Source organism: Sciurus carolinensis, chromosome 6 (genome assembly GCF_902686445.1).
Source record: "Sciurus carolinensis chromosome 6, mSciCar1.2, whole genome shotgun sequence".
NCBI classification, from domain to species: domain Eukaryota; kingdom Metazoa; phylum Chordata; class Mammalia; order Rodentia; family Sciuridae; genus Sciurus; species Sciurus carolinensis.
This window is the reverse complement of record NC_062218.1, coordinates 110,705,963-110,850,141: the sequence shown is the minus strand read 5'-3', so window position 1 is coordinate 110,850,141 and position 144,179 is coordinate 110,705,963. Positions and strand designations below refer to the sequence as shown.

The 144,179-nt window shown below is 35.3% G+C and overlaps 1 protein-coding gene across 5 annotated transcripts; it reads left to right on the top strand.

The window, feature by feature from the left end:
• The first annotated feature begins 71,184 nt into the window (after positions 1-71,184).
• Slc27a6 (solute carrier family 27 member 6) lies at positions 71,185-125,804 on the top strand. 5 transcript variants are annotated; one of them, XM_047556084.1, is made up of 12 exons: positions 71,460-71,650; positions 71,966-72,589; positions 81,984-82,187; positions 87,644-87,802; positions 91,653-91,777; positions 106,534-106,728; positions 113,952-114,042; positions 116,678-116,876; positions 118,197-118,294; positions 120,337-120,467; positions 123,966-123,979; positions 125,197-125,804. In XM_047556084.1, exons 2-12 carry the CDS (start codon positions 72,109-72,111, stop codon positions 125,267-125,269), a joined length of 1,770 nt encoding a protein of 589 aa, XP_047412040.1. In that variant the 5' UTR covers positions 71,460-71,650; positions 71,966-72,108; the 3' UTR covers positions 125,270-125,804. The 5 variants fall into 5 exon arrangements, with proteins under 5 accessions (XP_047412039.1, XP_047412038.1, XP_047412040.1 ...); XM_047556083.1 differs by lacking the exons at positions 71,460-71,650; positions 123,966-123,979 and adding an exon at positions 71,185-71,245 and having other exon boundaries at positions 125,197-125,799; XM_047556082.1 differs by lacking the exons at positions 71,460-71,650; positions 123,966-123,979 and adding an exon at positions 71,308-71,386 and having other exon boundaries at positions 125,197-125,799.
• The last annotated feature ends 18,375 nt before the right edge of the window (positions 125,805-144,179 follow it).

The window sequence follows — 144,179 nt, the reverse complement described above, 5'->3', positions numbered from 1 at the left end:
GAATCAATCTCACAAAAGAGGTGAAAGACCTCTACAATGAGAACTATAGAACACTAAAGAAAGAAATTAAAGAAAACCTTAGAAGATGGAAAGATCTCCTATGTTCTTGGATAGGCAGAACTAATATTGTCAAAATGGCCATACTACCAAAAGTGCTATACAGATTCAATGCAATTCCAATTAAAATCCCAATGATGTACCTTACAGAAATAGAGCAAGCAATCATGAAATTCATCTGGAAGAATAAGAAACCCAGAATAGCTAAAGCAATCCTCAGTAGCAAGAGTGAAGCAGGAGGTATTGCAATACCAGAACTTCAACTATACTGCAAAGCAATAGTAACAAAAACAGGATGGTATTGGCACCAAAACAGACAGGTAGATCAATGGTACAGAATAGAGGACATGGACACAAACCCAAATAAATACAATTTTCTCATACTAGACAAAGGTGCCAAAAATATGCAATGGAGAGAAGATAGCCTGTTCAACAAATGGTGTTGGGAAAACTGGAAATCCATATGCAACAGAATGAAATTAAACCCCTATCTCACCCTGCACAAAACTCAACTCAAAATGGATCAAGGACCTCAGAATCAGACCAGAGACCCTGCATCTTATAGAAGAAAAAGTAGGTCCAAATCTTCAACATATCGGCTTAGGATCAGACTTCTTTAATATGACTCTCATAGCACAAGAAATAAAAGCAAGAATCAATAACTGGGATAGATTCAAACTAAAAAACTTTCTCTCAGCAAAGGACACTATCAGCAACTTGAAGAGAGAACCTACAGAGTGGGAGAATATCTTTGCCACTCATACTTCAGATAGAGCACTAATTTCCAGAATCTATAAATAAACTCAAAAAATTGTTCACCAAGAATACAAATAACCCAATCAACAAATGGGCTAAGGAAATGAACAGAATCTTCACAGAAAAAGAGCTACAAGCAGTCAACAGATATATGAAAAAATGTTCAACATCTCTAGTAATTAATAAGAGAAATGCAAATCAAAACTACCCTAAGATTCCATCTCACCCCAATTAGAATGGCAATTATCAAGAATACAAGCAACAATAGGTGTTGGCGAGGATGTGGGGAAAAGGTACACTCATACATTGCTGGTGGGGTTGCAAATTAGTGCAGCCACTTTGGAAAGCAGTGTGGAGATTCCTTAGAAAACTTGGAATGGAACCACCATTTGACCCAGCTATCCCACTCCTTGGCCTATACCCAGTCCTAAAATCAGCATACTACAGAGATGCAGCCACATCAATGTTAATAGCTGCTCAATTTACAATAGCCAGATTGTGGAACCAACCTAGATGCCCTTCAATTGATGAATGGATAAAGAAACCATGATATTACTCAGTCATAAAGAAGAATAAAATTATGGCATTTGCAGGCAAATGGATGAAGTTGGAGAATATCATGCTGAGATAAGTCAATCCCCAAAAAACCAAAGGATGAATGATCTTGTTGATAAGCAGATGATGATACATAATAGGGGTGGGAGGGAGGCAAGAATGGAGGAAGGAGGGATTTTATAGAGAGAAAAGAGGGGAGTGAGGGGTGGGGGGAAGGAAAAATAACAGAATGAATCAAACATCATTACGCTATGTAAATGTATGATTACACATACTCCATGTACAACCAGAGAAACAAATTGTACCCCATTTGTTTACAATAAAAAAAAAGATATTGCACAAAACTTTAGCAGTGTGTTGGACACTGGAGGGAAAAGAAAGAAAAACTAACATATTCAGGAAATCAAAAGTAGGGTACATAGGAAAATGACAGTAATGTAAGCCTGGCAAAGAAAGTAGCTGGTTTTTTCTGCACAGTGGAATGAGAAAAGAGACTTGGAAACAATGACAGTGGGTTGTAATATGAACAAAGTAGAGAAATGTTGACAAAGTGCAACATTTCAGATTAGAAAGATGTAAGGTTAACCCATAATTTATCCTCCAAACCAGGAGACTTGAGAGAAAACATGGACATAATTAAAATATACATTTGAGAAATATTGGTTTTCTTTTTATGGAACTATATAAATTGTCCAATTTAAAATCTATTCAAAAATAAAACATTCATAGACATTAAAGTCAAACTACTAAGTAGCTGAAAATACAAAATAACATAAGCAAAAAAATTCTTTCTGATACATATCAGTTTATAACTTTAGTCAGTCTTATAGCTTTAATCAGTTTTATAGCTGTTTCTGGTTTTGGTATCTTTTCTTTGATATTTTCCAGACTACATTTTAATAGTGTTATTATTAATTTTTCATAAATTATTTGTAATCTTTTAAAAAGTTTTGTTATTATTAGCCTAAATTTGAAATAGCCTTTTCCGCAGACTGATAGTTTTACTTTATAAAATATTCTCTAATGAGGCAGACAAGCTTAATAAGCTCTGAGAAAGTTCTGCTAAATGACTTTCTCAATTAAGACATTTTTACTGTGACAATTTTCTAAAAATTTATTTTTATTATCACATATCAAGTGTATATATCAATGGGGTTCAGTGTAATATTTCTATACATGGATACAGTGTGCACTGATCAAACTCAGTTCCCCTTTTCCCACCCTACCCTTTCCAATGTCTAGCTATCACTGTTCTACATCCATTAGTTTCCATATAGGAGAGAGAACATGTGGTACGTATCTTTCTGTGTCTGGCTTATTTCACCTAAAATAATGTCCTACAATTTCATTTATTTATTTTTTTTGCAAATGTCAGGTTCATTCTTTATGGTGGAATAATACTGAAATGTGCATATATAACTTGTTTTTCTTATCCATTCATCTTTTAGAGGCTCCTCAGCTGATTCCATGTCTTATGTGTTGTGAATTAAATAATACACCTTAAATGTGAGCATGCAAGGATATCTTTGGTATGCTGATTTCATTTCTTTTGGATACTGACCCAGCAATGTGATTCCTGGATCATACAGTATATATAGTTTTAGCTTTTTAGGAAAATTCATAATATTCTCTACAATGACTGAACTAATGTATATTCCCACCAAAAGTGTCTAAGAGTTTTTTCTCCTCCACATCTTCACCCACATTTGTTTATTTCTGTTCTTTTGGTAACAGTCATTCTGTGGTGACATGGAATCTCATTGTAGGTTTGTTTTGCATTTCCCTGGCTAGTGATTTTTAGCATTTTTTTCATATATTTTTTGGCTATTTGTCTTTCTTTTTTTGATAAATTATTCAGATTTATCTCTCCAGTTTTTAAAGGATTTTTTGTTTTTAAGTTTTTGAGTTCCTTCTATATTCTGGGTATTAATGATCTATCGGATGAAGTTGGCAAATATTTTCTCCCATCCTGTAGGCTGACTCTTTAGTCTGTTGATTGTTTCCCTTGTTGTGTCAAAGCTTTTTTCTTGCTATTACTTCATTTATCAATTTGTGGTTGTTTACTGTGATTTAAATTCAATTAAATCAAATTCTCCAATTAAAAGTTTTTAACTTTTATAGTAGAATTATTGGTTAAGCTTATTCCTAAATATTTTGTGTTTGTTGTGGCTTTTGTGAATGGGACTGATTTCATGATTTCTTTCTCACCAAACTAATTATCGATGTATTGAAAAGATACTGATTTTTGTGTCCTGATACTTTACTAAATTTGTTCTCAAGTCTAAGAATCTTTTGGTGGAGTCTCTAGGTTTATCTATACATAGAATCATATCATATGCAAACAAATTTGACTTTCTCCTTTCCTATTTGCATATCATTTTTCCTTTCTCTTGCCTAATTGCTCAGACTTAAATGTCTAGTATATTAAATGAGAGTGAACAGCCTTGTCTTTTTCCTAATTATTGAAGTAATTGGAAATATTTCAAGTTTTTCCCCATTTAGTATGATGTTGGCTAAGTGAAGTACAATCCTTCTGTACCTTACTTGTTCAAGACTTTTATCACAAAGGGATAGATGGAGGGACTTTTCTCCTTCTGTTGGGATGATTCTATGATTTTATCCTTCATTCTGCTGATGTAATGTATTATGTTGATTAATTTGTGAGTGTTGAATCATCCTTATATTACTGGAGTAAAAGCAACTCGATTTTGGTGAATGATCCTCTGATGTGCTGTGAATTTTGATTTGCTAGTATTTGTTGAGAATTTTTGCATCTACAATTCCTCAGGGCCATTAGTCTGTAGTTTTCTTTTTTATTGTGTTCTTGTCTGGTTTTGGTAACAGGATAAATTTGGCTTCAAAAAATGCATGTGGAAGGATCCCCTCTTTTTCAATCCTATGGAATTGTTTGTAAAGTATTGGTGTTCCTTTTTTCATGTTTCTTATACTTCGACCATGAAACCATCTGGTCCTGAGCTTTTCTTTGTTAGGAGATGTCTAATTATTGGTTCAATCTCCTTAATTAATTAATTCAATCTCCTTAATTAATTCAATCTCCTTAATTGGTCTAATCAGGTTTTATATGTCCTCATGGTTCAACTTTAGTAGGTTGTATGTGTACAGAAATTGGTCCATTTCATCTAGGTTTCCCACTTTGTTAGCTCTGTAATTATAGTTATAGCACTCTAGTTTTTAATTTTTTTAAAGACACTAATTCTTGTGATCTTTTGTATTTCTGGTGTATCACTTGTGATATCTCTTTTCATTTTTTATTTTATTTATTTGGGTCTTCTTTATTTTATTCTTTGTCAGTCTAAAGGTTTGTCAATTTTTAAAATGTTTTCAAAAACATGTTCTTCATTTCATTGATCATTTGTATTGTTTTTCTCAGTCTCTATTTCATTTATTTCTGCTCTGAGCTTTGGGTTGCAGCTCAATGGTAAAGTACCCCTGGGTTCAATCCCCAGTAAAAAATTAGATAAGTTAAACAAATGAATAAATGTATGGATGTTTGTTCATTTGGTTGTGTCCCATAGCTCTTGAATACTACATTCACTCTTCCTCTTCCTTCTCTTCTTATTTTTACTTCTAACTGTAATTTTCAAAAATCTGCCTTCAAGTTCAGATATTCTTTTTCTACTCAATCTAGTCTATTGTTGAGTCATTCAACTGTAGTTTTTATTTGATGTAACAAATCCTTAATTTCCAGGATTTTTGTTTGTTTCTTTTTACTGAATTAATCTTGCATATCCTATATTGTCTTACTAGTTTTAATTAATTGTTTATCTATATTGTTTTAGACCTTGTTGAGATTTTTTTAGAATCATTTTAAAAAATTTAACAGGCATCTTGTGCATTTCAATGTCTTTGGGATCTTTTACTAGACAGTTGTTATATTCTTTGGAGGTGTCATATTATCTTGTATATATGTGTATGTGTGTGTGTGTATATATATATATATATATATATATATATATATATATATATATATATATAGTGCTCCTATGTTAAGATTAGCAGATTAGCATATCAGGTGGACCCATATCTCTACCACTTTCAAGGGATGGCTTTCTTAGTAACTGGCTTTCTCAAGAAGATATGATTTGGGGTGTCAGTTTGTCATGCAATGTGAGTTTTGAATCTAGCTTGGCATCATAGTGCAGTTTCCCTATAACTTCTTTGGCTGCAATGAATGACTTTGGGCACAGTGCATACTAGAATAGAGTCAGGCCATGCAAGAGTTGCAATGCTCAAATGATGTAGAATACAATGGGTAAATAGTGGTGGCCCCTCTCAGGTGATGGGAGTTTCTTCAGGCACTGCTACTCTCAAGAGGCTCTGGTGCTGACAGCCTCAGCAGCGAGGAGGGTACTGGACACTGAAACACTTAACTTCCAACCAGTCGGTGGTGCAGGCCTAGACACTACATGAGGAAAAGGCAACAGCAGGAACAACAGCACCCTCCCTGTAGTGCCCACACCCAGTTCTGACATCTGTGAACAAACTGTGGGCGTGGGGGTAGAGATGAGATGGCAATGGAAATTATGGTGATTTTTCTGCCACTGTGGTAACAGTACCTGCCCAAGAGTGAGTGCCCAGACGGAGCTAAGCAGAGTTCCTCTTGGTGTCCTCTTTGACTGTGCATGACGTGAGGCAGGTGATGGCTGGAGTCAGAGTGGTTCAAGGTGCTCTCAGCACACCCCTATGGGCAGGGCATCAGTGGAAACTGCATTGTTCTCTCCTGCCCAAATGTACGGGGGAGAGATGCAGCAGGATCACAGGAACCATGACTTCAGGCACTGGCTTGAGTCCCAATATGGATGGCCATGCCCCTGGTATCAGAGGACAAGCCCCCTGATTTCCTGGTTCTCAATAGAATGCCCTTCATTCTCCTCTGCATCATAGCATTCATTCCCTAATTAAACATGTGGAGGATTCTGGAATTACACTGTCAGTGACCCAGAGTCCAAGCCCAGAGCCTGAAGAGTAAGGTGAGCATAGGAAGGGAGGTCAACAGTATTTTAACTTAATATTTTAGGTATCTTCTTTTTTTCCTTTGTCATTCATTTAGGAAACCACCTTTGACAAATCTTTCCAAGACAAAACTTATCAGAAACATCATCCTTATGTATGATTCTTTTTAATGTTTTTCCAAATTTAGATGTTAGAAAACTGTAAGCCTTTTAAAGTTTATTCTAGTATGGGATTTAAATTTATTTAAAATGGTAACTTCATGTATGACTTGTCTCACAAATTTAGACATTTCAAGTTTTAATTATAAAATGTTAAAATTAAATCTTGTGATTAAAATTAAATCACTGATCTCTCCTGCCCAGATGTGCAGGGGAAAGAGGTGTACAATATGTTCACACACATGTATATACACATATATATGTTAATATTTATCTGTAATGTTAAAGCAGTATATGTGTTTGCAGCTGTTGAATTTGGCAGGTTGGATCCGACAGACAATAAAGAAACTATTTATACAAGTAGCATTAATTTTAGTAATAATATTAAAGCAAAAGCAAAATTGAGAGGTGAAAGAGAAAGTGAAGAAAATATGTCACCAGACTGGGGGAAACACCAACATCTGAAGGTAATCCTGGGTCAGCTTTTCAGGGTCCCAGTTGGGAAATCCCAGTCCTCTCCACAGGAGAGACACCAAAGTTTTATGCCCAGTGGGGCTCTAAATACAAATTAGAACAAAGAAGCCTCCATTCTAACAAAATGAGTGACCTAGTGATCTCCTCAAGGACATTTTGGACTGACCAGATTCCCAAAAGTAGGGAGTGTTTGCCTTGAGATAAGTGAATGTCTCTGAGTTCCCTGAGTGAGCCACCTCCCATCCCCACCACACACCAGAAGTCTGCATTCTTTAGGTGTTCTGTCAAGGATGTGCAAAGGTCATGGCAAGCACATGGACAGGAAAAATCTTTAATATTTTCCTTAACCCCTTATTAGCTTGTAAATTTAGATAATGTATACTATTTCAATCAGAATATTATTTGTTTGAACTTATTTATGAATTGTGTGTTCAACAGGGCTAATTCCAAGTGAATTATTATGTTCATTTATGTTTAATATTGTATATTTATCATGGAATTGTGTTTATCCTAAATTCATCTTTATATTTTTACCATAGAATTAATCATTGTTTTTTCAGTGTTGAATGTTAGAACTAATTTTACAATATCATTCGTACTGTCAGTGAATTTTGCAAAATGATCAAAGATCTTTTCTTCTGATCCAGCAATTGGATGGACAATGTGTGAATCACTATTGGCATGAATTTGACTGATTTCTATCTGAAGCAATTAATGATATTGAAAGGAAAAAATAGCCTTAACTAACCTCTTTTTTTATTTGTTTGCTAATAGTAGTTGAATTATTAGCTATAACTTCACTTTCTAATGTTCACAGAAATCTTGAAATTAAGATCTTAAGTTAGAAAAACAGTTTTTTGATGTCAGTTAAAGTCATATTTCACAGGTTGATATGCAAACACATTTTCTGCAACTATATATACTAAATTGTTTTCAGGCACATTGTCTTAAAATAAAAATAATAATTTTAAGGTAGATATTGATGCTTTAGTAGATCGATGTCTTCAATTTTTGTGTTAGTGATGCACTACAGAACTCATGGTAAATGGAAAATAGTGAATATTTTGTGAAAATTACTTTTTATCATTTATTTTCTTGGGAAATGGAGTCAATATTTAATTTTCATTAGATGTGCACTTTCATTTTAACTCATGACTGCTGAAAATTTATTACAGTATCTTAAAACTTGAGAAACAATAAATATTAAAGATTCACATTATATAATAATGACAATACCACTAAAATCAATAGTGTAGATTATTCTCCATTCACTCTATGAAAGGACAGCTCCAGTTCTACTTCTTACACAGTTGTCATGTACACTTATCTAACTACAATTTCCCATATTCCCCCCTAGGTCCCTTAACTCATCTGTTATGAATAGTTTTTGTGTAGAATTGGTGTTCTGGCAAATTTGTGTAGCTCAAGGACTAAGTCAGTATAGAGTCTCTTTCCTCTACCTCCTGAGACCAGGAGATGACTGACATGCCCCAGGAACACGACTTTATCAGCTAGAACCCTGCATGCTGACCTTGAAAGTGAAGTATTAGATTCTTTCCTTCTTTCTTTCCCTCCCTTCCTTCTTTCCTCTTTCTTTTGCAGTACTTGTGATTGAACCCAGGACCTTGGACATGATAGGCCAGGGCTCTATCACTGAATTATATCCCCAGCTTGTTTATTCCCCCTGATGTTTCGGAATAGGGTCCACCTAAGTTGCTCAGTCTGACCTCAAACTTGTGATCCTTCTGCCTCAGCCTACTGAGTAGCTGGGATTACATCCATGTGCCACTGCACCCAATGGAAGTATTAGATTTCTTCAAACTGAGAGTGTCAGGAAAAGAGAAAAGTTATTTATGTTGGTTGTCTTTAAATTTCAATTAGGTTTCAGATTGAAAATTTGTTTCACTTAAATCTCACATTCTTTTAGATGAGAACATGATTGAAACTACCAAACTTAGCTTACCTAAACACAACTATTAATACTGTGTTAAAAATTGAAGAATCTGGAACAAATGTAAATCAGGAAAGGATGTCTGGACCACAGGCAAAAACTGGGACAGTTCTGGGCAAACCAGAGTGAATAACATTCTGTTTATTGATTGCTTTTTGTGGAAGTGCACCAAAAGGTAGCAGCTTAAAACAACGCTTTTATTATAGTGCATGGCTTTATAAATCAGAAATTGAGGCAGGGTTCAGTCAGGTGATTTTTCTACTCCATGTGGCATCAACTGAGGTCATTTGGTAATGTTCATTTGGCAGCTGCCCTGATTTGGAGGGTACAAAAATTCACTCAGATGCCTGTTGTCTTGAACTACCTCTCCCTCCAGTGTAGCCCCAGAGTTCCAGGATTCCTCATGCTCTATCCCCCTGGGTAGAGGTATTTCTCACATGGTGGCCCAGAGCTCTTAGAGAACACAGGGAAACTTTTCAATCCTCTTTAGACTAGGAACTAACATAATATCATGTCTGTAATACTCCATTGGTCAAGCATTGAAAGTCTTATGGTTAGATATAAGGTGTTTCCCCCAAACTCATAGACAATGCAAGAAAGTTTAGAGGTGAAATGATTGGGTGTTTAGAGGCTTAACCTAATCAGTGCATTTATCCTTTTGAATGGATTTGCTGGGTGGTAACTATAGGCACATAGGGTATGGCTGGAGGAGGTGGGTCATTAGGGACATGTCTTTTGAGTGTATATTTTGCCTCTCATGAGCAGAACTCTTTCTGCTTCCTGTTTGCCATGTCCTCTCTGCTTTCTTCTGCATCCTTCCACCATGATGTTCCACCTCACCTTATGCCCAGAGCAATGGAGTTGCCCATCGGTGGACTGAGCCTAAATAAATTTTGCCTCTTCTGTGTTGTTCTTGTCATGTCTTTTGGTCTCAGTGACAAAAAAAGCTAACTAAAACACAAAGATCAACCCAAATTCAAGGGAAATGAACATTGTGCTGAGTTTCAGGAGAACTGTCAAAGAATTTGTGGCCATCTTTAATATGCCACATGTGATCAAAATGCACGCAGATTAACATCAGAATATAGATACACAGGCATTCACTTACCACTGGCCAAAAAGTATCAACTATCCACCCTTATTCCAAGCCAACAACACTGATTTACAGGGTCAATTTCATCACAATATTAAACTCCTACCTCTTAAACCATTAGACAAATAACTATTAGCATCATCTGTGTGCAAAATAGTCACCCTGTGCTACAGGGTACAAATATGAACTCCAAATTAAAGCCCTAAAAGAGTCACAAATCTACTGAGAAGATGATCATGCTTTAACAGGCACCAAAAAGAAAGGGATGGTATTCATAGCCAAGTTTGCCACCCAGTGCCCATTCAAGAGTATGTGTGGGCATGTTTTAGATCACAGGATCACTGCTCATTAAAATAATTTAAGATTAATTGATAAGTATCAAGCTCATTTAACATTATATTTCTTTTATTGATACTATTAATAGTCATTCAGCCGTGGTAAATATTAATAATTGACCAAATAAAGATTAGTTAATTTTTTTATTTAAAAAAGTTTTAGTGTAAAAATTAGTTACTCAATTTATGTATGATCTATCACAATGTGTAAATGCATTTTACTGTCACGTACAATTAATTGGAACAAATTTTTAAAAACTGAGAAAACGATGTCTTCTAAATTCAGAAGGAAAAATACATAATTTGTAAAATGTGATATGAATAAAGGTGGACTTAATAGACCTGAAAGAAGAAAAGTATTGTTTAGAGATAAAGCCACTCATTTGTTAGACACATGAAGTTCTAGAAACTCCACACACAAGCACACACATAATACACATACACACACATACACATACACACACACACACACACACACACACACACAGAGAAAATTATTCCCATTATAATTTTGGCTTGTGGTTACATGCAAGAAACATCAGGTCTCAAAAACAAGTGGAAGAAGTCAAATGTTATTTACATTGAAAAACAACTGATCTAACCCTATGTAGCTAATACTCCAGAGAATGTGTCTAAATAAGCATTAGCTTTAGATTTGTAAAAAAAAAAAAAAAAATTATAAGAATTTTTTCACTTCAAGTGATGCAGCAAAAATTGAAAAAGAGCATAGGATAGGACTAGAAGAAAAATGAAGAGAGACCCTACTACATGAATTATATCTCGGAGAAGTTAAACTAGGAAGCCAGGATCTTAAATGTTAGCAAAATGCAAACTGGCAACTCATTCTGAAATTTCTAATAATAACAATACCACCAGGAGTTCCTTTCTGATAAATTCCTAAAGGCCACCTATGCTGACTGATTTAAGCCACACTAAGTAAGTGTCACACTGTGTTCCTCACCCCACACTTTTACTATGTTTATCCTTCGCTTGACTCATAGCACATTGCAGCACAAATACCACTTGACAGCGGGTGCAGAATAGTCTGTTTTTTCTCTCTCACTCTCTTTTTGAGTGTTGAAATAGTCCTAGCCAGAGTTACAAAGTTTATTACACTACTCTGCTTGGAATGCAGATAAAGAGATAGATAGTTTACCTATCAGTCATCAGGAATGGAGTTTGTATTACAAACCCATTTAATTTATTTTGTGTATTTTGTATTCCTAGATGGTAGATTTGTTTTTATTATTTAGATATGTCAGTTTTTTGTTTTACTTAAAAATATTTTTCTTTTTATAAAAATTACACATTTTTCTTTAGAAAAATATCAACAATAAACATAAAAGATACCTATAATCTGGAGATAATTGTGTATACTTTTCGTGACTTTTTCTCAGTTTTAAAAAATGTCTGCACATGCATGCCTAGAATCATATATGTGATGTATATAACTGTACTTAACTACATCTGAATGGGTAGAGGGGGGTTAGAGTTCAGCGTTAAACACATTTAACCTCAGATCCTGTGGGGTTCAGAAGAATGTGCAAATCAGACAAGTCTGAGTGCAGATGGGGGGACACTGAAAGGTGTCTTGAGTTGGGTTGCCTGGAAAAGTCCTCAGAAGTGGAGATAAATGTGCAAAAGTTTACCCATGGTGGGTGAAGGTTCTGTCCCTCTCCTTTCAGCTGTAAGGAAGTGGAGACTGCAAGACTGTTAGAGAAGATGAGTGGAGAGCAGTTGCTGCAGAGTCTCCATTGAGCCACTGTGGCATTTACAGCTGTGTGGTTGTTCGGAGTCCTCTCACAAGGAGGGACATGATGTTTAAAAGTATGAATCTGTCTTTGATTTTGGAGAAGATGTCTTGATATACCCCATACTATTGGAATACTAAAATCTTAACTGATGTGGTACACCCCTGAAATTTTGCACAGTTTATTTCCCATCTAGAGTTTGACAGTGTATATACTACCTTTAGAAATGGAATATATTTTTTTAAAATCATGTGCAGCACACTGGCTGTCTTTTAAAAATTATCTTTGAATGGAATCACTCAATATTTCAGTTTCTTTTCAGGGGCTAGAACTTAGCCACACTACCATATCTAAAAGGCCAGCAAATGTACTCTTCTTGCTGGGCCACTCAGTGTGTGCATGAGAGTTGGGATTTCTGTTACTTCCAATGGACAAGCTCAGCACACATGCATGAGGACCACTACCTATCTCTGCCATAAACTTCGAGTGCATTTAAACATGGTATAAGAATTAGACAATTTGGGAGAGTTACTGTTATAGAACCAAATACAAATGTAATGCATTTTGAAGACATAAAAAATGCTGTCTAGTGTGGGAGGTAAGAAAGGTCAGTGAGGCCCACCAAGAAGCAATCCATGATAAGGTAAATGTGATGGATCCTGGCAGGCGTGAGCAGGGCCACGGAGCACTGAATGGTTCAGGAAGCTCAACCCACACAATGCACTTTTTATGTTGAGCTAAGAGTAAGCTATGAGGCAATGGTTCAGCAAGATATTTCATAAAAACTAGGAATCTTGCACACTTTTGACCTCATTTTTCATCTCTCCCCTGATGGGCTTCTTTTAGAGGGAGACAGAGTTTGCCCTGTGACTTAGTGTTACAATAGAGTGATCGCTTACATACTTTTGCTCTCGAGGCACATGAGTCAAAATAACACACCACTGGTGACACCACACATTTTTAACTCTCCAGGTGACAGGGAAATTACTCTTTGGAACAGATTAATTCACCTCCTCAGGCAGCTTCCCCACAGGGATGCTCTTCTTCCAGGCACAGTGCTCATAATTACCCAGGCAACTTCCCTGTTCAAGTCACAGCTAAAAAAAGATAAACGTTGTGAACTGGAGAAGAATAAAAATTACCCTTGTATATATTGTATAACAAATGCAGGAAACTAATCATCAATGGTTGAAAGATGAGATCTGCTAAGTACAGAAACAGGTCGATTTGGGGATTACAGAATAATCAGATTAGTTTTAAAATAATATATAATGCATTAGGAAAATATGCATCGTGAAATAATTTTAAAGTGCAATTAATTTTTTAGTCACACTGATAGTATTGATTCTTATAAATTTCATATTTCAGTCATCTATCCAGTGTTAATTTAATTCAAAGAATTTTATCTTAAAGATCAATTGAAAAGTATGCTTTTCTTTCCCAAGACAAATATTTGGTCAAGAGAATGTGTTATTTAATGACGCTTTTCTTCTGTGCCACAAGATGGCAGCACATGAAAAGGTCCTAATTACATTAATAGTTACTATAGCCTTTGATTTGAGGATATGCAAAGGATGATTCAAAGGCTGATTTTCCACCTTTTGGAATAATCAGTTTATATCATTGCTTATTTTGTTGAGATTCATGTTCTTAAGTTCAAAAGCAATACATAGTTTTCACCCCATAACATCAGATCAAAATTTGTTCTTTTACAAATAAAATTATAAGGTGAAAAATCTACTTCTAGACCAATGGGACAAAATATTTTCACTCAAAAACCTTGTTGGCCTTTTTTCTCATATATTGGCTTACAAGGGCAATACAGTAATCTCAATTTGCTATTGTGTCTTAAAGTTTTCCCTCAGATTCCATTTGTCTTGCATTCATTCCTATAGGCCTCTAATGAATTCATTTCCATGGAGCCTTCCATGACTACCCTGTTAAAAAATTATATAATAAAACCCCTGCACCTCTGCTATCCTTCACAACTTGATCTATTCTTGACAACATTTATCGTCAACCAACCACTATACATTTCCTAATTTATTTATTGTTTTCCTACTACTTTTTCCACAAGGGAAAAAGATTTTGTCAGGTTTGCTCATTGTTGAATCCCCAGCTTCTAGACCATTTGCTATACATGGTGTGTGTCTCCAAACTTGAGCAGAATGCATTGCCATGGAGGCTGGAACATAATTACAGCAAGGTGGCAGGTGGGTTTGAACATGACAGATTTGTGAATGGAGGAGCTGTAACCTAAGAATGAAGAGGTAGAAGTTCACATTCCCCTTCACTCCACTAGTGAGTGATTTCATGCCATTTTTCAAACTTTGAAGACCTTGGCTTGTCATTTAGTCAATGTGTATAACAAATCTATTTTTTACTCATATCCCTACATAGTTTTGAAGTTATGGTTAGATAAATTAAGAAACTATCTACCAGAAAAATTATGTTTCTAGTTTTTAATAATCGAAGATCATGCAGAAGGAAATTAGTTTCTTCTCTTCATCAGCAACCATGATTTTCTGGACATTCCTAGGCACCCAGCAAAGACTAACAAAAAACTTCCCTAGGACTCTCTGTTCTTTCCTAATTAAATAGTGTGTTCTTGTCTGAGGTTATTTTGTAGGGCATTTTCCTGAAACTTACTGGCTTTTATTAGGTATACTGGTAAAAGCAGAGCATATGTACCTCACAAAAGACAGGACTACACTGGGACAGACTTGACCCCACATGTCTCCTCAACTAGAATTTAGGTAAACATGATGAGAAAATATGTTAAAAAATTAATCCACGTTATCTTCTATTTTATAACTTGTCAGCTCAGAGAAAGAATGCTAAGTACCTCAGGAATCTTTGCAGAAAGGGGTAATCCTGCTGCTTTTTTTTAGCTTTTGAGATCAAGGAATACCACAGTCTATGAAATTAAAAAAAAATGATGGAGATGTGACTTGATTTGAAAGAACAGGTTTATAGTTTCATTGGTAGGCTAGATAAAATAACTCTGAGAAGGAATTGTTAATAGATGGGGAAAGATAAAGTGTGCCATTCCTCCCAAGCTACCTTCTGATAATCACTCAACACTCTAGTCTCATTCTGCCTCATTAGCACTTAAAAGCACTCACAGATCATCCTTTTGCTAATAAATGTCAACTTGTTCAATGAGGCCAAAATGATTTGAAGGTTAATATACGAACACCCATGTCATCTTGGACAATGTATTTCATCATATCTAGTCTCAATTTTCTTGTTTGGAAATTTAGTAGATTTATTTTTAAGCAAATTTGTATATATCTGTGTAAATAAAACATTCTAGATCTATCTCCAGCATTCTATCTTATGCCATTTCCATTTCTGCTTCTTTATTCTTTGTCTATAGCATACTCTAGAAGATCCTTTCCAAAACAAATCAACATTACTTAGATGCATTTAAACTTTTTCCCTTTCTCATGATCAATTTATTCAAAAGAATTTTCCATGCTTACTATCTTTATTTTCTAATTTTTTTGTCCTAATAAACTGTGTTGCTTTATAACATCTAATTTGTTCTCAAACTTCATCTTACTTGATCTCTTTTGTGTATATAAAATTGAACTTTCATTTCATCTGTTGGGGACTATGATATGTTTTTATTCTAGTTCTCAACCAACCTCTCTGAATATATTTATTCCCTTTTTTAAAAAATTATTACTGGCGTCTCTTTTGCATCCCCCAGAATTTAAATGTTGATGTTCCCCAGGGTTCCAGGTTCCAGTTGCAACTCACTTCACTTCTTCTATGCATACCTGTTCACCCAAAGCCAGGATAATGTAGTCTAAACTATAGTCAAGGTGCCAGTGACTCCTCATCATTTCTGTCAGCTCTGGCCATCCCTCCTTGCTCTCCATCCATAGATGTCCTTTACTGTCTCCTCTTCATCCTCCTAACTATTAGATACTAGAGTTTCTCATGGCTCAGTCATTGGACTATCTTTCCAGTTATACCCAATCCCTTGGTTAGTTCATCCAGTTTCATGGCTTCAAACCATGCGATCTTTCTGGAATTCATATCCCTATTCAGAACTTCTTCCCTCCACTCCAGACTTCATTGCCCACTCAAGATCTCTGTTTGAAGGTCTTATAAACTTTTAAAACCTAACATACCTACAATGAAACTCCTGGCCGTTCTTTCTGACAATTCAGGTCAGAACCTTGCTGTTGTCCTTAGCTCCTTCCTTTCACTGCCTAACCTCTAATTCATCAGCATGTACTGTTGACTCCACTGTCCTAACAAGTTCAAATGCTCTATCTTCACTACCTCAGCTGGGTCCAAGATACTCTCATTCCTAGAGTAGGGTAGTACCAAACTTCCAAACTGGTCAGCTGGTCTTGCCCTTGTCTGCTGGCTCAGATGATCACACTTCAGCTCAAGATCATCCAGATCATCTCACACTGTGGCTCCCAAAGATTTATTAATGGCTTTTCATCTAATTAAAAAAAAAAAGTGGGATCCCTAAAACTGGCCTCAGTGCCTATGACTCATGCACCTGTCCTTCTCCGATATTTTTTCCTAGGAATGCTGCCCATCCCCAGACCCCTACAACCTGGCCAGTTTTCCCTGTCCTCTTTTGTACTTTGGTTCCTCTTTCTTACATGCCAGGCTTCTTGCTGTTCCTTAAGCAAACCAAAAGCTTCCCACCAAGGTCTTTGCACCTGCCTGGTGTGCTCTTCCGCTAGGTCCCTGCTTGGCCTATGCCTGCGCCTTCTTCAGGTGGATGCTGGAATTTCACCTTTTCTTAGTAGCATCTCTAGCCACCATATTTAAAATATTATTTACTCAACACTTCTGTCTTCATTCCCTGATTCATTGTTCTATTATTCATGTTACCACTATCTAACATGGTATATATTTTGCTTGTTAGTTTTGCTTATTGTCTTTTTTCTAGAATAAAATAAATTCCATAAGGATAAAATGTTTCTGTTGCTATATTTAAATATTTTGTGGTAATTTTATTTGAGTGAAAATCACATATATTCATTCCTCATGTCTTTTCAATGAGGCTAAACAGGATTGACTTTTTTCACAGATAATATATTTGAACTCTTTAATATTAGGAAAAGAATATCTATAGGAATGAGGATATTGAAGTATATAATGCATACTTAATGTCAATGCTATATACACACATTTTATTTATGCATATACACAATTATTTACTCATAAAATATTTAAGGAATTTTAACAAAATTATAGCTTGAAAGACAGGCGCAAAGTAAAAGCAAAGAATATTCTATAAAAAATTGCAGATGGAACACAATGTTTTCTACATTATTGCACAAACCTCACATTTTTTCTTCATATCTCTACCTTTGCAATTTACTTTTTGCATTTCTTCAAGAGAAAGTTCTCTAGTTTGTGATGCAATGGCTTCCTTACTTAACCTACCTCTGTGGGGTTTGCTTTTATAACAGAGCACTTGTGATCTTGAAAAATGTTAACACTCTTCTAGTCCCTCATCGACCAAGGATAACCACACATCAAACATTGGAGATCCCCTGTACAATTGCACTTATAACATTTAATTATATATTGCCTTACATGCATATGTCTTCCTGACTAGGTGGAACTACTTGTTTCATTTTGATTTTGATCACCAGCATGGTACCTACAGGGTGATAGGTCTTAAGAATTTTAACTGAAAGGGACCATACAAAAATACTCTCATTCATTATGTGTACTTGTAAGTACACATATTAACATAATATTATGTTAATTAATATTAACAAGCACACAGCAGAACCTATACGATTAAGAGAGTAATTTTAGGGGGGTGCTGGGGATTGAACCCTGGGTCTTCTACATGCTAAGCATGCACTCTATCACTAAGATTCTCCCAATTCTGAAAGGGTACATTTTTATATTCTTCGAAAGTCTCCCTTGCAAACCAGAAATATCCTCATGATTTGCATTGTTGCTTTTTATTTTTCGAACTCCTTCTTTCTGATTGCTTTCTGTATCTGAGTCAATTTAAAAAGTATCAATAATTTAATAATGTCAAATTATCCTTTCAAGAAAGATTTGTTTTAGGAAAATTCAATTTGGAACTCGGTTTAGTGAATAAAGTGGGTATTATTTGAAATACCAAACTGTGATGATAAGATTTATTTTTCTTTCATGTTACTTATAAACTGGCTTTGATTGTAAATTTCAATAAGACATTTTGATCATGGCAGCTGAACAATTATAGCCTTCCAAAATATTATATGGCCAAAAATACCCCCAAAAAACAAAATATCAAAACCAAAAATTCCAACCTTATTTGGATGTCAAAATCTATTATTACTTTTTAAAATGTTAATGAAAGTATCTCAGACACATTTTGAAATAATCTTATTTCTCCAAAAAGGCAAATTGAGATATCAACCACTATTAGATATTCTGCAATATCATGGGAAGACTACTTTAAAGCAACACACACTGGAAAAAATAGTCTTGTGAAAATCTTTATTGAGCTGGGCATGGTTGGGCATGCCTGTAATCCCAGTGGCTCAGGAGGCTGAAGCAAGAGGATCACAAGTTCAGAGCCAGCCTCAGTAATTTAGCAAGGCTCTAAGCAATTTAGCAAAATGCTGTCTCAAATTAAAAAAAAATTAAATTAAATTAAAAGGGCTGGATGTGGCTCAGTGGTTAAGTGACCCTAGATTCAATCCTTAGTACCCCAAACAAACAAAAAACCTTAGTGAGGATGTGACCACCACCACTGTTGTGGTTTGACTTGCAACGTCTCCCAGAGTCTTGTGTTGAAAGCATGGACCCCAGTACAGCAAGGTTCAGAGGTGCAGCTGTGAGGCAATGATTGGATCATGAGGTTTCTGACTCAGTGGATTAATGTAACAAGTGGACTAATGGATGGATAACTGAATGAATTACTGAGAGGTGGGAACTACTTAGAGGAGGTAGGTCCCTGGGGGCATGCCTGGAATGGTTTTCTTAGCCCTGGCCCCTTTTTCTCTCTTCTTTCTCTATCTCCCTTTCTCTGTTTCCTGAACACCATGAACTGAAAAGTTTTCCTTTGCCTTGCCCTTCAGCCATGGTGTTGTACCTCGCCTCAGGCCAAATGGAATGGACTTGGCTAACCACAAACTGAGACCACTGAAACCGTAAGCCAAAATAAACCCTTCCTCCTCTAAGTTGTTCTTGTCAGGTATTTTGGTCACAGTGACACAAACAGATTACCACAAGCACATATCCAAGTAATTTTCTAGTATGCATTGTCTGATGTTGTCAGAGGTGAGAAACCATTAGCTCTTGCTTCTTATATATTTCTTGGACTTAAGTATCCAAGAGACCTAATACTATTCCTGATTTAGCTTAAGTCACTGAACTTGATTTTCCTCTCCCCACACTCATCCATTTAATAGACAAAAAGAACCTGATATTAGCAAACACTTTGCTAAATGGGAAACTGCATGGTCTCATATACAGCAGTGATTATCATCTAAATAACTAATTATGGAAATCTGATTAAATGTTGAAATAATAATAAGATACAGATGCATATAATTAGATATCAAAAAAAGAATACACAGGAAAGAAATGCTATAAGAATTCAGATATATAACTACAAAAGTAATATTGTGACCAACAGAACTTAGGATCAAGCTAAGTGGTTGACATTTTTGGGAAGGGGAAAATGGCATGAAAAATACACAGTAGATATTAAAGTTGGAAATGGGACAAAGAGATGTATTGGGGATTCATGGGATGAATAATTAAAGAGTTGGGAGTATGATGTAGTCAAGATGCAAAGTTTCAATTCTGTCTTATGAGATATGAAAGATAACATTTTGAACATTTGGGGGAAGGTATAACTTACAATTGGTATCTTAAAAGCATCAACCCATCTATAAAATGAAAAATGGATTTGAGTAGAAAGAAATTATAAAAATAGAATTCCAAAGAAGAGACTATTGCTGAAACCATCAAATTCCCTTCTCTGACTCAGGCTTTGGAGCCCCAATAGATATGACTCCACACATTTGGATTTTGTCTGGGTTATGGCTCAGGCATGGCGGAGTTCTTTTCCAGGTCTATGTGAGATATCCCTAGCACAGTAGCTTTTTAAAATGTGTGTTAGATTGGGGACTGGACTTAGAACTAGGTTAGGGGGCAAGGTCTGTGTTGAAGTTCACTGTTTACCACTTCTCTTGACTATTAGAACTGTTAAAAAGCAAAGGCAGAAGGATTTACCTCTAATGACTAATTTAATACAAAGAGTTCATTATGATATATAACAATGAAATTATTATATTCAGTCTTTAAAATTTTTATTTTTACAGACTGTATTTTGATTCATTGTACACAAATGGGGTACAACTTTACATTTCTGTGCTTGTGCAAGATGTAGATTCATACCATTCATGTAATCATATATGTACATAGGGTAACGATGTCTGTCTTATTCCATCATCTTTCATATCCCCACCCCCCACCCTCTCATTTCCCTCTACATAATCTAAAGTTTCTCCATTCTTCTCTCACCCCCACCCCTCTACTCCCATTATGTATCATCATTCACTTATCAGGGAAAATATTTGGCCTTTGGTGTTTTGGGGATTGGCTTATTTCACTTAACATGATATTCCTCAATTTCATCCATTTATCTGCAAATGCCATAATATCATTCTTCTTTATGGCTGAATAATATTCCATTGTGTATATATACTAGTTTCTTCATCCTGCACAAGACTTAACTCAAAATGGATTAAAGATTTAGGATTAGACCAGAGACCCTGCACCAAATAGAAGAAAAATAGGTCAAAATAGGCCAAATCTTCATCATGTTGGCTTAGGACCAGACTTCCTTAAAAAAGTCTCCCAAAGCACAAGAAATAAAAGCAAGAATCAATAAATGGGATGGATTCAAACTAAAAATCTCTTTCTCAGCAAAGGAAATAATCAACAATGTGAAGAGAAAGCTTACAGAGTGGAAGAAAATCTTTTCCACACACACTTCAGATAGAGCACTAATCTCCAAAATTTATAAATAACTCACAAAACTTTACACCAAAAATACAAAGAACCCAGTTAATAAATGGGCCAAAGAACTGGATGGACACTTTGCAGAAGAAGATTTAAAGGTGATTAATAAATATATGAAAAAGTGTTCAACATCTCTAGTAATTAGAGAAATGCAAATTAAAACAACTCTAAGATTTCATCTTACTCCAATTAGAATGGCTATTATCAAGAACACAAACAATAGATGTTGGCATGGATGTTGCTGGTGGAGTTGCAAATTGGTGCAGCCACTATGGAAAGCAATGTGGAGAATCCTCAGAAAACTTGGAATGGACCCACCTTTTGACCCAGTAATCCTTGGTTTATACCCAAAGGACTTAAAATTAACATACTACAGTGACACAGTCATATCAATGTTTATAGCAGCTCAATTCACAAGAGCTAGATTGTGGAAGCGAGATGCCCTTCAACAGATGAATGGATATATCCAGTTTTTAATGAGAATATTTTCTACAATCCTTGGACTCACCATGGTCTTGTTGCACACTGTATGCATTAAGCCTGATTACTACTTGTATAACTTGAGTTTTATGATTCAATTAAAAATGAAAATTCTTAGTTAGAAGTAGAAAAGGAAAGGATATGAGATATAGTAATGCTGATTAGAAAAATTGTCAGATAGCTATTAAAATTGCAGTGCTTTCTTAGATTCTCAGAATTATTCTTATTTTCTTTGACATACATCATGATTACACTTATAACTTGATCTGGTCAGAAAAGATTTTCTTATATGTCTCCTTTCTTGAATTTCTCAGATACATCCAACTATTAGAGTGGTCCAGAGATAATATACAAACTAAATTCTTTAGTTTGGGGAAATCCCTCTGATCATTTGAAAGTGGCACTGTCTTCATAAATTTCTAATGTTCCACTTAATGAAACTTGAAAGTCATGTTACATTTTTTTCAATATTGCTTTTCTAACCTAGCCAAGATTATTTTTAGCCCCCCTTCTTTGTCAAATTGAAAACTGCAGAAATTAGGCTAACTTTTTCAGCAAGGAGTTAACAGGCCTTGAGTCTGCCAGTATGAGATTCAGGGTAATGGAGAACCTCCCTCAGGAGGTAGTTGACACTGAATTATTAGAAGCAGGAGATTAATTATGATGTGAAAGCATCCTGGGGTCCATCTCTAACTTCTGAAACTCCTGTTCTATCTAGTTCAGTTATGGGATCAGACACAAGGAGACCTAAGTTGGGTGGAACACCAAGGAAGATAACTCTCTAAACATAACATTAAGGTACATGAGAAAAGACAGATAATCACAGGCAGTGCTTCCTAAGATGGGCCAACAAATATGAGAACATGAAGACAGGAGAAACATCAAAATCATCAGTATTGATAATTTATATTGACACCTCAGACTCACCTAATTTCTTTGGATAATTTAACTGCAGAAGTTCTTTTTCCTAAGAGTGCACCAAAATGCTTCCCAAGGTCACACTTACAAAGCAGTTGTAGTATACCATTAATTTTATTTTGTGACTTCAGTGTTAAGGAAAATTTTGACAGTTCGTTTTTCACCCATTTACTGGCCTACATTTGGACCTTCTTCAAAATGAAGTTTTACATTTGGTAAAAACAAATTCTACCTGCTACATAATACTTCATGGAGTGCTTCCACTGCACTAATGATGAGTTCTTTGGTGCTCACATAGCAGTGAAATGAGTGTCTTCTTTTAACTTTGAAATTTGGGAGGCTGTGGCCCTTGTAGACCCCACCAACCGAGCAGTTGCTGTGAATTTCTTCAGTGTGATGGACAGGCATTGATTTTCCCACAGCAATGAAGCGAGATCAACACTTCCACTTCCAGACCATTCTTTCTGGCTCCACCACCTGCTTCTGCCAGGACGCTATTGCCTCATTCATTCATCAGACCAGCTCATGACAGTCTTCTTGCAAACTCTTGATTCTGTTGTTTCAGCAGGACCAATTCAGAGGAAAGGAGTCAGAGCCATTTAACAAAAATCAAGCATCATTCTTTGGAAGTAGTGCCTCTTTCCTTACCACAAATTAATTTAGAAGGAAGCTCACACTATGCTACCTTCCAGTTCTTGAGATGGGAAGAACCTCTATTACCATTTCTACCTGACCTTCAACATCTAGGATGAACAGATAATAGTTACAATTTGTTGCCGCCCACAGCAACGATCCCGTGGATATTTGTTAGCGCCTGCAGCAACAATCTCGTGGGTATTTATCAGAGGTGGACTGGAAATAAACTACTTCTATTCCTGAGCTGCTTCCTTCCTTGCTTGCTTATTCTCTAGCTTATAGAGGAAGAGCGGCTTGCTTAATTTTAGAGGAAGAGAGGCTTTGAGAGGGAGAAAGACTTTGCTTAGAGGAAAAGAGACTTGCTACACTTTCAGAGATCTATTTCTTCTTAGAGTTCTGCTGCTTCTTCTTAGAGGTGCATCCTGCATCCTGTGAACTAAAGGTGCATGCTAGAGGTGCATGCTAAAGGCGCTATTAGAGGTACTTCTTAGTGGCGCGACCCGTGTAGTGCGATACTGTGATCTGCGACCTAGAGGTGTGTTCTTAGTCCTCCGCTCTGCGATCTGCCATCTGCCTTCTGCTTTCTGCCTACTGCCCGCTTATATTCCCTCCAGGAGGTGGAGGGTAGGGCCACGCCAGTTAAGCGAAGATCAGGCGAGGAGCCAGCTGCCCAATCACGGCAAAGGTTAAAACAAGCAGGCACGAGCAGGAGCACTCGGGAACACATGTGCACACGTTGTGTGCATGGACTCACTTGAATACGGCCAATGATAATGCACCTGAGTGTGTTTATGTTAACCGACTTCCTCACCGCCAATGTGATCAAAACAACTTCTGGCTGGCTGCCAGGCACCATCTTGGCGTAGTCTGCATGGCATAGCCCCTGACAACAATTATTGCTTGACATTTAACATGGTTTAAATGTCATTTTAAAATGACCAATACTTCAACTAAAAAAATCAATTAAAATAATTAGTACTAAGTACATCTGCATTCATGATATTGTGGTAAAACTCATTATAGTATTAGCCAAATAAGAACATTGCCATTAAGCCAGTGCACTGAAGTTTTACGAAAAGTTTACTTATACTTTTGCAAAACTTATTATCAAAATGGTAAATATAGAAAGTTGATATTTAATACATTATGAAATTGCAAATATCAAGAAGAAACAAGTTGTAATTCATCCTCCAGAGGAATTCAAATTCCTTGTTAGAATATTACAGTTGTACATTGCCTAATGATGGGGATACATTCTGAGAAACGTGATATTAGGTGATTTCATTGTTGTGTGAACACCACAGAGGTACAAGCTGAGGTAATATAGGCCAATCACCCCACACAGTCCCTGGATGTAGTTAAGAGATGCAGTGAACACAAGACATATATGACTGTTGCTGGGTATAAGATGACACCATTTTACAGTGAAAAAACACTTTTTTTTTTGTTTGAAGCAGGAGTATTTTCTAAAATGATAGTAAAAACTACTCCAGTTGACTCTTGGAAAACATGAGTTCACTTTCATAAGAAATTTTTAAAATATTTGCAACACTTTGAAAAAATGCAGATAAACTATGAAGACTAGAAATGTCAAAAAATTGAGAAAATTTTATGTTGTGAATGTATAAAGTACATGTAGGTAAGTCTGTTTTATCACTTACCATATAAAATATGCACAAATCTATTACAATGTTGAAATTTATCAACACTGACCCACCCACCCACCTATGGCACCATTCCCAGTGGAGAGAAATGTAAACAATGTACACATGCAATAAATATCAACTCATAAGTGCATAAAATGAACTGTAGTAACACTTTGCTACTATAATAATTCAGTAGCCACCTCCTGTTGTAATTTCAGGGAGTCAAAAGTTGGACTTGGGTTCTGAGCTTCATGGGTATTGGGATCTCTAACCTCTGCATTGTTTAAGAGTATTGAACAGTTACGTGTTTGCTGAATAGTAATACATAATACAGGAATATGGTCATGTAGCATCATTATCAAGTATTATGTACCATACATAATTAAATGTAATTTTTATACAACTGGCAGCATGGTAGATTCATTTTAACCAACCTCAACAAAAACATGTGAGATATGTGTTGCATCACAATGTTGTAACAGCGATGATATCAGTTAGTGATAGGAGTCTTACAGTTCCATAATGATTTTTTGGGACTACTGTTATACATACAGCCTGTAGGTGTGAAAAACATCAATATGTGGTATAGGTCTATACTTTGTCCTTTTGGCATCTTTGAATTGTGGCCCTCTGGTCTGTTTATATGGTTAAAAAAAATAACCCAATTTTTAAACTGAAGTTGTCTCTTGTCTTTTAGTGTTATTCCATATTCTGTGAAGCACTCTAGTGTGACAATGACCTCAGAAACTTCTAGAGCTGAAATACATTCTCCTTTCTATCTAACTGGATATGTAGTAGAGAGTAAGTAAGTATTTTGGCCAATACCTGAAAACTTTCTTTCAGGCAAATTATTTTATTTATATATGCTCATATACTATATCTTAAAATTTAATACTTTATTAATTTTCAAAAAGTAAAAATAAAACCTCAACCAAATTTTCCAATAACTGTTACTCAAATGACCTCGTTTCTCTCCTTGGGAAAAGTATTACAAAAGAAAGAGACAAGATTGTGTTTTCTTTAAATTACTTGTTAAAATGTAAATACACTTTCCCAGTGAAGCTGCAATGGAGAGACCTAAGATTTAACTTGAAGATAACTTGAACAGATAGATATCAGTGTCCAAGAGAGTCAGTAAGAGACCCAGCAACTTTCAGATAGTGAAAGACATAGGTGAAGAGGCAGATCTTACCAGCAAATGGAGGAAATGTTGCCTCAGGACAGAAAAGGAAAGAACAAATAGCATGACTTTCATTGAAAAAATATTCCTTGAGTTCCTGAAATATTTGAATTCCAGTTTGAAAACTGCATCCTAAAATTACACAAATTGACTATTCTCAGTGTTGCTTTTTAAGTACACATTATTCAAACTATGAAGAGTCTGTACTAATTCACTATAAGAATAATATTCATCACGGCACAGTGACCAGTGTGAAGAATACCTGCTTATAACTTATCGCAAAGGGAAAGATACTGAAGTATAAAATGAAACTAAACCAAACCAGAACACACACAAAATAAACCCCCACAAACAAAATCTTACTTATGCAATGATCACAACCAAAGGACAGCCATATGGCCAAGAGTTCATATTGGAAAGATTATAGTTTAATCCTAGGCTTACGCACAGCATGTTAAATGTAATTCTCAAAAGAAGCACAACACCATTACTTCTGTAAGTTATTTGAGAATTTATTTCTTCAGTGACTGAGCCTCATCTCTACTTTTGCAGAAAATTCATTATCTGTATTAATCCCTATATAGTTAGTTCAGAAAGCCACCTTGGGCCATCAAGAACAGAGCCCCAGAATCCTCACACTGACCTACTTTGGTATGTTGTTTAGGAGTTTGAGTTAGTAGCCTTTTCATTTCTGTCATATCTGAGAATGCCTTGTTTATAAACACTTGGGTTATAGAAAGGCAACATCTCCCAAAGAACAAACTGGAAGGAAAATGGTATTTGATCTACTCCATGATTTAGGCACTTACATACTGACAGTTTGGAAATGTGTTTCTCTCTTTATTCTTAACGGAGCACTTGACAGTGTTTATTGGTAGGAAATGTCCCTATTTAAATTGTACTAACTAAAGTGTAGGATTACAACTAATCCCAGGTTATGTAATATGATTGTCCCAGAAGAAAACCAATTGGTTCACACATCACACACCTTCAGTGCAACTTTATAATCATTAGTTCAGCTTCATATCCATACCCAATAGGAATAGGTTCATTATAGTGGTTACATTTCCTTCAGAAAGTGGGTCATATCTGAGCAAGCAGCATTAACATACATCTGTAATGGAGATAGAAAGCATTTTGAAAGTAAGGGGTGAAAAAGTAGAAATTCTGAAGGTACTCTTAACCAGTGATTCTCTTATTCATGAGAATATCCTCTAGAGAAAGATGTCAGCCAGAACTTAAAGCAACAGGAATATTTCCCACACACAGCAGAATATTTCAATTTGTTAAAACTTGTTTATTGGAAGCTATTTAAACAAACATATTGATTAGGAATATGTGGGTGGGGATTGGAAGTACATTCATTTCTTAGAGTTGTTATAACATTCTACAGACTTGGTTGCTTAAAACTATAGGAAATTATTCTTTCCCGATTCTGCTGGTCAAAGTCTAAAATCAGGATGTGAGTAGGACTTGACTCCTTGCAGAAATTCTGTGGAAGAATTCATGCCATGCCTGGCTAGGGGTCACATCACTCCAATATCTAGTTTTCCCACTGTCTCTTGGGATTTAGATTCCACCAGGTTATCTAGGATGATCTCATCTCAAAATTCATGATTTAATTACATTTGAAAGTTCTCCCTTTCCCCACGGTAAGGTAACATTCACATATTTGGGGGATAAGGGAGTGAGCATACCTTTTGTAGGTCACCATTTGTACCAGTACAGGAAGAGAGACATTCACTTTTAGTTTTGTTATGGCTTTTTTTTTCTTTTTCTTTTTCTTTTACTGATTTGGGTCTTAAAGTTGAACATACAATGCTTAAAGTTGAACAATACAGACAAAAATACCAGTCTTTATTTCTCAGTATGAATTTTTACTTAGTTTGTGCCTGGCTATGGCAGATATAATACTTTGTTTCTATTAGTTGCTTTCCTGTGGAGAAGTCTATTCCTTGGTGATAATGAGGACAGTCTGAGGATTATCTCAGAACACTGTGACTTTGTATGTCTCAAAGTTACTCTTAGACTTTGAAATGAGGATTTCAGAGGTGAGGTTACATGGGCTCAAGAAAGATGTCTTATATACCTCAACATTCCCAGACCCCTGTTGGGTTATTAACCAAACTTCCTCTAGAACAATTAGCAAGGAAGCATCCATGAAGCTGTTACAATGGTGATATTCAGTGGTTCTATTTTATAAAAGCTACTTAGAACCATTGTACAAATATCAAGTTGACTGGTAAAAATGGGAATACAGTATAACCTTTTTGTTATGACCTGCCATTTTAACAAAACATCAGTTGTATCAAAGTAGAACTAGTTAGTGTCCCTTGGTTTCAAATGGGCTTGACCTGAGCTAAAGGAGCCCTTCTCTCTCTAGGATGTTTTTCTAACTTAAACTTCTTTAACAAATCTCTAGGAAAGTTCTCATGTTTTACTTATTGTTCTGCTTTATCTTTTCCTCAGCTTGTGATGGGTACTTATTTTCTCATAACCAATCAGTTTGTAGTATCAAAGAAAATATTTAGGAGCTTTTTTAAAACTAAGGATGTTAGTTTTATATTTACATAAACAAAAATTATTGTGGAAAATGATGCTAAATGACACCAAAGTAAAGGATTTTTGTATTCTTGCTATTGTATACTGTTAGGAATTATTTTGGATATGTTCAAGTAGGTATGAATCTTTAAAGAAGGGCATTTAGGTAACGAGGAGACTACCATATCTATCCTGAGTCTAAAGATGCTAAATATCGATAATAAGATGAATTTGAAATATTTTGTTTAGTAGGGAAGTTTTATATTTTATTTAATATCTTATAAATGTCTAGCTAGTAATTAAATATAAATAGACATTAAATCCTAAATTTTGAACTGAATTTATATTTGCTTTATAGCAAAACCAAAGTTATATCATGTAGTAAATTGAAAGGTGCTCTTGACATAGAGGTAGTAGGGAGGACTTGAGGACATAATTAATAAAAAAGATGTCTGATGTTTTCATGATAATTATTTTATTCCATACTGATCAGTTCCCTAGGCTCTTTTTTTTTTTTTTTTTTTTTTTTTTTTTGCGGGGTGGGGGTTACTGGGAATTTAACTCAAGGGCACTTGAGCACTGAGCCACATCCCCAACCCAGTTTTGTATTTTATTTAGAGACACGATCTCACTAAATTGCTTAGCACCTTGCTTTTTGCTAAGGCTGACTTTAAATTTGCAATCCTCCTGCCTCAGCCTCCTGAGCCACTGGGATTACAGGCATGTACCATTGTGCCCTAATCCTAGGCTCTTCTTGATGTTAATTTTTCTGCTGATCATAATAATTTTGTACACCATTGTCTCATATGATCATAAGAAATGTGTCTTCCATAGCATCACAGATCAAGTAAAAGCCCTCAGTGAGTCTCCCTTAAATAAGTTTTAATGACTTGAAGAAAGGAAACTCCTTTGAACTACAGTTATCAAAAAAATGTTCAAGTGCAGGTTTAAAAACAAAAGATATATTTTCTTCTAACACTTAACATTGTGGAAAATAATTTACCATTAATATTTAGGTGATATCCCATAAAAGCAGAGATCAAGGCTGCTTCACTTTGAGTTTTTCAGATACCATGCACATCTGGACCCTTAATGAATCTGAGTCACATGGCAACAACATATTCTGGCCATTATAAAATCTTCTTCCTTACTCATACCAAACTACCACTGAAAACTTACTTATAATCTGTCTGTCTCTAATTTTGTTCCACTCTGAATTTGGTTGTTTCAAGAGGCAGAACTCTAAAATCTTTTTTTTTTTTTTTTAATTTGCTCCATTTCATTCCCCAGGACTTCCCCTTTCCCTCCTCCATCCCCTCCCCACCTCTACTGCTCCCCCTTCTATTTATTATCACAATGAATCCCACTTTTATGTATAATTATAATGTGCCCATTAAAAATGGAACTCTGCAATCTTATTCCTCATTGCTCACAGCTTTTAAGAAAAGAGTAAGAGAACTACTTCCAGGATGTTTTTAAGTAAGGGAATACACAGTGCTCACAAAACCAAGACAAAGTGTTCACTAGCAACTTTTTGTGCTTGGTTCACAGAGAAGATATGTTTTTGATTTTTATGAACATTACATAAAAAATATGTAAACAATACAACTGCTGGGACTCGTGTGAAAAAATTTTGCATTTGCCATGTATAGCATTTTCCTGTTGAATCTATAACTTGGTTAGAGTTGCAATGAAAATTTATTCTAGGTGTTGAATCATCTTATGCTAGAAATGATTTTAAAATCATTTGAAATCTTGAATACTCTAAAAACATATGTCAGTTTATAGCAGTTTAATGACTTTAAGATGAAGGAAATTCATGAATCATTCAAGTCCACTTAGCAGAGAATATTGATGAAGTATTAATTTTTCATATCTTTATACATTATCTTAGACTCTTAAAATGACAAACTTAATAGCAATGATTTGTGAAATAAGGGCCATTTCCATGCCTAATTAGATTACAATTAAATCCCATTTTTATTTCCAATTTTCTAGACTCTACTATCTACAAATTTGTGTATTAATTACTTATGTCATGGAATTATAAGTTGTCAGAGATGCAGTAGATTTGGGGAGTTAGTTTGGATTTGGGTCCCTATCTAGGTTTGGGTTTCTAGTTCTATGGATTTGGTCAAGTTACTTTAATTACTCAGAAAAATACCTAAATTGCATAGTTGAGCTATGTATCTATATTCTTGTTTATATATACATATATGTATACATATTACTTGCAAGCATGAGCTAAGATTATATATATGTATATATATAATATATATGTTCTTGTTTATATATACATATATAATACTTGTGATGATATATCTGGTAGGGGACTTTCATCTAAAGTGTCTAGATAACAATTATAACTCAATAGAAAAGATATATAATCCAGTTAAAACACTGTCAAAGGGTAGGAACAGACATTTTATTTCAAAGAATACATGCCAATGTCCACAGGTTCAGTATGGTTATTCATCAGGGAAATATAGATCAAAATGCATGATGAGATACTATTTCAAACCTACTAGGATAAATGTAATCAAAGAGCTAGGCAAAATGATTGGTGAGGATTCAGAGAAATTGAATCTCTTGCACACTGATGAAGGGAATATAAGATTTGGAAGACACTGGAAAAGTCTGGCACTACCTTTAAATGATAAATATAGACTTATCATATGATCTAGAAATTCCATTCCTAAGTACAGACCCATCAAAAAAAAATTGTCTACAACTTTGTGCATGATTGTTCATAGTGATGCATCTATACTGACCAAAAAAGTTCAGACAATCTAAAAGTATATCAACTGATAAAAGTGGTAAACTCAAATAACAGAGTATTATTCAGCAATACAAAGGAATGAAATACTTATTCATGTTGCAACATGCTGAACCTTGAAAACATGCTTTGTGAAAGAAGGCACAAATAAAAGACCACATATTATATTATTTCAGTTGTATGCAAACTTGTGTTACTATTAGGTTTTGTTTGGTGGTAGTAAGAAGGTTATAATAAGAGCTGGAATGTCTCATCTTAGGCAAGACTTCCCTAAACACCCTTCTAAAATAGCTATCTAATCCATCTCCAAAATAACTCAATTTTAATATCCTGCATAAATTATTCAGAATGTGATTTTTTTTCCTTATTAGTAACATTTCACTGTTCCTAACACTGAAGATCAATCAAAGACCTGGTCTTGCTATGTATAGCTGTATCTCCAGGACCAAGGATGATGTCAAGCATTGAGCTGGCTCCTTGATAAATATCTTTCATTTATAAAACACCATAGGCTATGGGAGAATCATAGATTAAAATATTAAACTAACAATGGCCATTTCTTAGTACTAGTACTCATTTAAAAAAAAAACTATTATTTATTTTAATTAGCAAATAAAATTGTAATATTTATGCATGCAACATGATGAACATGATGATGTTTTAAATACACAATGTGAAATGGCTAAATTGATCTAATTAATATGTGAGCTAATTATCATGTGTTACTTCACATATTTTTTTTGTGGTGACAACACTTAAAATCTATTCTCTTAGTGATTTCCAAGCATGCAATACATTGTTGCTAAAAATAGTCTTCTTTTTGCACAAGAGATACTTTGAAGGTACTCACTCATGTAATCCTTGCATCAGTCCTCAGAGGTTGGTTGGTAGCAGTATCTGCATTTTTAGAGAGGTTAATAATTTACTTGAGATGGTACTCCCAGATTTACTTGAGATGGTGCCAAAGGGATTCCAGTTGCCATTTTTTTTTTTACCACAAATGCCATACCTTTAAGGATGATCCTGTATCATAACTGGTATTCAGACAAGTACTACTGGGGCTTGGAGGTATTGGAAAATTCTCCAAAAAGGAACAATACTTTTTTTTTATTGTAAACAAATGGGATACATGTAGATTCTCTGTTTGTACATGGCGTAAAGGCATACCATTTGTGTAATCATAAATTTACTTAGGGTAATGTTGCTTGATTCATTCTGTTATTTTTCCCTCCCCCCCCCCCTTCCATCCCTCTTTTCCCTCTATACAGTCCTTCCTTCCTCCATTCTTGCCCCCCTCCCTAACCCTAACTCTAACCCTAACACTAACCCCTCCCACCCCCCATTATGTGTCATCATCCACTTATTAGTGATATCATTTGTCATTTGGTTTTTTGAGATTGCTTATCTCACTTAGCATGATATTCTCTAATTTCATCCATTTGCCTGCAAATGCCATAATTTTATCATTCTTTATGGCTGAGTAATATTCTATTGTATATATATGCCACAGTTTCTTTATCCATTCATCAATTGAAGGACATCTAGGTTGGTTCCACAATCTGGCTATTGTGAACTGAGCAGCTATGAACATTGATGTGGCTGTATCTCTGTAATATGCTGACTTTAAGTCTTTTGGGTATAGGCCAAGGAGTGGGATAGCTGGGTCAAATGGTGGTTCCATTCCAAGTTTTCTAAGGAGTCTCCACACTGCTTTCCAGAGTGACTGCACTAATTTGCAGCCCCACCAGCAATGTATGAGTGTACCCTTCTCCCCACATCCTCACCAACACCTGTTGTTGCTTGTATTCTTGATAATCACCATTCTAATTGGGGTGAGATGGAATCTTAGGGTGGTTTTGATTTGCATTTCTCTTATTACTAGAGATGTTGAACATTTTTCCATATGTTTGTTGATTGCTTGTAGATCTTCTTCTGTGAAGTGTCTATTCATTTCCTTAGCTCATTTGTCGATTGGATTATTTGCATTCTTGTTGTAGAGTTTTTTGAGTTCTTTATAGATTCTGGAGATTAGTTCTCTATCTGAAGTATGATTGGCAAAGATTTTCTCCCACTCTGTAGGCTCTTTCTTCGCATTGCTGATAGTTTCCTTTGCTGAGAGAAAGCTTTTTAGTTTGAAACTATCCCAGTTATTGATTCTTGTTTTTATTTCTTGTGCTATGGGAGTCCTGTTGAGGAAGTCTGGTCCTAAGCCGACATGTTGAAGCTCTGGACCTACTTTTTCTTCGATAAGGTGCAAGGTCTCTGGTCTGATTCCGAGGTCCTTAATCCATTTTGAGTTTAGTTTCATGCATGGTGAGAGATATGGGTTTAGTTTCATTCTGTTGCATGTGGATTTCCAATTCTCCCAGCACCATTTGTTGAAGAGGCTATCTTTTCTCCATTGCATATTTTTGGACCCTTTGTCTAGTATGAGAAAATTGTATTTATTTGGGTTTGTGTCCATGTCCTCTATTCTGTACCATTGATCTACCTTTCTATTTTGGTACCAATACCATGCCGTTTTTGTTACTATTGCTTTGTAGTAGAGTTGAAGATCTGGTATTGCGATACCCCCTGCTTCGCTCTTTCTGCTAAGGATTGCTTTAGTTATTCTGGGTTTCTTATTCTTCCAGATGAATTTCATAATTGCTTGCTCTATTTCTGTAAGGTACATCATTGGGATTTTAATTGGAATTGCATTGAATCTGTATAGCACTTTTGGTAGTATGGCCATTTTGTCAATATTAATTCTTCCCATTGAAGAACATGGGAGATCTTTCCATCTTCTAAGGTTTTCTTGAATTTCTTTCTTTAGTGTTCTGTAGTTCTCATTGTAGAGGTCTTTCACCTCTTTTGTGAGATTGATTCCCAAGTATTTTATTTTATTTTTTTTGATGCTATTGTGAATGGGGTAGTTTTCCTAATTTCTCTTTCTGAAGATTCATCACTTATGTATAAAAATGTCTTATATTTATGTGCATTGATCTTATATCCCGCTACTTTACTGAATTCACTTATGAGATCTAAAAGTTTTCTGGTGGAATTTCCAGGTTCCTCTAAATATATAATCATGTCATCAGCGAACAGGGATAGTTTGAGTACTTCTTTTCCTATTCGTATCACTTTAATTTCCTTGGTCTGTCTAATTGCTCTGGCTAGAGTTTCAAGTACGATATTGAAAAGAAGTGGTGAAAGAGGGCATCCCTGCCTTGTTCCAGTTTTTAGGGGGAATGCTTTCAGTTTTTCACCATTTAGAATGATATTAGTCATGGGCTTAGCATAGATGGCCTTTACAATGCTAAGGAATGTTCTCAATATCCTATTTTTTCTAGTGTTTTGAGCATGAAGGAGTGCTGTATTTTATCAAATGATTTTTCTGCATCTTTGGAAATAATCATGTGATTCTTGACTTTAAGTCTATTGATATGGTGAATGACATTTATTGATTTCCTGATGTTGAACCAACCTTGCATCCCTGGGATGAAACCCACTTGATCATGGTGCACTATCATTTTAATATGTTTTTGTATGCGATTTGCTAAAATTTTGTTTAGAATTTTTGCGTCGATGTTCATTAAGGATATTGTTCTGAAATTTTCTTTCCTCGATGTGTCTCTGTCTGGCTTAGGTATCAGGGTAATATTGGCTTCATAGAATGAGTTTGGGAGGGTTCCCTCCTCTTCTATTTTATGGAATACTTTGAGAAGTATTGGAATGAGCTCTTCTTTAAAGGTTTTGTAGAACTCGGCTGAGAACCCATCTGGTCCTGGACTTTTCTTTGTTGGTAGGCTTTTGATGACTTCTTCTATTTCATTACTTGAAATTGGTCTATTTAAATTGTGTATGTCCTCGTTCAGTTTAGGTAATTCATACGTCTCTAGAAACCTGTTGATGTCTTCGAAATTTTCTATTTTGTTGGAGTATAGATTTTCAAAATAACTTCTAATTATGTTTTGTATTTCAGTCGTGTCTGTTGTGATATTTCCTTGTTCATTCCGAATTTTAGTGATTTGGGTTTTCTCTCGTCTTCTCTTTGTTAGTGTGGCTAAAGGTTTATCAATTTTGTTTATTTTTAAGAAGAACCAACTATTTATTTTGTCAATTTTTTGTATTGTTTCTTTCGTTTCAATTTCGTTGATTTCAGCTCTGAGTTTAACTATTTCCTGTCTTCTACTACTTTTGGTGTTGGTCTGTTCTTCTTTTTCTAGGGCTTTGAGCTGTAGTGTTAAGTCATTTATTTTTTGAGTTTTACTTCTTTTATTAAATGCGCTCCATGAAATAAATTTTCCTCTAAGTGCTGCTTTCATAGTGTCCCAGAGATTTTGATATGATGTTTCTTTGTTCTCATTTACCTCTAAGAATTTTTTAATTTCCTTCCTAATATCTTCTGTTATCCATTCATCATATAATAGCATATTGTTTAATCTCCAGGTGTTGGAGTAGTTTCTGTTTTTTACTCTTTCATTTATTTCTAACTTCAATCCATTATGATCTGATAGAATACAAGGTAGTATCTCTATCTTCTTGTATTTGCTAACATTAGCTTTGTGGCATAATATATGGTCTATTTTAGAGAAGGATCCATGTACTGCTGAGAAGAAAGTGTATTCGCTCTTGGTTGGATGGTATATTCTATAAATGTCTGTTAAGTCTAAATTATTGATTGTGTTATTGAGATCTATGGTTTCTTTGTTCAATTTTTGTTTGGAAGATCTGTCCAGTGGTGAGAGAGGCGTGTTAAGATCACCTAGTATTATTGTGTTATGGTCTATTTGGTTTCTGGAATTGAAAAGGATTTGTTTGACATACATGGATGAACCACTGTTTGGGGCATAGATGTTTATGATTGTTATATCTTGCTGATTTATGCTTCCCTTAAGCAGTATGAAATGTCCTTCTTTATTCCTTCTCAAATTATTTTCTCAAATAATTCTCAAATTTGGCCTTTTCATGATATCCCATAGTTCTTGGAGATTCTGTTCATGATTTCTTACCATCTTCTCTGTTTGTTCAACTTTGTTTTCAAGGATATATGTTTTGTCTTCAATATCTGAGGTTCTGTCTTCCAGGTGTTCTATCCTATTGGTTATGCTTTCTATGGAGTTCTTAATTTGGTTTATTGTTTCCTTCATTTCAAGGATTTCTGTTTGGTTTTTTTTCAATATCTCTAACTCTTTATTGAAATGATCTTTCGCTTCTTGTATTTGCTCTTTTAACTGTCGATTGGTGCTATCATTCAATGCCTGCATTTTCTCTTTCATCTCATCATTCAATGCCTGCATTTGCTCTTTCATCTCATCATTTGCTTCCCTGATCATTTTAATTATGTACATTCTGAACTCCCTTTCTGTCATTTCTTCTGCCATGCTGTCGTTGGATTTTATTGATGTAACATCTAGATTTGTTTGGGGCATTTTGTTCCCTTGTTTTCTCATATTGTTCAGGAATCAGTGGGTCATTAAGATATTGCAGATTTCCTCTATTGACTTATAATGTCCCTGAAGATTGCTAGTATATCCCCTCTTATCCTGCAGTAGCCTGAAGTCTTGGAGGAGGTTGATAATGCGGTGCTCCACAAGGAAGCTGCCTCTCTAGGGGTGGTGACCAACAGGTGGGGTATATTCCCTGCTAGTGGGCAGAGGTGCCTCCACTTGTTGACCAATGGTCATCCAAAGGGGAACTAGGCTGCGGGCTGAGACAAGGCCTGTTTGTGCCTGTGTCTCTGGTTTTACTGTCCTTGTGGGAAAACCTCACCTGACAGGGAAGACTCACGTGGTGGGGAGGTCTTGCTGGTCAGTTCCCCTCCTAGAGGTTCCCCTCAATCTACATCTACCGCCTGGGCTGGTCTGCCTTCCTCTGCAACGTTCCCAGGGGCCCAGACCTACCTCCTGGGCCTGGGAGCCTCACCCTTCGCAGACGAGTCTCCTTAGGCTGCCTCTCCTCAGAGAATCTGCCCGCAGTCCTGGAAACTTCGCTCTGCCCCTAGGCATGTCTCTGTGCAGCCCTTCCACCAAGAAGTCGCCCAGGTCCTGGGACCCTGCTCTGCACCTAATCGCCTGGCTATGCGGCCCCTCCTCTGAACCGCCACCTGGAGCGCCGTACAATAGCTCCGAGACCCAGAGACCCACCACACACCTCCTCCTCCTGACAGCCGCCCGGTGTTCCGACGCAGTCACTAGGAGTCCAAGCAACTCACTTCTCGTCTCCTCCTCCCGCCAACCACCTGTAGCCCTAGGCAGTCACTCTGAGTCCAAGTGACCTGCCCTGTTCCTCCTCCTCCTCGGGGTAGCCCCCGGGTGTTCAGGAGCGGTCGCTTAGAGACCAAGCACCCCACCGCACTCCTCCTCCAGGCAGGCCACCGGTGTTCAGGAGCAGTCGCTTTGAGTCCAAACAACTCACCACTTGCCTCCTCCTCTGGCAACCGCCTATAGCTCTGATGCCGTCACTCCTAGACCAAGCGACCCGCCATGTTCCTCCTCTTCCTCCGGGCAGCCCCCCGGTGTTCAGAAGCGGTCACTCTGAGTCCAAACAGCTCGCCATGCAGCTCCTCCTCAGGCAGCTGCCTGGAGCCCCAGTGGTTGCTCCGAGTCCAAGCGCTGTGCTGAGCGGCCACCTCTATGATGTTCCCAGTGGTCCGTGTTTACCGCTTCAGCAGAGGGAGGGGTGTCTCACTGGGCAACTCTACTTCACAAAGTTCCCTGTGTTCCGGGACTACCGCCCCATCCGGGACGCCTCCCCAACGGGAGAGACTCACCTGGCGGCTTTGAGTTGGTCCCAAGTCTCTCACTATCTCCTCTTTTGAATCCTGCATCCTGGAGCAACATGAAATGCAGCCGCCCTCTAGTCCGCCATCTTGAAAACCTCCCAAGAATACTTTTAATTGGATTGAGAATGAGGAAAAAATTCTGTCCAGATGGTGAGATGGCAGATCATCCACAAGTGTTGGGAGAAGAGAGTACAAGGCTTGTAGAAAGCAGTGAGGGGTTACGTTTGGCAGGAATGCGGGATGAGTTATATTCCTAGAAGAGGGTTGGAGAATGAGATACATATTATGATTAATTTGCTCTATTTTTCAGAAATGACCGAGTCATATCTTCACAGAATATTCATTTTACTTCTCCCTGTGTATCAGAGCTATGTAAAGATCTTCCTAAGTTCCTAGAAAATAATTTAGTATCTCTTCAGAATGTGAGACAGGTTAAACATTTTAAAATGGACCCATGGAGAAAAATGCTTAGTAAATGAAGACTTCAAAAAACAACAAGTTAAGTCAAGCTTGCTCCTTTGGTTAAAGATGGAATGTTCAATTTATGCTTATAAGAGATTAGACATATTATTAATTAAAATGTCACCCACCTCAGGAACTTACACAAGTGATTAATGGCTTAGACTGTTTAACCAAAGAGGAACAATCTGACCTCCAGGTATAGTGTGCTGGCTGTGGGAATTGGTTACCATGAAACTTGATCTTCAAGAAAGTTAGTAAACATATTCTAAATCAGCAAAATCTAACAATGGCTCACCTGCTTAGGATCCCTAAAACTATATACATAATCAGAGACCTCAAACCTGGGTTTTTTTTCTCTGAAAGTCAAGGGTCACCCACACTCCTGAGTGCAAATTCCTGTGCTATCCTTAAACAAATGTTTACCTGTGGCTTGTGGCATGCTTACTGATGCATCTTCAGTCCTTTCTGTGACAAATGTCTAGAACTTGAATGATTCCAAGTTGAGTTCTCTTCTCTTAGGACCTCCTTGGATCCCCTCCAGTGACAGATGAATCAATAATTCCATTACAGTGTTATTTCATCTCTTGAGATTAGGAAACATAAATCTACTTAATATACAGCAGTGAAGCTTTTAACTGCTTAATTTTCTTAAATGTCCATAACTTTTAAATAACTTATAAATAAAGCATCTTTTGGCTCCCATAACTATTGACAATGAGTTACTGAGTAAAAAGGAAAAAGTATATAAAATAATAGACTATTGATAAGAGTTTTCACTTTATATTTCAAGAGATGATATTGCAAACCTGTTAACAAAGCTAAGGGAAGAAGAGTAATTGCCTCAGAGTTTAAGCCAAGACAGAAAAATAAGAAGAAAATTCTGTAGTTTATCATATATTTGATAGCTGAATCAAATTCTGTTACTGAGTTTAGGACCTACACAGTATGTTTGGTATGTCAATTTAATTTTTTCTTTTGTACAATATGGTTCACCTATAAAAAACATATTTTATTTACACATAAAATACTTGGGTGGTTTTACCTTTTCTTATCAAATGGAAGATACTGTTAATGACCTCTATTTTCTCAATTAAGATAAGCTGTGACAGTTTTAGGAAGGATGCTTAAGTGAAGTTATCATTGTATTAATTCTGTGATGAAATCACATTATAAATATCTTCTATGGATTTATAGGATTTTCCAAGTCATCCAAGCCCAACCTAAAGTATTTTGAGTTCCTCTCCCTTTATAACAAAGTTATTCACACATATATTTTCTTAGTAAGTTCCTGCATAACAAAAATAGCATAAACTACACAATTTGAACAACATAATTTTCTACAGTTCTGGAGGCTGGGAAGTCAAAGTCAAGTTTTCAATAGATCAGGTGTTTGGTGAGGGCCCTCTTCGTGGTTTTCAAATGTCTATCTTCTTGATTCCTCACATGACAGAGAAAGTGATTGAAATAAGTTCCCTCATGTCCCTTTTGATAGGGGGCACTAATCTAATTTGTGAAATCTCTGCCTTTATAATGTAATCACCTGCTAAAATTTCCACTCCTCAAGCCCATCACCTAGGGGGATTCAATTTAATGTATAGATTTGGTGGGAACACAAATATTCAGTCCATAGTGAATGCTTTACTTCTGTCCCATCTCTCCAACTGTGTACTCTGATATAGCAGCAAAAGTCTTGATGTTGACCAGCTGTGCCCATACTTACCTGTTTCAGTTGCAGTCATCTCAATGTCACTTTTGCCTGGTTTCTAACTTGAGTCATATTGTCTTCCATCCACCTTCTGTCATTCAGGTTCCTCTGCTTTACCATTGATTCAAGGAGATCTTCTAGTGTTCATCTCTCAGTAACCACATGTTCTAATACAGAGGGTATGATCCCTTCATTTGCCATTGTCAATGAATTCACCACCTTTGGTTTTTCTGAAGTCGGCTTCTGAAGGAAGCTTCTGCATCATCGTCATGGTATGTTCCTCATTCTAAGTCTTGCTTTTCTATTTCAGATAATACTGAGGATTTGCTCATATGGCTATTTTATTTACATACCCTTTAACTTCTTTGTTTAGAATCTCCAAGAAGTAAGAGATAATGATTATAAACTCATAATTTGCATTATTTGTTATTCAGATGTGTTTTTATGATGCAGTAGAATTATCTCTATTACCTGGCACTGATCTTAGGTATAAATAGAAGCTCAAATAATTCTAATTTTTAAAGTCTTATTGGCATGCAGGAAAACATCTACATGTTTTATTTTAATATAAGCTTCACTTATGAACATTTCCCTAAATGGTACATAAAAAAAGAAGACTTGATTTTTACTTTTATTGATCACCTTCTCAGTGTATTATTCTCTTGGTACTGAATGGAATGGAAAAAAGGACTGAGAATGTCTGGCTTCAAGAAGATAACCATCAAATTGCAAGGAAAATGGAAGACTATAATGCATTACAGAAGATACAAACTAATTAGAAGCACACAGGATGTGCTGTGGAATTCAAAGTAAGAAGAATTCATATCTAATTAGAATTTATGAGAAAGATTTCATGGAATAGTTGACCTGTCATTTGTGTGCTGTGGTTTTAATGTTCACCAGCTATGCCCATGCTTCACTGTTTCTGTGGTAGACATCTCAATGTCACTTTTGCCTGGAGCTTGTAGAAATACTAACTGTCCACCTGAATATTCATAGTCATCTTTCTTTCCTAGTAATAGAATTCTAAATTTTGGTTTAGCACACTGAAAGAAAACTTGCATTTCCAAGCCTCCCTTTAAGTTGGGTTCAAGCATGTGACTAAGGACTGGCCAATGAGATGCCAGCAAAAGTACTATGCTATTTTAGTGAGTGTTAAATGTCTCTGACTTGCAGAGAGCAGTCTTTTTTATCATTCTGCTTTTGTCTCTCTTCTGGTCTGCAGCACAGATATTGCTATGGTTTGCATGTGTCTATCAAATTTCATGTTAGAGAAACTTTGGCCCCAGTGTAGCTGTGTTGAAAGAAAGGATCTTTGGAAGACGATTGGATTAATGATGTATTATGAAAGAGGCTTTGCTATAAATGTAGCTCTTTCTGGCTTTCTTGCTTCATCTCTCCAAATGATGCACTCTGCTATGCTATGATGTAGGAAGAAGGCCCTCACCAGATGTCATTACCATTCTTTTGGACTTCCCAGCTTCCAGAATCATAAGGAATAAACCTCTGTCCTTTATAAACAACACAGTCTGTGATATTCAATTGCAGCAACAGGAAAACGACTATGACAGACATGATGACTGGAGTTTTGCAGACCATCTGGGGTCATGAGGTAACTTGAAAATGCAAAACAAACATTCTAGTCTCATAGATCAGAAATATGAGACTTGGATTCTGATGAAAACATGGATGGACTTCCTACATCAAAATTATTTTCCACAAGAACAAAATAGCATCCTAATGTATTTAAATCTATATTATTCAGGAATATTCTAGTCTATACAGATAGCACATCCTGTTCTACAGGCCCTAGAGGGCTGCACTAAAGGAAACAGAGAACAGTGTTACTTTAGCAAAGGAAATGTTACTTTCTGGGGGGATTTTACAGTGTTAAATTATTCTCATTTTGGTAATCTTTCTCTAGCCTCTGGCAATATTTCCCTATCCTTCTAGCCACTATTCAGCATTGAGAGGCAGTGGTGCTCAGTGATCAAAGGTGTGCATCCTGGGAGGAAACTATCTGAGTTCGGATCCTGGCTTGGTCTCGCCTAAACTGTGAGCAATCGTTTAACTTCTCTCATCTCTACATTTACAAAATGTTGATGTCAATAAAACCAGACTCATTTTTCTTGAGACAGTCAAGTTAGTAAACATGTAAAACTAATAGAAGAATAACAGACTCACAGTAAGTGTTCAGAAAATGTTAGAGAGAAATGTGGTTATCAATAGTGTGTTGAGTTCTGTGTTCAACTTAAGAAGACAGCATTAAATAAATTTCTTTCCTTGGTCTCAAGACATTCACAATTTAGTGCTCTGTAGGAAAAAGCATGTCTCTGTATTGTGAGTGATGATTTTTTTAAAATAATGTTTTTATTAGTACATCATAGTTATGTATAATAGCAGTGTGAATGTAGCTCCAAGTCCTGTGAATCACAGCAGATCAACCCAGTTTGAGTGACAGAACACTATTAAATCAGCAGAAAAATTATGTAATTTAGTGCATACTCTAAGGCTAAAAAGAAATGCCTTGGCCCAGTACAAACAAGGATCAACATGATAATATCACAACATATTTCCCCCACAAAAATGAAAAAACAGACTGGCTCTTGGTACCCTCAAGTTAATGATACTCAGTTTTAGGAGATCTGAAAATGAGTAATAAGACCATGACAACATAAAAATATCTAATCTTATGGCAGTTTGTAAAAATGTCAAATTAAAATTTATAAGCTTTTGAAAATAATTCTTGCACAAGAAAAAAAAATATAGCAATTTCTATATGGCTTCTACTGCCTATTCAAATGTTACACTTAAGATATTTCCTCCTGTTCACATGGCTTTTCCCCGCCCTTCCTACTTTGAACTGTTGGAGGAAGTGGCCAAGTTACTATGAATCAGTTATTTAGAAATTTAATGTGTCTTAAATAACATTATGAATGTAGCCTACTTAACATTGTGCCTAAATATAACAACAATAACACCATAGGCCCCAATATTGAACTCTAAGCTCTGTCCAGGGAAATTCATGATGGGTTGTAACTCTAGGTGATGGACCATATTCCACTACTGGGACCCTTGGCAACACATTCTCTCCAGTCACTGAGAATAATTACATAGACCTGGATGAAGAGTTCCAGTCATCTGGGGCTTGGGAAAATGACAATAGGAAGAGAAAAAGAGTCCTCCAAAGATCTTGGTTCTGCTGGGCGCAGTGGTGCACGCCTGTAATCCCAGCAACTTGGGAGGCCGACATAGGAGGATCATGAGTTCAAGGCCAGCCTCAGCAAAAGTGAGGTGCTAAGCAACTCAGTGAGACCCTGTTTGTAAATAAAATACAAAATAGGGCTGGGGGTGTGTCCCAGTGGTCAAGTGTCCCTGAGTTTAATACTCAGTACCAAAAAAAAAAAAAGTTCTTGGTTCTGCATCAGCTCCTGATCACACTTCTCATAGAGCCCTGAGAGTAACTCACATATTTGCAGTTCTCTGTCCCATGGATTGTTCCCCTCCCAGACCAGTGCCCTGCACTGGGAGAGGTATGATCCAGTCACAGATGCAAGTATGGGGTCCTTTGGAGCTGAGGTTTTCAATGTTTTATTATTTTTACTATGATTCACAGCAATAAAGGCATTTAACATTAAAATTAAATAAATATATCCTTTATGCATTTACATATTGAAATGAAACATCATGTGATATGCAAGTTGATATTTTCTACTCCCTTCTCTTCTATTAAAATATTTTAATCAGACTTCATTAAGTTGACTTCACGATTAAATTGACAACTTAAACCCCACAGTGCTTTGAAGGATGCTTTTTAAAACATTAAATAATGAAAGTTAAAACAAAAATAGTTTGAAAATAACACAAAAATTTCAAGTTATCCCCAAAATGTCACTCTACTGAACATTCGTTTTACTTTGAGTGTTTAGGCTTTGAAGCTTCTTCCTAGGGGGAAGTCTCTACTAGCGTAAAGCCTGGACATACAAGACCTATTTACAACTAAAAATTTCCACTGTCCGTACACTCTTTCTCTAGAAAAGTGAAAGATGAGCACATCTTCAGGCCCTAGATATAGAGCAAGAATCCACTCAAGCAGCATAAATTAATTCTGGTCCCCATGAGAACAGTACACAGTGAACACTGCCCATGGCCGTATGGGCTTGGGTTGCTAATACCACGCCAGCAGGAAGGACAACAGCATTCGCTTCCACGGGCATTTAGTGTTGGGTTTCAATGTCATCACTGCACTCAACCTCCTTTCTTTTCATTCTTGCTTTTCTTCATTTAAAAATTTTTGTTTGTTTTCTGTTTTTATCTGCCATGGTGCAAATTAGTTTCTCTTGTTCGCAATCAGTTGCAATCAATTTCTTTAAGGTGTAACTAAATATTAGGGATTTTATCTTTGTTCATACAAAAGAAGGCTATCTTGGCCATTCCTTGCAAAATTTACATGGAAGGCCCAGTGATGAGAAGGATGGGGAACCTGAAGAAGTGAAAGTTTGATTGGGGGCTTGAGAACATGGATTGTTAGTAAGATAATAGGTAGAGGAAGAATTGATCTTGGGGTTGTCCCACTTTCTTTCCTTTCTTAACCAGCTTCCTCATTACTTCCCTTCTACTGTCAAAAACCCTATTTGGGGACATGAAAAGACTAAATGGGGAGAAAACAGAAGGAAGACACAGGGGACAAAAGGAAAGGGTGCACTATTTGTGTCACTGACAAACAAAAGCAAGTCATCCATCTCCTTATCCTTGCAAGATGTCAATCCTAGGTAGATATGAGCAAAGAATCACATGTAAAACGAGTACATCTAATACCTGTGAGCAGCCATCAGAAGACCAGGGAAAAGAAGCATATATTTTTACTCATAAATATCATTACTTTATTACTTGTCTACAGACAGATCAAATTTCTTTCTTTCTAGTCAAAGGATGAATGTCCAGTATAATTTCCCTGTTTGATTTATTCAGATGGCACCTTAGTTCCTGCATAGTTTCAAGTGACGAGGATTGGAACAAGGAGTCCTCAAAGACAAAGACAGGTTTGCTGGGGTCAACACTAATTAAGTTTCATGCTGCTTTCCTGTTTGGAATATTATGTTTTGACAATTCAACCATCCTGAACACCCAAGAAATTTCAGATTACATGTTTGTTGAATATATCCAGTCAGAAATGTTGAAAACTGTCACCCAATATGTTACCATTTTACCAAACCTGCACTGAATTAGCACACATGGGTAAACATCATGACTTCTTGTGCCCACTGCTAAAGCCAAGTGAGGACAAATGTGTTGTAGCAAGCAAGCATTTGTGAAATATTTAATGAAACAAACATGAACTACAGTCTACTAACCTAAAAAAAAAAAAAAAAACCCAAAAAGAAAGAGATGTAGCAAATAATTTTATTTAGACTCTAATTTTCTTAGCTGGTAGGTATTAAATATTATTTAATGTCAAAGTATCAATTTTAATCTTAAAAATTTTTAGAAGTGTGATATTAATAAACATTGATCTCATGAATTTCCATTTCTTGGAAGGAAATTGTTTTTCTCTTCACTTGTATTATGAAAGCAAGAAATGATGTAGGTCCCAGATACTATTCATATGCTCATGTAGTAGGGATTTTAAACAAGATGAGCAAATCAGTAAAAAGATTAGATGTGGTTTCAGATTCAAACGTGACTAAGACTGAGCTGCCTGTACCTTCTGCAGTTGAACTGAGGAGACAGGATCTTCAGGGTGTCATCTACTTTATCTGATTAATGTGCTGGAATTCTTGCTGATGAGTCAAATACTAACACCAACTTCCAGAAGTTGAAAATAAGAAGGAAAATGCTTCTAATTTTCCAAAGTTAGAAGAAAGGGCTGGATTTGTAACTCAGTGGTAGAGCACTTGCCTAGCAGGTGTGAGGCCCTGGGTTTGATCCTCAGCACCACATAAAAATAAATAAATGGAGGTATTTTGTCCATCTACAACTAAAAAAAAATTTTTTAAAGTTAGAAGGAAGAGTTTTAGTCTTTGATCTGATTGCTGCTTAAAAAAATTGAAGGGTTAAAATATTGTGAAGATTTTAATATTTTCTTTATAATTCATTTCTAAGTGCTACCTCATTTAGAAATGGTAGCTTCAGAATCTAAGTGTATTTGGAATAGAAAATGAAAATTAAGGTAAGTTCTCCTTCCAGAGTGTCATAGATAACTTTGGGCATAATTTCAGGTGATTGAGTTCCTGTGTGACTGTGGCCAACCAATATTTCTGAATCTATTTTCCTCATTTGGAGTCCTGAATCAGATGGTATGATCTCATAGCTAGTATGACTAACATTAGCAAAGAAAGGAAGATTAGGTCATATTTACTAGAAGCTTATAATGTGCTAGACAGTGTTGTTCTTATCTGTGTAACCTCATTTAATATCCAGGGTAGCCCTTGGTAAAGTAAAACACAAAGAGGCTGTGTCATTTGTCCACACCACAAGACTAGGGGAACTCCTGTGCCCATGCCTGGCTTGCCTCTGCTCTTCAATATGAGAATATTCAAAAAGCTCATTACAAATATCACTTCTTCTAGAAAGATTTCTTTGTCTCTCCCAAGCAATTCAAGAATTGCTGCTCAGTATACTTTGTTTATTATATAAACTAGCATACTGGTTTCCCAAGTCCACCTCCCTTTCCTGAGAGACCGGACTATGATATTTCATGTTGTCTCCCCAGATTCTGTTGATACCTGGTTCAGAGAGGTACTGAATATATCTATAAATAGATGAGTTACATACTTAACGTACTTCTATAAAATAGAAGACAGTATGTTGATCATTGATACAATTAAAATAAGACTTGCCATCACTCAATACCAGCAAGTTGGCTCTGTTTGCTGAGGACAGTGCAAGTAGAGAAATAGGTTGAACATTGGTCTGAGGAGAGCTGTCAACTGTTCCAATAAGGCCAGTCCAAACCATACATAGATGAAATCTGATATTTTTCTCAGCTGCAGAGCAATTTTTTTTTCTTTTTTAAAGAGCTCCCAGATGTAGGAAGACATGGAAAATAGGAATGCTTCTGTGTCCACATCCTGAGAGGTATGGACTTCTTTTCTCATACAGAATAAAATATTTGCCTGGAAATGTCTCTACTTGCTGAGCAAGATAGTCTACCAATGTCAAGGGTCCCTTATTGATTTTCTTAGAAGTTATTCCTTCTTGTTAAAGTATCTTAAGAACTTATTTTCCCCAATATATGGTGAAATGCATCTCAGTGAAGCATACAGTATTGCTGCACCAGCTAAAATGACCAGTTTGCACAGTTTATATTAGAACTGAAAAAATAAAATAATAATGTTTATTTTGATTTCTTTATCATATGATGTATGTAGAAAAACAGTAATAAATCTTTAGGTGGGAAATTAAATGATATAGAACAAACATTATCTAGTAGCATGGTAGTTCATGTTGCTTTTAATTTATTTAGAACAATCTAGAAAAGCAAAAGGGAAAAAAGGTAATATAATGACAAACCTAAGACTTTCATTGATTTAAGAGACTCCTGTAATAAATAGTTAAACAGTATCAAAAGCTAACAGACTTTTGGCTCATTAATTATGTCTCTGATTTTTAAAATAATACTTTACATTTCACAAAGTGTGTTCTTACAAAATCTCACCTTAAATCTCCACGATTTTTTCCTGAGGTAAAAAGTCCACACCCAGAGTGGAAAAACCTCATCATTCACAGAGTATTAGGTAGTCAGAAAGGTTTTACTCCAGTGTTAAAGCACAATTGACCATATACTATTCATTGCTGTGGTTCTGCCCAGTGAAGATTTAAAACAAATCTAAAGAGGTTAAAATTGGGTCCATATTTCTTATTTACCAGAAAACAATTTGTCAGTTCCATGAGGTTAGGTTCCTACTTTTATATATATGACTTTCTCACCATTGAAAAATGGAGGCAGCACAACTCATACAGCTTCAGGCTGATATTCTTAAAAACCTAAAAAAGTTAAAGAGAAGAATTTTTATAAAATGATATTTCAAGAAAGTGAAAATAAGAAAAATAAATTTTACCATGTATGCTAAGTAACTGAATTGCAAAAAAGGGAAATCAGTGTGGGTATTTAAGAAAATAATACTATTAAACCCAATAATAAGAATTTTATCATATAATTTCCCAACATATTGTGTTACTAGATCTCCTATTCATCTAAAGCTGAATTCCTAATAATAGTAAATGGTCTCTTTATTCTAGAATAAGAGAGAACTAATAATCTTATAGAATTTCATAATAAAGCAAGTGTTGATTTTTCTATAGATCAAGAATTGATCAGCTTATTTGTTTTAAGACTTTGCTGAAGAGAAGAGTGGTGGGGGCATCTTGAAAGCAATTGAAATGATTTGAAAAGGAAAGATAAGACTACTTTATAGCAATGAGGAAATCTTATATCAGGACTGCTCCTTCGAATTAACATAGGCTAATAGTTTTGTATTAAAATACAAAAACCACTTAAAAACTGAACAAATGTATGAAAAAAAAATGATTCTCAAGACATTGGGCATCTGGCAATGAAGAACACAATGGAGAACAATGCTCTCTGAGACATTTGCAAAGAAAGAGGTGAGTACTACAGCTGTCCCAGTTCGCAGACTAGAGAGATTTTTGAAACACAGGCAGGGCAAAAGAACTGGGAGGAATATGACAGTTTCCCTGAATTAAGGAGTTCAGAATCTAGAGAGCACAATGTGGCAAGAGGTTGTAAGATATCAGAGAAGAAAGAGCTACCTAGAGAAAATTTTAAACTGTAGAGAGTACTACTTAAATCTACAGCTAAGTTGAAATAAGTGCATGCGTGTGAGTAAAGTGCCCAAGGCTGAGAAGAATCAACCAATGTGGTAAGGAAAGAGTATTTAAAGTTCCCACAGGGCTAGCAATGCTTCCTATTCCAACACCCAGAGTGGAAAAACCTCATCATTCACAGTGTATTATGTAGTTAGAAAGGTTTTACTCCAGTGTTAAAGCACAATTGACCATATACTATTCATTGCTGTGGTTCTGCCCAGTGAAGATTTAAAACAAATCTGAAGAGGTTAAAATTGGGTCCATATTTCTTAACTGCATCTCAAAACTGGTCAGTATTTAAAGGAATTCAAATATATACAACACTAAGTGAAATTAACGATATCTAGCATCTGATAAAAATTACTAGGTATGTGAAGAATGTGATCCTTTTTGAGGAATTTCAATCCATTGAAATTTTCACACAAAATATACATGAAGGAATTAATGGACAGTTAAGTAGTAAAGCACAATTGTTTTCCATATGTTCAAGAAACTAAAAGACAGATTGGACATAAGTAAAAATGTTGACTTACAAATGTCGGTTTATGTTAATGTTATGTTAATATTATTTAAAATAAAATGATATTAGAAAGTCATTTAATAATAATAAAAGTATGAATTTATCAAGAGAACATAATGGCTCTCAATATTTATGCATCTAATAACATTTAAAATACATGAAGCAAAAATTGATAGAATTATGAGAAGTAGATGAATGCACAAATATAGTTAAATATCTCAATACCTTCTCTCAATAAATTATATAGAATATGTTATTTTAAAAATGTTATAGGGCTAGTAATTAAAAAATCATTAATACTGCAGAAGATGTGATTCTGCTACCAACCAAATTGACCCAATAGACATTTATAGAACACTCCACCCACCAACAGAAGACACATATTCTGACCCATAAAATGAGTCTTAATAAGTTTCAAATGATTCAAATAATAATAAGTGTGTTCTCTGACCACAGTAGAATTATGTTAGAAATCAATAGAGAAAAATACATGGAAAATCTGCAAATATTTAGAAACCAAACAACAACTTTTTAAATAAACCATGAATCAAAACAGAAATCAAAGGGGGATCCTAATGTATTTTGAGAAGAATGAACTTAAAAACACATTTCACAATTTTAAGATGTAATTAAAGCAGACTTCACAGAAAAGGAAGGAACTTGAGTCTTCTTTTAAAATACTAAACAAAAGAACAAAGTAAGCCCAAATAAGCATAGTAAAAGAAGTAAATAGCAAAGGGAAAATCAGTGAAAAAGAAAAAAAGAATCAATGACACTAAATATTGGTGTGTGGAGGACAGTAATAAAATGGATGACTCTTAGTTAAGACTTTTCAAGAAAAGATTGAAGATACAAATTACTAATATCAACAAGGGGAAGTGACATCAATACAGATTCTATAGATATTAAAAAGGCTAATAGGTGTATTCATTTCCTATTGCTATCATAAATTACCACAAATTTAGTAGGTTGAAACAACACAAATTTATTATCTTATAGTTCTAGAAGTCAGAAATCAGAACTTTCCTGTGCTAAAATGAAGATATTGGTGGTACTGCATTCCGTCTGGAAGCTCTAGAGGAGAATATGATCCCTTACCTTTTCCAGGTTACTGAGGTTTTTGATTTCTCAGTTCAGGGGCCCCCCTCCATCTTCAAAATCAGCAGTGAAGCATCTTTAAGTCTCTTCTGACTCTCTTTTGAATTCCTTTTTTTACTCTTAAGGCTCAGTGTTATAAATTACATTGGGCCTAACTTGATAATACAGGATAACATCCCTATCTCAAAAATCTTTAATTTGAACACGTCTTTGAAGTCCCGTATGCTGTAAAAGGTAACATGTTTACAGGTTCTGGGGATGGAAAGTGGACATTTTTGTGGGCCATTATTCTGCCTACCACTATGCAGGTGGGTAATACTGTGGACAACATTATCCCAACAACTTAGACCATTTAAATGGAATGAAAAAATTCATTTAAAATTATTAAATCACACTGATAAAGAAATAGATAATCTAAACAATCTTATGTCTAGCAAAGTCATTAAATGTGTAGTTATAAAACTTCTTATGAAGAAAACTCCAGGCTAAGATCATTTCCCAGATGAATTCTACCATTTAAAGAAAAAATATTCATAGCTGTTTTACATAAAGTCTTTCAGAAAATTTAAGATCAAAGAATGCTTTCTAATTCATTCTATGAGGGAGACTATCCTTATACAAAACCAGAAAAGACATTACAAGGAAAGAAATAAAAGAAATAAAGAAATAAAAGTGTAGACCATTATTGTTCACGGACAAAGGCAAAAAAAAAAAAAAACTTAACAAAATGTTAGCAAATCGGATCCAATAATACATCCAAATTATAACCAATAATACATCCAAATTATATAAGTAATGTATATCTCGGGAATGCAAGGTTGGTTTTTATTAATGGATATAATTCATAATATACATAGACTGAAAAGAAATATCTCAATAGATGCAAAAAAGCATGAAAATCCAACATTGCTTCCTATAAAAACTCTAATCAAACTAGATTAGTCAAGAACTTCTTCAACTTGAAGGTTATCTATAAAAAAAATTTCATGGTTAACATATTTAGTGGTGAAAAACTGAATGCCATACCCCAGGGTCAGGAATAAGGCAAGGATGTCCTCTCTCACCACCTCTATTCAATATTGTACTGGAGCTTTTGCTGACATAGTAATAAAGTGAAGCACATGATAAAGACATCCAAATATGAAATGAAGAAGTAAATCTGTCTTATTTGCTACCAGCATGATAATTTGTATAAAAAATTCTGTGGAATATGTAAAATACATTAATATCATTTATATGTGAGTTTAGCAATAGTTCCAGGATACAGGAGCAACATAGAGAGACTAATTCTGTTTCTGTGTTTTTTATATACTAGAAATGAAAAATCAGATATTGAATCTAACAATATTATTTATATAATAATATATCAATATGTATATAATAGCATACATAATTTATTAGTATATCAATTATAATTTATCTAATAATATATTAATCTAATAAAAGCTGGGCAAAATATATGTACACTAAAAACTATAAAAACTACTGATAAATAGACTGAATAAAGAAAGAGATAGTGTGTTCCTGGATGGAAAGAGCAATACTGACAAGATGTCAATTTTCCCCAAATTGATCTATAGATCCAATACATTTTGAATAAAAATTCTTTTGAGCATTTTTTTTTTTACTATTTTTATAGAAGTTGGCAAAATAATTCTAAAATTCAAATGGGAGTACAAAGAACACCAAAAAACAAAAAAACAAAATTTTTGAAAAAGAAAATTAACAGTGGAGAACTAATGATACTTTATTTCAAGACTTACAATAAAGCTAGAGTAGTAAGGACATTGAAAGAGTGGTGTACAAGCAGACAAACAGATCAATGGAACAGAATAGTGCAAAAATAGAATCACGCATATGTGCATAAATGATAAACAATGTTGAAAGAAAATTTGGTGTAGATTAGAACTTTTCAACAAATGGTGCTGGAACAATCAGATGCAAATACAATCAATATGCAAAAATTATATCCATATATATTGTGCCATACAATTACTCAAAATAAATCCTAGATATAAATGTTAGATGAAAGACTATTAGTTATCAAAAAGAAAACACAGGGGAAATCCTTTGTGACCTTAGGTAGGAAAAATCTACTAAGTAGGATATACAAAAGCGCAAACCATAAAAGAAAAAAAATGCTAATTAAAATCTTTAGATGTATGTATAGAAATGTTATATATAGAAATACAGTGAAACTCATTACTTTGTGTAATTAATATGAGTCAATAATTATAATTTTAAAACATTAAAATAAAGGAATAATTTTAAAAAGCCACAGACTAGGAGGAAATGTTCACAAATAATATATTATTGACAAAGGATTTTATCCAAAATATATGAAAATATTTCTCAAAACTCAACAAGAAAACAAAAAATAATCCAATATAAAAATAGGTAATTTAAACAGACATTCACCAGGAAGTATTACGATGGCAGATAGGTACCTGAAAAATAGCTCAACATCGTTACTCCCTGGAAAATGAAAATTAAAACCATGATGATATCAGAGTGTTTAAAATGAAGATGTTTTAACCTACCAAGTATCAGTGAAGCTGTGGAACTTTGAGAAACTCTTCAAGGCTGGAGAAACCTGAACTCTTGACCCAGCCATTGTACTCCGAGGTATTCTTCCAAGAGAATTGAAAACATGTCCTCAGGTAAATATTTGTATCATCATGTCAGCTTTATTTTAATAGGCAACAACCGGGAAGCAACTCAAATGTCCATTCAAAGGTGAATGATAAACAAATTTCAGAAATTAATATTCATTAAATTCCCACTTAATGATTCATCAATATAAAGAGATACAACACTTCCACATAGAATGGCATAGTTGGAGCCACACATACTTAGGCTTGTCAAAGGAAGCTAGGCAAAAGAAGAGTCCATATTATATGATTCATTTACATGACATTTTAGAAAGTGCAGACTAATCCATTGTGACAGAAATCACTATTAGGATTGCAAGAAGGAGGGATTACTAAACTTTGAAACATGATGGATATAGTTATTACTTATCTTGATTGGGGTTGTTATGGAGCGTGTGAGAATTACAAACCACCATGCATACTGAGACAAATTGAAAGGGAGAAAAGTTTCTTCAGAGAGCATGCCAAGCAAGCAGCCGCTGGGAGCAGGCTAATGCCTCAAAGAACACCCAGCACCTGAATTTTGGAAGTACAGAGTTTATAAAGGCAAAAACCACAAGAACAATTGAGGCACATGTAGGTCAGAAAGATCCTGTAGAAGCAGTTATTTTGAATACATGAGAGAATTGTTTTGATTATACGTTTCGGAGTCATTTTGTTATACATCAGGGCCATAGTCAGGGACATGGGAAGGTCCTACTGTACTGTCAACATAGATACAGCTGTCAGGAGGCTGAAAAGAAACACTATGAGTAAGCATACAATAGAGTCAGGTCAGAACAAAATGGCAGTACCTTGGTTCTTTTCCATTTCAGGGTAATTACTTCATAAATATATTCCTACGTAAAACACACACACACACACACACACACACACACACACACACCAATGAAGTTGTTTAACAGGACATTCACAAGAAATATAGTAACCAAAAGAACACTTAAATTTAGTTAATAATATTTCTTATTAGAAATAGATATTAAAATACATATGCATATATTACATATGCTCTTTCTGAATAATTTACTTTTAATGAGATTTAAACAAACAAGCAAACTAAAAGAATCAGATTCTATTAAGAATGCCTTGGTGGTAGATGCTTCTGTGTGTGCATGATGATGAATCTCTATTTTTAATCTAGTGAACAAGCATCATTTTTTTCCTACAAAATCTTATGTAACCCAAATCTGCATAAAAACTAAACAGTTCATGAGCTTATATCAGAAAATAATCTGGCCTTGCCAAAAATAGAAAAGGAGTTGCCAAAGTAAGTCAGATAGTAAGTGGGTGGGTTAGCCTCAAAAATCATGGTACTAAAATACAAAGATGTAACCTTGTCTCATAATCTATCTTCCAAACCCTCCTGAACCAGTCTTATAACCCTCAAATGCATTATCAAGTAAGTTCAAGGTTTTAAGAAAAAAAATTCACAAAGTCTTGTATTAAATCCCTTCCTCATTCTATCTCCATAATGAATCTCAGTAAGCTGTAACTTACCCTATCCTTCTAATTTGATGTGAAGAAATATACCAAGAAAATATTGAGCAATGTGGAAAATTTCCATTTTGCTAAATGAAGTTCCTGCCTCACATCTTCTGCTCTTTTTACTTTGGTCCCTCTGCTGTCCTTCCTGCTTTATATTCAAATGCCAGGTTGATTCTTAAGCTGTGAGCAGGGATCTCTTCCTTCAGTGGACTCTGCCTCTTCCCTGCCTCAGTTGCCAGGGAAATATATATTTTTTTCCATTTCAGTATTTGATAGTGTCTGGTAGACACAGGGAAAGATGGAAACATTGATAGCAATAGAGGGAGTTGCAAAAGTAAAACCAACACATTAAAGAAATTCCCAAATGTTCAGCAAATTATAGTTTAGTGAATTAAATTTTGTCATTTATCAAATTGATCTTTGGCACATTGGTAATTTAAGGGTCAAATACACACGACAGTCAGTGGAGTATGACCAGCTGAGAAAGGAAGGACTGAGATAGACCAAGTTAGAGATGTCCAGCAGGACATCTAGTGGAGGAGCCTCTGAATGGGTTCCAGGAGTGATTTTCTCTCACTTGTGGGCTGAGGGTACTTAAAACATCAGGCAATGCTGCTCAGAAGTCTTCCAGTAGATGCTGTTTGCTAAATAAGGGCTGATTGAGCCCCTTGGTAATCTGTTGATTAAATGGAATCAAAGAAATATAATATCCTTGAGTTAGATATACATTCTTCCCATTTTACCTGAAACTCCAACTGGTCATTGTGGTTATATGAAAACAGGAATACCATGCCAGACATCCTAGCCCTTTATTCTTAGTACTGAGACTGATGAATAGAAAGGTGCCTCTAGTTAGGATTTTCTGGAATAGTGACAGGAGGGAATAATGAGGCCATTGTTCAAACTTCAGAAGAAGTGAAATTTTCAGGCAGACATTTTCCCAGTATATTAGCTTTGAAACTGAGTATAAGCCAAGGAACCTCTTCTGTATTTAGTGGAAGGTCCAAGTAGAATCATTACAGAGAGATGAGAGATATAGCTTATACCTGCCAAGGCTCCCTGATACCTTATGGACCCTAAGGATATATGACTACTGACTGAGGTTTTTGTATTTTTGATTTAACTTCTTGGACCCTATTAATTGTTATGCAGCTTCTCCAAATCCTGACAACATCCTGTTATTGGAATAGTTAGTGACAGTGAGAGATATAAAAAGGTAGTATAATGAAGGCTGTCTATAGATTAAATTATTGGAGAGAATTATAGTATGGCAATTTTGACCCAAAGAAGTGAGTGATAGGTTAAGTGATATGACACTGAGGGTACTCCTCAGTTTACAGGGTTCCTTGCATTTGCTATTAATTTGGAAATGGGTACTATGTAGAACCATGTAAAGTACCTGGAGTTCTATAAAAGGGTCCACTCTGAGAATATAAATTAGAATTCTTTAGTTTTTTTATTGGTTCTTCTTAATTATATATGACAGTACAATCCATTTTGATAAAATTATACAAGCATGGAATGTATCTTCTAATTAGGACCCCCTTCTTGTGGATGGACATGAAGGTGGAATTCACTTAGGTATTTTTGTATGTGCATATTGGAAAATCATGTTAGATTTATTCTACTGTTTTTCCTATTTCTATCCCCCTCCCTTCCTTTTATTTCCTCTTTGTCTAATCTACTGAACTTCTGTTCTTCCCCTCCCCAAACCCTTTATTATGGTTTAACTTCCACATATCAGCAAAAACACTCAACCTTTGGTTTATTAGGATTATCTTCTTTCACTTAACATGATAGTCTGCAGATCCACCCATTCACTGTCAAATGACATAAGGTCATTCTTCTTTATGTCTGAGTAAGATTCCATTGTGTATATATACCACAATTTATTTATCCATTCATCTGTTGATGGGTATCTAGGTTGGTTCCATAGCTTAGCTATTGTGAATTGAAAGACTATAAACATTGATATAGTTATGTCAATGTAAGATGCTGATTTAAAAATCTTTGCATATATGCCCTTTAGTCTTATATCATGTGATCTTGGAGGCAAGAGGAAGGAAGAATTGAGTACACAGAACTGGAGATAACTCGTAGTAGGGGTTTGCATTGAGTGTGAAGACCAATATGTAGATCCACTGAGACCAGATGACAGGTTGCTAGCAGGTCAAGAGCAGGTATAAAAAAAACACTGTGATCTACCCAGTCTAGATGAATAAGTTCGGTAGAGTGGGTCCTTATGTCAAGTGGGCATCACCAGACAACCCTGAAGTCCAGATTCTATATGCTTGATATTGCCAATGGTTCATCAGCATTAGTCCGGACATAGTGTAAGACATAAGCTTCCTGGGTGAGATGGCACTTCATTAATTAACATTCCTTCCAGAGTCCTGTCAAAGATGGTCAGGAGTTGAATGAGGTACTCCTATGTTTAACCTGTGGCCAGAAGACAATAGCCAGGTTCACAGGTGCTTCTCCCTCTCCCAAGAAATTCCTTAGCTTAAGATTCTTCCTGCATGGTATTGCTGGGAGGCCTGTACCTTGTGCTTTTTAGAGAAGGGTGTCAGTTATTGTGTTTATTCTGGTTCTGTTTGTTGTAACAGGATCAAAGGAACCTGGTGTTGACTCTTTCTTGGAGATCCACAGCTTTGATGGAATAACAGGTTTTCCCCATCTGATTTTGGTTTTCTTTTACTAGCAAAAGGATATGTTGTTAAATTCACAGTGCTATTCATGATGATTCTACACTGAAAAGGGTCCATTTAGGCTTATTGGAACCGTTCTCAGTTCAGAAGCCAATTGTAAAAAGTTGACAATTATTTCCTGGTGGCAAAGTTTAGACAGTCATTGTCTGAAACCTTTACGTTTTTATTTGATATTATATTTTGCAGCTCATGAACATCATTGAGTCAATGAGCCCAAATTTGTATGTGCTTCCTGTAGCAAATCAGGACACACATTCTTAAAATAGTTAAGGAACAATATCTCTTTGAAGCATGTAGCCTGAGGTTTCAGGCCATGTTCTATCATGTCTTTCATTTCTGAAAAGAACTGTTTGTTTGGTTTAGTATTTTTTTTTTTTTGAGACAAAAATCACAATATATTTCACAGTTGTATTGCTTTAACAATCATTGACATATTTGTAAACTAGAGCATCACTGCATATGTGTCTGGGTGCTATGTGTTTTCTTTTTTTTTTTTAAAGTTTTGTAAGTTTTTAATTTTTTGCTTAGTTCAAGTTTTTTTTTTTATTATAAACAAATGGGATACATTTTGATTCTCTGTACATGGAGTAAAGGCATACCATTCGTGTAATCATAATTTTACCCAGGGCAATGTTGTTTGAGTCATTCTGCCAATTTTTCCCCTTCCCCCCCACCCCACCCACCCCTCTTTTCCCTCTATACAGACCTTCCTTCCTCCATTCTTGCCCCCCTCCCTAACCCTAACCCTAAACCTAATCCTAACCCTAACGCTAATCCTTCCCACCCCCCATTATATGTCATCATCTGCTTATCAGTGAGATGATTCGTCCTTTGGTTTTTTGAGATTGGCTTATCTCACTTAGTATGATATTCCCTAATTTCATCCATTTGCCTGCAAATGCCATAATTTTATCATTCTTTATGGTTGAGTAATATTCCATTGTATATATATGCCACAGTTTCTTTATCCATTCATCAAATGAAGGACATCTAGGTTGGTTCCACAATCTGGCTATTGTGAATTGAGCAGCAATTAACACTGATGTGGCTGTATCTCTGTAGTATGCTGATTTTAAGTCCTCTGGGTATAGGCCAAGGAGTGGGATAGCTGGGTCAAATGGTGGGTCCATTCCAAGCTTTCTGAGGAATCTCCATACTGCTTTCCAGAGTGGGTGCACTAATTTGCAAACCCACCAGCAATGTATGTGTGTGCCTTTTTCTCCACATCCTCGCCAGCACCTATTGTTGCTTGTGTTCTTGATAATAGCCATTCTAATTGGGGTGAGATGGAATCTTAGGATAGTTTTGACTTGCATTTCTCTTATTACTAGACATGTTGAACATTTTTTCATGTATCTGTTGATTGCTGGTACATCTTCTGTGAAGTATCTGTCATTTCCTTAGCCCATTTGTTGATTGGATTATTTGTATTCTTGGTGTAGAGTTTTTTGAGTTCTTTATAAACTCTGGAAATTAGCGCTCTATCTGTAGTATGAGTGGCAAAGATTTTCTCCCACTCTATAGGCTCTCTCTTCACATTACTGAGAGTTTCCTTTGCTGAGAGAAACCTTTTGAGTTTGAATCTATCCCAGTTGTTGATTCTTGCTTTTATTTCTTGTGCTATGGGAGTCCTGTTAAGGAAGTCTGATCCTAAGCCGACACGTTGAAGATTTGGACCTACTTTTTCTTCTATAAGATGCAGGGTCTCTGGTCTGATTCTGAGGTCCTTGTTCCATTTTGAGTTGAGTTTTGTGCAGGGTGAGAGATAGGGGTTTAATTTCATTCTGCTGCATATGGATTTCCAGTTTTCCCAGCACCATTTGTTGAAGAGGCTATCTTATCACCATTGCATATTTTTGGCACCTTTGTCTAGTATGAGAAAATTGTATTTATTTGGGTTTGTGTCCATGTCCTCTATTCTGTACCATTGATCTACCTGTTTATTTTGGTACCAATACCATGCTGTTTTTGTTACTATTGCTTTGTAGTAGAGTTGAAGATCTGGTATTGCGATACCCCCTGCTTCGCTGTTTCTGCTGAGGATTGCTTTAGCTATTCTGGGTTTTATTCTTCCAGATGAATGTCATAATTGCTTGCTCTATTTCTGCAAGGTACATCATTGGGATTTTAATTGGAATTGCATTGAATCTGTATAGCACTTTTGGTAGTATGGCCATTTTGTCAATATTAATTCTTCCCATTGAAGAACATGGGAGATCTTTCCATCTTCTAAGGTTTTCTTGAATTTCTTTCTTTAGTGTTCTGTAGTTCTCATTGTAGAGGTCTTTCACCTCTTTTGTGAGATTGATTCCCAAGTATTTTATTTTTTTCAAGGCTATTGTGAATGGGGTAGTTTTCCTAACTTCTCTTTCTGAAGATTCATCACTTATGTATAAAAATGCATTGGATTTATGAGCATTGATCTTGTAACCTGCTAATTTACCGAATTCACTTATGAGTTCTAAAAGTTTTCTGGTGGAATTTCCAGGTTCCTCTAAATATATAATCATGTCATCAGCGAACAGGGATAGTTTGAGTTCTTCTTTTCCTATTCCTTTAATTTCTTTGCTTTGTCTAATTGCTCTGGCTAGAGTTTCAAGGACAATGTTGAATAGAAGTGGTAAAAGAGGGCATTCCTGCCTTGTTCCAGTTTTTAGGGGGAATACTTTCAGTTTTTCACCATTTAGAATGATATCGGCCACGGGCTTAGCATAGATAGCCTTTACAATGTTAAGGAATGTTCCCACTACCCCAATTTTTTCTAGTGTTTTGAGCATGAAGGGATGCTGTATTTTATCGAATGCTTTTTCTGCATCTATCGAAATAATCATGTGATTCTTAACTTTAATTCTGTTGATATGGTGAATGACATTTATTGATTTCTGTATGTTGAACCAACTTTGCATCCCTGGGATAAAACCCACTTGATCATGGTGCACTATCTTTTTAATATATTTTCGTATGCAATTTGCTAAAATTTTGTTGAGAATTTTTGCGTTGATGTTCATTAAGGATATTGGTCTGAAATTTTCTTTCCTCGATGTGTCTCTGTCTGGTTTAGGTATCAGGGTGATATTGGCTTCATAGAACGAGTTTGGGAGGGTTCCCTCCACTTCTGTTTCATGGAATACTTTGAGAAGTATTGTAATGAACTCTTCTTTAAAGGTTTTGTAGATCTCGGCTGAGAACCCAACTGGTCCCGGACTTTTCTTTGTTGGTAGGCTTTTGATGACCTCTTCTATTTCATTGCTTGAAGTTGATTTATTTAATTTGTTTATATCCTCCTCATTCAGTTTAGGTAATTCATATGTCTCTAAAAACTTGTTGATGTCTTCGAGGTTTTCTGTTTTGTTGGAATATAGATTTTCAAAATAGCTTCTAATTATGTTTTGTATTTCAGTCGTGTCTGTGGTGATATTTCCTTGTTCATTCCGAATTTCAGTAATTTGAGTTTTCTCCCTCTTTCTCTTTGTTAGTGTGGCTAAGGGTTTATCAATTTTGTTTATTTTTTCAAAGAACCAACTATTTATTTTGTTAATTTTTCCGATTGTTTCTTTTGTTTCAATTTTGTTGATTTCGGCTCTGATTTTAACTATTTCCTGTCTTCTACTACTTTTGGTGTTGGTCTGCTCTTCTTTTTCTAGGGCTTTGAGCTGTAGTGTTAAGACGTTTATTTGTTGATTTCTACTTCTTTTTTTGAATGCGCCCCATGAAATAAATCTTCCTCTAAGTACTGCTTTCATAGTGTCCCAGAGATTTTGATATGATGTGTCTTTGTTCTCGTTTACTTCTAAGAATTTTTTTATTTCCCTCCTGATGTCTTCTGTTATCCATTCATCATATAATAGTGTATTATTTAATCTCCAGGTATTGGAGAAGTTTCTGTTTTTTATTCTGTCATTTATTTCTAATTTCAATCCATTATGATCTGATAGAGTACAAGGTAGTATCTCTATCTTCTTGTATTTGCTAACAGTATCTTTGTGGCATAAAATATGGCCTATTTTAGAGAAGGATCCATGTGCTGCTGAGAAGAAAGTGTATTCGTTCTTTGTTGGATGGTATATTCTATATATGTCCGTCAAGTCTAAGTTGTTGATTGTGTTATTGAGATCTATGGTTTTTTTATTCAATTTTTGTTTGGACGATCTATCCAGTGGTGAGAAAGGTGTGTTAAAATCGCCTAGTATTATTGTGTTGTGATCTATTTGATTTCTGGAATTGAGAAGGACTTGTTTGACGTATATGGATGAGCCAATGTTCGGGGCATAGATATTTATGATTATTATGTCTTGCTGATTTGTGCTTCCCTTAAGCAGTATGTAATGTCCTTCTTTATCCCTTCTGACTAGTTTTGACTTGAAGTCCACATTATCTGATATGAGGATGGATACTCCAGCTTTTTTGCTGTGTCCATGTGCATGGTACGTTTTTTCCCATCCTTTCACCTTTAGTCTATGGATATCTCTTTCTATGAGATGAGTCTCTTGCAGGCAGCATATTGTTGGATTTTTCTTTTTAATCCAATCTGCCAGTCTATGTCTTTTGATTGATGAGTTCAGGCCATTAATGTTCAGGGTTATTATTGTGATATGATTTGTATTCCCAGTCATTTGACTCATTTTTGTTTTTTGACATGATCTGGTTTCTCCTTTATTTGGCTATTCCTTTAGGCTAGTTCCTCCCATTGCTGATTTGCATCGTTGTTTTTCATCTCTTCCTCATGGAATATTTGCTGAGAATGTTCTGTAATGCCAGCTTTCTTTTTGTAAATTCTTTTAGCTTTTGTTTATCATGGAAGGATTTTATTTCATCGTCAAATCTGAAAGTAAGTTTTGCTGGGTATGAGATTCTTGGTTGGCATCTGTTTTCTTTCAGGGCTTGGTAAATGTTGTTCCAGGCCCTTCTAGCTTTTAGGGTCTGGATTGAAAACTCTGCTGATATTCTTATTGGTTTCCCCCTGAATGTAATTTGATTCTTTTCTCTTGCGGCCTTTAAAATTCTGTCTTTATTTTGTATGTTAGGTATTTTCATAATAATGTGCCTTTGTGTGGGTCTGTTGTAATTTTGTATATTTGGAGTCCTATAAGCCTTTTGTACTTGATTTCCCATTTTATTCTTCAGATTTGGGACATTTTCTGATATTATTTCATTGAATAGATTGTTCATTCCTTTGGTTTGTTTCTCTAAGCCTTCCTCAATCCCAATAATTCTTAAATTTGGCCTTTTCATGATATCCCATCGTTCTTGGAGATTCTGATCATGATTTCTTACCATCTTCTCTGTTTGGCCAACTTTGTTTTCAAGGTTAAATAATTTGTCCCCTTATTAGGGGATAATGTACCTGATCACTTTAAGTTGAAATCAATGTTCATTTACCATTCTGAAAATTCTAGGATCTTTAAAATACTGAATTGATTCATCCTGTGCTCTATGAATAGAACAGCAAAACCTGGTTGACAGCTCATCTGTTTACATAATAGTTTGCTAATTATTTAGGACTACTGTTGAAATCTAGTGATAGGAAAAAAAGGTTTATTTCAAAATATTACTGGATTTCTGAGTCAAAGAGTAAATATATTTGTAATTGTTCTAGATATAATCAGATACCCTCCATGTGTAACATTAGAATGCCTACCATCAGTGTATGATAGTATTGGAGAAATACAAAAAGAAGCCTCTAAGAAGATTCCTTTCCACTAAACTGGAAATACCAGGAACTATATAAAATGGTCCCCCAAGTAAGTAAAAGCATACCTCATTTTATTGCTCTTGGCTTTACTTTACTTTGCAGAAATTGCTCTTCTTACAAATTTAAGATCTGTGGCAACCTTGGATGAAACAAGTCCATCAGTGACATTTTTAACAGTGTGTGCTCAAATTGTGAATCTGTGTAATATTATGGTAATTTTTAGCAATATTTTGTCTTTTTACCGTATTATAATATCTATTATGGTGATCTGTGATCTTAGTTATTAATATCATAATAGAAAGTGCCATGAACCACAGTTATATGAGATGGTAAACTTAATATATAATGGTTGTGTGTTCTGACTATCCCACTAACTGGTCATTTCCTTATTTGTCCTTGAAATACTAGCCAGAAAAATTAGACAGACCAAAGAAATTAAAGGGGTACAAAAAGAAAAAGAAGAACTCAAGCTGTCACTATTTGGTGATGACATGATTCTATACTTAGAGGATTCAAAAAACTCCACTAAAAAACTTCTAGAATTAATAAATGAATTCAGCAAAGTAGCAGGATATAAAATCAACACGCAAATCTAATGCATTTCTATTCATAAGTGATGAATCCTCTGAAAGAGAAATTAGGAAAACTACTCCATTCACAATAGCCTCAAAAAAAAAAAAAAAAAAAAACTTGGGAATCAATCTAACCAAAGAGGTGAAAGACCTCTACAATGAAAACTACAGAACACTAAAGAAAGAAATTGAAGAAAACTTTAGAAGATGGAAAGATCTCCCACGTTCTTGGATAGGCAGAATTAATATTGTCAAAATGGCCATTCTACCAAAGGTGCTATTCAGATTCAGTGCAATTCCAATTAAAATTCCAATGACATTCCTCAAAGATACAGAAAAAGCAATCATGAACTTCATCTGGAAGATTAAGACACCTTGAACAGCCAAAACAATCCTGAGTACAAAAAGTGAAGCAGGGAGTATCACAAAATCAGACTGTAAACTATACTACAGAGCAATAATAACAAAAATGGCATGGTATTGGCACCAAAATAGACAGGCAGGCCAATGGAACAGAATAGAAGACACAGTGACGAAGTCATATGAATACAGTCACCTTATACTAGACAAACATACAATGGAGAAAAGATAGCCTATTCAACAAATGGTGCTGGGAAAACTGGAAATCTATATGCAGTAAAATGAAATTAAACCCCTATCTCTCATCCTGAACAAAATTCAACTCAAAATGGATCAAGGACATAGGAATTAAACTAGAGACCCTGCACCAAATAGAAGAGAAATAGGCCAGAATCTTCATTATGTTGACTTAGGATCAGACTTCCTTAACAAGACTCCCAAAGCAAAAGAAATCAAAGCAAGAATCAATAAATGGGATGAACTCAAACTAAAAAGTTTTTCTCAGCAAAGGATACAATCTATAATGTGAAAAGAGAGCCTACAGAGTGGGAGAAAATCTTTTCCACATGCACTTCAGATAGAGCACTTATCTCCAAAATTTATGAAGAACTTATAACACTTTACACCAAAAATACAAAGAACCCAATCAATAAATGGACCAAGGAACTGGACAGACACTTTACAGAAGAAGACATACAGGCAATTAATAAATATATGACAAAGTGTTTAACATCTCTAGTAATTAGAGAAATGAAAATTAAAACAACTCTAAGATTTCATCTTACTCCAATTAGAATGACTATTATCAAGAACACAGACAATAATAGATGTTGACATGGATGTGGGGAAAACGGTACACTTTTCCATTGCTGGTGGAGTTGCAAATTGGTGTAGCTACTCTGGAAAGCAGTGTGGAGAATCTTCAGAAAATTTGGAATGGACCCACCATTTGACCCAGCTATCCCACTCCTTGGCCTATACCCAAAGGACTTAAAATCAGCATACTACAGTGATGCAGCCACATCAGTGTTCATAGCTGCTCAATTCACAATAGCTAGATTGTGGAACCAACCTAGATGCCCTTCAACAGATGAATGGATAAAGAAACTGTGGTATAAATACACAATGTAATATTATTTAGTTATAACGAAAAATATATTATGGCATTTGCAAATAAATGGATGGAATTGGAGAATATCATGCTAAGTGAAATAAGCCAATCCCCCAAAAAACCAAAGGCCAAATATTTTCCATGATAAGTGGATGATGACAGATAATGGGGGTGGGGAGTTGGGGAGTGAGAGAAGAATGGAGGATCTTTAGATTATGTAGAAGAAAATGGGAGTGGGGGGTATGAAAAATGGTGGAATGAGACAGGCATCATTACCCTATGTACATGTATGATTACACAAATAGTATGAATCTACATCATGTACAACCATAGAAATGAAATGATGTACCCCATTTGTGTACAATGAATCAAAATGCAGTCTGTAAAAAATAAATAAATAAATAAAAGATAGGTGTGATTACTAGTATAAAATGAATGGAAAGAACAAGATGCATATCACTTATGTAGAAATATATATATAGATATTTATAAAATAAAAGAAATATATATTATAAATATGTATTATAATATATATACAAATATATATGCATATATTTATAAAATAAAAGAAAGAAAATAAGTCAGAACTCATTTCCTACATTTGCAGAAATAAACATTAGAAGGATGAACTAAAAAAGGTATTACTATAAATATACTGGTAACAAGAGTGGAAAGGATAAAGTGAAAATCAGAACTGAGTTATCATCTTTTTATTATTCTAATTTTTTTTTTTTTTTTTTTTTTGTGGTGCTGGGGATTGAACCCAGGGCCTCGTGCTTGCAAGGAAGCATTCTACCAACTGAGCTATATCCCCAGCCCTATTATTCTAATTTTTAAAGCCAATATATTATAAGTTTAAAGTACAATTATAGTTTAAAGCAAAATAAAAGATGTTTCTCAATAACAGAAGTTGTTGCACACATTCTTCACTTTAAGTATTGGTAAGAATGAAGAATTTATCTCCCTTTTCTTACATACTCTATTTCAGAATAATCACGCAGTTCTTATCAATGAAAGGAAGATCTTTCAGAAAATCATGTTAGATGGTAATATAGAAAGAATGATAGAATTAAGGAATTATTTTTTCATATGTATGAGATAATTAATTCATGCAAGAATCCACTAACATCTGTTAAAATAATTTAGTGAAAGATTGATAGAAAACTCAATATTCACAGATGGTCTAATACCACTTTCTTGTTACATTTGAGGTAGCACATTGAAAGGGGAGAAACATAATTAGGCTTTATCTCCACTGATACCAGTAGTCAACTTTATAATAAACAAGAATGTTATGTTGTCTAATCCACAACAACCAGATATTATGTTTATTCATTCTGATGTAATGTAGCATAAAGTATATAATATTACCTAAGTCGTTCTTCAAAAAATGTTTAACCTGAGCCTAATCAAGTCTGTAGGTCCAATTACCAGTTTACATGAAATGCAGAAGACAAAAGAACGTGTCAAAGGGGAACAGAGAAAGACAATAAGACAAGATTGTAGAAAGTGGGACATGCCACAAGACCTCTGACCTCTTTGCTTTAACAAATAAATCTTGGGGGAAAAATAAAGAGGTTGTGATAGGGACTATTTTGAGAGGAATTAAATATGAAGAAGCAAGTATTAGAGAAAATATTAGATAGTCATTAACTTTATTAGATGTGGTTATGGTACTGTGATTGGGTAAGAAAATGTCCTTTTTCAGAGATGCATCCTTAAATATTTAGGGGAAGAACGTCATGTTCACAATGTTTTTAAAATATTTTAGGGGGAAAAATAGATGAAACGAATAGTACATAATGTTAATCATGAAATCCAGGAGAGGAGCATGTTGTGGGAGTAGTCTGATATTTTATTATTGATACCATTCCATATATTTGAAAATTTTAACTTAATATAAAATAAAACAAACAAACACCATTTGGTGTGATTTCTCTGATCCCCTTCCCCTTCCCTATGACCAGGAGAGGCCAAGAGCTAGAGCAGCTGCCTTGAATCCATAAGTATAAACCACAAGTTGAAGTTGGCAGTCATGCCAGTCCTGGACCATCAACCTACCCAGAGGAAAATAATTATTATAATTAAGTCATTGGAAAAGCATTTAAAAATAAGTGTCATGAACTTGCAAAATGTATTGCAATGGAATATATGCTCTAAGCCTCTGAAGTTCCACACTCCCTGTCCATGTTTTTGAGACAGAATTTTTATGAGAGAAGCAAGAGCAGGGACTCTGGGACAACCCACTGCAGCATCCAGAGCATGGTTGATTCCTAACAAAAGTTGCCGAAGACTACCATTGACATATCTCACCAATGACAAAATGCTCTGCCTCCATGTAGGTGGCTTATAAACTAGAAATGAAGCTACTCTAAGGACCCAGTCAACAATAAAAACTTTATTTTAATATTTTTTCCAACCAGTCAATTTTACCAACACAAAGAAAGGGAAATTGTCATAACCGAAAGTATCTGAATATAAGACAGGTGTTTTAAAAATACCATTAGTAAAATACATGTGTCAAATATCTTCTTGGCAGAATTCTGATTGGCCTAAATTTCTAAGTATAGTTTGCATTTAGTAGTAAAAATGGTAGTTAAATATTTAATTTGTTTGGGAGTTACTCCCAAGACTATTATTATAGAATCACTTACTGTGCTATAAAATTTTTATATTTTAAGAAGTATTTGATGTGTCCAAGACATGTAGTATTTTAAAAGCACTCCTCACCTTTAATATTGAGTTTGCTTTATGAGTTCTCTTGTGGAATAATATTCTGGGCAATGATTATTCATTAATCCAAATAAACATTAGATTATAGGAAGAGTAAGTTTCTCATCAAAAAAGTTGATATCAGATCCTAAATGCAGTGATTGAAAACTGAACACGACCCTATTCCTGGGTAGAATTATATTCAACATTCTCATCGCCAGTTTTTCTCCTTTGAAATGGAAAGATGAAGATGAAGATAGTACCCTATCTCCTGGTATCTGTGGGAGAGGAGGAACATTTCTGGTGAGTGCTTTGCTCCAGATTGTATAACTACTCCCTGTCAGGGAGATAGGAGTAATTTCATTTCTCCTTTGGTTAAGAACTATCAGCAAACATACATGGACTGTGATCCCCTGCTAAGGTTGTTTGTGGGAGGAATCCTACTTCTTTTTCTCTGCAATGAGACTTAGTACTCTTACCATTCTGTCATGGGCCACCTCTAGGAAGAGTAACCATGGTCCAACCATAGTCATGGAAACAGAAGGTTGGTAGTCGATTAGGACACCAGATTAGGAGAGTTGAGCAGAACATTCTCATGGCCTTCATAGACTGTACTGTTCACTTCTCCACAGTTTCAGGGAGTAATTCTTCCATAGTTCCTGTGGGCCCTTTCATTCAAGAGGAAACTTAGAAGATCCCATTTTTAGAGTCATAGCTCCTTCAAATATTCCATCCCTTTTCCCACACTCCAGCTCTTGTCAAGATAATCAGAACTCCTTGACCCATTGCAACACATTGTGATGTTCTGCAATGTAGCACCATTTGAGATCATTCTGTATCCCTTGCTTCCTACCCAAGTTTCCCATTATCCAAATGGTCATTGCTGCAGAATTGCATCAGGAGGCTACTAGAAGAAAGTGATTGACAGTATGAAATCAGAATTCTTAGAATAAAGTAGCAAAATCCTGTGAACATGAGTTCATGTCTGTTCTATGATGCTATATGTTCTGTACTACTTTGATCTACTCACTAAACAACTGGTTCTCAACAGAAATGAGTGTGCAGAGGGGACTGGAAGTGCGTTAAGAAAGTGAAGTAAAAAGTGAGGAAAGGGTTGAGGAGAGCATATGTAGGTTGAAAATAAACTTCATTTTTGTATCAATTTAGTCACATTTTTAGTTTCAAATTATATTAGAGAAAAATATAAGATGTCTTATTACCTAAAAGGAAACTTGAGAAATAGTACACTGTTCCTGATCAAAATTAATGTTAACACAAATGTATAGACTATTTGAGTGTGTTTATTTCTCTTTATTTTAGTTAAATGATGGATTTATTCACTTGAAGCTACTGCTGCTGACTTTTCTTATGTTAACTAAAAATTATATCATTTTACTTAGAGATCTTTTGTAATATTGAAAGTGAATATTAAACTTCTGGTCAAAATAGGAAAAGACTCATGGGCTGAAATAGGAATGCCTGAGGTACTGTCCCAGGATTTTTATGGATTACCCCTTCCATAGTGAGGCATGAAATTGGTTTGGACTGGGATGCATTTTTGTAACATGTGCTTGTAGTTATTCCTAATAAACGAAACTCTTGGACTATGGCACCAAATATAACCTGCATTCATTTATATCAGTAGATGCTAAAAATTTAAGTCCATTCCTTGGGATTCTGACAGGAGGTTGATGATAAGAAAAGAAAATTGGTGTCACATAATGAGTTTTTCATAAAATTAGTTTTCTTCATTTTAAAAGACTGTCCTTTATTACAATGGTATTATACTCCTTTCTTTTTTTTAATGCTGAAATAAAGCGTTCCTTTATGCAACAATGTTGAGAGTAAATGGTAATTGCCATAATGTGTTTTTAATTTAGCAAAATAAAAAGATGGCAAACCACTATTTTCCCCCATTTTTCTACCATATGAGGACAGAATTTCCTCATATTGGAAATCCAAACATCTGAGACTAACTCCATATTCTATTCTGACTTAAATGTTGTTTTCTAGGAGGCAACTGAATTATACCAGCGCAGGGAGAGGAAACAATATAACTTCAAAGACACTTTTCAAGTTGTAAAGTACTTGATGCTAATAGTTTTGTATTTAACTAAAGATATTTCTGTATTTAAAAATTAAAAACTAGAACATCTGAGGAAAGTGTGAAAGAGTTTTCTTCAACTACATGAGAGGATTTTAAGAGTCGATGTTAATTGAGGGTTCTTTGTCGTGACTTCAAAGAAATCAGGTTAATAAACCAGAGCCTGTCTTTGGAATTGTCAGGTTTTTCTTTTGTTGGGGAATCTGAAGTTAGGCAGAAACCAACTACAGATCATAGGATGGAGAGCAATGTGAGGCCATGCTTAATTATATCAATACATACAATTAACCATTTATATACACTTTGAAGTCAAGAGCTGGGATAATACTGCTGTCTGCTAGGGGGGGGGGGAGTGTAATTAAGTGCTCCTTAGTGTTTTATTTTTAGTAAAAGTCACCTTTGTATAAAATTTTATCTTTATTTATTCTGCTTCCTTTCCACTCCAAGCTCTCTTTAGAATTCTTAGTTCAAAGTTTTGATAATCATTAAATGACTTAACTGAAAAAAAATTGATCTTTAAAGATAGATAATAGGCAGCATTTTATACTTTTTTTTAAACATGGATTGACTATCAATTTAAGTTGTCAAATCAATAAAAAAAATTGGAATCTTTTGTAAAAACAAGCACTGTGGAAGCACTCTAACGATACTAGTTCCAATGTAAGTGTAAACACCAACCTGTTTTCAAAAATACCTGTCGTAAGGAAAAAAAAAATTGTGTTTTATTAAGTTCAAACATCCCCTCCTTTCTCACAAATACTATTTTGAACGTGTCCAATTCATAAGTATATTTCTCTCCCCCTCAGTTCTTTGTTGTTGCTGTTGTTATTGTTTTCATTTTTTTCCAGTCTCTAGCTTTGTTCCCACTGTTGATTCTATGAATGAGCCCTAGTGCCCTACTCTTCTCCCCTGTGCCTCCGGACCCAAATCCCAGCAGTCTCTCCATGCCATGCCTTCCGGATCTCTGGCTGTCTCTGCATGGAACTGTCCTGTTTCCTGCCAGAAGTCTGGTCCCGGGCTTGGTTCGTGGAGTGGGAGCTGGCCAGCGCTGCCCAGGTATCCCAGTGGCTGTACGTACTCCCGGAGGAGCGTGCCAGAGCGCCCAGGCTGGTGCAGCTGCGGGCGGCAGAGTCAGGACTGGAGTTGGCCTGGCGCCTGGCGGCAGGAGGTAGGCGGATTGACTATCCTGCTGCTGTTGGGAGAACAGATACACAACCCCAAGGACTCGCAGATCCGGAGTTGCGGCTGGGGTGGGGGCAGTTCCTTCCACCACACGCGGCGGTCACCTGGGAACAGTTGAATGGGACGGGTGCGTGTGAGCGGAGCTACTAGGCACTGGGCGGGGCGGAGTGGCGCTGCGGATCCCTGGGGCCCTGCAAGCTTGGGGGCGCGAGCAGAGGCGGGGCCTCGAGACCCTGCCTGGTTGCTGGCTGGGTAGAGACAGGAAGCCACTGCATTTCAGTCTTCCTCACCTCAACCTCTCCGGGTTCGAATTCAGCCTCTGGATTTCAGCCTCCAGAGTAACTACCTCGAGAAGGGAGAGCATCTGCTTCTGGAGCTACTTCTCCTGAGGGTAGTGGAGTTTGCTTAGGGTCCCAGAGGCCGGGGAAGCCCGGGCGAGGGCTGGGAAGTACAGTACAATTCAGCAGAGTGCGGGCGGACGTCTGGGGTCGGGGGCCAGGGCGCTGCGCTGGACTGGGCAGAGCTGGGCTGGGCTGGGCTGGGCTGGGCTAGAAGGCAGACTCCCAGCCCCTGCGGGTGCCTCTGTTGATTTCTTGTAATATTTATATAGACTTTCTGCTCTACACCCACCCGGTGTCCCAAGCCTCACTCCAGCATTCATTGAGGCAAAAACTTCTGGGTGCAAATCTCTGGTTCTGTTTCACAGGATCACTCCAGAAAGGGTGACAGGAACTGCAGGTGCCCTCCCTGAGCAGTGAGGACTGGTGGTCTTCGCCGAGGGAGCCACGGATCCTGAAAGAGGACACTGGTAGGGTTGGGATCAGAGCTGTCTCTGGCCCTGTGGCCTCCATGCTCTTGTCATGGCTAACAGGACTAGGGACTGGAATGATCTTTCTGCACTGCGTGCAGAGACTTCTTTTCCCTTATTTCTGGGATGATTTCTGGTTCCTGCTGAAGGTGGTGCGCTTTGGAATTCAGACTGCAAAGTACAAACGGAGAGGCGAGCTGGTCACTGTGCTGGATAAATTCCTGAGCCATGCCAAGAGGCAACCCCAGAAACCTTTCATCATTTATGAAGGAGACATCTACACTTACCAGGATGTGGATAAAAGGAGTAACAAAGTGGCCCGTGTCTTCCTGAACCACTCCTCACTGGAAAAGGGGGACACTGTGGCTTTGCTGATGAGTAATGAGCCTGACTTCGTTCACATGTGGTTTGGCCTGGCTAAGCTGGGCTGCGTGGTGGCCTTCCTCAACTGCAACGTTCGCGCCAACTCCCTTCTGCATTGCATTCGCACCTGTGAGCCCAAGGCCCTAGTGGTGGGCGCAGGTAGAGTATGGAGTGTGATCCGCTTAGGGAGAATGTGACCAGACCTATTTTCCTTTTTTTTTTTTTTTTTTTTTTTTTTTTTTTTTTCAAATTTGTTCTTTTTAGATATACATGACAGTACAGTGTATTTTGACTTATATATACATGGAATATAACTTATTCTAATTAGGATCTCATTCTTGTGGTTGTATGTGATGTGGGGTTTCACTTTGTGTATTTATATATGAACATAGGAAAGTTATGTCGGATACATTCTACTGTCTTTCCTATTCCCATCCCCCCTTCCTTCCTTTCATTCCCCTTTGTCTAATCCAAGGAACTTCTATTCTTCCCTCTCCCTCCCTAATTGTGTGTTAGCATCCACATATCAGAGAGAATATTCAGCCTTTGTTTTTTGGGAACCTATTTTCCTGCCCTCCTTTCCCTTTAAAACGGTTCATAACTAATAATTGTAGATGTGTGAGAAAGTGTGCATGCTAAGGGTACAAAATAGTTTTACAATTCTGTGGCAGGTGGTTTAAAACCTCCTATGCCCCTTCAATCATTCACTCTTTTGTAGATTAGTTAATATCAATACAGTTCCAGAAAGCTTTTATGAAATCTCTGCTTCCTTCCATTTTGGGAGGGGGCAATTTTACTGCTCTAGGTACCTTCAGTCTGTGCAAGAATAGAGACAGAGAACTTATTTGGTTGTAAGTTTTATCAGATCTAGTAAAAAATTTGATGAATAAGAAAGTCATATTGACTTCATTGTGAAATACCTACCAGCCTCTAATGGTAAATTTATCAAGGATGATTGCATTTGCAGAACAGATTTGTTTACTCTGAATTTCATGAATTCTTATCTTCATGTCTGCTCTTATTTTATACTGTCTGCAAGCTAGGATTTGCCAGAGCAAGGTTGGGCTCCTACCTGCCAGCCAGTGGGCAGACTTTTGGCAGACTCTAGGTCTCTTTCTCTCTTCCCCTGCTTCCCATGTGTGCATCATTATTATTTTCTCTGAGTAAGTTCTATCCTTCCTTTTATCTCCATCTTGGTTGTAAAATGGAGTTCGGTTATAGATATTTACACTGATCTGTGAAGAAAAGTCTTTGGTTTAGTTACTAATTAACCAAGAATCTAAGAAGATGGATTGCTTAACAAAATGAAATTGAAGTATGAAAAATGATACTTATGTGATACAATCTAAATGATTTATGCAGATTCTTCTTGCATGGGGATAGGAAGGTGAGGGAGCAGGAAGAGCAGGAGGATTGGTGGTTAAGTACCTTAATGAAAATATTTAAGTATTTTAGATTAATAGATACATACTGAAACCTCATAGAGAGTTTTTAAATTCACAGAGCATTGTAGAAAAATAATCTACATGTTAAATAACCTATATATCTCTAAAGTATAAATTTATTATATAATATTTGTATATGACAGAAAACTGAGCTAGATGACATGAAAGAGGGTCAGCCCTTCAAAATCTCTTCGTAGTTCTCATTGTCCTTCCAACTCAGCATGGGGCCTGATACAGTGGTAAAATATTGACTTTCAATGTTGTTCTCTAAGACTGCAGGAGCTGGGAAGCCAGAGTGTCCTTTGGGTGTTGTTTGTTCATTTTTTTGCTCCTATCTTCCAAGATTAAACTCTTACCTTGGAAAGAGGTTAACCATTGTGATAAGTTTCAGTGACCTGTAGCATTAAGAATACATGGTCATACAGAATGTTGACAAAGTGGTAAAACAATGTCTACTACAGAATGCAAATGTGAATGTCCAGGATGAGTGAAATGTGAGTGCTGCAGGAAAAATAACCCAAGTTCGTCTGTGGATACACTGACATTTTGTCACATCTCTCATATTATTGCTCAACCTGTTTAGATTGTGGAATTCCCACAGCCAATGTGAACCCCAAGTTATGCCAAAAATGATAAAGCCCTAAGTTTCTTCAGAAGAGTAAATTGAAAGGGTCACAGTATCCCTGAAAAGATTTAAGTTCCATTATGTTGAGACCAGTCTGAGAAGCATTCCCAAATCTGTTACCTGAAACATGATCCTTTTGAAGTGTATTGGGCTGGTTACTCCCAAATTGAGAGCATTCAGACTTTGCTGTTGACTGAATTGTTACTTAATTAACTCCAATTAATTTTGCAGTTTTACTTGGGTTACTTTTTGCTTTGCTTGCCAGTTGATAACTATTATTTCCTTGATTTTGTTTTTAACACCAACACCTAATTTTTTGTTGTTTGTTGTTGTTTTCAATATAGAAAAAGATACTTTGGGATACTAGAGTTTCAAGTCAAGACTACTTAGATGGTTTGTTAGGTAAATAGGTAGCTGGAGACTTCAAGCTTACATAATGTGAACCATTCTTTCTAGCGTATCTCCAAGATGTAAATTACCTGTGTTTATCAAAGATATGACACTTCTTTTGATTAAGGTTTTGTTTGTTTGTTTTGGTTTTGATTAAGGTGTAGCTTAGCTCATACCTGCTTCTTTTTATTTAAAGCTCCTATCCTGCATACCATACTCTTGACCTTTTGAGTTGCATCAGTTAATAAATATATCCATAGTTTTAAGACTTTACATTTTAGAATTTTTAGATATTCTTTTTGAATATTTCTGAGGGAGATGTAGTAGTAAATCATTATATCCCTAGGGAAGGCATATTGAGGTGGAAAGACAAGTCAAGTGAGTTAGAGTAAACCAGACAGATCTGAATTTCATGTTTTTCCACTTCATAGTTGATGATATTATCTGTGTCACTTTACCAAGTTGCAAAGTGTAAATAATACTGTGTACTTAATAGCAGCTTTTTCAAAGTGACTGAGTGCTTGATATGTACTAACTAGATCCTTATTGAATTAAAATAATTGCTATTATGATTATAAAGTCATAATAAGGAGCTTTTAATAAGGGATCTCATTTGGATTTTGCTACTACAACCTAATTTGGTGCTAGTTAAAGAAAGATTAGTGTAAAGTTTGTTTGAAATAGGACCTTGAATACATTATGTTTTAGCAAAATTTTATTTTTCATAGGTCTTATAAAACCAGTTTTAAACAGGTTTTACAGGCTAGACCAGATAATAACCTTGGTGATAGACTTAAAAGGAACAAAGTACATTTGAGCATTTAGTAACTTTTTTTTGGGGGGGGTGGGTACCAGGAATTGAACTCAGGGACATTCAACCACTGAGCCACATCCCCAGTCCTATTTTAGTATTTTGTTTAGAGACAGGGTCTCACTGAGTTGCTTGGCACCTCACTTTGCTGAGGCTGACTTTGAACTTACAATCCTCCTGCCTCAGGCTTCTGAGCCACTTCGATTACAGGTGTGCACTACCGCACCTGGCTAGCACTTAGCAACTTTGCTAATAAAAGGTTCACTCTGCTCTCATTTTGATAACTGGTTTCAAAGGTAGAGATACTTGGGGTTCCTTTGCTGTGTTGTTTGGTACCTGTGTTGCTAATCATTAGAAGCACTGTGCCCAAGAGGTAACAATTACTTTAGGTACCCTAGGCATCCACAAGATTTTAGGTTCACTGGCATGTTTTTAACTTGTTTTCTCTCTTCTTAAAGAATCACATGTTAAATCATTATTATAAAAGAACAACTTAAAAATTCATATTACCCTCATCTATTTACTTTAGATTTGATAATATATTACATCTCAACCTATTTTAAGAATTTTGGGTTTATCTTCTCAAGAAATTCTGATCTTCTCTATACACGTAGGAGTGCACACAACTGTCCACTGTGAGTTTTCATGAGCCATTATGATTCTCTAAATGACTTTCAGCCATAAAAGCAATTGCCTTGTAAAGATCAAGAGGATGAGTTAGGGGGAAAATAAGACCCTTCAAGTTTTATAGAATTTGAGATTTATATATTGAGATAGATAAAATAACTGCCTCTTGTGAACTTTATTACCAGAGTATTATGATCTTTACCTGCTATTTCAGTTTTCAGGGCATTTAAGAATTTTTATATCTATTTAGTACAATGGCAGTTTTATATGTGTGTGTGTGTGTGTGTGTGTGTGTGTGTACATATATATATATTTTTTCCCACCTTATACTAAGCTAGGTCAAGCATTAGATCCACTTCAAAAGAAAACAATTTTACTGTTTAAAAACTACAGTATAATCACAAAACTAAACAGAAAATTGAGTGGATTGAGATCAATGGAAAAGGGAAGAATTATTTGATAAATCATATTGAGAACAACTGGTTTTAAAAATAATTATAATGAATAGCAATATGGTATAGGTCTTAAATTTTAGGGAATGGATTTTGGAGTTTAGTACACCTGTATTAAAACACAAGTTCTACTGTTTATTAGTGTAGGCAGGTCAGTTAACTTTTCTAACCTTCGTTTGCCTTCAAATTTCTATATTTGATCTCTAAAAGTAGAGGTAGCACACATTTCCTAGAATTATCATGACAGTTAATTAATATTTACCAAAATAGCTGTTACATTATTCATGATGAGTTTTGTGGCCTGATATTAAGTATGAATATTTATATATATCAGTATGCATTGCTTAGGACATTGCTGATTTAAGCTCAGTTTTCTTAGAAACCACAGCCTAGCCTGTATTCTCTGACAAGTCCGTTTAGCTTCTCTACACAGGAAGATGATAGTTATAAGCATGTGGTAAGATTTATAATGGAAAGTTCAAGCAAAACATTTGTAGTTGATTTTCATATTTGGCTTATTCATGCATAAAAGTTTCATTTTTGTTTGGTTTTTGGTGATAGGGATAGATCCCAGGGCCTCACCCTTGCTAACTACATACTACTGAGCTATGCCTCCATTCCTACATAAAAATCAAAAAGTTTGATTTACCAGTGCATAAAAAACTATAATTGGTTGATTGCCTTCCTATATCTTTGAAAATATTAGCCTTTCCTATGTAGAATAAGATCGTATTAAGTTTTTATTGCAGCACAAATAGCATAATTCATCACCAATGACATATTACAGAAATAGATGAAACTTTTATCCACTGATTTTATAGTCTCTGAAATGTGAATAGGAGATATAATTATACTATAGAAATAAGAAATTAAATTGTGCAAAAAGTGCTAAAATGTCAATAGTCAGAGATCATAATTCACATGTTTTTGTTCTTGTGACCCCATTTAACACAGTGCCCTACTTATGGGAGAAAATATATGCTTCTTAAAAGAGCATGTTCCTTTAAAAAAGAAATTGAGCCTTCTCTTGCAGTGTAAACTGTTAAAAGATTATAGGAAATCTAGCTCTTATTTTTCAATAACAGGTTATTATCAGGACCTGAATCTATTCGTGAATCCCATGGTGCAAAGTTCAGTTCCTTTAACCAGTTGTCTACCTACTATCTACAGTGCATGTAGCCAGCAGAAGGAAGGAGTAGGGTACATGTCACTCTTTGGGCTGGGCCCTCTGGGAAACTGAGGTAGTGCGAAGACCTCCCCTTCAAACCCTGATTCTTATAATCGAGTCAGAAAGATTTAAGACTGTTCTCTCAGAGTAACAGGCATGAGTCTATTGAAGGGATACAAAAGGGAAAGGGGACACTCTCAAGGGAGAGAGTGGGTCCTCTCAGAGAGGAGAGGGACAGTGTGCCCTTCTTGCTCTAGTTTTATTGGAGGTCACAGAGATATTTCCAGGGAGACCTGCCTAGGTCCACCTCTTGACTTTTGACTGATAGCAGGTGACATCAGACCTTCAAGACCCCACTGCCATGACAATTCCAGGTCACCTTGACCCATGCTGTCCAGTTCTGATTGGATTCTTAACCATAAATTCTTACAGATTTAATGGTGAGGAAGAATTATCCTTACCTGAGTTTTGGGATCTGGTCTGTGAAGAGGGTCACAAATGTCTCCCTCTTCAGGGTAACTTGGTTCCTCTCATTGACATGATTTAGGCCTGCATTTCTCCCGCACATAGCAGGTGTTTTGCTAAGGAATGTGACAGCCTCTCCATGCAAGCCAGGGGGGCTGCAGTTAAATTGCTTCTTGGAAAAGGAAGCTTGTGGGGGTCAGCACGGTGGACCCGTTTTATAGAATCATTCCCTTAACCTTGTGTTCCCACCTCTCACACCTGCCTGTCCCCTTTCACTACTTTGTGTCAGGACTTAACATTCAGAATTTACTTTCAAAATGACAAACCCCTTTTTCATTTCGTCAAGAAAATTTGACAGTGATAAGTAAATAGTGACACTTTTTCCTTTATGTGACTTTTCACATTTTTGCTTCAGTTTTCATCAGCAGCATCCACATTTTCTACCACTGTTGAAAAAATAATTTGATTAGAAAAAATTCTATTTCAGAATTCTGCCTCAGTTAAATCAATTACTTTTAAGAAAACAGAATTCTATTTCCTCTAATTCCTGATCATTTTCTTTTTTCTTGCAACTATTTCCTCTCTTTATAAATCTTCACTATTTCTTATACTCTATGATTTCAACAAAAATTTGGGGCAACAATTAATCATATTATAACTTTCATTTTACTTATTTTCCAACTTTAGACATTCCTACCTTTATTTATATATTATTATTATGTGTGTGTGTACATGTGCATATATGTGTGATGCCGGAGACTGAACCCAGGGCCTTGTTGTATCCACACAATTGCTCTGCCACTGAGCTACATCCCCGGCCCTAGACATTTGTACCTTTAAGAACATATAAAAGTATACTATCAATTTATAATTCCAAATGATAGATTTGAAATTATGATGAGCAAAATGTGTCAGTTCAGAAAGAATGTTGAGATATAATCTAGAGTTAACATTTAAAAACAAAATCTAGATCCTTTGTCCTGCTTTTCCATTTGTTTATGACTTGTCTTTCCTTCCAGGCTTCCTTGTGGGTTTTCCCTTTTTCTTGCCAAAGCAATCTGTATACAGCAGCATACTGTGTCTGTTAAGCACTAAGTTTTTTCTCTAGAGTCTCACATTTTGTTTTATTTGGACCTGTTGTAGACATAAAAATTTAAAAACATTTTAGGTTTCTAATTTCCCTAACAACTTAAAAATTCTTTATCACTTCTGTGTTTCCTCTGACTTCTTACAGGTTTTGAAAATCGCCTGGTCACATTTCTCTTGCTACTTCCTTATGATCAATCTGAGTTATAGATTTTGAGAGAGTAAATCATGAGTTTTTCCCAAAAGCATTGCATTATAATAGGACTAAATAGTAACTGACAGACAGCTTTGATGAAGCTGTCTGATTTATGCTTCCAGGAAAATGTGTAATGCAGCACTCCAAATTCAGATTTAAAGCAAAATGTAGGTTACGATTAGTTTTAGTTTTTTTTTTTTAATTAGAAAAAATATAATGCTTTAGATATAAAGACCTATATTGGCAGGTATTGAACATTCTGATAAGAGTCTCTTGAACATTTAATAGTGTTATTTTTTAATGGCTACCTTTTTATGAAGTCTATAAATATAGTTTTAGAGTTAATTAGATGAGTTAGATTACCAGTTCTACTGCCTGCCAACCTGTGACCTTGGTGTAGCAGCCTTCTAGAGTGGCTATAATAAGTCCCCAATCTGAGCAGCTTAAAACAAGGGAAATGTATTCTCACAGTTCTGTAGTCTGGAAGTCTAATATAAGTGTCGACAGGATCATACTCTCTCAGAATGCTCTCCTGAGGTTTGCTGGCAGTGCTTGACAGTCCTTGCTTTAACTCCAAAAAGCCAGTGGGTATCATGTTTTAGTAATCCTAAGAATATTAATGTAGATTTTAAGATAAGTAATATCACACTCAGAAGTCCTATATACTTTAGAAAAAATATGGCACATTATAGGAATATGGAAATAAAATTGGAGTGGCCAGGTTGAATATAAGAGTTGAACCCTACTGTCAGAGGTCCATTTTAAAGTATGGCAGTGTTAAGTACAAAAGGAATATAAAGAATATAAGTAACTATAGATCTCTGTACTCTAGGGTTGGAGGATAGTACTTCCCTCAGTTATACAAAGGACTATGTGAGAACAATGACTTTTGTGTCTTTATCCAATCAGGTACTGGGTACTTTAATATGTAATATTTCCTCCTCAGGGACCCACTCCTACCTTCTGTCTTCCTTCTTTCCCATCAATGCCTTCTTCCTGAGTAGATGACATTTTCTCCTACATTAATGGCCAAATTAAGGAGCTCTGGTTCATCTCTCCAAATAACTCAATATATTCCTACCTTAATGGTTGCTGTTTTATTTATCTTGGCAGCAGATTCTTTCTGAGAAAAGTATTCCTTTTCCTTCCTGAACCTGTGTTATCATCTACCCCCTTCATCTCCTCAGAGTCCAAAGTCCTTCATTTTTTTGTGCTTTTCTATTCTTCCTTTTTTCTGCTTGGTTTCTTTCTGCCCAAGGTCAGATCCCCCTGCCTCTGGTGAAGACTCCATTCACAGCCCACTCTTACCTGCCACTGTCACATCCTCCCCTGTATGGAGGATCTTATTGCCTTACCTGGAAGGCATTCTTTTTCTCCTCCACTTTCAAAGGTTCTTATTTATTTTATTTATTTATTTATTTTTTAGAGAAGGAAAAGTTTATTTGGGGCTCATGGTTTCAGAGATCTCAGTCCATTGATGACTGATTTCATTGCTCTGGGCCCAAAGAGGCAGAACATCAAGGCAGAAGAGAATGAAAGAGGGAGGGAGCTCAGATCATGGCACCAGGAAGCAAAGAAGCAGAAAAAGAGAACTCTGCTTACCAGGAACAAAATGTAAACCCCAAAGGCATGTCCCCAGTGACCCACCTCTTCCAATCATACTCTAATCACCTACAGTTACCGCTCAGCTAATCCTTTCAAGTGGATTAATAAGGTTAAGGCTCTGATAACCCAACCGTTTCACCTCTTATCTTTAGTTCTAGCTACGTAGAGAAAAAGGCCTCTCTAAATCTCAACACTTAGCTTTTGGCTACAAAATTATCTCTAAACCACAATGAGCTTGTGATTCCACATCTGCCAGGGAATTTTCCCAAATATATTTTACCATAGTAGAACTACACCGTGACAGGCAGATGGCTTTTTTTGGAATAACTATCTACCAAATTGCATTAAAAAAAAATGTTTAGTGCAGTATTCTGAATAATAATTAAGTATTAAGTAATTTTATTTAAAAATTGAAAAAGAAAACAATTTGATAATGGCATCTTCAGAAGTCAATCTGAATTGACCTACTTTGCACTGTTCAGTCAGGTGGTAATCAAATCTCCCTTTCAGTTAGTCCTGTTGAAACAGAACCATAACATGGTAGTGACATTACTCATCCCAGATGAGAAGGAAGTCAGCATTTTATTTGCATTTTATGTCTGTTCCAACACACAAAAGTAAACTCACAGTGAATGGTTTGTGGTTCAAGTTTTGTTTATTTATTCTAATCCTTTGTTTTTTAGATTTGCTTGGCATTATAGAAGAGATCCTTCCCAACCTCCCCCAAAATGTCAGTGTTTGGGGGATGAAAGATTCTGTTCCCCAAGGTGTGATTTCACTCACACAAAAACTGAGCACGTCATCTGAGGAGCCTGTGCCACGCAGCCATCGAATTGCCTCAAACCTCAAATCTACTTGCCTTTATATTTTTACCTCTGGAACAACAGGTATGTCCCAATTCCTTTTAAGGCTTAAGAGGATTACAATGTATTTTCTGCCACATGCAGTGTCTAAGCATCCGAAGAAAGCACACGTGCAAGAAGACCTAACGTTCTCAGATCCTGGAACTTGCCGAAAGGAAGGAAAAAGTTTTACTGCTTTGGCTTTAAAAAAGTTCATTGCTTTGACTTTGGCAAATCACCATGTTCATTGACCTGTGTCTCCTTTGAAAAGATTTTCTTAGTTTCGTAGATTTAAAGGGCACTGGAATATCTGAAGACCTTCACCAGCTGTTGCTCAGTGTCAGATATTTGGCCAGCTTTTAAGGCAAGACTTTTGCCAGCTTCTCTGATCATCAGGTTCCTGGTATCTAAAATGAAGAGATTAGTTTAAATAGTTCCTAATTATTCATCTGTATTTAAGCATTCATCAATCCAATTGAAAACAGGTCCCTCTATTTCTATGAAAATCTTAAATCCTAAGCATAGTCCTGTAATAATTGCAATTTAAGCACAGGTAACTGCTCTCCTAATTTTCCTAGAGTAAAGATCATGTCATTAACAGAAGTTCTGGAAGGTATCCCAGGTTTAGGAAAAGATAAATAATCAAGAAGACAAAAAAAAAAAAATAAAATATTCAAGCTTTCTTTTATTTTTGGGCGGGGGGGGGACAGTAAGCAATAATGATAAGAAGGAAAAGTAAGAATAATAAACTGCCTGAGAATTCAAAAGAAATGTTTAATGTTGACTTTTTAGGAAATGTGAATGGTATTATTAATTATAAGCTAAATGAGCTTTTGTGATTAAAGATAATTTAGGATTTAATATACACATATTAAAATATTCTATTGCTAATTTCTTATCCATAGGTAGTACTATAAGCACAACTATTGCATAAGAAAAGTTTTTCTTTTTCTTTTTTTTTTAATGACCTATTTGATTCCTAAACCGCAATCGCTTTCTTGACTGTGATTAGAACAACTTTGATAAATGAACTGGAAAATGCTAATATGTATTACACTGTCAGCATAAATTCAGTCTGACTTTGTACTTTGAAAGAGAGAATAAAGTTTTGGAAATGATATCTTTGAAAACTCCCAACAGGAAGTGCTTAGGCACTTTGTCTTTATAGTTATTTTCCTGTGAAAAGTTGAAAGTGAGTCTGATCTTCAAAACAATCCTTCTCTACCCCAAAGAAAACAGGCAGATCATAACAGCTTTGTTCTTCAAGAGTAAAACTACAGTGTGTCATGCCTATTGACAAAATTATATTTATTTCCTTTCACATAAAATTCTCCTCAGTCTGGAAGTAATTATTTGTTTTTGTCTGTCTGTCTGACTGCTTGCTTGCTATCTGCCTATGGCTATGGTTTACTTATATTTTGGGCTTAAAATTTCTCTGTTGAGATTGGCCACAGGCCAAGATAGTTTATGCCCTGCAAGACCTTGACTGGGGGAAGGTTCAGGTGTGTGAGGCACAAGGGTTTAGTGGACATGGGAAGTTTAAGAAAGACCATTGATATGAATATTGAGGTTCCTGTACTGCTTGACTTCTTGAGATCTTTATTGTTAATATGCTTTCTAAATATTTTAAGTAGGATTGGATTGTAGCTCAGTGATAGAGCACTTGCCTAGCATGTGCAAAGCCCTGGGTTCAATTCCCATAACTGCAAAAACAAACAAACAAACAAAGCCCTGAGAGAGAATATTTTAAGTAGGATCTGTAAATGCAGTTTTATCAAACTTAATTTATTCTTCTGGGTTTTTTTTCTCCTTTAAAACCCTATCAACTTTTGATCACTTGCATATGTTGAATAAGCTCATGTCCTTTATCAAAAAATCTACCAAAACACTTGTACAATTTATAACAAATTAGTATTATTATTATTCACTTAAAAGTAAGCAACCTAATTTTGTTATTTTTAATCAAAGAGGAGCATGCCTAATAAATTTACTAAAGTGCTTTGAAGGGGTAACATAAGCATGTAGGGGAAAGCTAGATAGAGCATCCTTTTTTTTTTTCTTGACCCGCTTCCAAGTGAAAAGTTATTGTTTTAAAAATTGAATTGCCACGTGATTCAGAGACACTATAAGGAATAGGGGATGTAGCTACTGAATAACATGGGAAGGGACTTGTTTGAAGCAGGAAAAACATAAAATTTTGCTACTCTGGATGAGGAACAGAAAGATATTTATTGTCAATAATCTATGCTACAGCTAGTCTCATTTAAAATCTTTAGATGTAATTTTGAGGAGGAAATTTGTGGAGATCATCTATTCATCTGAATGACAATGGATTCTTTCATGTTGTAAAACCCAAAGTTATTGTGAACGCTACAGAGACTTTCTTTGAACATATTAATAAGTGAATTTTAGTTAGGAGAATAAGCAAAATAATACCAACCTGAAATAGGAGATTAAGTCTGGTTCAGTTAATGGAAATGGAGTGTAAAGCCTGTTAGAAATATGTCAGAGTCTGTACAGAACAAGGTGGACTTGATACTCCTTGGCAAAAGGGTCTAGAAGTCGCTGTACACTGTAGTCCAGAGATTACTGGGTTGCTGCAACCAAATGCCCTGTGAAAACTCTGGCTTTTGTCAGTAAATATGTTGAACTCAAAAAGAATGATGTCCTGCTCTGAGTTAAGACTAACCCAGTTCATTATGAAGTATAAGTAGTTCTGGCTACAGCAGACCACAGAACATATCATAAAACCAGAGAAGGCCTTCAAAAGCAAAATCAAGATCTGGTTTGTATGGAATTGATACAGCTGATTATCTAAGTGAAGTGTATGTTGGGAGAGAGAAAGAGATTCAAGAATGTGGGTCAAAATGACTATTAGAAAATAGCATCATGTAGTCATATTTACCAAGACAGGTAAATGGTAAGTGAGTGGTAAGGAGACCCGGCAGTCGGGAACTTCATGGGACCAGGGTACACCCAGAAATGCACATAGATTTCAATGGAGAGTTTTGGCCATAAATCAGGACACTAGCTATGGGAGTATATATTAATGTAGGATTCTTGTGCTATACAAGCAGACAGTAGTGAGGAAGTATTCAAGTCTGGAAGACACGTTTTTCAGTCTTAGCATTTAATTCCTGTAATTGGGAAATAAAGTCAAATCAGATGCATTAAGTTCACAAGAGCTACTGACATTTTGCAACTCCCTTTGACAGATTACTACCTGGGACTGTATCAGTATGTGGAGTGTAAAAAAAGATACTCTTAAATCTCGATTACCTGTTACTCATTCTGGATCCTTCCATTTGCTTGCTTCAGTGGTTTCTCTATCATTAGTCTCTGCTTGCCTCCAAGAAATCTAATGATCCTCCTCATCACCATAGCATTTTAAAAAGCAACACAACTGTATTGATGAGTTATATGTGTTTGTTTTCTTGTTTGTTTTTGTGATGCTGAGGATCTCATCTAGGCCCTTAGGCTCATGCATGCTAAGCAGGTACTCTACCACTGAGGCATAGGTGGAGACCTGATGAGGTAGATTTGAAATGGAGGCTTCTGTGTGAAGACATTCTTAAACTATTAAAACCCTTTTACCTGACATATAGGATATGATTAAAATATTATTAAACCTAATGAATTAATTCGAGAGATAATACTTATCAACGTGAAACTAGATGTGTTCCGTGGTAAAGAAATATAGGTTGAAGTGTATAAAATTGCTAACATTCAACCATACGTGTGACAATAGCATATGGGTTAGCCTATTAAATTACACTATATATTACCTATTAACTAAATGAGTTTATTACACTGTCAGAAGTATAGAAAACTCTATAACAATATGGAAAATATCTGACTGATTAATGACAAGTAATACAAGCAGTATGAAACTTTTATACCCTAATTTCAACTATAAATTTTTATTAGAAACTAATTCTATGTGGAAGAAAACTAGAGGGGAAAGGAAAGCTATGTTTGCTTTGTGAATGTATGGGAAAGCGTCACCATTATATACAATGGAATCTGATAGGCTATTCTGATCATGCTGTGGGACATGTTAAACACAACAACATGAAAGAGTCCTACTTGGAGCTGAATTGTTCTCTAGAAAGCTTCTATCTCAATTATAATTTAGATTTGTATTGGGATTTGCCTCATTTTCAGATCTTTTTAAAAATTTTTATAGCACATGTGGGTCCTTGAAAATTATATCTCAAACTACATAATTTTGGTCTTTCTGTGCAGATCTAAGATGTATAAGATTCTAGAAATTAATTATTGAAGTAACTTACACTTGCAAGACCCCTTTTATAAAGCACTTTGATGTATTTTGTCTCAATTTCTTATATACTTCATACTGGCATAGGCCTTCTTTCATATATACATATACACTTTCTTTCATATATACACACATAAATACACATATATTCTTTCATATATATGTATATTTCAGAGTTGTTATTTTATGTTAGATATGTATGTGTATATATGACATAAAATAACAACTCGGCTTTAAACACTTTACTCTGAGTCAAATATTGGTTACTATGGCCTGGAAACACAGATTTAAGTTACACTGAGTGACAAGTTAGGCCATAAAAAAGATTACATGGCCAGGTGTGGTGGTACATGCCTGTAATACCCACAGCTTGGGAGGCTGAGACAGGAGGATCACTTGTTCAAAGCCAGCCTCAGCAACTTAGTGAGTCCCTAAGCAACTCAGTGAGACCCTGTCTCTATATAAAATACAAAAAACTTGCTGGGTATGTGGCTCAGTGGTTAAGTGCTCCTGGGTTCAATCCCTAGTACCAAAAGATTAAAAAAAAAAAAAAAAAAAAAAGATTACATGAACTTTTATGGCCACAAAACAAAGATTATAAATAAATGCATTCAACAGGATACATTGGAGGATACATCAGGTAGGCAGGCTACTATAAAGTGTAGAAATCTTTCTGTAGAAATCTTTCAGATATTATAACATTCTTAGCTGTAGGGTTGGTGGAGGCTGGAGATCATTTAAACTTAACATGATATCCCAAGATATCATGTTTACCTAAAGACATGATAATATTAGATCACATATAAAGATTAAAAGTCAATGACTATCTTTCTAAAGAGATATTGGAGGTAGAGAGCCTAAGATGATTTTGGCTCTCTACTTCCAATATTGATTGCATCTCTCTATAACTATGATGTTCTTCTTAGCAGAGGTTCAGTAGTCTGCAGCATCTTTAACATAGAAGTGACTTCTTTAGAGAGCTTCAGCTTCTCAGTGTGTGTGTGTGTGTGTGTGTGTGTGTGTGTGTGTGTAACAGATATTAATGTCTGTTGTTTATAAGTTCTGCAGTTTATGGTATTTTATTATAGTAGCTCAAATGAACTAATATAATCAAATATTATATGGTTTAATTTATATCAAAAATCCAGAATAGGTTAACTAGTAGAATAAGAAAGTAGATAATATATATATATATATATCCTTTTATTTTCTTGTCTTTCAGGACTACCAAAAGCAGCTGTGATTAGTCAGTTGCAGGCTTTAAAAGGATCTGCTGGATTGTGGGCTTTTGGTTGTACAGCTGATGACATTGTTTATATAACTCTTCCTTTGTATCATAGCTCAGGATCTCTCCTGGGAATTGGTGGATGTGTTGAGTTGGGTGAGTTTTCTTTTTTTTTTTTTCATTTTTTACTGTGAACAAATGGGGTTCAACTTGTTTCTCTGTTTGTACATGTAGTAGAGGCATACTGTTTGTGTAATCATACATTTACATAGGGTAATGGTGTTTGATTCATTCTGTTATTTTTTCCCTTCCCCCTTACCCCTCCCACCCCTAGGGCAAGTTTTCTTTTTGGTAAGTTTTCAAAATGTCTAATAATTAGAACTTGTATTCATTAAAATTTAAAACTCTTAGTAGAATTCAGAGTGATTGCATGTATGTTATATAACAATGTAATTAAATTATTATGAAATAATATTTTTATAACATAATATTTATTATAATGCAATTTTATGACATAAGGTATCCCTGAAGTAGAAAAGTCAAAGTCCTGGGGATTTGTCCATGTGGTTGGAACTGACTGTTGATGGGGCTTCTTTCTCCTTACGATTGTTCATTCACTAATGGGCTACCCCTAGATTCCTTAAATGGTGGTAGTAGTATTTCGGGGGTGGGGGATGTGTGAATCAAAGAGATTATTTCACTCACATTCTGTTGATCAAAGAAAGTCACAGGTCAGCCCAGACTCAAAATTCAAGGTGTAGGAAAGACAGAGCCCACCTCTTCAAGGGAGGGAAAACAGATTCACATTAAAAAACTAAGTGTGGACAAGGAATTATTGAGGTCATTTTTGCAAACACTGTACACTAAACACCCAAGAGGTCAGTCAATAAAGCTTGAGACTGAGTAACTTCCATTCATAAACATGCAAGATTATATGTTCTTTACTAACCCTAAAATAATACATAGAGATCATTCATTACTTCTTGTATATGTCTAAAATACTATAAAATAATTATTTAGAATAGCATATTTAGAACATAATCAATATCTGCCATAAATAAAGATTAAACACCTTAAAATTTTCTGTGGAATATTTACATAAGACATGCATCATTGTCAAAACTGGGTTGTTGGAGCTGGAACAAGATGGCAACTGAGTAAAATCCTCTGGTGATCACCTCCCCACAGACACACAAAATTGAACAGCTAAACACACAACAAAGAGCTAAGGAAACTCATTGACAGACCATAGCACTTGTTTTTAGTATAACAAAAAGAAAAGATGCATCGAAGAGGGCAAGAAGAAAATAATTACCTCTGGTATCCCACCCCCAACTCCAAGCAGCTCAACCTTGAGAGAGATGCCTCCTGCTTGGGAAGAGGAGAGACCCTTAGACCTGAAACCCAGTACCAGGCCTTCCGTGGCAAAAACCACTGCTGAACAGAGCCCCATGACCCTTACCACCAAGCTAACACTAGGTAGATTGAGCCACTGGAGCTTTCTTCGACCAGGTGGCTGACTGACTTTAGTACTCACTCCAGCCTCCAGAGGCAGAGCTGGGAGTGAGACCCTACGTGCTGGGGAGCAGGACAGTTAAGCAATCTCAGGTCTTTTTCTTGGAATTCAGTACCAGGTCCAGCACTGGGAAGAAACCAAAGACCCTATATACAGGTCAGAGCTCAAAGATGGAGGCTTTAGACTTTCCCCCATATCAAGCAGAAAACCCACATGCTAGAAGGATAGACTGGTCTGCATCATTTCTAGCCTTGAAGTGGGAGTGGAGCACAACAGCCCTTCCCTCTATGAGACTGCAGGGGTGCTTCTGGCAGCATGACAGGCACAATCCAGCTTAGTTGTAGCAAAGAACTGTCTAAACCTTAGGCAGTGGGGCTAGGGCTATCACTAGGACAGTGCTCACAGAAGGGGCTCTAGAATTGCCCTGGCACCAGGCAGAGACCCATATTCCCATGGGACAGAATTGCGTTTTGGCTTGCATCACTTCCGCTCTGATATGGGCCTTGGTATGCCCTTTAGACTGTATAGTTCCTTGTAACCCAGATTCAGGGACAACCAAGCTTAGCATCAGCTTCAGTAAGCAATGTACTGTCCAACACTACCCCAACATTGCTCAGCATAGAGCAAGACCTCATTCTTGGGTAGGGTATGTTGTAAGCTTAGTACTTTGTCCTGGAAAGTAGTGCTTGGCTGGTGAAACTTAACAGTAGGGCAGATTCTAACAGCTTACACCCAAGGCCTTCCTGTGGATAGAGTCCTGGAACAGTATAGGTGCCAGAGGAAGACATGTAGCTCCAGTTTATTGGATTTCTATTCCAGTCAGAATCATCTGTGACAGATCACTCAGGTCTTGTCTGTGAGTCCACCCCAGCAATAGACATCCTATAGCAGTATGGACCATGACCCTTTCTTATTGGAGTGCTGGTCTCGGACTATGGACTCAGAATGTGACAAATCTTTGTGACCTTGGTAGTCACATGCATGGCATAAGAGGATGGGGCTAGTCCGTCCATGGTTTTATTCTGCCCATAGACGGACAGAACTCTATACTGCCTAACCACAGGTGATGGGGACTATTCTGGTCCCAGAAACAGGCTTGTTGGAATTAACTACACTTTCCAGGTACCCCCTGTTTTTGTTTTTTTTTTTTTTTCTGAACAACATATCAAGTGTTGATTTGGAAAAAACCTGGACTTGGATCCCCCTTTAGTGCTGTAACAGTGACAATACACCAATAGCAGATTCCTGAGAAGTCTGGATGTGCTGAAATAATAGAAGTGACAAACTTAGAGAAAATAAGCAACTTGCTTAGAGTGTGTATGGTCCCAAAGCCAAATTAAGAAGAATGGGAATAAGTAACCAAAGTCTAACAATGTTACATGTCAACAAGCATCAAGAGCTTTCAAGAAACCATGGCTTCACTTAACAATCAAAATAAGGTGCCAGAAACTGCCCAGATTACTAGCAGTAATCAGTATGGAGAACTCCGAAAGAATTTAGACAGACATAAAAAAAATATGAAATACTAAAACATGCTACAACATAGATGAACCTAGAAAACATTATGTTAAGTAAAAAGGAACTTGACACAAAATGTCAAATCTTATATCATTTGATATATCTGAAATGTCCAAGACAGGCAAATTTAGAGTCACAAAATGTGTGAATGGTTGCCAGGAGTGAGGAAAAGTGGGACAGTAGAATGACTACTAATAGGTGTGAGGTGTCTTTGAGGATGATGAAGATATTCTGGAATTAGTGGTAATGACTGCAAACTTTGTGACCATGCTAGCAAACACTGAGTTATACACTTTAAATTGTGAATTATGTGGCATGTGAATTATGTCCCAATTTAAAGATTAGGACTCATTGTTAAAAAATCAGGTTAACAGATTGTTAGTATTGGGTTCTATATTTATTGATGAACTTTTTGTTGGTGCCTTTTTTTTTTTGCGGTGCTGGGGATTGAACCCAGGGCCTTGTGCTTGTGAGGCAAACACTTTACCAACTGAGCTATATCCCCATCCCTGTTGGTGCTGTTTTATTCACTCTACCTTATAAAATCGTGATCTCAAGATACACTGAATCTGCATTTAGGTTTTAAAAATAAAAGTAGGTATATGATCAAGGTCAAAGGTAAGTGAATATTCTCTGTGTAAAGGATGATGACCCTTGTGTACAGTTAGGCTCTAATTCTTGTAGCTCTCCTACTTACTTTGACTGTTGCTTTCATCATATGTATATAATTTATATATAATTTAAAAAAGCATATTTGCAGTCAAAATACATAAATATAATTTCAATATTTTGAAAAGAATCATTGGACCATAAAATCAGTGTTTTCCAATGAGTCTGATATAAATAATTAGAGATGAATTGTGAAAGCCTCAGAAGTGAGCAACCATGATTAGACAGAGCAGCACCATTTGTTTTTATATGAATTATGCCCTTGAAGTTTTAGCCTGGTTCCTGTTTTACCTTTTCTCATAGGTGCCACTTGTGTGTTGAAGAAGAAATTCTCAGCAAGTCAATTTTGGAACGATTGCAAGAAGTATAATGTGACTGTGTTTCAGTATATTGGAGAACTGTGTCGCTACCTTTGCAAACAACCCAAGGTAAGAGTACTTTTATCATCAGAGAACTTAAGTATTTCAAAAAGAGTAAGTGTATATACAGAAAAGTTAATTTGTATTGCTTTGTTTATACTCCACATTCTTCCAGAATATACTTTAGCTGAAATACAAAGATGCATGCAATACAACAAGATAAATATAAAATAGAGAAAATAAAAAGAGATCTTTTCAGGAAAATACTAATATGCATTGTACTGTAGCAAAATAGAACATATCCATGATGCAGTGCACCGGAGTTTAGGCTAGTTAAACTTTCCATTATGAAATTGGATGCTTGCTATGTTTATAGAAATCAGCTTATTCCAAATATAAAATAGATAAATCTTCAAAATGTTGTTCTTTAGGAAAAAAAACCTAATGACACTGAGTATATTTGTTTTTTCTACTTTTTTCTTTTGACTACATGATTATAATAGAGTGTATTTTAGTTTTGTTTTACTTTAGAGATAAATTTTGTTTTGATTTGTACTTGTTTCTCCACCTAAGGCAGTCATTTCCACATTCTTTGATCAATCACCATCACCTGAAAAATAGACATACACACACACACAGTTGCAAGAGCCTGAAGTTTGTCTTTATTGGTTTGTTTGCCTTTTGGCCCTGGGAAGATATTTTCCTTTTTCTAGCTTCATTTATCTTTCCAAATACTTACTTTCTAACTTTCTGTTTTTCTGAACATTCTCAAGGCTACAACCAACCTCTTTATCAAATTGACATTAGCATCCTCAAGAACGGCAGTGGAGAATGCCTCCCCATTCCACACATGGGGCAGGACAGCAGGATCTTGGCCTTTGAGATTTGCCTTTCTAGACTGGAGGCTGTCACTCTCTTTGCCACCATCACACCCGCTTACTGCAGTCGGTGGGCTGGGATATCTTTTCTCATTTCCTCTGATTAAAACATGGACACACAATTCTTCCACTAATTCCCATAACACAGCCGAGACTAGACTGGAGTCATTTATGCAAGACTTTATTAAAGATTCAGGGTTACACAGAGGAGATGAACACAGAGAAGACTGTGAAATTGTCAAATCTGACTTAACAAAATCTTTTTATTTCGAGCTTGCAGTTTCCCAGGAAGAGACCTCTGGTCTATCACCTGACCTCCTCCTTTTGGCAGTAGATAACCATCTCATTCTTTCTTTCCTTTCTTCTTCTTTGTTTTTGTTTTTTCGTTTTTAAATTTTTTTTGTTTTTTGGTTAGGAGTGTTCAAAATGACTATAGATACCACAGATCCATAGCTAAGTCATGAAGTTCCAGAGAAATTTTTTTGTGTTTTCTGAACTGTTTTCTCTTTAAGAATAGCTTGGTTTAGACAAGGATGTAGTCTTACCTGAAGAGTACCACCCAATAGAACAATAATACCCTAGCCTCATGTATTTTCTCTCCTAACTTTCAGTGTGTTTGGTAATGTGAAATCTGTTAGGTTAATTTCGGAAATCAGTAAGATTAAAACTACTTTAAATGGAGTTCCATTACTGTCAACAGTACGGGATATATGTTCTACCTGCTGACTATGTTCTTTCTCAATCATCACCCAGCCATTCAAATTGCCTTTCAACCTCTTAATAGCAACATCAGCTCTTCTAAGGTCATTTGTTCATTTAAGTATTAATGAGTCATTGAATACATTTAGTTATTTTTTTTCTAAAATTTTATCAACTTAAATGCTGTAGTTAGTGTCTTTGTGCTGTTCAATGGGGCCTCAGAAATGAAAGTGGTTAACTGGTATGGATAATTTTCTGATTTTTATGGAGCACTCCAAGATTGCTGTTCAAGGTGGATGAAGTGACTTAGAATCCCATTCCCCATGTGGGGGTATGCCTGTTGCACAGTTCTTTGTTAGTACTGGGTGCTATTAAAATCAGTGGGCTTTCTCTTGTGCTTCATGAAGAACTAGAAGTCCTTGAAGCCCCCAGATAAGTCTGAAAAGCAGAGCAGAGGAGAGTAAGCGGGCCAGTCTCCATGCCCACACTTTAAAATATTGTAGATGAAACCCAGTTTCTTCAGGCTTCTCAAAGGACATTTAAGTTTTGTTTTTAATTGGGAAAATGATTATTTAATGTCATTCTGTTTTTTAGACTAGAAAGAAGAATATATTATTTTGCTCTGTTTAACTTACTAAGCAGAATAGCTTTTTAGCTGTGTTATCTTTTTAAAAAAGACTTTTTAAAAGTCTCTTCTGAGTCTTTTACCCACTTATCTTTTGGACACAGAATGTTTTATATCTGTTTGAAGTTTCACTTTACATAATAAAGGTATTAATAATTTGTCATATTTGCTGCAAATCTTTTCTCAGGGTGCTTTTCTTTTAATTTTTAATGAAATGATACATCTTTTTAATCTCTCTGAATTTGTATTGCACTAATTTTAGGAAAATATTACAGCTGCAGAGAATTTAAAGGAATTAAGAATTGAAAAAGAATTCCTGGTTGTCTTTAATTGATTTCATTTTAGTTGCTAATTTTCATTCTTAGTAAATCTCTTTGCATAAAAGATAATGTTCATGAAAGTGTAGGAAATGGAAATAAATATAGCTTTACCCAAAGGAAAATAATTTTTTTTAAGGAAAGAAGCTTTGTATTACCTAATCTGCTTTTGTTGATTTCACACAAAACGAGTACAGGCAGTTCTTGGCATTAAAAAGCAGAAAAAGGAGAAAGTCATTTGTTCTGACACATCCATTCAAGGAGATCTTGCTTTTTTGCTGTCCACTGTTCCTTTCAATGAACATCTCTTGAGGGGAACAGAGTATCTGCTATGTAGCCAGCTCAGCCAGTGGGTTTTGGTAGGACCAGAGTGAACAAGTGACAGGGTCTCAACTCAGACAACTAAAACTGAACATCTCATAAGCCATTGTTTGAAACCTCACACACACTTATTTCAAAGGAATCTTTAAATAAAAAAAAAAGCAGAACCATGTGTTCTTTAAATAAATCCAGCTTTGCTGTCATATCCAGATAAATAGATTCTAAAAGAGATTTACCTGCAGGCAAAAGTCCCAGTCTGAATTGAGTGTTTACATGGATTTGCATTAAAGCTTCCTAAGGCTGGCTTTCCCTGACTGGCAGCATTTATCCACCCCCACTTTTTTTTTTTTTTTTTTTTTTAATTCAAAACTGCAGTGACTAAAGTTCCTTCAGTATAAACATCTTTAAGATGGTTCACAACAGCAGTAGATTTACAAAAAGCCAGAAGAACCAATTCTTCTCAGTCATGCAGAGATGGGATAAGACTCGAAAGGTCTGAGACTAGGAAGGCAGCTCTTCCCCAGGTTTTCTACACTATTGGAGAACCAGCATGCAATTTTTGATTGGATCTGTGTTTTCTTAATACTGATGCCCTTAATATTATCAGTGAAGAAAGTGGTGGACCATAGTGATTCTCTGCTGAAGACTTGCTGCAGAGTTGGTTTTAAGTATTTAACTCTGCCCAATCTGGTGGATAGTCATCCCTATACCTAGGGATACATCTGGGGATAAGATCATACATGTTGATAATTCATTCATTTCTTCAAGTAATATTGTAGGTTAGTTATACAGGAATGCATAAGACAAACTGGATGGCATCTCTCATGGAATTTATGCTCTGAAAGAAGACATATTGGGGAGAGAAAACAGGTCAGCAAACATACAACAAAAATAATTATGAAAATGACAAGTGTTATGAAATAAAACCTGATGAAGTAATAGAGGAAGATGGCGGTGGGAGTGGAGCATTGCAAATTAGATTGAGTAGTCAGGGAATTCCTCACTGAAATGATGACCTGCACATTTAGGACCTGGCATGACAAGTGGGATTCAGGCATAGGAAAGCTGGGGGATTAGTCACAACAGAAGAAACTGAAAAGGAAGAGAACCATGGAGGATACCACTTACATGTTTGAAGAGGAGAGTGTGGCTGGGTCACCTGTGGACCCGGTCCTCCTCCTTGGAGGAGAAATTTGATGTGTTTATTTCCATGGGAGTATATGATTAAATATAAAGGAAAAAAATGGAAAAAATGATGCCACTTTGGGATCTATTATGGAAGGAAAGCCAACAGAACTTGCTAGATCCAGGAATAGGGAGTGCAGGACTTGGTAGAATCAAGGATGAGTCCCAGGTTATAGGTTCAAACTATAACCTACAAACCATTTGATGAACTACAAACCATTTGATGATTTAAGAAAAACTGAGATTTGAAGAATGAAAGTAAAATGTGTGCTGAACTTGTTAAATGTGATATGTTCATTAGGCCCTAGGTGAAGACATGAAATAGTTGTATGTAGGAATGAAGAGCACAAAGGGTACAAAAGACAGGGTGTAGTAAACACAGCAAGGGCCTGTTCTACAACACATAGGAATGCCCAGCATCATCATCCTTTATCTCAGACCAGCAAGGAAAGTGCAATTGTGAAACTGGTGAATAATTTAATTTGCTTTTTCAGATTCATTAAGCACAAAACTACCCATGTTTTGATGGCTTCCTATTTCTGAAACCATGAGGACAGCGTTAGTAAAATAGAGCATGGGTTTTGAAGCATTTTAGAGCTGGTTTCCTTCCTTTCTCCCACACATGCACTGTGAACCCCTCTTATGCACCAGGCCCTATTGCAGGCACTGTTCTAGGCACTATCATAGGCACTGGGGTATAGCAAAGTGAAGACCTGGCATCTACTCCTGCCCTCACAGACCTTGTGTTTTATGTAGTTCAAACTCTGTCTGTTTATGGTATGTACCCTTGTACCTGAACTTCATTATCCCTATTTGCCAAATGAAAACAATGTTTATTTTATACAGTGACTGTGATGATTGAAATAGACCAATACAATAACCTGGATATGGGGGCTTATACATGTCTCCCACCTTTGCTTTTCCTAATGTGCTGCAAATGGCTTTTGTCCCTGTATTTGCCCTGTATTTCTGTATTTGCCCTCTTCATTTGTTTTTTCTTTCTTGATCTCTCTCTTCTTTGGTTTATATGTGTGTGTGAGTGTGAGTGTGTGTGTGTGTGTGTGTGTGTGTGTGTGTGTTTATGTCTCTCTGTTTGCATGTGTCTTTTCTGTGTATGTCTTTTCAGTACCTTTGCCTCTGTGGGCAACTCTACATGTCTCCTTATTTGAGTGTCCTGTGAGTGTGCATCTCTGTATCTTCTTTGTGTATGTTTCTGGGTCTAGTTTGTCTCTTTTTTGTATTGTTTTCTCTGCTTGTCTTTTGCTGGCTTTTTGTGTGTGTGTGTGACACATGTGTATGCATGCATGGGATAGAGAGAGAATCTCTGTTCATGCATCTGTCTGTATCTCTGTATGTGGTTGTCTGTCTCTGTGTGAAGGTGTTTTATTCTGCACCTGTATTTGAGTGTATGTGTCAGTTTCTCTCTGTGTGGGTCCATCCATGTATGTAACTCTGTGTCTATGTTTCTGTGTATCTCTATTTCACTCTCTGTCCCTTTCTCTGCTTTGTTCATTACTCTTTCTTTCTCCCTTTCCCTCTTCATCTTCCCTCCCTCTCTATCTCCCTTTCCCTTTTTTTCTCCCTCCCACTCTCTCCTTTTCTTCCTTCCCTAGCTTGCTCTCAATCTGCCTCTCTCACTTTTTTCTTTTACTCTGTGTCTCTCTTGCTTTCTCTCTCTCTCATTTTCTTTCACTTTTACTCTTTCCTGCTGTCTCTGTCTCTAATGCTCTCTCTCTCTCACCCCCAAGTTTTTCATTGCATTGTGTATGTATGTGATTCATTTAATTATACTCATTATAATTATGCATGCTCTCTTCATTCCATTTCCAGCATAGTTTAGATATTCAGCAATATTTAGTAGCACCCTCATATTTTAGGAAGGATAAAAAGGAATAGGAATTTATGTTAAAGAAGCCTTGGGAGAAGAGACTTAAGAACACAGATTTTTTTTTTAAATGATTGATGATTTTTTTTATTACCAAGATTTGGTTGCATTTTATGTAACATACCATTAGTTTCACAGCATCTCAAAACTGGTACATATAAAACAAACATAAATAGCAACATTAGTCCTTTCCCTCAATATCTAAATATTCTGGGCTCACATTTAAGGCTCCTTTGCCAGTGCTGATGATTTTTTTCTTCCTCACATTTGTCATTCCTCTGACCCTGCTTTTTTTTTTTTTTTTTTTTTTTTTCTTCTTCTTTTTCTGTCACCATTCCTGGGTTCTTACCCTCAGTGCCTTTTCTCTAAACCACATCACCTGCTGACCTTGACCCCACCGCCCTCCCAATCCATCTTTCAGTTGATGCCAGGTTAATGCTATTGGATCAGTTTCTACTTGAAAGCCCCCTCCCCTGGTTTCCAGTCATCTTCCAGGAGCAGCCATTAGAGTTCACAGCATAAATAACTGGGTCATTTTTTTAAAAGGGTCAACTGACTAGTGCTTTGCACTTCTAATAGTATGCCCGATGTGCACAGGAAGCCAAGTCATTGACTACTACGACCAGGCTCTTCACCCCATTTTAAAAATAAAGCCAATTCCCAGTCATTTCCAAGGGGTTAAAACCCTTTTGGAAAAGGAGACATAGAATAAAGACACATGGGACTCTGGATGAGGAAACTTAGAGAGCCAATATTTGTAGCATCAGTGTGTGGTCCAGTTGACCAGATGTCATTTATTGTGTGCTAATAATAATTTTTCTTTATTTGAACATATTTTAGAACTGGTGTCAGTAAATCTTTTCTGCAAAGCACTAGATTAATAAATATTTTGGACTTTGTGGATCATAGTGTCTCTCACAACTACTTTATTCTGCCTGTGTGTTTCAAAAGCAGCCACAGATGATCTACAAATAAGTGGGCATGGCTGTGTTTTAAGAAAACTTTATTTATTAAAATAGGGAGTCAGTTAGATTTGACCCCTGTAGGCTATGGTTTGTCAAGCCTTTATTTAGATTTTATAATCATATCTTATATATCCCTGTAAAATAAAATTTCTATTCCTGTGCAAACTAGTTTCTTAAAACTGCTTCTTCTATTTTTCCCTTCCTCCACATGTGCATGTGTGAGAGGATATATGTGTGTGTGCATGTGTCCAAAATAAGGACATCCTCTGGGCTTGCTACAAGGTTTTGTATGATTTCCATATTATTATAAGTAAATGAATCATTACCTTCATTTATATATCTTTACATGTTCATTCTTTGTCTCAAGTAAACAAAAATATGAATTGATTTTTCTGATAATTTTCTCAATAATTTGTAAAATAATAATTATAACTTAATCATCTGTGCAGATTAAGTCACTATACTTAACACTTTCAGGAGTGCCGTGTTTGGATTCTCAGTGACATTTCAAAGAAAGATTTTAGAGAAGTGGTTAAAAACACTTTGTGTTTGTGTGCCTAGTGAGTCAACATAGAGATGCTTGTGAACATTAAGGTTTTAATTAATTGATGCTCTTCTACTTGAAAGTCTTTGGATAAATGCTCTTGAATAGATTAAAAATAGATTAAAACTTTCATGGAATCTAAATTGACTATAAATGAGGAGAATCCTCATGTGAAATTTAAGAGTTAATCTTTTTCATAAAGTTAATTCTAGATGAATGTAATAGTTAAGTATAAAGAAGAGAGGAAGAAAATAATTTATAGATTATTATACTTACTATTTTTGCTTGGGAAAGTATATTTTGATGGGAAAATACATTTTTAATCACAAATTAAGTAGATATATTAACACCATTTTAAGACATATCTAACTATACAAATAAACACTGGATATAATACTAAACTACAAAGCAGAAAATACTTGTAAATTATTAAACAGTGTAATCTTCTGAACATGTTATTAAATGACAAGCATTCTATTGCTTAAAAACAAAGTCAATTAAATAAAATACACTATATTTTCTTATTAAATTAAATAAAAATCCTTAGTCTTAGTTCATTAAAAAGGTAGCCACCACACCCTCTTCAATAAGATTTAAACAGGAGTGTACTTTTTAGACATTAGGTAACTAAGTCATAAAAATATTTATGACTATTGACTTCTTCCAGGAGTCTATCCTAAAGAGATATAAAGATTCTTAGACAAGATATTAACTCAGTATTATTTATAGTGGTGAACATTTAAAAACCATGTTGCAATTCAAAAATAGATGAGGAAGTAAAATGTATGGTATAATTATATGATAATCACTAAACCATGGAAAATTATTCTTTTGAAGAATAATAGCTAATGTTTAAGAATATTTAGAACATATTTATAAAGCAGAATATATACTGATATCATAGTATGATTTTAATTTTTAATGTATATACATATATGGATATGTAAAATATTAACAATATTGTTATGGTGATATAGATATTATATTTTTATTTATTATATGTTTTCTATGATTTGTGTATATTTGAATACCAAAAGAAACATACATTTTCTTTACCCCCTCAACACTATGTAATGTATTGGTTGATCTTTCCTCATATTTCTCAAAGTATAATCTTTTAAATCTTGATCTTTATTTAAAAGAAGAAAATAGAATAAAGACATTTTGAGAGGGAAATTAGTTTGATAGTTTTGGACAAAAGCCTTGATTCTATTTTGGTTATTTGGTTTTCTAGATCAATGGAATAGTTTAGGGTGATTATTTATTCTTACTTAATAAACTGGTACAGCTGCAGCCCCCAAAACACACAACCAATGGAATTTGGTTTATAAACCACCTTCATATTGGTTTGTGGAACACATCAACACCTTTCATAAATAAAACTTGGCAAAACTCATAACTGACCTGAAAAGCATCCAAGTGTTATCCACATAAAAGATTGTTTTCTGTTCAATGAAAATAAATCATCACAAGATTTGCAACACTAGAGTGAAAAAATGGTAATGGAAAACACAAGAGCCAGTTCCATGCCATGTAAGTCATATCTGACATGCAGTTGGGATCCAGGACAGAATGGCTGTGAGCTATGTTTGGTAGACAAAAACAACCAACTGTCTATCTTGGGAGAAGCCACTCTTATCTAGTGAGTTAGTTCCTTTATCGGCAGGATAGTTTCCTCAAACCCTTTTGTCATTGGCTCAAATGCATCAACAGGTGAAAGTTTTATTTCAGATGACTCCACAATCTTGGTTCTTATTTTTTTCAATTGACTTTATTTCTATCAAATTGTACTTTTATGAATTAAAAAATAAAACAGCACTCTCACCAACCCATAGCCAGCAAAAAAAAAGTCCTACAACCTCAAGAAACTGGACGGCTGAGAACCTGAATGAGCTTGGGAAGTGTAGACTTCTAAGAGCCCCTGATAAGAGCCCAGCCAGTCCACACCTTCGTTTCAGCTTTGTGAGTCCTGGATTACATACATCAGCTGAGCCACTGTGGACTTCTGACCTATAAGAATTGTGAGATAATAAATTTGCTGTTTTAAGCTGCCAAATTTGAGGTAGTTTGTATGGCAGCAATAGAAAACTAAGGCAAGCATATTCTATTACTCTAAAACAACATTTAAATAATCTGTTTTACTATTGATGGATTTGGATTATTTCCATTGGAGACCTTATATGATTCATGATGTTACTATGTGCATTTGTATATATGTCTTTTGGCAAATGTGTGTACATGTTTCGCTTGATAATCAATCAAGGGTAGAGTTAGCAGATTACATTGTATGCATATATTCAGTGTTAGTAGCTATTGCCAAACATTTTATCAAAGTGGAGGCACTAATAATAATATACAGTTGTACCCTCCTAAGGAGTTCCAGTTGCCCCACATCCTTGGCAAAATTTGTTGGAAAATTTATAGTGCTGAAGAATAAATGACTATTTTTTATAAATGCTTGTTGCCATCCCATGGCATTTTGATTTATTTCTCTGATAACTAATGATTGTTTTTCATATACTTACTGAATACTTGAATATTTTCTTTGAGGAATAGTTCTCAATACTTTATCAAGCTGTAGCAGTAGCACAATGCTTGATTGGCTCATCACACTTCCTTACACTAACTATAAGGAAACAGTGAGCCCAAATGAATTTTTTTAAAAAAATATTTTTAGTTGTAGATGGACACAATACCTTTATTTATTTATTTTTATGTGGTCCTGAGGATCATACCCAGTGCCTCACATGTGCTAGGCAAGTGCTCTATAACTGAGCCACAACCCCAGTCCGGCAAATGAATTTAATACAGTTAATTACACATAGCTCAGTAGGTATCAGAAGCTTCTGTTCACATCTCATGTCTACCACAGTCTTCCATCCCCCAAGTCCCATGGGGATAATGCAGAGGTGGGTCCAGGTACATGCTATGTTTGTCACATAGCTCTATGCCTTAGCTGAGAAATACTACCCTTAGGAAATTTCTAGTCACTTAAGGGAGTTCTGGTGAACCCTGCCCTTCTTTTACTTCCTTATTACAGAAAAGGAGGAAGACTTTACTACCATAGAATGTAAGTAAATGTTTACTATGATCCAAAAGCTATCTATAGCTTCCAGGCTATTTGTTATATATACATTCTTGAAAATATAATCTGGTGTGTGTGTGCACATACATACATCTATGTGTGTGTGTATATATATGCACATATCAGCATAATGCATATTATAAATAAGTGCATAATTATATATGCACATATGAACAATTATAAATTATAATATAACTAATTCAAAATACTTATAATAAAATGCATTTATATATAAGCATACAAACATTTGTTAGATTGTTTTTATATGTAATATATGATTTTTAATAACATGTACTATTTGCTATAAATATGTCCTTGAAAAGATAGTCCATAGATATCAGGCTATATATCAGATCTTAAACACTTACCCACAAATACAAACACATACGTTTTTTATATATGTCATGAAGAATTGTCTCTCAATATACTTTTGCTTATTTTTCTGTGTGGCATTGCTTTTTAAAGCAAATTTGATTTTGAGCAATCTATGTGTGCAGGATAGAGAGAGAGGAGTGAGGAAGGGAGCATGGAGATCATTTTTTAAGTATTTCTTTTCTAACAATAAATTTTTCTCAAAGCATTGCTTTTGTGGCATATTTTAATTTTTATTGTTTTATTTTTTAAATTTCCGCCAGGTATATGGTTGTGCACTTCTGTACTCCCAGAGACTTGGGAGGCTGGAGTAGGAGGTTTGAAAATTCCAAGCCAGCCTCAGCAACTTAGCAAAACCCTTAGCAATGTAGCGAGATCCTATCTTGTAAAAAGGACTAAGAATATAGTCAAGTGTTTAATTACCCTTGTGTTCAATCCTCAGTACCAAAAAAAGAATCTAATTTCCAGGGCAATTTTTTTTTTTTTTTTTTTTTTTTTTTTTTTAGCCATAGGTTGTTTAACGTAGTGTGGATTATCATCCAAACATTTGGAGATTTTCTAGTTGTCTTTTTGTGATTGATTTCTGACTTAATTTTATTGTCAGAGTATATACTCTGAATAAAATTTAGTACTCTGAATTTGGTTAACATTTGTGATAGGACCCAACCTATGATTGATCTGTTTTACTAAATGTTTTTATGGGCATTTGAAGAGAATGTGTATTCTTCAGTGATTTGTCATACTATGTGTGCACATAAATTAGATGAAACTGATAAATTTTCTTCACAATTCTCTGTTCTTTTGATTATTTTTCCTGTTTGTTTTATCAGTACCTGAAAAGATAAGTTAAAAACAGATTTATCTATTTCTCCTTTTATTGCTGTTAATCTTGCTTTATATATTTTGACTATGTTAGATGACTAGAAATATAGGATTGCTATCATTCTGGCTAATTGGGTCTTTTATCATTATTAAATGTCCCTCTTTTTCTACAGATGTGTGTCTTTATTTATAGTCTACCATGTTTGGCATTAATGTAGTCATAATAGCCAGCTCTTGGGTTCTGAAGGTATGACATGTCTTTTCCATCCATCTATTCTTAATTTTTATAACATCTGATATTTAAGATATGTTTCTTATAATTAGCAAATAGTTAAGCTTTATATTTTCATGTATTTGGAACATCTATTCTATGTAGTATTTAGTCTGTTTATGTTTAAACTGTTTACTGATATATTTTGGCTTAAATCTTCCATCATGTTTTTCTACTTGTTTCATCCATTATTTGTCTCCTCACACAGTTTTCTTATATCCTTTTGAAATTATATTTTTATAATTTATAATTTATATTTTATAATTTATAATTTTAAATTATTTCATAACTAGCTTTTTAGATATACATTCTTATATTTTTCTTTTATTTTCCTGTTTCTCCTTGAGTGCTTTTATTCCTTTAAAGCATGCAGCATTCACTTATTCCATTCTGTCTTAAGACAGCTCTTCTCTACTTATTTGGCATTGCTAGGATTTTATAACACTTTAATTCCATTTACCTACCTTTAGTCTTTTATGTTTTTCTTATCATCTACTCTATTGCTACATATTTAAAATTCTAAGAGTAATTTTAACATTAAAGCCTCAATGTTTATTCACATGTACCAGATTTGAATTTTCTGGTCCTCCTCAGCCCTTCCAACTTTTTAAAAGAATGTTTGTTTGCTTGCTCCTGTATGACATTTTTTATTTTTCTCTTGTGTTAAAAACTTATGTTAGCATTCCATTTAGTACCCCTCTACTAAGAAAACAATTTTTTTAATGTTGTGTGATGGTAGGTTGGTTGGTGGTACTCATGAATTACATTCCAACCTAATTTTTAGAGCCTCAGATATGCTAGGCAAGTACTCTTCTACTGAGCTACATCCCCAGCCTATTTTTTAGTTTATACTTATATGAAACATGTTTTTTGTCTTTAGTTATGAATGATACTTTCACTGAATATAAAATGCTATCTTGATGATTATTTTCTTCAATATCTTAAAGATACTCTCTTATTTTCTTCAGGTTTTGTAGTTATTGTTGAAAGGTCAACCTAAGTAGTCATGCTGTCTCCTTTGAAATTGATAAACCTCTAACTGCTTTTAAAATTCCCAAAACTCTCTCTTTCTCTCATTTTTGCACATTTTTCTTCTTAGAAATTTTACCAGAAAATGTCCAAGTGTATTTTCTTGGTATTTGTTCAATCTGAGGTTTAAGAACTTGAATCTGTAGCTTGATACTTTACCATCACTTTGGAAAATTTTGTTAAAATATCTTCAGATATTATTTTTTTTCCATCTTTCTTACTATTTTATAAGACTGTTGATATGGATTTTAAAATTTCATACACTTTTTTAAGTCCTTTTATGTATTTTTCACCCTTTTAAAAAAATCTATGCCTTAATCATATCTCAGAATGAAGTACTAGAAACCTGACTGCTCCTGAATGTAATTTGTTGACATAAGGGTTGGATTCTAGAATGACTGAGGTAACATCGAGCCATTGCACTGAGGTACTTCTGAAGAGTCACTCTTTTGTATTGATCAGTTTGTGATAACAGCTCATCAGTTTCCTGCTCTGGTTTATACTTCTGAGTACCAAAGTTCTGAGGTCAGAGCAGTAAAAACACTTTAGTCATCCTCTTCTTAACTCTTCTGTTTTCAGTAGATTCCTCATCAGGAACAAGTATGTGTCTCACTGGTCTTCTCCAGAGATCAGTTCTTTAGTATTTGGCTAATGTGTGCCAAGGACAGACTCAGATACATTGTCTGAATTAGGATGTCTCCTGGTTCTAAACAAACTCCAGGCTCTCTGCTTTCCTCGTTCTTTTCTGATGCTTGCTTGACATTTTTCAGGATCATTTATTGATGGCTCACCTATAGGCTTAGATATCAATCTTATTCATTCTGCTTAGTTATGTGCCTTTTATCTATTCATTTTTTAGTCCTGCAAATTACCTCTCACTTGCTTAATTGTTCTTGAGAATTCATAAATTAAAATCTTTAAAGTCAGGCTAGTGGTGGTCAGAGAAGAAATTGAGACAAATAATATGATTAATTTATCATTTTAAATTATAAATACCAAGAAAATTTCTCTATTTTACTGTAATTGCTGATTTATCATTACTTCTGGTTATTTTGTATTACTTTTGGTGATGATGGAGGTAGCTCTGAGCAAATTTTGAATTTACTATGGCTACTCCGATAAGACATTCTTATTCCTATTTTAAGACAGTGTATAATACATGCTAATCAACAGTGTTTATTGATTATAGGACAAAATATAGTCTTATTTTTTCCCTTTGTTTCTAAAATAGGAACTAAATATACAATTGTGAGACTATTGCACATTCTAAAATAACAGTTACACATAGTTGTCATAATATTTGCAAACCAAATATTACATTGATTCTATGGCCTCAATTTATTGTTTACTCCATGTTAGGCTGCAGTACATAAGTGAAAAAGGTGTTATTATTCTTACATATGAATATGAGAATCAGAGTAAGGAGTCAATGTCTTGTTCATAATTATGCAGCTAACAAATGTAGAACTGGGAGAATAAACTCAAGTATTTTCCATGTGTTTACAATATTGTAAAAGAAATGCTTTTTCCCTGAAATATGCTTTTTTTCTTACCTGATGTCTACCAAAAGAAAAAATAGCCTTCAGCAACCTGGAATTTAGAAAGAGCTTTTCCCAGCTATGGGGAAATACAAGCTGTAATACAGTGTATTGTATTGCCAGTGTAATTTTCTTTAGCTGTTGGACTCATGATTTTTATTTTCACTTCTCTCCCATTGTTTAACACATGCAGCTTATTTCTGAGATATTTGCTGTTTACATAATAAGAATAACAAAAGAAAATGTGGGAACTGGAATTAATTACAAATAAAACCTTTTCTTCTAACAGAGAAAAGGTGAAAAGGATCATCAGGTGCGTCTGGCAGTTGGAAATGGTATACGGAGTGATGTGTGGAGACAGTTTTTAGACAGGTTTGGAAATATTAAGATGTGTGAACTTTATGGAGCTACTGAAGGGAACATTTGCTTTATGAACCACACAGGGAAAATTGGATCTGTTGGAAGAACAAATTTCTTTTACAAAGTAAGTACAACTCTTTTTTTTTTTTATAATAAAAGAGATATATTGACGTCTGTTGACTCTTTTCTAGACTCTGTGCTTGTAAATTATGGTAAATATTATCACTTCTTTTAAGTTGGGAACTTCTATAAATAAATATTGGCTGTGGGTGAACTATGATGTTATAGGTTATGGGAACCTCATTCATAGCTCATGTTTTTCCTCCATATTTTTAATATGGGGATAACGATACAATACCACTTTTAAGTTTAATGATAAGATGTCAAAGCAGTAAGCATAGGGTCCTGATGTACACTAATATTACTCTTTCTATTTTCCTTTAGTATTTTTAATCTACCAGTTCTACTTTAATTGCTTATACTACTTAAAATTATATATAGGCTTCTAATGTATGGTTCTTTAAAAATTATATCGAGATACCACTAAAATCTTAAAAGCAATGAAGGAAATCACCTTTTTAGGAGTGTTGATTGCCCAATACCAACAATGAAAAACAAGACAGTAGATGTATTTTCAACTGACATGGAGAAAATAACTGTCAAATTAAACTATATTTTATACTCAACAATAGTATTTTTTAAAAATAAAGGTGAAAATAAAGAAAACAGTCTCAAAATTTATAAAACCAAAATTGATAAAAACTCAAGAGGAAGTAAACAAATCTTCAGTGACATAGAATCTTTAAATAATACAATAAGTAAATACTGGTACTGAGCAACATATAAAGAACCAGGCATCTAAAAACTGTAAAATACCCTTATTTTCAAGCACTTACAAAACTTTAATAAAAATTACAAGGCCACTTAAGGAATTCCAACCTATCACAATGTATATGTCTGGCAAACTGTCTGGCAACAGTTGAAGTTAAAAATAAACTTTTAAAGGGACAACTAGATAATCTACGTATTTGGAAATAAAATTGTTCTAAATTGTCTTAGGTCAAAAAATCATTATGGAAAATAGAAGATGTTATGAGTCAAATTATAATGAAATATCAATTTGAAAACTCAGTTAAGAACAGCTGAAAATTAGTTAGATGGAGCTAAGTATCCATCTCTGTTAATAAAAATCAACTAAAATAAACTGAAAGAAAATAAAAGGAAGGAAATAATAAAGAACAGAAATTGATGAAATAGGAAACAAACATTTAGCAAGGAATTTCAAAAGAATTACAAATGTAATTTTTTTAAAGTAAAGAAATAGATTTTGACTGGTTACCTGTACTTTCTCTCTATCTGACAATGTTAGGAATGGAAAATGGAATATCACGACAGTTACTTTACATATTAAGACAATAATAAGTATATATTGAATGGGTTCACATCTGTACATTTGAAATTATTAGATGAATTGGAAAAATTTCTAGAAAAATACAACTGATCTGTACTAATTCAAGAATTATCTCACTACACAAAATGAATTTATACCCCAAACTTTCCCTTGGCCCAGATAGTTTCCCTATTAAGTATAAACATTTGAAGAGGAAATGATTAGAATCTTACACACTATTCCAGAAAATAGAAAAGGAGAAGAAACTTTCAGCTCACTTTCAGATTCCCAAGTTGACATGAATAGTGTAAGAAAAGAAGTTGGCTGACTGGGGGCTGTCATAGGTATACGTGCATGAAGAAAGCCTTCACTAGTCAATAATTTCTCTCCTCTGCTGTGTTTTCCTCTCTGGTGAGAGAACCCCCTACTCAAACCATTCTGAAATTGCTTGAAATGACCTTTAAGTATTCCATGATGCAAATTAAGTGCATCTGTATTCCTTGCATCCCTGGCTTTTTTAGTTTCATTGAATAAAATCTCTGTAAAATGAACAGCCCTACATCAGAGAACACCTGAAAGCAGGAAAAAAAAAGTGTTTGGTTTTTTAGTCTGTGGATTTTTTTCCAGTACCTGAAAGTAATTTACCCATATGCTTCTCATGATGCATTGACTCATTTTTTTAGACAAGCTATCTATTCAAAGCTAGTATAAATCACACTAACATTTTAAAACTAAAGAAGGTGCCAACTATTTTTATGCTTTTTGGATTATAAGAGTCTATTTGACAATTAAGAAATGTACTTTTGTTCTAAAGAAAAATACTTTTTTGGGGGCTGGGGAGATAGCTCAGTCAGTAGAGAGCTTTCCTGGTAAGCACAAGGCCCTGGGTTCGATCGCCAGCACCCCCCCAAAAAAAAATACAAAAGAAAAATACTTTTTTGGAAAATAAGTGCCAATATTACTGTTTTATATTCCTTGTATTTAATTATCTCAATTTATTACATTGTGTTTCCATTACAAATTTTGTCTTCATATTAAGCCCCCTTTGTGAAGCTGAGTCATTCCAAAGTAACATCCAATGGGAGTGAGATGAAGATGAGTTGTATTTTATATTACTCACTTGACTTCATTATAATTTTCTAATGTTTAAATTCTTCCTCTCAGACTATAATAATGTCAATAATATAAAAAATCATGATTGTCTCAAATTTATTTGGAAAACTTCTGATGTTCAACTCATTTAGTTTAGCTTTCCCCCCAAATTTGGGAATGAAAGAAGTTGTACCTATGCCATGTGGATTCTAGTGTGCTTTTATTATTTCATCCATATGTTGTTTGGTTATCTATCATGCAATCAGAAAAAAATAGTTCCAGTAATTGTTTAATAGTTAAGTAGGGAGTTTTGATAAGTATATCTCTAAAATTTAAACCCAATGGAGGCTTATGCTAACTGCTTCAGAACAGAATCAACCCCCAGATGGAGATTGTTATAAGAGAAGGAGAAAGATTAGGCGACATAGAGTTTCTATAACTCAGCTATACTCCTTATGAGCCATGCCTGCTATGTAAATGCATAAAACTCAAGGGATGGTGTCCCATTCACATCCCCAAGGCAAACAACATAAAGCATTTGTTGACAACATATTTGAGAGACAGACCCAAGAGAAAGTTAAGGACAGCCTGTACTATGACATTTACACATAGGGAAAATAATCAGGAAGGGATAACTATGAAATCCATACAGGGTCTAAACCTTGAAAAGGGAGAGAGAATAAATCTAAATAAAAGGCAGCTGAAAAATATGAATGCACATCAAAATAGCAAGTACTTCAAAATGGCCAAGAAATGTTTAGGAAAACATTTTTTCCATAGGCTCAAAAAATTACAATCTTCTCTTTAAAAATAAAATTCTAGGGAGAGGAAGTTTTATGGAAAACATAAATCAACAAAAGGAACAGAAAAGCAAATATACTCAGTTCAAAGAAAAATGAAAATATTACAAAAGTGAACACCACATTAAATGGACTGTAAACAATGTTAGGAAGCAAGATGGATTGGATTTAAGAGTTGCCCACACACAATAAATAATAAAAAGGAAGCAAATAACATAAAGCAAAATGATAGATTTTATAAACATAGACATGATCTGACATGTGCTTAGTTGGTGTTCCTGCAGAAAAGATCAAAGGGAAAATAATTATTTGAGTCATAATATAAGAAAACTTTCTTAAAGACTTGCACGCTATGTTCTAGTCAAAGTACATGGTACAGAATGATTATCAGACAAGGATATTCCAGTGAAATTATTGAACAAAATTAAAGAAAGAGAAGGAGATATTGAGGTCCAAAAAATAAGGATGTACAAAGTGAAACAGGGTTGAAAGTGAGAAATAGCTCAGGCATCTCTCTAAAAACAAGAACAAAGTCCTCAAAACCAGACAGAAAGCCATGTCTTCACCTAAGTTTTGTAGTTCTGCCAAGCTGTTCTTCAAGTGTAAAGGTGGCAGAGGTTTTCTCAAAGTTTTAAGAAATCAGAGAATGCAATACTTATCAACACTTCTCTGAAAAATTCATTAAATGAAACATTCTGGTGAACCAGAATGGAAAAGTGAACTTAGAAAGAAGGAATTACCTTCAGTTAAATGGTTGGATGGTCAGCATTTTAATCCATTTGAATACAGAGGATTGAACAGCTCCTAATTATGTCTGCAAATAGAATAGAAATATAAAACCTGACAATATAAAATAATTCAAATGCTGACTTTAGGTTAGGTGAGTTGAGAGTAGGAAGCATAAGTGGTGATTCTCTCATCTTTAATAGTGCTAAATTCATAGACACAATATGGAGATAAAATATGGGAATAATGAAAAGGCTAATTTCCTTAATATTTTCATTTTGCTCTTTTGTCATCTTAAAAGTGGGCATCTTTGCAGGGTGTGGTGGCATATATCTATTATCTCAGCTACTTAGAAGGCTGAGGCAGAAAGGTCACCAGTTCAAGGCCAGCCTGAACAACTTAGTGAGACTGTCTCAGGAAAAAAAAAAAAAATTAAAATGACCAGGAAAAGCACTTGCTTAGCATGTATGAGGCCCTGTACTATGTGTACACACACATACAGTAGACATCTTTTAGGGACAAGGAAAATTAACCCACTGCAAAATTAGGGAATATTCCACTCAAGACCACCTTCACTTTTGATATCAACTGCAATTTTCGAACTCCCTAACATCATACCTAGATTTGATAATTTGCTAAAGGACTGGAAAAACTCACTGAAAGCTACTATACTCATGGTTATAGTTTATCACAGCTAAAGGATACAGATTAAAATCAACCAAGAAGGAAGTGCATAGCACAGATCCTGGAGAGTCCCAGGGGCATAGCTTGTAGAAGTCCTGTCTCCTGGAATTGGAATGGCATTTCTATCCTGGAAATCATGTGTGAGAGTATGCCGGGAGCACTGTCAACAATGAAGCGCATCCGAGCCTGGTGTCCTAATTCTCTTGGGACTTGGTCATATTCATCTGGTTGACTGTCTATATGACTGACCTCCATTTCCTGCTTCTCAGGAAGTGAAAATGAATCATCAAAAGTCCCTACCACATCACCTTGTTCGTGTGGCTTAAAGATCCCTTGATAAACCATATTATTACTCTCTAGTTAGCTTAAATCTCATAGACAAATGAATATGTTCCTATTAAAAATACCATTGCAGGGACTTAGAGATTACCTTCCAGAAGCTGAAGGAGAAGGCCTTTTAGGGCAAAGTCAAATTCTTCTCTACACAGAGGCCCATCTCCCAGTTCTATCTCAGCTCTGCACCACTATTTGACTTTGTTACTTTAACAAGTTGCTCTTCTCTGGGCTCAGAGTCTCCTTGTGTATTTATCAAGAAAATAATTTTTGTTTTCCTTTTCCAATATATACATTTACAAATCTGAATATGTCCAGGCATATAGGGATATGGGAGAACTCCCAGGGTCATTGTATATACGTGTGGGTGGACCCAACAGTTCTGGGGAAGCCATTTACATGGCTGTTATGAACAGGAGTCCCTGCCATGGTGCTTTGGACAGGTACATATGCAGGTACTTTCAGGCAATTTTAAAGTGTGGCATCTCCTTTTATTTATGTTATTATAACACAGTCATTGTAATCTCATGGTGACCTGTTAAAGGCAAGAAAAAAAAATGGAGATGCTTCTGGCTGAATGTTAATGCTGGGCCTAGGCCACTTCTAGAAGATGCTGTCATATGTTTAATTTCACTTGAATTATGAAATTATCCAATGTCTCACCGTCAAGTCCTCTATATCTGATAGCAGTCACATTGAACAGTGATTTGTTGTGGAATGAATCTCACCCATGCACATCATTGCCAAGTTAATCTAAAAGCAATAACACTAAAGCTGATATCACAAGGTGCTAGAAAAATGGTCAAAAATATAAAGCATGCTGAAACAGGAGAGCAAAAAATGAGTAATGAACAGAGCTCTATTGTTTGATCAAGATACTGGCATTTCCAGAACTTCTGCACTCTTTCTTTCTACCAGCAATTAGGCAAGTGGCCAATATCCAGTTATTCCAATTACAGACAAAGACCAACAAGATACGAGCTTGAATTCCAATCATCTGTATCTCTAGAACAACTATAATATTTGCTCTGCTGCCTCTTCCATTGGCTCTAATCTTAGAAGTATAATTAGTATACTTATTAGCATAATACTAATTTCTACCTCATAGAGTATTTTGATGCTTATATGAAATACAGCCCTCAGCATAGTGTTTTGCTCAATTGATATTAGTTGCTCTGGTTTATATTTTAATTCAAATAGCAAATTGTGATTCTTGTTATGCCCTGATTTTACCAAGCTCAAAATGTTTGTGTTTAATCTTTTTTTGTGTGTGTGTGTGATGCTGGGAATCGAACCCATGGCCTTGTGCTTGCAAGGCAAGCGCTTTACCGACTGAGCTATCTCCCTAGTCCTGTGTTTAATCTTGATACTAAAGGATACTGTTACATTAACTTTCTAATCTTATTTATCTTTTCACAGTCATTTTCTATTTATTAATTTCTCTTTTCCTCCTACTCCCCCCCCCCATATCGGTCTTTCCTTACTACTTTCTCTTACTTCATTGTATGACCTCTATATTAGTTGACTATCTTCTAATTCAGTTTAAGAAGATTACGTGCTTTACTGGTCAGTAAAACCTCAGTTCTTATGTATAAAATGAGGGGTTACACTGAACCCATCTGTAGTTCTCTCCCAGGATCACATTTAGTGGACCTATGTGTCAGTGTAACATGGTAACATGGACATTACGGGAGCAGAGTAGCTAGAAATATTGGAAATGAAGGGAGACACCAATGTGATGAGGTCGTTCTAACAAATTTGTCATCTCTGACCCCAATGGTCTACAGACGTCAAATGTTAATTTAGGAACAGTAGTGTAGAAGGCCTTGCGGGAAGGCCAAAGCAGTTGTGAACTGGTCATACCTTTTAGGCATTTGGTCAGCTTTCTAGAGACTGTGAGGAAAAAATAAGCAACAAAATCCTGGCATTCATGTAGATCATATTTTAGTGCTGTTGAATCTTTTTTTTTTTTTAAGATGTTTTGAATGACTGCACAAATGATCCCTTCACCTATAGTTAGCAGAGTATGTAATTAAACGCATAAACTGCTCTGTATCCTGACATCACCCATTCATGCTTAAAATTTAGTAGTAGTTTCTGAGACAAAGTGAAACACAAAGGAAATGAAAGTAAAAGACAGAAAACATGCTATTTACTAATACCTTCAATTGTGATTTTCAAATATTAATTTTTCATCAGTAAAAGTGACTTGTTTTAATAAATTCATATTCTAATTATTTATTTCAACTGAGGATAAGATCTACTACCAGTGGATGTACATGAATAACTAAATATTTTGTTTTCTTGATTTTGTTTTTACAGCTTTTTTTCAATTTCCACTTGATAAAGTATGATTTTCAGAAAGATGAACCTTTGAGAAATGAACAGGACTGGTGTAGCCAAGTAAAAAAAGGTAAAACTCATATTTTGAAGAAATCTCATGAAGGAGGGTTTCTAGCCTCTATAATTATTATTGAAGTTAGGAAAGAATCACTAGTTCTAATGAGTAGTTTTACTTATTTAGAAATTCAAGGCAGATGGAAAGATTAAATTATTAAATATTAAGAGTCCTCACTGAGTTACTCAGATGAAAAATTATTAAAATTGAAATTGGTTCATATTTTTCTTAATTCATCATCTCTAGTTTGTAATATTGGCATATGTCTAATATCCTATACCACCAAATAATATTAAAAATAATTTGTGTATCTTCCTGGACACAGTGAGAAGTCAGACCAGCTTGGATTCAAATTTGGGTTCTTAAACTTAGAAACCGTGCAACTCTGGGCAGGTTAATAAATCTGAGTCTCAGTTTCTTCCTATGTAAACTACAGATAACAATATCTATTACATGAAGCTGTTTTTGTCAATTAAATGAGATGGATGTTTGTAGATCCATGTGGCTCATTACCTTCTGCCTCTTCCCTCCCTTTTTCTCCCCTCCATTTCTCTCCTATCCTCCTTTCCTCTGCCCTTCTTGTCTCTCCTCTCTCACTTCCCTCCTCTCTCAAGATGGACTTTCTTATAATTTTAGGTTAGGAATTTTAATGAAATCAAGTGTCCCAATTAACTGAATAGAATCAAACTAGAAAATAAATGTGCACTCACAATTGTTTAGCGATCTAAATAAATCAGTCCAATATTACTATTTATTGCCTCAAACTACATTTCAGAGATGACTTCCTAAATGTTTACTTCAAATGTGTAAAAAATGGTTACAAACCCCTCCCCATCCATTTCTGTTAGCTGACAGATTGAAAAAGTAAGATTTATTTATTAAAAAGCAAACCTTGAAGATTTCTAAATTTTAAGCCTGAGGAGTATTTATCTTGAGTTTCTCTAATTCAACTCTTATAGTCGAAGAAAAAAGAAGTTTCTGAAGAGATTGTAAAGAACTTAAATACCTTTATTTAGTATGTCTTATTACAATTACAACAATATCAGGTTTTGGAACTTAAAAAGCTGATTGACCCCAAATATCTGGTTCACTCTTTTGAAATTCTCATTAAGAGCTACTTGATATATTTTTCATTAGGGCAATGTGTCTTACAATGCAAATTATGCCTAAAGAGGAAAGATATAAATACACCATAACCTATGTAAGAACATGCAATAATTAGTTTGTCCAAGAAGAAACTGATACCTGTGTCCTAGAAAAGACAAAAAAAGGACATACGTTTTAAGGTATACATGAGAGTCTTGGAAAAGTCAGAAATATAGGGAATACGGACCAACAGAATAGAGGGTGGACATGAAGCTTTAGAATCTAATGGGCCTGGTTATAAAAGTAAACAAAATTCTCAAACTCCTATCTTTGATAGCTGTATGACTTTGGACAAATTACCTTTTCTGTCTCAGTTTCTTCACCTATAAAATGAAGGGCCTTTCTTGCAGGTTTGTGATGAGGACTAGATGGGGTATGTAACACTCTCAGAGTGGTGACTGGTACCCAGCGCATGCTCGTAGGTCTACCCGTGGTGATGATGATACTGATGGTGTTAGTGCTGACAATGATGTTGCAAATAAGAATGAAACAGCTGTTGTTGAAGCAGAGAAGGTGGCATGTGTACCCTTGGAAACCAAAATTTCCACAAGAGTAAGAGGAAGAAAGGTGATAAAATGCAAGAAATTGCTCTACACTTTGACAGAAGGCAACCCTGTCTAATGTATCAGGTAGTCCTGCAATGATTTACAGCAGACAGAGCTAGGGACCTTAAAGACTTCTGGGCAGTGATTGATACTTTCATCTTATCTTCTTACCAAACTTTTTTAGAAGTAGCTTTTACCTTGCAGATTGCTGAACAAAATCTTGATTAATTTAAATAAGTTTTATTGGAAAAATTTTTTCAAATAATGTGTCTAAATATAATTGGAACTAAACAGGTGTCATGAGATGGAAGATCTTTTCAATCTTTCATTTCTTTTTTACCAAGGAGTTCCACAATAATATCCCAGAAGAATAAGTCATTTTCTTAAATTTATAATAGCATGGCAATAAGATCGGAGAGAGCAACTTACACAAAAACCTTAATTTGAGTTCAAGGTCTATTTCTTTCTTTGATTTTCACAACCTCACTTCCCTGGGCTCTATTTCATTTCCTCTAAAATAGATACCATGACATCAAATTCAAAAGATTTCTGCATAGAATAAACTAGTTGACCATTGCAAAGAGCTCTTGGTGAAAGTTCAGTAAATATTGCTATCATCATTTTATTAAAATGATTAGTAGAGTTTTATTTAATTGTCAATATTGTCTGTATGAAAATCTATAAAATCTAAAGTAAGAATAGTCTTTTGTCTGTCAATTCAGAAAGTAAAGAAGTTTTAAGCATCTTTCCTTGATATTCAGCTCCCTTTTTATTGTTTTTTTTATAAAGTGGTGTGTTTGTGATAATCTGAAAGGTTGTACAGGAGGCAGGTGCCAAAGGTAAGTGATGTCAAGTAGAATAAAGTTCAAAGGAAAGCGAGATGTGATTTAGATACCTGAACAGTGTATGTAACAATAGTTTTAATCGGATAACTGCAAAATTGCCCTTTTGTCTTTCAGGAGAACCTGGACTTCTCATTTCTCGTGTGAATAAAAAGAATCCCTTCTTTGGTTATGCTGGGTCTTATAGGCACACACAAAATAAATTACTCTTTGATGTTTTTAAGAAGGGAGATGTTTACTTTAACACAGGAGACCTAATGGTCCAAGATCAGGAGAATTTCCTTTATTTTTGGGACCGTATTGGAGATACTTTCAGGTATGGACCACCATTGCATGCCCAGCTTGTTCTGGAATTGTGAAGCATGTGTCTATGGAAACATCAGAGACCACATGCTTGTTAGCTTTCAGGGCAGACAGAGCCCTTTTATCTCCATAATGCCTTCCCATTTAAAACTTTGTCAGTCATCTGTTTCTAGACTAAACCATAAATGCATTTCTTGGCTCTTGGGGAGGTATTAGGTATTGAACTTAGTGGCACTCAAGCACTGAGCCACACCCCCAGCCCTATTTTGTATTTTATTTAGAGACAGGGTCTCACTGAGTTGCTTAGCATCTTACTTTTTCTGAGGGTAGCTTTGAACTCGAGATCTTCCTGCCTCAGCCTCCCTAGTTACTGGGATTACAGATGTGCACCACCACACCTGGTCAATAAATTTACTTTTGATGTAAAATTTTATAATTATTTTAATGAATTAACTAAGTCCAAATCAATGAGCTCTCTTTTGGAATAGAAGACTGACACATGTGACATCTAAGTGGTAGGGTTAAAACAGAAAACCAGTTTAGTCAAATATGGTCTAACTCTTAATATGATGATACAGTATTGAAAAAGAAAAATTCCATTTCTTCTATTTCCTTTTCCTTTTTTAGTTCCCTAAAATCATTTTAGGCCTCTAAAATTATTTTACTTTACTAAACAATGACCATAGAATAGTGAAGACATATAGTAAATATTTAACAAATATTTTAAATGAATAAACAATTTACTTTTATTTTCTTGCCTTTATGTGTCATGTTATAAGCTCACTTTATATAAAATTATTTGAATTAAAATAAAATAATTATTCATGTGAATTAAAGGAAATTAAGGAGTTAATACTTAGGAACCAAAGTCAGTATATTAAAAGACAGCTATAACTTTTTTGTCAATTCTTTATATCATTCACACTAGAGATAGAAAAGATTTTATACTTATTTTTTAACAAAATAAAGATTTTTGTAATGACAATCTTCATTATTATTTTGTTTTGATGAAAGATTATAAAATGCTTAATGGGCTGAGGTTATAGCTCAGTTGGTAGAGTGCTTGCCTCACATGCACAAGACCCTGGATTCAATCCCCAGCACCACACACACAAAAAAATGCTTAATAATGAGTAACTTATACCAACAAGATCTAGATAAAGTAACTTTAACCAACATAGAGATGCTGATTTTGTTCAATTATAATCAAAGTACTTTCTTAGAAGCGCTTTTAGTTTTGAAAAGTATAGCAATTTTGGTTACTAGATGTTTGCGTGGAGCCAAATACAAGGCACTAAAACTAAAACTAGGTGCCCATTTGTCTTTCATTTAGATGGAAAGGAGAAAATGTTGCAACCACAGAGGTCGCCGATGTTATTGGGATGTTGGATTTCATACAGGAAATAAACGTCTATGGTGTAGCTGTATCAGGTATGAATACATCAGGTTTGGAAGGACTCTGAATGGTATGCACAACTGTTCCTTAGTTTTGAAATTATTTTACTACTGTGATTTTCATTTACTAAAATAAATAACCTATGTCTTAACAAGTGGTACCCTTGATTAAGCTAACAAATTTCATTGACACATCAGAGAAAAGTTGCCAAGTGAATCTTAATGTCTGTATGCATTTTCTAAAGTTTTTTTTATAATTAGTTATACATGACAGCAGAATGCATTTGGACACATCCTATGTAAATGGAGTATAACTTCTCATTCTTCTGGTTGCACATGATGTAGAGTTACACAGGTCGTGTAATCATATATGCACATAGGGTAATAATGTCCAATTCATTCTATTATCATTCTGTGTGCATTTTTAAACAGAGTTTGAATATTCTGGTTAGTGACTCCCTGCTTGAAAATAATTGAAGCTCCTCAATAATCTTATTTTTCTCTTTATGATTGCTGTTCATACATACCACTGAACAAAAACGTTCCAGTGTAAAGGCTTAGAATGACTTGTACTTAAGGTGGGGCTCTTTAAGAATTATTTTAAAATTTGTATGACCTCATTGTCTTTATAAATATGTGTGCGAGGATCATCTTATGGTGGTAAAAATGGAACATAAAAGTAACTGATTTAGAGTCACAGAACAGACATCCCCCTTCAGTCTTTTTTTTTTTTTTTCCTTCTTCTTTTCTAACAAATCACAGTAATTTCTGGATAGTGCTTGTGGGTGGAGGGGATACCAGGAGTGGCAAAGCCGTGGAAGGGAATATTTATTTAATAAATAGCCAATAGGTGTTGGAGAAATGTTCTGGGATGTTTTGACCCCCTATAAAGATCTGTAGATGATATGATATGCAGTATACAATATATAGAATTAATTATGGATATGCCAGTTTCTAGTTTCTTAACTTAAAAATGTGCCCTTAATTTTTTTGAGTTAATGCTCAAAATGTATACCTCTGCCAGAATATTTATTTTCACCTTCAAATGAATGTTTCTTTCTTTTTCTTTTTTTTTTTGACAAAAAGTATAAATATATTTTTAAGTTGACTGAAAATGTCACATCAACAAAGATGACATAAAGCAATACTTTGCTAAATGAGGACACCTATGACAAACTGGTTAGTGGGTGCCATCAACTCAAATATGATATGAACCAGCCAGGACACAGAAATCCTGTAGAGGCCACCTCTAATGGACATGATTCAAAAGATGTACATGATGTTAGTGACACAGAGCTTATCAGACTTCGAACATAAGGAAATAAGCCAACCATCCTAAGCAAGAACTATATTATCTTTCTGTCTTTGTTGTAGAAAATTACATTTCAAAAATTATTGCCATATGATTAACTAATCAAAGAATACTTAGCCAAACCAACCAACAAACAAAAGCAAAGTATATCAAGAAGGAACTATGGCTGCAGGTATGAAAGATGGTGGAATGAGGCAGACATCGTTACCCTATGTACATGTATAAATACACAAATGATATGAATCTACATCGTGCACAACCATAGAAACGAAATGATGTACCCCATTTGTGTACAATGAATCAAAATGCAGTCTGTAAAATAAAAAAAAAATTAAAATAAAAAATTAAAAATAAATTACTGATCCAAGAAATTAAAGAAAAAGGAAAAGAGGGGGAAAAAAAAGGAACTATGAAATGTGTCAGTCATTTAACTAATTTAAGTAATAAGTTACTTGTACATAGGAAAGTTCTTTCTTAATATAGGGTGCAAATTATAGGTAGTTAATGGTATTTTCCATTCAATCTATTTCATTTCCGTCGTGTGGACAATTCAGGATAAATTCTGGCCTTTCCTATTCATTTATTTCTAGAGGTTGAGCCTGTTCTCAGGGAAGGAGGCAGCCTCATTCATGCTACTGTTGCATTGTTACTGCTACAATGGATTTAATGTCTCTTCATATCTATGTGGATGTGTATGTAACAGGTCTATTTTTAACAATTCATCTAATATTTATATAATTGATTGTAGTTCCAACCTTTTTTTCAGGTTATGAAGGAAAAGCTGGAATGGCTTCTATTATTTTAAAACCAAATAAATCTTTAGACTTAGAAAAAATTTATGAACAAGTTGTAACATCTCTACCAGCTTATGCCTGCCCACGATTTTTAAGAATTCAGGTAATTTTACAATCTAAATTTACTATCAGATTTGAGGCCAGGAAACCAGGAGGTAGTTAGGAACAAAAATCATGTGGTAGCCTTTAGGTAATATGTGCACTTTTCATATTGTAAAGTTTCAAGAGTAATGAAAAGCATAGGAATACACAGCTGATGCAAATCAATGCCATGTTTGAAGCTCAAATAGGAAGGAAACATGGTGAAATGCTAGGATGTATTTGTCTTTAGCTTTATTGTAGAATTACTCCCTTCCTCTTCAGTTGGGACCTGAGAGCAAAGTGATGGTCCCAGTGAAGGTGACAAGCAAAAACCTCATCTTGAATATATCTTGCGAATACATTCAGTGCCATTTACCTAGAATTAGTTTCCATCAAGCCAACATCAAGGTGTCTGCAGAATGTGTGCAGAACCTGAAGGCAATTGGCTTGAAGCAATCCTGCTTTTAATCCTATCATTCTGTTCAAACCCCCACTTCCTTCTGTTTTGGAAAATTCTGAATTCATTTGTTTTAGGATGAGTGTTCTTTTATTGGGCTACCAGTATAAAGAAAAAAAGAATGTACTAGGCTACTGGTAATTTCACTTACTCATTTATTCAAGCATTTATTTATTTATTTAATCTTATGCCTCAAACTCAATTTCTCAAAGTTAGTACACTCAATCACATAGACTTTTTCTGACTACATTTATTATATCTCTATTAGATCCCTGATGGAGAAGTAGATAGTATCATATTCTTATATTGTTTTTGGAGGGAGGTTTCCTGGGGATTGAACTCAGGATCACTTAACCATTGAGTCACATCCCCAGCCTGTTTTTATATTTTATTTAGAGACAGGGTCTCCCTAAGTTGCTTAGGGTCTCACTAAGTTCCTGAGACTGGCTTTGAACTCATGATCCTCCTGCCTCAGCCTCCTGAGGCTGATGATTTACAGGAATGAGCCACTCTCTGTCTCATATTCATTTTTTTTTTTCTTTTTTTGTTTTTTTGGTGCTGGGGATCGAACCCAGGGCCTTGTGCTTACAAGGCAAGCACTCTACCAACTGAGCTATCTCCCCAGCCCCTCATATTCATTTTTAAAGCATTTGTCAAGCAATCTTCACAGCCAAGCCAGTGCCGTCCAATGGGACACTGATCTGAACTCTCAAAAGTACATAACCTATTTGTATATTTTTTAGAGTTTTATAGACATGAGCTCAGATTATTTTCATAACAATCCACTCTAACACTAAATGCCAGGAATATGTTTTAATTGAAAATTTTATTAAGATAGCTGTACATTCCTTTCCAGTTTTAAGAATTAATGTAGAGAGATACTGTATCTTTTACCCAGTTTACACAGTCACAACTGTCACAACCAGGATATTGACATAACCCACCTATGCTAACAAATTTCTCCTAATTTATTTGTACACATACATGTTGTGTGCTATTTTCTATCCACTCTTACTATCTTCATAGCTTCCTGCATCCATGACCACAGTGAAGATATGAATAATCCCAGCACCACAGGGACCCTTTGTGCTGTCCTTTTATAACCACACACAACTCCCTCCTGTCCCTTCCCAACCTACCCCATAAGTAACACATTTTGATAGAATAGGAAGCTGATAGTGCAAATAATATTTTAAGCAGTTTTCCTCTGGGGCAACTCAAAAATTCACTTTCATTAAGCAGAAGAAATATTTTGGCATAGGACTTTTCCAGGAGACTAAATCAGCTTGGCACAGGTTTAGAAAGTATTTTAATATCAAAATTGTCTAAAAAGAATGCAGACTATGACTGTCATGTTTATTATAGTATTTTTTGTAGGTAGCCCAAAACCCAATATTTAATCAGCAATCAAAATACTTATTAAATGAATTATAATAATAATAATAGTCTGATAAAAGTATTACAAAAGTAAGTTGCCTCTGAAAATGCATAAAACATTTATCATTAAAAATCTAGTCCAAGTTTTTTTAAGAGGACTTTTTTTGCCAATAATTTACTTTTTATTCTTATTTTTCATGCTAGGGATAAAAACTAGGACCATCCAAATGTTAGGCAAGTGTTCTACCACTGAGTAATGTTCCCAGGCCCCCATAGTTCGAAAGTGTGATAATGCTCAGGTACATGGGGACAAAATTCACATGGTCATTTCAATCTACTTGTGGAAACACAAATTGTGACCTATCTAGAAAATTACTTGTTAGTAAATGATCAGACTCTTAAGAGTTGGCAAATCTTTTGATTTAGTGATTTCACTTCTGGAAATTTATTCTTAGAAAGTGATAAAAGATGCACAAATGTTACATATGAAGAGGTCTTTCAAAGTTTTATTAAAAATAATAAAATTCCATATTATCTACAAACTCAAAAATAAAGACAAAGATAACTAAAACATGATAATTAGGTGCAATCTTATAAAATCAGTTTTAAATTTATTTTCTTATTGATAGAAACATAAAAAATACTATATACTAATGGGGTACCATATGATGTTTTGATTCAAATATGCCTTATGTAATGTTTAAATGAAGTTAAATACCTCAATGACCTCATTTATTCTTTATTTATGGTGAAAATTATTTTTCTTTGAACATTTTTTAAAATTTTCTGAAATATACAGTATAGTTATCTATAGTCACCCTACTGTACATGAGCACACTAGTGCTTCTTGCTCCAAATTAACTGCCCCAGCACACACTGATCAACCCTTCCCATCACTCCAACCTCTCTCTCTCCTCAACCTCTGGTAACCACCATTCTGCTTTCAACTTCCAGATCAAATGCTTTTAGACACTACATATTAGTGAGATCATGTGGTAGTTTCCTTTCTGTGTCTGGCACATTTCACTTAAAATAATGATCTCTGTGTTGTCCAAATGACAGGATTTCATTTTTTTTTTTTTTATGGCCGAATCATATTCCATTGTGTGTGTGTGTGCCACATTTTCTTTGTCCATTTATCAGTTGATGATTCTGGTTGTTTCCTTGTCTTGGCCATTGTGAACAGTGCTGCAATGAATATGGAAGTACAGCTGTCTCATCAATACACTGATTTAATTTCCTTTATACACATGCCCAGTAGTATGTAGCTCTACTTATGATTTTTTGAATAACCACCATACAGTTTTCTGTAACAGCTGAATTAAACATTATCACCAACAGTGTGCAAGAGTTCCCTTTCCCCCACATCTTTTCCAGCACTTGTCATTTTCAGTGGTTTTGATAATACCTGTTCTTACTGATTAAGGTGATTACTCAGGGAGGTTTTAAACTGCACTTGTCTGATGATTGATGCTCTTCAGCATTTTTCATATAGCTGTTGAACATTCACATGGGTTCTTTTGGTAAATGTCTATTTATATCGATTGCCCATTATTAAAAATCAGGTTATTTATTTACTGCTATTAAGGTTTTAGAGTTTCTTATATACTCTGGATACCAACCCCTTGCAAATATTTTCTTCCATACTATAGATGTCACTTCACTGTTGTTTCCTTTGTTTCACAGGTACTTTTTTTGAGGTAATCCCATTTGTCTGTTTTTGCTTTTGTTTCCTCTCCATTTACAGTATTGTTCAAAAAATTTTTCCCCATTACAGTGTCTTGAAAGTCAATTTTTAAAATACAAAATTGAAGAGAGTTATATAGCTTAGGAAAATATACCTTATATAATATCGAATATTTTAAAGTGAAGAACACTTAATGGTATAATTATGATGAGTTTCTAATTTTTTTTTTGAGAAAGGGAAAAATGACATGTGTACCTCTATGGTTACATCTAATTCTGTGAAGACAGTTGTGGTTGAGGCAGGGAAAAGGATGCAAGGAAGGCTGGGAAGGCAGTTGACTCTTGAGTTAGTCCTTAAGGATGAATAAAATGACCAAGTTGCTCATAGAATATTCCTTGGGGTATATGGATCTTGACAAGTCATCTCATTTCAGCAAAGTTGTTTTCCATATTTGCAATTCTCCAAAAGGGATAAACTTATATCCTTTAAAAACCTTTAAAGCAGTGATTCTTAAAACTTTCTAGATTCATAGCACCTGGGATGTCTCAGTAAATTTTGTTAGGCATTCTTGGGTCAAAAAGAAAATGTCTAAACACTCATTTATTGGCTAATTAGGTCGAAATAAACATAAGTATTTAGGTCTAACAAATTAGTAGTCATTTGAAAAAGTAATGAATATTAAATTTTAATAAAACCTTTTACCTTACTTCCAAATAACCACAATGACTAATTAAGGAGAGGTAAGTTAGGCTCTACACAATTCTTTAAACTTAGATTGGACTAGACAGGTTCGGACTGGTTCTTAGAGTATTCTGCCTCATATAACAGATTTTGTGTACTTATATCAGAAATTGATGTCTATATAGCTTTTAACTCCTCTCTTCAGAAAGTATTCTCTGTACATAGCATTGTACTGACATTGAATTAAATGTTAAGCTGTGTGTTTTAAACATACTTATAAAAAGTTTTTTGAATATGTTCATAATTCTTATATATTGAATGAGTTAATATTTGAATAAAGTTTACATGTAAATGAAACTAAACATTTAAAAATTAAGCAAAGCATTTTAAATTTTTAATATTAAATTATTAGTAAATATACAGAGGATATTAGATATAAAATGTTATAATTAAACATTACAGTCTATGGTGATAAATATTTTATTTTTCTATAATATCTATTATAAACAGTAATATGTTTTCCCACTCATCCTGGCAATTATTTTATAGGAAAAAATGGAAACCACAGGGACATTCAAGCTACAGAAGTTTCAGTTGGTGGAAGAAGGATTTAATCCTCTGAAAATTTCTGATCCACTTTATTTTATGGATAACTTGAAAAAATCTTATGTTCCATTGACCATAGAACTTTATAATCAGATAATGTTAGGGAGGATAAAACTTTAAGCTTTTGTATACATGGAATTTTCGTGTACTTTGCTAGGAAGACTGAGAGAGAGTACAGATACTCCTTGACTTACAATGGGATTATGTTCTGATAAACCCATCATGAATTGGAAATAAATAAAAATACATTTAATACACTTAATCTATCAAACATCAGCTAGAAGCTGTATATATGTGAATCTTCACTCTGAAATAGGTAAAAGTGACTAATTATTAAGCGCATGCTTTGTTTCCTTAGAATGATTTTTTAATTTAGAAAAACATTTGCTTTAATAGATATAAACTCTAGTTGACTTTTATCTATTTGGGGATTTTCAGTGTATAACTAAATATTTGTCTTGATATTAAATATTTTAAATAGTAAATAAGCAGTTAACCATTTAGACAATCATTGAGAAGTAAAGTTTCTAATGTAAAGTTTCTAATTTTTAATAAATGTTTAGATTTTATTGAAATATTTTATTTTTATGTGTCCTATAGCTCAATAAAATCATCTTCGTTAATATGTTTTGAGTCTTTGTAAATTTTGAGTTAAAGGAAACTACTTGGATGCACTCATGTCTCCTTTATCTTAAAATCACATGAACATTACAGAAGAAATGTAAAAATACAAAAGAACAGATCAGGAAAGCTGGTATGAGAAATAGAAAGTCTGGTGGTCCATTTTCAGAATATAGTATTCTGCATTAATTGGCCAATTTTAGCCCTGCCCTTTTGCCCACTCTAATTTTAAAATTAGTCAATTGCATAGATTGTCCCACTGAGTCCTCCCATCAGGGTGAAGGGCAGCACTGCATTAGGTTAGAAATACAAGCCGGTGGACTGCCAGCCCAGGCAGGCTTGCTGGCAAAGTTCCCTAGCCCGCCCTTCTGCCAGAAGTAAAGTTTTGCCTTGCTCACCTACTTTTAAGCACAAATTTGATTCTTGCCACACCTCACTATATCTAACACTGGTAAGCCTAAAGCATTTAGGATTTTTTTGGAAGCTACATAAATGGGATCAATTTAACTATAAATTTCAACAGAACTTTAGGAACTACTAATAATATAGGGAAATAAGAGACCAGACTAGAACCCTGGGAGTATCACCAAGTTCAAAGAGAGAAAGGGCTACAAGTTTGAGGAGGTTTTCAAGTGGTAACTGGAAAGTCCATCATAAGCACAGTGTAATGAGTGCAGTTGGGGTTTGATTTGTCCTTCACAGGTTCAAGAGCTGGGAGGTTAGTCCCTAGTGGGACAGTATGGAGGTGGACATTGGGGGAACCATTCTCAGAAAGGATTAATGTAGTTGTCATGGGTTAGTTCTTGCAATAGTGGGTTGTTGAAAGACAGACCACCCCATGTGCTTGGCTTTTGCATAAAACCCTTCCCTTCTCACTTTGCCATGTTATGATGCAGTCACGGTGATCCTCACTAGAGGCCAGACAGCTAAACAACTTACTTACAAGTACACATCATCAGGTATTTTTTTATAGCCACAGAAAATGCATTAAGACAAATGGTATTGTGGAGCTAGACTGACAAATGCAATAATACCAAGCAAAATGCCCCTGTATCCCAAAGATTAGCTCCCTGTACACCAAAAGAAAAGTTTTCCTTACTTCTCGTTGTCACCCACATGCTTAAGAACTCACTTTGGTTGGAACCAAAGTTGTAGGGAGTTCATTTTTATCATTGGAAAGCATATGTTATAAAATTTAAAAACTTTTAAATGCAAATTTTTACCACAAGTAGCATGTAAATACAATGTGGAACTTTAGAATGAAGAAATACTGGAAAATAAAATCAATTTTGCCAAAATCAGAAATTTTTAAATATGGAGCTACAAACACTTTCATAATTTATCATAAATTTAAATATAAAAGAAATTCAACTATTCCCATGTACTAATATACAAATTAAAATGTACTAATTTATTAAAATGTATTAAGTGAATGTTTAAATTGATATTTGATTTTCATTTTAGTGATTTGACCTATTAAGAAGTTTTTTTGTCTTTTTTTTTTAGTCTATAGGTGTTCTTTAGATATTAGAAATGAGCTACCATGTTTCTACTAATTTCTAGTTCTTTAAAAACTTGGAAGACTAGGTCATGAAAGTAAACTGGTCATGCATGTATCAACCTTTTACTATGACTTCTTCCAAATCCATTGCAATTAAAGGCAAAATGTTTTGGAAAGACCCATCCATTTAAAAAGTATGTGTGAGGAGTAGGGGAGAGTCTGTCATAAGTGATGAAACATTGTGGGAAATCACTGGAAAATAAAAAAAAAAGAAAACAGATGAGATTAGATTTAATACACCCCCCTGGAGGTAGCTATTTTATGTATATGTAGATAGATAGATACAGATATATATTTGAATGTGTTTTATATATTCATGTATATAACATGACAGGTACTCAGGATACACTGATAAGCAAAATCAAGTCTACAGACTGAAGGTGGAAGACATTAAATAACCACATAAAATCTGGAATTGCAAATATGACTAATTAGATTAGTAGACAAAGGGGGGGAGAATAAAGCATGAAAAACAGGCAGCTGTAAATTACTTCAAAGGCAAAAGAAATGCCAATCACATAGTAAACCCTCATAATGACCAAGATAGGGCTCTGTGTAATTATCAAGACACTTAATTACAGTAAATTGAGGCCTTTTCTCTGTTTATTGAAAACTTCTATTAGCAGAAAACATAGGTTGTAAAATAAGCAACAAAAGTGAACTTAAAAATTTCTAAAAGACAATAAAGTTTTCAAATATCTAGACTGAGGAAAAAACAACTAGATACCAGGGAAAATAGTTGTCACATTTGTAATATATAAAGAATACTTAGAGGTTAGTTCTGTGGCACATGCCTATAATTCCAGCTACGAGTGGGAGGTCAGCCAGGGCTTCTTAGACCTGTTCTCAGAATTTTAGAAAGGCCTGGGGATGTACATCAGTGGTTCATACCCAACACAAAAAGAAAAAAAAAGGCAAAATAATTTTATGGAAAAGCATGAAAATAGGCAATTTAATAATACGAAAATTAAAAATTAATTTGCTCAATCACTTAATATACCCCCATAGAGGTAGATATTTTATATATGTGTAGATAGATACAAAAATTAAAAATTCAGTTGCCCAATCATTTAATATACCCCCATGGAGGTAGATATTTTATGTATATGTAGACAGATAGATACAGATATATATTTGTATGTGTTCTATATATGCATGCATATAACATGACACATACTCAGGATACACTGATAAGCAAAATCAAGTCTACAGACTGAAAGCAGAAGACATTAAATAACCACATAGAATCTGGAATTTCAAATGCAACAAATGCTACAAAAAAGATATTCAGTTTTACTGGTAAATAAAATTAAAATTAACTAATGAAATTACTTTTTTCCATCAGGAAATAATTATACACGTTAATAATAGGTTTAACAGAATATGGGGATCTTTTGACTCTACAGTAGATCTATTTAAGTAAAAATCAGTGCAGCTACTTGGAGACTAATATGGCAGAATTTATTAAAATATATATGCATATATTACTCACATGGCATTCTATTTTTAGACAATATGTAATACCTCCATACCTCATATACATTTGCATATACATTTGCATAAAGGCATACTATGAGGTAAAAATGAATACTGCTAAACAATGCACACAGTATGATAAATTTATGTAAACATTTACAAAACTGCATTCTTTTGTGCATACATGTGTATATAAATACATACAAAAGTTTCTGAAAAAATTTTGTCATACTAATAACAGTGGTTAGCTCTGGTAAGAAAAAGGTGTGAAAGGTGTGAGTGCAGTGAGAAGAGTGTGGGAAATGAAGAAGGAACTAAGCTTTTACACCATATACCTTTGTAGCATTTTTATAATGAAAATATTTGTATCATACTTTAAAGTTGATAAATAAGAGACATTTATCTAATATCTTTTATTATTATACAAAGCTTTTCTTACCATAAACATATATACTTTTTATAATGCAAAAATTCTTTGAATTTTTAATGTTTTATTAGTGTGTTTTTATTAATGTTTTTATTAGTAATTTTTATAATAGTGGGGTTTATTTGATAGAATCATAAATGCATATAACATAATTTAGTACATTTCAATCCCCAGTACTTCTCCTTACCCTCATTCCTCCTTGCCCACATCCCCATCCTGTACTCTATTGGTCTTCTTTCCATTTACTTATTACTTTTTAAAATTGGTGCATTGTAGTTATATTCAATAGTAGAATTCATTGTGATATATTCAAACACACACACAGCATAAGTTAGTCAATTTCATTTCTCAATTCTTCCCCTTTCTCACCCCTTTCCCTTCCCATTGATTCCCTTCCTTTACTCCATCATTCTCCCCTCTATTTTTGTGAGATCCCCCACTTTTTCTTAATCCCTTATCTCTCTAGTTTCCTCATATGAGAGAAAACATTTGACTTTTTACCTTCTGAGTCTGGCTTATTTCAGTTAGCATAATGTCCTCCAGATCCATTCATATACCAGCAAATGATATAATTCCTTTTTATTTCTGGTTGAGTAGAACTCCACTGTGTATATATACATTTTCTTTATCCATTCATCTGTCGAGGGACACCTTGGCTCGTTCCATAACTTGACGATTGTGAACTGCACTACTATACACATTGGAATGCAGGTATCACTATAGTATACTGATTTTAGTTCTTTTGGATAATTACCAAGGAGTGGAATAATTGGGTCATATGGTGGTTTTATTTCTAATCATTTTGAGGAATCTCCATACTGCTTTCCAAAGTAATTGTGCTAATTTACAGTCCCACTAGCACTGTATAGTGTTCTTTTCTCCCCACATCCTCACAAGCATTTATCATTTATATTCTTGATGCTTGTCATTCCAAACAGAGTGAGAAGAATCTCAGTGTAGTTCTGATTTGCATTTCCCTGATCACTAGTAATGGTGAATATTTTTTCATATATTTTTTGCCCATTTGCATTTCTTCTTTTGAGAAGTGTCTGTTTAGTTCATTACTCATTTATTGATTGGGTTATTTTTTGTATTGGTGTTCAGTTTTTCAAGTACTTCATATATTCTGGATATCAATCCTCTGTCAGAGTACTTTATACATTCTAGATATCAATCCTCTGCCCATGTAGCTGGCAAAGATTATCTCTCATTCTGTGGGCTCATTTTTCATGCTTTTGTTTACTTCGCTGAACAGAAGTTTCTTATTTTGATGCTATCCCTCTCATTGATTCTTGGTTTTATTTTTTGAACTTTAGGTGTTTTATTAAGAAAGTCACTGCACATATATTTGACTTTATCCCAGTCATGCAACGTTGATTCACATATGCAAATCAATAAATGTAACTCATCACATAAATAGTATTAAGAAAAATATCACATGATCATCTCAAAAGATGCAGAAAAAAACTTCAACAAAATTCAGCACCCATTTATATCAAAAACATTGAAAAAAACTAAAGATAGAAGGAATTTATCTCAACATTATAAAGGTTATATATGACAAACCTAAAGCTAGCATGATGTTGAATGGTGAAAACAATGAAAGCATACTTCTAACAAGGGATAAGACAAGAATGTCTATTCTCACCACTACTACTCAATATAGTTCTTGAAATTTTAGTTGGAATTAGGCAAGAGATGGAAATTAAAGAGCTACAAATAGGAAAAAAAAAAGTCAAATTATCTCTACTTGTAGATGATATGGTCCTAACCACAGAAGATCCAAAAAATTTCACCTGAAGACTTCTAGAGCTGATAAACAAAGCCAGCAAGGCAGCAGGATACAAAATCAACATACAAAATCAGTAGCTTTTCTAAATATCAATAATCAAAAAAGAAGTTGGTAAAACAATTCCATTCATAATAACCTCAAAATAAGAGAAGAAAAGAAAAAGAAATACCTGTGAATAAATAAAAACCAAGGAACTGACAGACTTCTGCAATGAAAACTGTAGATCACTGAAAAAGAAATTGAAGAGGACTTTAGAAGATGGACAGACCTCTATTGTTCCTGGATAGCCAAAATTAATATTGTCAAAGTGACCATACTACCAAAAGCAATACACAAATTCAATGCAATTCTCATCAATATACCCATGAAATTCTTCACAAAACTAAAATTAAAAAAAAAAAATCAGTCCTAAAACTCATATGGAAGAATAAAAGACCCAGAATAGCCAAAGCAATTCTGAGCAATAAGAGCAAACACTATGCCTGACTTCAAATAACACTACAGAGCTATAATAACAAGCACAGCATGGTACTGACATAAAAACAGGAAGACTAATGAAATATAATAACACAAAGCAGCCAACTCACACAGATGCAATTATCTGATCCTTAACAAAGGTGTCAAAACACACTGGAGCAGTTTTTTTAACCAATGTTGCTGAGAAAACTGGATATGCATATGTAGAAGAATGAAAGTAGATCCATCTCTCTCACTCTGCATGAAAATCAACTCAAAATTAATCAAAGACCCTGGAATTAGACCAGGAACTTTGCAACAGCTGGAAGAAAATGTGGGGTCTTTAAATTAAATTTTAAAAAATTAAAATGGTTTTTGAAGATAGGAAAGTAGAAAAAATATTACAATATAACTGTATTATCATTATAATATGCAAATCTGAAAACAAAATGAGATTTTCATATATATTAACTATTGCTAACCATAATGATAAAAATCTGAGTTGTATTATTTTCTTACAAAGTAGAATACAAACATAAAATATTAAAGTAATATTTAGCAATTAAAGGTAAAATAATTTGAAAATTTCAGGCATGAAACAGTTTATTAAAATAAAATAAATAGGGCTGGAGTTGTGGCTCAGTGGTAGAGCACTTGCCTAGCACATGTGAGGCACTGGGTTCTATCTCAGCACCACATAAAACAGTAAACAAATAAAGTTATGTGTTCAATAAAAATAAATAAGTAAAATAAACAAAAATTTCAGAAAATATTTCCAAAACCTAATATTATAAATGTAAACTTTAATATATTTACATATGTATCTATAAGTATGTGACAGAAATAGCTGAGGAAGGGAACATAATCTATTTTCCAAAAAAGTTCCAGACAATATTTACCAAAATTTATTAAATACTAGGTAACATATATGTCAATAAATTAAATATAGGATACAAGCCACATGAAAGAAAAACAAGTTTAAAAACGAACTCAAAATAGAGTTTGAAATACATTTGATTTATCAAAACTATGAAGCCCAGAAGGAAATGAAAACATCTTCAAAGTGCTAACTAAACCAACAAATGTCAAGTCAGAATTCTATAGGTAGCAAAAATATTTTTTAAGCATGAAGGTCAAATAAAGTTTTAGAAAAACAAATTCATAGCCAGGATCCATGTTTAGAAAAAAATGCTAAAGTGGTTCTTTATACCGAAGAAAAATAATACCAGATGGCAATTTGATTCTTCCAGAAGAAATTTTGATTTTTGGAAATGGTACATATTTGGGCAATATAAAAAATTGTTTTCTTTTTTTAATTGAAAAGCGAATATAACTGTTTCAAGTAAATTTCATAATGTTGTTCTGTGGGTTTTTGCTTCCTGTAGATGAATACCAATGACAACTATCACATACAGGATGGGAAATCCAGTGGAGAGGTCAGGTACTTATTAAGCATTGGCAGAAATAACTCAAACTCAATAATTTGAAAAATATAACTTAAAATAAGTATGAAATGTCTTTCTGTAACTGGAAGCATATAAATATAGGACTCATAGGCGTTGTTGGTAGGACGGATGCAACTTTCTGAAAGATAGTATCTATCAGAATATTCAATGCACATAACTTTGACTTTGCATGTCTATTTCTAGGTCTAAGAAAAACATACTATTTTTTTTATTGTAAATAAATGGTATGATCGCCCACCGCCCGCAGGTGGTGGGCAATCACAACACCTATGCTTTTCTTGATCACAGGAACCAAAAAAGGGCTTTATTCCACAAGTCTCCGACTTATATTGAGAACATCAGCCTATCAGAGAGTAGACTACCAGGAAAGTCAGCCTATCAAGGAACAGTCTCCAGGCAGATACCAGGATCGCCTCATGTACAACAGCCAACCAGAGTTACTTCCTAAAACTTGTTTATGAGTGCAGCTATGTCTGGCAAGCTGCCAGGCGCCATCTTAGAGAACAGGCCACGGTGCGGCTCTGGGGCCCTCAGAGCCCGCCCCTGACAAAATGGGATACATGTGTTTCTCTCTTCATGGAGTAAAGCCATACCATTTGTGTAATCATAAATTTACATAGGACAATGTTGTTTGATTCATTCTGTTGTTTTTTCCCTTCCCCCCACCCCTCCCACCCCTCTTTTCCCTCTATACAGACCTTCCTTCCTCCATTCTTGCCACCCACCCTAACCCTAACCCTAACCTTAACACTAACCCCTCCCATCCCCCATTATGTGTCATCATCTGCTTATCAGCAAGATCATTTGTCCTTTGGTTTTTTGAGATTGGCTTATCTCACTTAGCATGATATTCTCCAATTTCATCCATTTGCCTACAAATGCCATAATTTTATCATTCTTTATGGCTGAGTAATATTCTATTGTATATATATGCCACAGTTTCTTTATCCATTCATCAATTGAAGGACATCTAGGTTGGTTCCACAATCGGGCTATTGTGAATTGAGCAGCTATGAACATTGATGTGGCTATATCTCTGTAGTATGCTGATTTTAAGTCCTCTGGGTATAGGCCAAGGAGTGGGATAGCTGGGTCAAATGGTGGTTCCATTCCAAGCTTTCTGAGGAATCTCCACACTGCTTTCCAGAGTGGCTGCACTAATTTGCAACCCCACCAGCAATGTATGAGTGTACCTTTTTCCCCACATCCTTGTCAACACCTACTGTTGCTTATATTCTTGATAATCGCCATTCTAATTGGGGTGAGATAGAATCTTAGGGTAGTTTTGATTTGCATTTATCTTATTACTAGAGATGTTGAACATTTTTTCATATATCTGTTGATTGCTTGTACATCTTCTTCTGTGAAGTGTCTGTTCATTTCTTTAGCCCATTTGTTGATTGGATTATTTGTATTCTTGGTGTAGAGTTTTTTGAGTTCTTTATATATTCTGGAAATTAGTGCTCTATCTGAAGTTTGCGTGGCAAAGATTTTCTCCCACTCTGTAGGCTCTCTCTTCACGTTGCTGATAGTTTCCTTTGCTGAGAGAAAGCTTTTGAGTTTGAATCTATCCCAGTTGTTGATTCTTGCTTTTATTTCTTGTGCTATGGAGTCCTGTTAAGGAAGTCTGATCCTAAGCCAACGTGTTGAAGATTTGGACCTACTTTTTCTACATAAGATGCAGGGTCTCTGGTCTGATTTCGAGGTTCTTGATCCATTTTGAGTTGAAGTTTTGTGCAGGGTGAGAGATAGGGGTTTAATTTCATTCTGTTGCATATGAATTTCTGGTTTTCCCAGCACCATTTGTTGAAGAGGCTATCTTTTCTCCATTGCATAATTTTGGCCCCTTTGTCTAGTATGAGAAAATTGTATTTATTTGGGTTTGTGTCTGTGTCCTCTATTCTGTACCATTGATCTACCTGTCTATTTTGGTACCAATACCATGCTGTTTTTGTTACTATTGCTTTGTAGTAGAGTTGAAGATCTGGTATTGTGATACCCCCTGCTTCACTCTTTCTGCTAAGGATTGCTTTAACTATTCTGAGTTTCTTATTCTTCCAGATGAATTTCATAATTGCTTGCTCTATTTCTGTAAGGTATGTCATTGAGATTTTAATTGGAATTGCATTGAATCTGTATAGCACTTTAGGTAGTATGGCCATTTTGACAATGAAAAACATACTATTGATAATGAGAATTTATGTACAGGAAATCATCATTAATAATATTGAATAGTTAGAACCTATAATAGAAAAAGTTACTTAAGTATTGGTATAATCCATGCTTTTTTATGCTCTGCAATGATTACAACATGTGACTGACATGCCAGTATATACTGACATTGAATAATACTGTTAAAGTTTGGATCTTAAATGTCCCTCAAAGGCTCATATGCTAAAGGCTGGTCCCAGTCTGTGGCACTACTGAAAGATGTTAGAATCTTTAGTAGGTGAGGCCTACTGGAAAGATACTAGTTCACTGAAGGCATGCCTTTGAAGGGGAGACTGGAACCCTAGCCCTAGCCTGTTTCTGTTTGTGTGCAGCCACCATTAGGTGAGCAGCTTGGCTCCACCACACGTTCCCCTGGCCACAAAGTTCTGCCTCACCTTAAGCCCAAGAGCAAGGATTCAGCTGAACCCAGATGGAAATCTCTGAAATTTAGTAAATTTACAGATAATTTTTAACGTGTACAATAAAAGCCAAGTGTGAACCACATCCCAGATGATCTTTCTTTGAGAGGATCCTGTTACATCTGTGATATATACTGGTGAAAAAAATTTAGTAATGAATCTCTAGTTTAAAGAAGTTTTGGGGAAGGTCTTCAGTAAATGAAGTCAAAGTTAAAATGCAGAACTAAACATGTTTATGAAATTTATTTTATGAATGTTTTTTCAGTGCTTTCTTATTCAGAATACTGGATTCTTGTTATAAGGTAACTGATACACAATCTGTGTAAACTTTTTGATGCTAATCCATCTAGAGATAGGAGCATAGCCATGTGATGACCATCTGTGCACATTTCAAAAATATGGTGAAGTGCTTAAAATGTAAGTAGGTTTCTTAGTCAACACGTCTGACCTTTGAACTAGGAAGGTCCTTCCTCCTCCATCAGGTTACTGCATAAAGACATTATCATCTTAGTCCCCTGCTCCCAGGAAAGACAAATGGTTCTCAAGTCCTGAGTGCATAAAAATCATTTGTGCAATTCTTAACCTGCAGTTTTCTTGGTGCCACCCAGATCTATTGAATAAGAAACTGTAGTGTAAGCCCTAGAACTTAAATTTTTAACACCCTCAGGATTCTGAATCATGGCTATTATTATATCCTATTTCTTTGTTTTCATCCTGTAATATTTTCTGACTCCCAACTTTTCTCTGGGTCCTTTGGAACTCCAAATAAATGTGCATTCACCAAATTCTCTATGTCCTTAGTGTCTTCCCACACTCATCTGATATGGCTTGTATCTACCATTGAGTAAAATCTCCAGCCCTTTTTATTTTTTATTTTGATACAGGGTCTTGATAAGTTGCTGAGGCTGTCTTCAAACTTGTGATCTTCCTGCCTCAGTCCCAGAGTTGCTGAGATAACAGATATGTGTCACTATGCCTGGCCTTTATGTTATTTCTTGAATATATTATTACTTAGAGTGGATGTCTGAGCCAATACCATCTTCTACAGATAAAGATTTTATAAATAACTATTACATAATGGAAAATTAAAGCAAATAATTTATTAAGAGCTGAAGTATTCAGGTCAGGTATTATATACTCATACAAACAAGCTAAAAGTATTGATGGTACAGAAAAACTTATGCCAAAAAATCAATAATATAATGAACACATTTTTCTCAGCCTGAGTTCAGCAAACAAAAAACATTCTGCTTTGATGTTAATAGAAACCCAGTAAGAAAATAATATGAACCAATTCATCTATAATATAATCATCAAACCTACTTCTATAAATTGGTCATAAGTCAGATATTTTGATTGTTCATAAGTATCCTAAACTGTAAAAATTAAAAAGTCAATTAATAATTAATTAAAAAGTCTATTAATAGTCAATGACTTTGATCATAATCAAAATATGGTTTTTCTAGTTCTTCAGCAACACAATCTATTTAAATCCAAAAGTAAACACTGTTTGAAACTATTATGATCTAATTCGTGCTCTATGAGAAATGTAAAGAGACAGTAAGACCAAATAAAATTGGTGGTATAATCAGTCAACCTTTACAGGAAATGGGGGAAATTTATATGAGAAGAGCAAAACAGTAATGCAGGTTTCAAATATGCATTTTTTTATTTTGGACTTTATTGACATTGGACTTAAAAGGGACAGGGCATCAACCCATAGATAACCCCAGACTTGCCATAAGAAAAAAACATCAGACAAATCCCAACTGAGAACTTTCTATAAAATACCTGACTAGCACTGCTGGAAATTGTCAAGGTCAGTAAAAACAAAACATAATAACCAAAATGTAATATGAGATCCTGGACAGGATCCTAGGACAGAAAAGGACATTAAGTAAAAAATAAGAACATTTGAATAAAAGTTAAAACAGTCATTAATAACAAGGTATCAATATCAGTTCATTAATTATAAAAAATATAACACTCTAAGATGTTAATAATAGGGGAAACTGGATATGGGGCATAGGGAGTATGGGAGCTCTCTGTATGACCTCGATTTTTCTGTAAATCTAAAACTATTCTAAAATTAAAAAGTTTATTTAAAAAAATCCTGTGACTCTCTTTAGCCTACTACTGGAGAATACTATTTTTTTTTTTTTTTTTTTTTTTTTATAATGTACTATCACATTTTTTTTTTTTTTTTTTTTTTTTTTTTTTTAATTTATTTTTTTTACGTTTACATAGGGTAATGATGTTTATTATATTTTTTTCCCCTCCCCCCCCCCCCCTCCCACCCCTCCCACCCCTCCCACCCCTCTTTTCCCTCTACACAGTCCTTCTTTCCTTCATTCTTACTGCTCTCCTTAGCCTAACTCTAAACCTAACCCTAAACCTAATGCTAGCCCCTCCCACCCCCCATTATATGTCCTCATCCGCTTATCAGCGAGATCATTCGTCCTTTAGTTTTTTGAGATTGGCTTATCTCACTTAGCATGATATTCTCCAATTTCGACCATTTGCCTACAAATGCCATAATTTTATCATTCTTCATTGCGGAGTAATATTCCATTGTATAAATATGCCACAGTTTCTTTATCCATTCATCAACCGAAGGACATCTAGGTTGGTTCCACAATCTGGCTATGGTGAATTGAGCAGCAATGAACATTGATGTGGCTGTATCTCTGTAGTATGCTGCTTTTAAGTCCTTTGGGTATAGGCCAAGGAGTGGGATAGCTGGGTCAAATGGTGTTTCCATTCCAAGCTTTCTGAGGAATCTCCACACTGCTTTCCAGAGTGGTTGCACTAATTTGCAACCCCACCAGCAATGTATGAGTGTTCCTTTTTCACCACATCCTCGCCAACACCTATTGTTGCTTGTATTCTTGATAATCGCCATTCTAATTGGGGTGAGATGAAATCTTAGGGTAGTTTTGATTTGCATTTCCCTTATTACTAGGGATGTTGAACATTTTTTCATATATCTGGTGATTACTTGTACATCTTCTTCTGTGAAGTGTCTGTTCATTTCCTTAGCCCATTTGTTGATTGGATTATTTGTATTCTTCGTGTAGAGTTTTTTGAGTTCTTTATAGATTCTGGAAATTAGCGCTCTATCTGAGGTATGGTTGGCAAAGATATTCTCCCACTCTGTAGGCTCTCTCTTCACATTTCTGATAGTTTCCTTTGCTGAGAGAAAGCTTTTTAGTTTGAATCTATCCCAGTTGTTTATTCTTGCTTTTATTTCTTGTGCTATGGGAGTCCTGTTAAGGAAATCTGATCCTGAGCCAACAAGTTGAAGATTTGGACCTACTTTTTCTTCTATAAGATGCAGGGTCTCTGGTCTGATTCCGAGGTCCTTGATCCATTTTGAGTTGAGTTTTGTGTAGGGTGAGAGATAGGGGTTTAGTTTCATTCTATTGCATATAGTTTTCCAGTTTTCCCAGCACCATTTGTTGAAGAGGCTATCTTTTCTCCATTGCATATTGTTGGAACCTTTGTCTAGTATGAGAAAATTGTATTTATTTGGGTTTGTGTCCATGTCCTCTATTCTGTACCATTGATCTACCTGTCTATTTTGGTACCAATACCATGCCGTTTTTGTTACTATTGCTTTGTAGTAGAGTTGAAGATCTGGTATTGCAATACCCCCTGCTTCGCTCTTGCTACTGAGGATTGCTTTAGCTATTCTAGGTTTTTTATTCTTCCAGATGAATTTCATAATTGCTTGCTCTATTTCTGCGAGGTACATCATTGGGATTTTAATTGGAATTGCATTGAATCTGTATAGAATTTTAGGTAGTATAGCCATTTTGATGATATTAATTCTGCCTATCCAGGAACATGGGAGATCTTTCCATCTTCTAAGGTTTTCTTGAATTTCTTTCTTTAGTGTTCTGTAGTTCTCATTGTAGAGGTCTTTCACCTCTTTTGTGAGATTGATTCCCAAGTATTTTATTTTTTTCGATGCTATTGTGAATGGAGTAGTTTTCCTAATTTCTCTTTCTGAAGATTCATCACTTATGTATAAAAATGCGTTGGATTTATGAGCATTGATCTTGTAACCTGCTACTTTACTGAATTCACTTATGAGTTCTAAAAGTTTTCTGGTGGAATTTCCAGGTTCCTCTAAATATATAATCATGTCATCAGCGAACAGGGATAGTTTGAGTTCTTCTTTTCCTATTCGTATCCCTTTAATTTCTTTGGTTTGTCTAATTGCTCTGGCTAGAGTCTCAAGGACGATGTTGAATAGAAGCGGTGAAAGAGGGCATCCCTGCCTTGTTCCAGTTTTTAGGGGGAACGCTTTCAGTTTTTCACCATTTAGAATGATATTAGCCATGGGCTTAGCGTAGATGGCCTTTATAACGTTTAGGAATGTTCCCATTACCCCAATTTTTCTAGTGTTTTGAGCATGAAGGGATGCTGTATTTTATCAAATGCTTTTTCTGCATCTATTGAAATAATCATGTGATTCTTAACTTTAAGTCTGTTGATATGGTGAATGACATTTATTGATTTCCGAATGTTGAACCAACCTTGCATCCCTGGGATAAAACCCACTTGATCGTGGTGCACTATCTTTTTAATATATATTTGTATGCGATTTGCTAAAATTTTGTTGAGAATTTTTGCATCGATGTTCATTAAGGATATTGGTCTGAAATTTTCTTTCCTTGATGTGTCTCTGTCTGGTTTAGGTATCAGGGTGATATTGGCTTCATAGAACGAGTTTGGTAGGGTTCCCTCCTCTTCTATCTCATGGAATAGTTTGAGGAGTATTGGAATGAGCTCTTCTTTAAAGGTTTTATAGAACTCGGCTGAGAACCCATCTGGTCCTGGACTTTTCTTTGTTGGTAGGCTTTTGATGACCTCTTCTATTTCATTGCTTGAAATTGGTTTATTTAAGTTGTGTATGTCCTCCTCGTTCAGTTTAGGTAGTTCATATGTCTCTAGAAATTTGTTGATGTCTTTAAGGTTTTCTGTTTTGTTGGAGTATAGATTTTCGAAATAGCTTCTAATTATGTTTTGTATTTCACTCGTGTCTGTTGTGATGTTTCCTTGTTCATTCCGAATTTTAGTAATTTGAGTTTTCTCCCTCTTTCTCTTTGTTAGTGTGGCTAAGGGTTTATCAATTTTATTTATTTTTTCAAAGAACCAACTATTTATTTTATTAATTTTTCCGATTGTTTCTTTTGTTTCGATTTCGTTGATTTCGGCTCTGATTTTAACTATTTCCTGTCTTCTACTACTTTTGGTATTGGTCTGCTCTTCTTTTTCTAGTGCTTTGAGCTGTAGTGTTAACTCGTTTATTTGTTGATTTCTACTTCTTTTTTTGAATGCACCCCATGAAATAAATCTTCCTCTAAGTACTGCTTTCATAGTGTCCCAGAGATTTTGATATGATGTGTCTTTGTTCTCGTTTACTTCTAAGAATTTTTTTATTTCCCTCCTGATGTCTTCTGTTATCCATTCATCATATAATAGTGTATTATTTAGTCTCCAGGTATTGGAGAAGTTTCTGTTTTTTATTCTGTCATTTATTTCTAATTTCAATCCATTATGATCTGATAGAGTACAAGGTAGTATCTCTATCTTCTTGTATTTACTAACAGTAGCTTTGTGGCATAAAATATGGTCTATTTTAGAGAAGGATCCATGTGCTGCTGAGAAGAAAGTGTATTCATTCTTTGTTGGATGGTATATTCTATATATGTCCGTTAAGTCTAAATTGCTGATTGTGTTGTTGAGATCTATAGTTTCTTTATTCAATTTTTGTTTGGACGATCTATCCAGTGATGAGAGAGGTGTGTTAAAATCGCCTAGTATTATTGTGTTGTGGTCTATTTGATTTCTGGAATTGAGAAGGATTTGTTTGACGTACGTGGATGAGCCAATGTTCGGGGCATAGATATTTATGATTGTTATGTCTTGCTGATTTATGCTTCCCTTAAGCAGCATGTAATGTCCTTCTTTATCCCTTCTGACTAGTTTTGGTTTGAAGTCCACATTATCTGAGATGAGGATGGATACTCCAGCTTTTTTGCTGTGTCCGTGTGCATGGTATGTTTTTCCCCATCCTTTCACCTTTAGTCTATGGGTGTCTTTTTCTATGAGATGTGTCTCTTGCAGGCAGCATATTGTTGGATTTTTCTTTTTAATCCAATCTGCCAGTCTGTGTCTTTTGATTGATGAATTCAGGCCATTAACATTCAGGGTTATTATTGTGATATGATTTGTATTCCCAGTCAATTGACTCATATTTGTTTTTGACATGATTTGGTTTCTCCTTTATTTGGCTATTCCTTTAGGCTAGCGCCTCCTGTTGCTGATTTGCATCGTTGTTTTTCATCTCTTCCTCATGGAATATTTTGCTGAGAATGTTCTGTAATGCTGGCTTTCTTTTTGTAAATTCCTTTAGCTTTTGTTTATCATGGAAGGATCTTATTTCATCGTCAAATTTGAAGGTAAGTTTTGCTGGGTATAAGATTCTTGGTTGGCATCCATTTTCTTTCAGGGCTTGGTATATGTTGTTCCAGGCCCTTCTAGCTTTTAGGGTCTGGATTGAAAAATCTGCTGATATTCTTATTGGTTTCCCTCTGAATGTAATTTGATTCTTTTCTCTCGCGGCCTTTAAAATTCTGTCTTTATTTTGTATGTTAGGTATTTTCATAATAATGTGCCTTGGTGTGGGTCTGTTGTAATTTTGTATGTTTGGAGTTCTATAAGCCTCTTGTACTTGGTTTTCCATTTCGTTCTTCAGATTTGGGAAATTTTCTGTTATTATTTCATTGAATAGATTGTTCATTCCTTTGGTTTGTTTCTCTAAGCCTTCCTCAATCCCAATAATTCTCAAATTTGGCCTTTTCATGATATCCCATAGTTCTTGGAGATTCTGTTCATGATTTCTTACCATCTTCTCTGTTTGTTCCACTTTGTTTTCAAGGTTAAATATTTTGTCTTCAATGTCTGAGGTTCTGTCTTCCAGGTGTTCTATCCTATTGGTTATGCTTTCTATGGAGTTTTTAACTTGGTTTATTGTTTCCTTCATTTCAAGGATTTCAGTTTGGTTTTTTTTCAGTATCTCTAACTCTTTATTGAAATGATCTCTTGCTTCCCGTATTTGGTCTTTTAACTGTTGATTGGTGCGATCATTTAATGCCTGCATTTGCTCTTTCATCTCCTCCTTCAATGCCTGCATTTGCTCTTTCATCTCCTCATTAGCTTCCCTGATCGTTTTAATTACGTACATTCTGAACTCCCTTTCTGACATTTCTTCTGCTGTGCTGTCATTGGGTTTTATTGATGTAGTATCTAGGTTTGTTTGGGACATTTTCTTCCCTTGTTTTCTCATAATGGTCAGTTGTCAGTGGGACCCTGAGATGTTGCAGTTTTCCACTATTGGCTTATAGTGTCCCAGTAGATTTCCAGTGTATCACCTCCCAGCCTTCAGTAGCCTGATGTCTTGGAGGAATCTGATAAAGCAGCTCATTCGAAGAATACTGCCCCTAGCCTCCTACTGGTTCCACGTTTTGGAACTGGCTCTGTGCGGAAATGCTCTCACTGTGGGCCTGCACCGTGTAGCTGGCCGTGTGGGAAGAGCCCACTGCCGAAGTGTGGAAGACTACCTTGGGAAGACTCAAGCTGCCCTGCCCGGCTCTGCTAAGCCACCTCTATCTGGGCCTGCCACCCGGGCTGAGCTTTACCCAGTGGGCAGACTCACCCGTGGCTCCACTTCAGTCCGAGTCTCTCAATGCCTCCCCTTCTTAACTCCTGGGTTGTGGAGCGACCGGAGGTGCAGTCTCCCTCTAGGCCGCCATCTTGGATCGCCCCGTGAAGAGAGCCCGCAGCCGGAGTGGGCGGAGCCGCCTGAAGAGGTCTCCGGCTGCTCTGCTCTTATCCCTGAGGCTGACTGCAGATCGAGGCTCTCCGCTGGTTCTTTGCAGGAGTACACTGCACTGCAGGGGCTCCGGGACTCGGAGCGTGCTCTGTTCAGACAGGCTCTCACTAGGGGGCCAGTTCCGTTCCGAGAACCTGGAGAAGCTGGCTGTGTGGGCGGGGCCCACCGCCGGAGTGCGCAGGACTGCCTGTGGATGACTCTAGCTGCCCTGCCCGGCTCCGATAAGCCACCTCTATCTGGGCCTGCCACCCGGGCCGAGCTTTACCCAGTGGGCAGACTCACCCGTGGCTCCACTTCAGTCCGAGTCTCTCAATGCCTCCCCTTCTTAACTCCTGGGTTGTGGAGCGACCGGAGGTGCAGTCTCCCTCTAGGCCGCCATCTTGGATCGCCCCGTGAAGAGAGCCCGCAGCCGGAGTGGGCGGAGCCGCCTGAAGAGGTCTCCGGCTGCTCTGCTCTTATCCCTGAGGCTGACTGCAGATCGAGGCTCTCCGCTGGTTCTTTGCAGGAGTACACTGCACTGCAGGGGCTCCGGGACTCGGAGCGTGCTCTGTTCAGACAGGCTCTCACTAGGGGGCCAGTTCCGTTCCGAGAACC

Excerpts from the sequence above, each read along its gene's own strand:
- Slc27a6 (XM_047556083.1), top strand. The coding sequence starts at position 72,109 with ATGCTCTTGTCATGGCTAACAGGACTAGGGACTGGAATGATCTTTCTG. Across the intron at positions 72,590-81,983 it reads GGCCCTAGTGGTGGGCGCAG|ATTTGCTTGGCATTATAGAA; the intron begins GTAGAGTATGGA and ends TTTGTTTTTTAG. Across the intron at positions 87,803-91,652 it reads TGGTGGATGTGTTGAGTTGG|GTGCCACTTGTGTGTTGAAG; the intron begins GTGAGTTTTCTT and ends CTTTTCTCATAG.